We start from the raw sequence: 144179 nt of genomic DNA on the forward strand, positions 1-144179 counted from the left end.
CTGTTTGCTCAGCAAGATTAAAGAACGTAATAAATATTCAAGCCAGGCACTGTTTGGACTGAGGCACAGTTTAACAATGCTAATCTGCTGTGTGGCAGTCACAGCCTGCATCAACTTCACATATTTATAAAGATGCCCTTATCATCCAGTGTTTGGGTCAGTCGTAAACTCACATTTGCGTTGGTAACTTCATTTAGCTATCTCCTTGCCACTGGTTCGTTAGCTGGGGCTTAAGCACACAGCATAGGTCATCCAAGCAGAGGGAAAGTAAGCCCCCCCCCATATATCCTGAGGATCTAAATACCATCTCAGGACTACTACAAAATAGTCCAGGGTATCACTTTAGGGATCTGGATTTTTCTGAGAATAGATTCGTGGCTACTCTGGTCTGGGCTAATTTTGCTAACCTCCCCAGCTCAGGACCCTGGACAGGTGTACAGCACTGAATAAGCCGGAAGACGGGATGTGAAACCCTGAGAGTCGATTTGGTGGTTTGAAGAAAGCCGCCTTCGAACTTAAATAGGGCAGATATCTTTGCAAGCAACACAGTGGAAAGCTACCTCAGCCAAAATGTGCATGCTCTGCAGATGAGAGGGATGAGAGGCTGCTGCTCTCCCAAGAAGTACTCGTAAAGTTGGGGGGACAGAGAGGTGCTAAAAAACCCTCACCAGTATCTATTACTGTAAAGTGCCAGAAGCAATTATGATGTCATGTGTTGTCTAAAATTGGAGCAGTGAGACAGCTTGGGATGCAGTCAGAGCTAATAAACCAAATAAAATCCTTCGAGTTTTACTGCATCATATTGTTTCTTTACACAATTATAAGCAGCAAGGAAGGCATCTGCCACATTACGGTCGATTTATTCCTTCTTCATTTTCTCTTTTCTCTTTCCTTCCTTTGTTAAAAAGAAAGTATGTGAAGTGGGATTGGTTGGAGATAAATTTCAACAGTTACGGCAGGAAAAAGAGGTGCTATTATTTTTTTTTCAATGTCTTCCTGGATAGATATAATGTGACTTATTGTTGCGAGCCTTGAAAATAGACCCTGATTAAAATATGCTTTCCTGTTCTGTACTTCCTTTAGCATCAAGCCTCTGAGAAAGAAACAAAGAGTTTCCCATCTTAAATGAGCAAGAGAAAATAAAAAGGATGCCTGCCACTTGGGATTCGTCTAGTGAATTCTACCTAAGAAGGTCCAGCACAAGAGGGCTAATTTCTTTAAAAGGTGTTCCTTTAATCAGGTTCCTAAATTCAAACATTTGTTTCTTTAATTTCCTTTGGATCTGACAGCATTAAGTTGAGAAAAGTCAGGAGCTTATTTTTTCATTTTCCGTGTGATGAAAACATGCCTACTTTCCATGTGGTTTTCAGATGAGATCAGTTGACTTATTTCTCTTCAGTGCTGACAACAGGAGATGCTGCAAGGGGAAATTTCAGGACCCAGAAGCTGCCAGGTTTCCTTGTACTCGTCCCCACTCGGCCAGACAAGCCAGTCCCTTAGAGTCTAACCAAGGAATTTATTCAGAGAGAGGGGTGGAGATATTTTGTTTTGTGTTTGTTTATTTCCCTTCACAAGCTGCAAAAATCACTGAGAAGTGATTAAAGAAAAGAATGATCAAAATATGCACCATCATTTCTTCTGAATCCCAACAACCTTCTGAGGTCAACTTATTTCTACTAACCTCAGGCTCCCTCCCTTTCTATCCAACTCTCTGCAGTCCTACATGCAAGAAGCCAATCTAGCATTAATTATGTGAACTGCATCTGCACACAGGTTGTAGGAGCTCTCAGACCACATCTGTTGAATGCCAAGGCCAAAAACACCCAACTCCACAGGGATGTTGTTTGCTATGCCCTTTTGGTCATCAGTAGATTGATTTTCATGTTCTGGCTAAACAAACAGTTAGCAATGCTGAGCGTTGTTTCTTGTTTTGCACTGAAGACCCAATTAGCAAACACGGTCAATGAACAGGTCGAGAGTTGAGGTTCAGATGGGCTTCTTGAGGCCAAACTTCTCCGTTTGAACAGCTTTCCACTGACCTTTGTCCTCATCACAGGTGATCTCCTGTGAAACATGTCACGAAACTCCATGCGTGGAGCCAGTGAGGAAATAAATCGTGGTTTATCCAAATGTCATGTGTCACTGCACAGACAAATCAAATGGCTCCAGAAAGATCATTACTGATAAAGAATGAACTGCTAGCACAGAAACGTAAAGATCTAGGTCAGGAAGGGTCTGAGCTGTAAGGAAAAATAAAATACACAGCGAATGTTTAGAGCCGGACTGGGTTAAGACTAGTTTAAACTGGATGCTACTTCTAACTCATGATAAACCAGCTCTGTGGGTCTTGGTATGTGGGTGATCAGCTGTTAGCAAACAATAGGATTTCCTGTCATTGGCTGTAAGTCTGCCATTATAAATTCATATGAGATTTATAGTTTTCTGAGCCTTGTTGGCAGAGTTACGGGCCAATAACACAACAGGAATGGCAATCTGGCTAGTTGTCTTGCCCACCACACATTTTTTACAGATTATAGTCTTCAAGACGCCAAGGAGTTATAAGACCCAAATAATAAATCCACCAGAGGTCAGAGCTACAGGGATCATGTTAGACTCTAACCCATGAAACACACATGTGCTGACAGGATTTGTCTATTTATCTCCTGTGAAATGCTGTTGACTAGCAGACCCATTGCTATAACAGCTACCCAGAGGGAGAATAAATTAAGCACTGGTCCATCTACCTACCTCCTCTGTAATCCAACCATAGGAGTGGTCTGGAGTCCTCTCTCCCACCAGGTGCACCTGGAGTCACCAGCTGGCTGACACTGCCTTGTGCAAAAGGGGAGCAGAAGATACCCAAACAGCAAGGGTCAGCTCTCTTGGAGTGTTTATAGACTCTACAATTCATTATGCCCCCTCCTGTTAGGCAACACAATAGTGACAGCAATTAGAACAATGGAGAGGGTGGCCATACATGGACTGCCCTTTCATGAAAGGAGAAATATTTTCCCAAGGCTGGACTTCTCCAACCAAAAGCATTTGTGACCAGCTCCCAGCATTTTGGGTAGAAAAACAAAACCAACCTAAACAAATCTAACAACTACCCCTGACTTCATAACTCACACGCCTTTAGGTAGTCATACAGAGGAAGTGATGTGTGACAACATTCATCTAAGACAATCCTTGGAGCTGATCCCAAATTCTCAAGACCATCGATTTTAACTGTTTAATAGTTTTCTAATCAGCATTCTCCTTTTTCACTACCAGTGGTGTAGAGTCACCAACCCTTCATCAATTCCCTCTCTACAGAGGAACTGAGTAAAATGAAGCTAAACATTGTCTGAAATCTACCTCAAGGTAGGCAAAAGCCAATGTCTCTTCATACAATGTTCTAGTAACTTGGTTACTAACTGGGTTAAAAACTAATTTGGCTAGTAGCATAGAATCAACTTGGTTTATCATGGTCCACAAAAGAAGCTTCGTATCGTCAAGAAGACAGACAAGGAACACTACAAAATAACTCTGGTACCAGAGTAGCTTTGCCAATATTTACGTTCTGATTTTCCAACCAGATCACATCTACTGGCTCTCCTTTTGCCTTACTGATCCTCTTTCCAAGCCCCCTGCCACTGCTCAGTCAGTGAACACACTTGGTCCTACCTTCTCCTTTGCACCACATAATGGTGAAGCACAGATCTTGCTTACTAATCTTTCCTCTGTGCTGGCTGCCCAGAAAGCAGATGTATCCTTATATGCAAAGAGAAAGAATCCATAAGTTTGAATCTAAGGAAAGTTTAGAATGCCCTTTTTTAACCCAAATATTCCCCTGCCTCCAATCCTACCATCAAGAGCCATTTGGTTGAGTCTTAAAGGATAGTTGTGTTTGATTTTTTACCAAGTCAATGTCACAAATAAATACCCAGTGAAAATATAGACCTCAATTCATAGAGCCGTCCGTCTACTGCCATTCAAGCACAAAGCCTGGGCTTTCCTTTTTTACAACATCTCTGCCCTCAGGACATAAGGACCTCTACCCGATATTTGGGGACTCTTCTGTGTATCTTAGGCCACAGAGAAAAGTAGATGCCCCCCACCCAGAGCAGTTATATGGCCTCAGTGAGTTTCATCATCTATAATCCATAAGCTACCTGAGGCACTCTTCATGAATAGTCCATATCTCACAAGGTAATGAGACTAATGGCTTCACCAACATGGCTTTTCTGACTACCTGAAAATATGTAATTCTCTCCTGCTGGCAGCAAATGGTCTACCCACAAGGGTTGAGCTTCCAGGGTACTCCCTCAAGTTCTTCTTGGCTGCTCCTACTTAGTACTTACCCCACACCATCTCTCCTGCTACTTACTCCACACCTTCCTCCATTAATCATCCTTCCTACGTTCCTCCCCACTAATGTCATCCATCCTCCTCTCTGATTCTCCTCTCTTTCATTCAAGGACCTGCCTATGTGGTGTAGAAAAAGGAATAGTCTAGCTCCCTAGTTCTTACTCTATCTTCTTTCTAGCGTTTTTGGTTATGGTCCTATCTTAGGACCATAAGGACCCACTTTGAAGGTCAGAAAATAGAAATTGGCTGTTTCTTGCAGTTTCTAAAAGCAACATGGATGTTTCTGATTAATGGAATGGGGTGAAGGATGGGGATAGGATAATCATATAAAGGAAGTGAGGAAAGAGGAAACATGGACATTAATATCTCGAAATATTATCTGACTTCACCAGATATTGGCATTTAGCACTTGAAGAAAAGCAAAAAACTATGAAGTAACTGTGCTAAGTGATAGAGTACTCCCACTTACAGGGCTGTAAAAAAGTTAAAATAATACATGTCAAGTTACTTAACATAGTTCTTGGCACAAAATAAGCAATTAGAAAATGTTAGTTATTGTTGTTATTATCAAAAAGGAAGAAACTGAATTGGAAATAGCCTAGGGGAACACACACACACACACACATACACACACACATCTGGAAAACTCCACTACTGCTCAAGCTTAATGAAAGCCAGCAAAACTACCATCTTGGTTTTTTCTTCCTCACCAATTTCTCTTTGAATCAGCTTTTCTCTTATAGCAATTAGGAAGCTTCATCCTACTGACCTGCTACAAATTATTAGATCCCAGGGAAGTCCACTTTATCTGCACTCAAACTCTTAGTTAATTTTTGGCCTATTCTTTATAAAATTTCCAACAGGGATTTTGCTGCACCTGTAATTATATCAAAACACTCTTAACAAAAATTCAACATCAGTCTGATATTGTAGCAGATAATGCTCCTTCAGAGTGGCACTATTAGGCCTCCAATGACAGGATGCTGAGTGGAGTGCTCCCCTCCAAGTCACAACAGAGACCCTTTGACAACAGGTAAATACTACAAAACTATTCATTAGAGCCTGCATATAACACACCATCACTGCAGGGAAAGCCAGTTTAAAATCATAAATGTCAAGACATAATTAGCTTAAAGGTCAGGTTTAATTACAGTTGTTGAAACTGAAATACACTAATTACTGCAACCATGTTGGAAAATTATTTTAATGGTTTAGAATGTTTTGTCGTTACCTTTGTTTTTACCAAATGATGGTTCTTATTGCTTGATGAGAAGGAAAAAAAAAAAAAATTGGTGACGGGCATTTGCTTCCCTGCGTGGATGGAAGCAGAGAACAAAACAGAGTGCTGATGGAAAAGCCCACAACTCCAAACAGCTCTGCAGAACAGTTGCTCCGTGTTATTGTATTATTAATCATTTTCTTATAATCAGTTCTTTAGATATAATTTTAATGAAGCTTCAAGGAAGGCTCAATGCATTATACTGTAACAACAAAGGAAGCACATTTATCACTCGGTTCGTAGGTTTAATGGCAAAACAAATCAATAAATAAACAACTGGTGAGAAAATAACTCAATAAGTGGAAAAAGTTGTTTACCTGTAGGATTTCTAAGATTTCTACCGGGAATATTTATTGACTCACCTAAGTATTTTTGTTGAGTTTTTTATCATCTTTTTCCTTTGGGTTTCCAAAGCCCAGAAAGTTTGAACAATCTTTCATTTAATTTTATTTTGTTTTGTCTCCTGTTTTGTTTAAAAGGGGGGAAAAAAGTAATAATACCTTTCAAAGTTTGGCTCTGTGTTAAAAAAGAGAATAAAAGAAAAAACTGCACAAGGAATTTAAGTGATAAGCAACCACAAGTTACCAGAAGCTCCTCATAATTGGTAAGAAAAGGCCTTTGGAAGATATGGTCTGAATACTGATATATATCCCCATAGGGGAAAAGCAAGTTTTATGCAGTGCACTTCTGGTATGGAGATTAGCTCGCCTGAAGAGAACTGAAACATCAATTTCTGGAGGAAAAAAATATTGTTAAAATGAGGCAAGAACCTACAGAATGTGTTTTGTCAAAATGGAGAACAAAGAGCTAAGGAAACAGTGTTTTACTCTCTGAAAGACACATTGAAGGAGACAGTTTTAGTTAAGAGAGGAGAAACTGCATGACACCAAAGCATTTAAGTAGCTCCAAAGAACCCACTTGTGACAAAGCGAGAGCTGAGCTCTTTGCCAGGGAGCCACAGACAATGCAAGGAGAGTCTGCACTCTGCTCTAGTTCAATAATGGAAAAAGAAAATGACATTTAATTAAGAGTTGCCTGCCTTCCAGGTACTTATGACATTGAAATCAGTGTGGACATAAGGCATTAAAGCTGACATCAACATAGTTCACCCAAGAAGTCATTTACTTAAGATTTACATCCAACTGCAAAAGAAAAGTGAAAATTTATGAAAGGTTTCCATCTGGCAGGCTGTATCATTAGTATTCACACTGATAGCCGCAATGATTTAAATTTCTTAATCTAAGTGAAGATATACATCAAAAAATTCCCCTAAAATATGTCTAATAGCTCTAACTGACTTCTTTATTAGAGTCTGCCTGTGAAAAAAATGTCAGATATCAATGAAGAAGTCATCAAATGTTAATTTCAGTCTATTCAGCTAATAGAAATTCATAATAAAGTGGCATCATTATGGCTGAAACCCCCACCCAAACTCTCTGAAAGAGACACAATAAACTAAGTACTTTTCATTGCTTTAAAAAATAAAACCTGATTGCCTTGTTTGATCTGGTTATAGCAAGCATTTCAAGTCATAACAATGATTATTTATTAAATATCAATAGCTCTTTTGGGGGATGGAGGCGAGGGTGGAGGCAGCAGCCCTTGGCATGCGTTGTTCAGGGCCTATGAATAAATCCTGTTAACAGAGAGGAGGAAATAAGTATAAATCTCCTACTGCAGGAGAAGCACTGTGCCATCCATTTTTCTGAATTAAAGCACACTGTCACTACAAAATGCCCTCATGTTGTCAAAACAGGACTGTGTAAGAAGATAAACCCTTGATACCCTCTCTTAAAACTGTAGATAGAGAAGTGTTTAAAACAAAAAGACATGTGGTTTACATAGCAGAAAACAAAGCCAAGACTTAGCATATTTTCTGATGATACTGGGTACAGATTTAAAATATGTTCAACTTTAAAAAAGGTTAATACAATTTCAGGAGTTCCATGTAAGCTATCACAGAAATAAAGAAAAGAGCAAGAGTCCTACAATCAGGAGACAGGCTGACATTAAATTTGATTCCACCACATTTTAGCCTGTGACCTTGACAGCTATTTATCCTCCCTAGTCTACTGTTGTCCCCACCTGGAAAATAATGCTTAGTTCACAGGGTTGTTGGTCTATGAGTGAGATGTTAAATAAGAAGTTCCCAAAACAATGGTTCACAAGGAGTTTCTAGCTATGAAAAGTTCTTCAAAGTTCTCCACAGAACTGAAAATACTGTGTGCTTTGTGGAGTTCCTAGGCTCTTCCTAGGCCCACCTAGACCTAATAGTCTTAGGTACAGGAGTTGAAGGAAGAGGGTGTGACAGACACTATTAGCTATCTATACCACTCTTCCTCCTTGCTAAGGAAATGTCAGGTGCATCCAAATATGTCACAAAAATATGCCATGAAAATAGACCACTTCCATAATCTAGGAAATAACCATGATTGGTTTTATGTTGGGTATCTGTGATCATAATTAGCGCTATTAATCAAATACTTCTAGCTCTCTACCTTCCATGTACAAGACAGTCTTGCATTTCCTGGCTTTTCTGTGTTTTTTTGATGCGACTCTGTTATTAGTTATAATTAATGGATCAGGAATACAAATAACATTGAGATTTAATGAACTATGTGAAACGCTCTCTTTTCCCGCTGGTACAATAACCAGCTATGTTTAAGATGGTGGCTGCTTCCTCATCCTGAGTTCCCAACTGATGCAGAAAGAAATCCCAGTCAATTCATGATGGGCATGGAATGTGACTAATAAATAAACCTTTGTTGTTTCAAGCCACTGAGATTTTAGAGTTGTCTATTCCCATAGCAACTCCTGAACAATCCTTACTCCTGCAATAGATATTTCCTACTGGGACCAAATGAAATGAATAAGAAATGAAAAGAGAGAGATTAATGAGGGAAAAGGCCTTATTTGTCCAGTTTTTATGCAATGTGTGAGTATTTGATTCTATCAGAGCAAGGAGGGAATATCAAGGTAGACTTCATAGAGGAAGTAACGCTTGAAATGAAGTATGGTCTTAAAATACTTGAGAAGTTTACCAAATTGGTTGGAGTGGAGGATAAATGCATTTCAGACAGAGAGAGTAATTAAACAAGTACAGGAGGTCATACTCTCAAAGATTTGTCTAAAGAGATAAGCAAGATATCAGAGAAGTATTTACATAGTCCTTATGGCATTTGAACTTTATTCCATGGGCTAGGGGCTTTTCTCCTATAAAACCTATGGGAAAAACAAAAACAAAAACCTATGGCAATTGTTATATGTCCGTGGACAATTCCAGATTTTGAGTGAAATAACAATGCCATCATCACCATCACTGATGTTAGCTGCCACACGGTGTATCCCATGACATAAAAAGATTGGCTGCAGCTTACACATAACCTCCTCTTTCTGTTCTATTGAGAAAAGAATACTGGAGTTCAAAATTGCGAGATCCCTATTTAAAAAGTAAATCACTAACAATCTTCAATTCCTTAACTCAATTAGTAGCAGATATTCAATTCACACTTTACAAATGATCCTCAACCACTGATCGGTCCTGACAAAGAACTTCTACTGCAGGCACTGGGACCCATCAAAGAATTATAAGCAGAGGAGTGACATGACTATAAATGCACATTTTAGAAAAAAATTTCTAGAAACAATGGATATAATTAATGGGGCAAGATGATGTCTAGGACATCACTTAGGAGACTGTGGCAATCACAGGCCATTACACCTTACATGGAAAAAGGCAAGAAGGGGCATGTGTCCATCTGCCAATTCCAAGAGATGAAAATGCGTCTTTCTTGAGGTCTGTGGTTATTTGAAAAGTACCTTCAGATAAAGTATTTTTTTTTCTCCCAATAATCCCTCAGTAGAAGCACTTACTCACCTACTCCCACCATATGTGTCTCCTTGCTCTCTGTCTCTCTTCTCTAATCATTGCTTCATCCCTCCCTTGGGAGAACTCCTAAGTATGTTTTAAGACTTTGAGCAGTTGTACAGTTGGTGGAGCGGGGTATTTTTCCCTTTTTCTAGAAAACCATGGGATGACAACCCCGGTCAAGATAATGAGGCTCTGCACTAAGACAATGATAATGAAAGGAAGAAGAGATAAAACAAGTTGATGGTGAGCTTCAGAACTTGATACACCTTTATATTAACAGCAGAACCCATTTTTCTGGTTGAATTGTCAGATTCCTAGATTGTGGTAGGCACTCAACAAATATTTGCTGAATAAATATGTAAGTTTGACAAACAAAATGCAAAGCATAGAATGTATGAAGATAGATCAACAATGATGCTTACTCTAAGAGTTTCTAGCATTGCTGTTAATCCAAAATCTTACATCATAGATGGCACCAACCGCCTCCCCTTCATTTTCCGCACTCATAGAAATCATTTTAAATGGACCACTATAGGGGCACATGGGTGACTCAGTTGGTTAAGCATATGACTTCAACTCAGATCATGATCTCAGGGTCCGGGGATCAAATCCCATGTGGGGCTCCATGTTCAGTGTGCAATCTGCTTGTCTCTCTCCCTCTGCCCCTCCCCCTCCTTGTGCTCTCTCTCATTCTTTCTCTCAAACAAATAAAATCTTTAAAAAAAAAAGTAAAATGAAATAAAACACATTAACCACTATAATATTCCACTGATTTGTTAGACACATCATTAAAACCCCTCAGAAGACATTGCTTCAGAAAATAGTTGCCAATTGATCCAAGTTGGCAAGGTACATGAGACCCGATTGCCCACTTATGGGACTTACTAATGTATTTAAGGAGATTGAAAGGAATCAAGAAGCAAACCAAAAAAAGAAAGAACCATAGTCTGTTTTATTCCTACTCTTTCTTTGTTTCTTGGGATTCTGTCCTAATGAAGGAAAACTAGAGCATTTGAAGTCAGCAGATGCTGGCTGACAGGTCTCCAGTCTCAAGCAATGAAGAGTAGACCTGTGTGGGTTGAGAAAGGACGGAAAGAATGGAGTGGATGTGTTGGCCTATGCAAACTACTTATTTTGAGAGGAAAAAAAAAAGAAATTTGTCCTATTTGTTTTGTTAAGATAAAATCTGCAAAGACGCCTCTTACACAGAATTTTTCGGAACGAACCATCTAAGACAAATAAGAGTTATGAAAAGCACATCATGCCATAAAGCAAGAACTAGATCATCTCACCCTGCTCTCACAGTGAATTCAGAGAGTTACCAGAGAGAGTATCAGTCACCCATCCTGGTCCCTATAGTTTGAGGATCAGAACTACTTCCAGGAACGATAGCAATCACTTATTGAACACCTAGTTTGTACTAGACAATACATAAAAATTTTGCTTAGTCTATCAAAGTCAAGACTATATATCTTGGAATCATGAATGGTGAAAAGCCATATTTCTCTTTTATTTGTATCATTATTACCACCTGACACATGACAGGGATCAAGGCTCAGTAAGATTAAGGAACTTACGCTTATATCACGTAACAAACAAAATCTGTCCGGTTCCAAAACTAAACATAGGAACCACTATGATATACAGAAACTGCTCAATGTCATTTTTCAAATTACAGCCAGGCAGCTGGGCTAAGACTGAAGCTTCAGAAAACAATATAATCCCCATGTGTCACAGTAACACTTCTGTTTAGGAACATAATACTGACAAGTCTCTGAAAATGAACACCATTCAGCAGACCCAACCTGTTTAATGACGAACAGTGTCCTGCTATGTACAGCTAACATTGGCATATAAAACATTTTATGAGGCCTTTATTGACCTGTTAATGTCACTCCCGGGGCTAACGGAGTAGTACATTATCTACAATGGGACAGTGGAAACCCGTATCCAATGGCAATCACTAGGACTAACCCAGAAACATACAGTTAAGCTGGGCTGGCTGCCATCAGATAAATGAAGAACTTTGGCTGATTAATCTTCCTAGGGCAACAACACAGATAAAGTAGTGCCCTGGTGAACTGACTGGCTCTCTTTTTCAAGAAGTAGACACCACTCAGGCATTGGCAAATACTAGATGATTTTACATTACATCAGGCAAGAAATAGGACATTCTGGAAATGTGCTTTCTCAACATTTGGTGCCTCCAAAATAGGGGAAGAAAAAAAAATTCTGGCAGAATTATTTGGAAAGATGAAAAATGGAAGTGCCATTATGAACCCTTTTCCAATGGTAAATAACCAAGCTTTTATTGGATGGATGTAATTAGAGACAGATTTCAGTGCAGCTTGGATACAGCTGCTTCTGTCCTCCTGGCACCAGACTGTTGCTGGATCATTCTGTGGCCATTGGCAATTTAGCCAATCAGTTCCACCTCGGTGCACCCAGCTGACCTCCTTCTTCACTGAGATGATGGACCTGCTCATTAAGACTGCCCAGAATTCCAAAATGAAGACTCAAAATCACAAAGGCACCTTGAAATATACACCTCGGATGACACTTCTATCAGGCTTTATCTTATTTTAGTGTTTGTTCTGGGTATGTTGGTGTTTTAGGAGGCCCTTTGGGAAAAAAATCCTACAATCAGCTGACACCTCTCTGTCACTGAAAGGTAATGGTTTTGCTTCTCCCAAAGATCAGAAAGAATTAAAGTACAATGTCTACTGTCTATTTGCAGGAGGGGAGGTGTGCAAAGGCCTCTGTAAATCATTAAGAAATAGACTATCCACAACAGAGAACAATATTTGCAAATTCTCAAGGGCCTTTCTTCTTAAACCAAAATCGCTTGCTCTTTATGGATATGTAAAATTGGGGGAAAGTTGTCTCTCAATGTCCTAAATATGGTCATATAAAATAATGATCAGATGTCATGATGGTCCCAAAGTTTCTGTGCCTTGAGAGAAGCAGCAACAGGGTAAGAACATCCCTGGCCTCAGATAAGTCATTCGTGGTCTCCACAGGAACGTGGTTACAAGCTTCAGACTAACACTCTGAACACTCATCTTGACAAGAAAGCCTTATCAACACCTGGACCCAAGAATCTTCAGATCAGAGAAGTCCCAGTTTCTGTAGAGTTCTGAAACAATACAAGTAATACTTGGCACTATTAGGAAATAAGGAAGGGAAACCCTTAACCCAGTCTCTGTCCTTTAGCATTTTACAGTTTCAGTCTCCTTATCATCACAAGAATCAAGTGCTCTCTGGTCAGGAGAAGAGAGGCACCACCAATTCATACAGGGCCTAAAATTATTCGTCTCCACCCTACATAGTGAGTAACGAAAGGACTCTGGTCATAGCCCTTGCCTCACAATTTGGAGCACAGAACTGTTCCTTAAAGTTGCTCCACAGATGTTTATGGCATTAAATTACAGTCAGCATTGATATACCAAATGTCCCTTTCTTAGTTTGGAATGGAAAGGGTAACACTATTTTATAAAAGCTCTAAATGTAGTCCTGTCTTTGTTTTCAAGGTGACTGCAAAGAGAAATGGCTTCTTTGTTTTATTGGTACTTAATTCCTAAACATGAGGAGACTGAATATATCACTGTCTTAGGGAAGAGGTCCAGCAAACAGCCATTGGACAGTAATCTCAAGGGGTGACTCGATCAACCTTCAAGTTACTTAGTTATTAGGGGCTATTAGAGTTATTAAGAGTACCCTCAATAAAAAAAATTTATTTACATAAAATCCAAATTCCTTACTATATTAAATACTATTGCAACATAAAAAATGACCCGAAACACGGCAGTTTAAAACGACAATTTACTATCTCACACAGTTTTTAAGTGTCAGAAATCTAGAAATGGTTTAGCTGGGTAGTTCCAGTTCAGGGTCCCTCGTGGACCTGCTACAAGTTATTGGCTAGAACAGCAATGACCCAATAGCTTGACTCGGGCTAGAGGATTCACTTCCAAGCTTACTCATGCTGCTGTTGACAGGAAGCTACATTTGCTCACCATGTGAGGCTCCTCATAATGTTGTTCTCAAGATGGTAACTGGTTCCCCCCATAGCAAGTGTTCCAAAAAAGAGAAGGATAAAGAAGGAGAGCACACATTCAAAATGGAAACTACAATGTCTCTTATAGTTAATCTCAGATGTCACATACCACAACTTCTGCTATCTTCTATTGGTCACACAGACTAACCCCTAGTACCATGTATGAAAGGACCACACAAGAGTATCATCTGGGAGGCTTGCTATCACATTTATCAAGGCCCATAATGCCCAACATGATATCTTCCTTGCCTACTTCTCATGTAAACTATAGTCAAGCAACAGGGCTTTTATTAATTTAATTTTGTTTCATATTAATTCCAGTGTAGTTAACATACAGTGTTATATTAGTTTCAGGTGTACAATATAGTGATTCAATAATTCCACATATCACCCAGTGCTCCTCACAAGTGCACTCTTTAATTATCTTTGATCATCCATTTCACCCATCCCCCCTCTGGTAACTATCAGTTTGTTCTCTATAGTTAAGAGTCTGTTTCTTGGGGCATCTGGGTGGTTCAGTTGGTTAAGCATCTACCTTCAGCTCAGGTCATAATCCCAGAGTCCTGGGATCAAACCCCACATTGGGATCCCTGCTCAGTGGGGAATCTGCTTCTCCTTCTCCCTCTGCCCCTCCCCCGCCACTTGTGCTCTCTCTCCCTCTCAAATAAATAAATAAAATCTTTAAAAATTTTTCACTTTAAAAAAAAGAGTGCGTCTCTCTTTTTTTTCTTTGCTGCTTTTTCTTTCTTAAATTCCATAAATGAGTGAAATCAAGTCTTTTTCTGACTGATTTATTTTGTTTAGCATTATACTAGCTCTATTTATGTCATTGCAAATGACAGGTTCATATTCTTTTTATGGCTAAATAATATTCCATTACATAGATAGATGATAGATAGATAGATAGATAGATAGATAGATAGATAGATATAGAGATATATATCACATCTTCTTAATCCATTCATCTATTAATGGACACTTGGGATGCTTTCATAATTTGGCTATTGTAAATAATGCTGCTATAAACATAGAGATGCATGTATCCCTTTGAATTCGTGTTTTTATATTTTTTAGGTAACTAAGTAGTGAGATTACTAGATTGTAGGGTGGTTCTAAAGAAGGACATTTATAGCAATACAGGTCTACTCTAAGAAGCAAGAAAAATCTCAAATAACCTAATCTTACACCTAGAGGAACTAAAAGAGAAAAACAAACAAAACCCAAAACCAGCAGAAGAATGGAAATAATAAAGATTACAGCAGAAATAAATTATACAGAAACTTTCAAAAAATAAAACAATAGATCAGATCAATGATGCCAGGAGCTGGCTCCTTGAGAAGGCCAATAAAAACATCCAACTAGACTTATTAAAAGAGAGAGAAAAAGAGAGAGAGAGAGATAAAAAAGGACTCACATAAAATCGCTAATGAAAAGAAATAACTATACAAAGAAATACAATTAGAAGAGAATATTATGAAAAACTATATGCCAACAAATTAGACAAGCTAGAAGAAATGGATAAGGTCCTAGAAACATATAAACTACCAAAACTGAGGCAGGAATAAACAGAAAATCTGAACAGACCAATTCCCATCAAGGAGTAATCAGTAATCAAAAAACTCCCAACAGATGAAAGTCCAGGACCAGCTTCACAGGTGAATTCCGCCAAAGATTTAAAGAAGAGCCAATACCTACTCTTCTCAAACTATTCCAAAAAATAAAAAAGGGAAACGTCAAAATTCATTCTATGAGGCCAGTATACTCTGACACCAAAACCAGATAAAGCCACCACAAAAAAAAGAGAACTACAGGCCAATATCTGATGAACATAGATGCAAAAACCCTCAACAAAATACTAACAAATAAGATCCAATAATACATTAAGAAAGTCATTCACCATGATCAAGTGGAATTTATTCCCAGGATGCAAGGTTGGTTCAATATATACAAATCAATCACCATGATACATCACATCAACAAGAGAAAGAATACATCGAAAGATGAATGGATCAAGAAGCTGTGGTCTATGTATACAATGGAATATTCCTCAGCCATCAGAAAGGACAAATACCCACCATTTGCTTCGACGTGGATGGAACTGAAGGGTATTGTGCTGAGTGAAATAAGTCAATTGGAGAAGGACAAACATTATATGGTCTCATTCATTTAGGGAATATAAAAAATAGTGAAAAAAATGAAAAAATGAAAAAAAAATGAAAAAAATGAAAAAAAAAAGAAAAAAAATGAAAAAAAATAAAATAAAAAAATAAAAAATAGTGAAAGGGAATAAAGGGGAAAGGAGAGAAAATGAGTGAAAATATCAGTGAGGGTGATAAAACATGAGAGACACCTAACTCTGGGAAATGAACAAGGGGTAGTGGAAAGGGAGGTGGGCAGGGGGTTGGGGTGACTGGGTGACGGGCACTGAGAGGGGAACTTGGTGGGATGAGCACTGGGTGTTATGCTATATGTTGGCAAATTGAACTCCAATTAAAAAAAAGAAAAAAAGAAAGAAAGGAATGTCCCCTCAAAATTAAAAAAAATTAAAAAAATAAACAAGAGAAAGAATAAAAACCATATGATCATTTCAATAGATGCAGAAAAAAAAGCATTTGACAGAGTATAACATCTGTTCCTGATAAAAACCCTCAACAGAGTAGATTTAGGGGAACATACCTCAACGTCATAAAGGCCATATATGAAAAACCCATAGTGAACATCATACTCAATGGGGGAAAACTGGGAGCCTTTCCCTTCAGGGAACAGGACAGGTCTACTCTCACCACTTCTACTCAACACAGTACTGGAAATCCTAGCCACAGCAATCGGACAACAAAAAGAAATAAAAGGTAACACGGCCTTTTGGCAGTTCTTAGAACACCCCGAAATGTTTCCTTCCTTGGTTTCTCTTTATATGCTCTTCCTTATGCCTGGAAGGATTCTCATCAGTTCTCCAAATGGAAAATTGTTCTCACCCATTTAAACACCATCTTCTCAGATAGGCCTCCTCAAGCCATCTACTTGAAAGAATTTCCTCCATCTGATGTTCTTTCTGTCTTTCGTAGCACATTTACTTTTACTCAGGTATCTACTTGCCTGTCGCCTTTTTCTAAATATAATAAGCCTCGTAAAGGCAGGGACCCTGTCTGTCATGTCCACAGCTGAATCTCCATTGCCTGCCACAAAACCGGTGCTCAATAAATATTTGTTGTCTGAATGAAAAAAGCAGAGTCCACAGTTCATCCCAGTCACTATCTTGTTCTCTAACCACCTTGACTCATGCCTATACAGTGGGCGAGAGGACATTTCCCCAAGGCAAGCATCAAACAAAACCTTAAGATCCTTATTTGCTGCCACATTCCCCCATCTCACAACTCAGCTTCCATTAAATGGTCCCAGACAACAGAGTCCAAACTGGTTCAGCACCCTTAAGATTTCTCTCACCACCTTCTGCTGTGGTATCAGGCTCTTCTCTGAAAGCCTCTGGAAAGTCAAACCACAATCAACCCACCATCTTCCAGCTAAACTAGCCTCTTTGGACCTGTGGCAGGCATCTTGCTTCTACCCGGTTGCCACATACTCCGTTTCTACTGCTCAGACCAATATCTTTAGTGCCTTCTGTCTGTGTGAGCTCTCCAATTCAGCATTACCCACGGATATCAAATTCCTGATCTTTCTCAGCTTCTCATCCTATAGATTTGTGTCAAGCCTGGCTCCACACCCACACTCAACCAGAACTCCCAGAATCTGTGCCGGGGCCCAGCAATCAAGCATCAGGCTGAATCTGAACAATGTAAGAAGTTCAGACAACCGGTTACTCCTTGTTTTTCTATGGCCTCTTGCTCTCTAGGGATCTCGTTATCATTTGAAGTCCCATATACAAGGCTTTTAAATGCGGAAATTCTTTGAGTTTATCTTTCTTCTATTGGTTTTAGTTAGGGCACAAGTGCTGATCTTAACCAGGTGCAGGATACGCAGAAACACTTTATCAGATGGTCTATGCCTTCAACCCTAATTCTATACTGCAAAGTGAAATCTGCCAGTAGACCCAGGGTCAAGCCCAAATTCTAAATTTACCCTCAGTTTCCTGATCCATGAAGTAACAATATAAGCTTAGATGTTCTCCAAAACCTTCCTAAATTTTGAAAGTGTAATATACAATGTCAAGTCACAGGTGGCTTTCCTTAGTTTCTCTATCTCTGATCTTTCAGGTACCTCTGAAACAGATGCCAGTTCCTTCAGCCACTCGCATGAGATCCAAAGCTCCAGTTCTCCCCTTCATATGCATTCCCTCCATCTAATAGCCTTCAAGCTCTGCCTGGATCCTTCCTTCTCCTTCTTTCCTCAAAGATGCCTTTGAAGCAGCTTCTCCAAACTGGAATGGTTCCACATCCCGAGACTTGTACTCCCCTCCAGAAATCTTTGTACTTGTACTGTACAAATCACCTTTGCCACGGTTGCTCCTGCTCAGTGGCACAGCTCAACTTTCTAGTCAACTAAGATAGTCAGGGAAGGCCAAAGGGTTTCTTTATTACACTTTCCTATTAACATCCAAGGCCAAAGGGTTTCTTTATTAACGCCTTTCTATTAACATCCAAGGCCAGAAAGGAAAAATAAGAAAATTAATCCATTTAATCTGAAGGCCAAAATTATAGATACAAAATATAGATCTATAGATACTACATCTATATCTATCTTTCTAACTCATTATTGGAAGGTATTTCAAAGCACACTTTTTAAATCAGTTTACATGAAACGTTCTCAACTGTCTGCTTTCATGTTAAATAACCAAGAACTCTTACACAAGTTTTGGACTCTCAGAATTAGAGCTGGAGTCACTCTTGGGAATTGTTAAATACTTGTTAAGTACAAAAGCAAATCATAAAATAACAGTCTGAACATATCACATTCTGTTTCCAACGTTACCTGAGCCTTGCATTGCTCTCTGTCATATTTTTGGGCATATATGGAAATCAAAAGAAGAAACTATGTTGCCTTTACTAGTGAGCAAAGTATCTTTTTTATAATGTTTAATTTAACAGTGGTGACTAAATCCCACTCTTTTAAACCTTTTACATAAACACAAACACACACACACACACACACACACACACATACATACGCGCATATATTAGAAAACCTTCCAGGGAAAATTTCCAGCTAATACTATCACAAAACATTCAAACACAATCTGCTTTCATTAAAAATACAGTAATTCTACTCATTTTTCACATACCTCAGGAAACTTTTCAAATTTGTGGAGTAAGGAAAGGTTGCTTTTCCTCAGCCTGAACCCCGTTTCTCCACATTCTCTTAAAACAACTTGTGTCAGAAAATACTTTTTTAATCTTCTTTTTTATTAAATCCTTACTGATATTTTTTCTGTAGAAAAACCAAGAGATATCATTCAGTCTGTAGTTAAAGAAGCCCACTTGTGCATTCCTATCAGAGGTTTTAAACTAAGAGGATTTCATCAAAATCTATCATGAGTCTCTCCGTTATGCAACATACCAAGAGAAATGAAGTGTCTCAAAATTATCTCCTCTTGAGTACCAGTCCCGTCTGCTTCCTACCACACACATTTTGGCTATATCATCATCTGTTTAAATTCATTAATTGTTTTACTTTTCTTTTGCTAATGGTTATTAATCTGCCTTCAAGATAGGTTAAAGTCATGCAAGCAAATGAACATCTCAAGGCAGGAAATCCATTTCACAAGCCTGCTTTATTGTCATGACTTATCTAGTTATTTTTAATAAAATGGTGATTATTTAAAGGACTGGTTAGAAAGAGCCAAGTACTTTGGTAAAATTAAAAACAGTTCCATTAGTAGGGTATTAAGCACATATGAGAAATGTGATTTTCTTAGTATTAGATATCTCTAGTTTTAAATATAGATACAGACGAAGGCACAGGTTATAGATCAAGCTTTGTAAAATAACCATTTGCATTAGGATAAGAGAATAAAGCAAGTCGTTGTTTTACTTTACTGAGTATATCAAGCTATTTCGTACATTAAATATCAATTGTTTCACCCTGAAAAAGAAACAGGTATCATGTGTCCCAAATGTTAAGAAAAACAAAAGAGAGAAAGCTGTCAGTAAAAAGGAAGGACTAGGGAGGTCTGGGTGGCTCAGTGGTAGAGTGTCTGCCTTCAGTTCAGGGCATGATCCCAGGGTCCTGGGATCCAGTCCCGCATCAGGGCCCCTGCAGGGAGCCTGCTTCTCCCTCTGCCTATGTCTCCGTCTCTCTCTCTCTGTATGTCTCTCATGAATAAATAAAGTCTTTAAAAAATAAAAAAGGGTTAAAATGGGGAAAAATGGTAACAATTTTTAAAACCTTGATTTACTGAAACTATTCTCATTTTCATTTCTGATTCTCTTATAACCAGAACCTATGATAAGCCACAGGTGTTTTTGCATTGCCCACATATCTTCCCCCAAACTCAGTTCTAGATCTCTTTCTTTCCTCCTTCTGTAGCTATGCTTCATTCAGTTCCATGGAATTCACCTGCTTCCATGGCTTTAATGACCATGGCTATGTCTCCCCAGCCGCTTCTCGAAGCATTGCCAGGACAGTTCTGCTTGGAATTCATGTCAACACATCAAAAGGCACTCTTGTTGCCTTCTATTCCAAACAGTCTAACCTCATCTCAATTTTCCTAGAAATCACCATATTTATGTCTATCTAGTTTGGATTCTTGAAATTAATTTTTCGTCTACTTATCCGTCTTGTCTACAGATCAGTTTCCAGACTAGAGTTTCAGCAGTGTGATTGTTCTTAACCCACTTTTCCCTTTTCAGTAGTCAGTCAGCATCATAGTCCCAGCTACTGTTATTTAGTTATCCTAGACTACTTAAGCTGCTACTTTCTGAGCCCTAACTCCTGACTCCCAAGGGACTGCCATCAATGGATTAGGACTTTATTAAAAGATGTCAAAGTCACATACATGATAGTTCTTGTAGAAGGATGTTTTCTTCCTGAGTTTTTGTCAGGCTCCTGGGCTTTCTCTGCCTGTGATTATGGCGGTGATCCACTGTTTCCTCTTCCAGAATATCCAGAAAATTTGCATTTTCCAAACTCCCTTGCAGCTGGTTTGAGACCATTTGGCTGAGTTCCAGCCAGTGGAATGAAATGGGAATTACATAGTTATTTTCCCTACCTGATGCTTAAAACATCCCATATGATACCTCATATGTTTCTATGGTCATACTGGCAGTCACCTGTCCCAGAAGATACAGCAAACAGATGGAGGAGAGCCACCCTAACTCCATTAGACTATAGTAGAATAAAGAAATGAATGTATATAATGTTCAGCTCCTGAAATTCAGGGGTTTCTTGTTACAGCAAGTGGCATTGTGACCCACCATTTCATTCTACCTCCCAATACACAGGCCCTTTGGTGAGATGGCCAAAGACTTTGGGAACAAAGGTCAGTAACTTTCTTAATCTATGTTCATTCTTAATGAGGGACAAAAACTGGAGAAAAAAGCAGGCCATCAAAATGGGATCCACAGCAAGAAATCATAGGGATATGTGATACAGTCAGCATACTGCAAAGCAATACACAGGACTGGCTGCAGGCATCCTATAAACATTTACCATTTCTACCCTACAAGGACCAAGAAACTCTCCCCAGAACCCCTCCCATCTTATAACTGAAATAAAATGTCGAAACTCTATCCCTTCATAGCCTATCTTGTTTCTGACTCTTCTAATTCCCTCCAGACTGTCTCATTGGTTTGGACTCTTTGTCTTGCTCTGGATTTCAGCTTATTCCAGAAACCTCCTTTTAGATCTTCTTGGGACTCCAGGCTCTATAGGGCCAGCCTTGCTCCACAGCCAGCTCAGGATCTGTGAACTCCAACCCGGCCCTCGAGATCCAGGGTACAACAGCCCCCACTTGTTAGTTCTGAAGCATTTCAGTCTCACTCAGGACCCTTAACCCTGCCCACATGTCTGTAAATAGCCCCATCATTAAACCATCTTCAAAATATGATTCAAATTTCTGTTTTCTACCAGGAATTTAGCAAAAAAGGAAGGAAGAGGGAAGGAAGGAAGGAAGGAAGGAGAAGGAAGGAAGGAAGGAAGGAAGGAAGGAAGTAAGAAGAAGAAGGAGAAGAAAGAAGAAGAAAGAAAGAAAGAAGAAAGAAAGAAAGAAAGAAGAAGAAAAGAAAGAAGAAGAAAAGAGAAGGCAGGAAGTAAGGAAGGCCGGACGGACGAATGCCTGCCGGCCGAGACGGAGGACAGGCCGGCCGGACGGAAGGACGGAGGCACGCCAGACGAAATAAAACGCCGCCAGACAGAACAGCACGCAATCCAGCAATAAAGCAAGCAATCACTACAGCAACATACACACTACAGCCATACAACTTGCACGCCGAATCAGAAGATTATAGTCTTTGTAGATTTGGCCATTATAATCTGGAGACATGTGTGGTCCAATCACAACACCCCCATTCAAGACAAACAGCACAAATGCCAAAATGGACTAAAATAAGTAGTTTTTTTTTAATTTATTTTTTATTGGTGTTCAATTTACTAACATACAGAATAACACCCAGTGCCCGTCACCCATTCACTCCCACCCCCACCCTCTTCCCCTTCTACCACCCCTAGTTCGTTTCCCAGAGTTAGCAGTCTTTACGTTCTGTCTCCCTTTCTGATATTCCCACACATTTCTTCTCCCTTCCCTTATATTCCCTTTCACTATTATTTATATTCCCCAAATGAATGAGACCATATAATGTTTGTCCTTCTCCGACTGACTTACTTCACTCAGCATAATACCCTTCAGTTCCATCCACGTTGAAGCAAATGGTGGGTATTTGTCATTTCTAATAGCTGAGTAATATTCCATTGTATACATAGACCACATCTTCTTTATCCATTCATCTTTCGATGGACACCGAGGCTCCTTCCACAGTTTGGCTATCGTGGCCATTGCTGCTAGAAACATCGGGGTGCAGGTGTCCCGGCGTTTCATTGCATTTGTATCTTTGGGGTAAATCCCCAACAGTGCAATTGCTGGGTCGTAGGGCAGGTCTATTTTTAACTGTTTGAGGAACCTCCACACAGTTTTCCAGAGTGGCTGCACCAGTTCACATTCCCACCAACAGTGTAAGAGGGTTCCCTTTTCTCCGCATCCTCTCCAACATTTGTGGTTTCCTGCCTTGTTAATTTTCCCCATTCTCACTGGTGTGAGGTGGGATCTCATTGTAGTTTTGATTTGTATTTCCCTGATGGCCAGTGATGCAGAACATTTTCTCATATGCATGTTGGCCATGTCTATGTCTTCCTCTGTGAGATTTCTGTTCATGTCTTTTGCCCATTTCATGATTGGATTGTTTGTTTCTTTGGTGTTGAGTTTAATAAGTTCTTTATAGATCTTGGAAACTAGCCCTTTATCTGATATGTCATTTGCAAATATCTTCTCCCATTCTGTAGGTTGTCTTTGAGTTTTGTTGACTGTATCCTTTGCTGTGCAAAAGCTTCTTATCTTGATGAAGTCCCAATAGTTCATTTTTGCTTTTGTTTCTTTTGTCTTCGTGGATGTATCTTGCAAGAAGTTACTATGGCCGAGTTCAAAAAGGGTGTTGCCTGTGTTCTTCTCTAGGATTTTGATGGAATCTTGTCTCACATTTAGATCTTTCATCCATTTTGAGTTTATCTTTGTGTATGGTGCAAGAGAGTGGTCTAGTTTCATTCTTCTGCATGTGGATGTCCAATTTTCCCAGCACCATTTATTGAAGAGACTGTCTTTCTTCCAATGGATGGTCTTTCCTCCTTTATCGAATATTAGTTGCCCATAAAGTTCAGGGTCCACTTCTGGATTCTCTATTCTGTTCCACTGATCTATGTGTCTGTTTTTGTGCCAGTACCACACTGTCTTGATGACCACAGCTTTGTAGTACAACCTGAAATCTGGCATTGTGATGCCCCCAGATATGGTTTTCTTTTTTAAAATTCCCCTGGCTATTCGGGGTCTTTTCTGATTCCACACAAATCTTAAAATAATTTGTTCTAACTCTCTGAAGAAAGTCCATGGTATTTTGATAGGGATTGCATTAAACGTGTATATTGCCCTGGGTAACATTGACATTTTCACAATATTAATTCTGCCAATCCATGAGCATGGAATATTTTTCCATCTCTTTGTGTCTTCCTCAATTTCTTTCAGAAGTGTTCTATAGTTTTGAGGGTATAGATCCTTTACATCTTTGGTTAGGTTTATTCCTAGGTATCTTATGCTTTTGGGTGCAATTGTAAATGGGACTGACTCCTTAATTTCTCTTTCTTCAGTCTCATTGTTAGTGTATAGAAATGCCACTGACTTCTGGGCATTGATTTTTTATCCTGCCACGCTACCGAATTGCTGTATGAGTTCTAGCAATCTTGGGGTGGAGACTTTTGGGTTTTCTATGTAGAGTATCATGTCATCGGCGAAGAGGGAGAGTTTGACTTCTTCTTTGCCAATTTGAATGCCTTTAATGTCTTTTTGTTGTCTGATTGCTGAGGCTAGGACTTCCAGTACTATGTTGAACAGCAGTGGTGAGAGTGGACATCCCTGTCTTGTTCCTGATCTTAGGGGAAAGGCTCCCAGTGCTTCCCCATTGAGAATGATATTTGCTGTGGGCTTTTCATAGATGGCTTTTAAGATGTCGAGGAATGTTCCCTCTATCCCTACACTCTGAAGAGTTTTGATCAGGAATGGATGCTGTATTTTGTCAAATGCTTTCTCTGCATCCAATGAGAGGATCATATGGTTCTTGGTTTTTCTCTTGCTGATATGATGAATCACATTGATTGTTTTACGGGTGTTGAACCAGCCTTGTGTCCCAGGGATAAATCCTACTTGGTCATGGTGAATAATTTTCTTAATGTACTGTTGGATCCTATTGGCCAGTATCTTGTTGAGAATTTTTGCATCCATGTTCATCAGGGATATTGGTCTGTAATTCTCCTTTTTGGCGGGGTCTTTGTCTGGTTTTGGAATTAAGGTGATGCTGGCTTCGTAGAACGAATTTGGAAGTACTCCATCTCTTTCTATCTTTCCAAACAGCTTTAGGAGAATAGGTATGATTTCTTCTTTAAACGTTTGATAAAATTCCCCTGGGAAGCCATCTGGCCCTGGACTCTTGTGTCTTGGGAGGTTTTTGATGACTGCTTCAATTTCCTCCCTGGTTATTGGCCTGTTCAGGTTTTCTATTTCTTCCTGTTCCAGTTTTGGTAGTTTGTGGCTTTCCAGGAATGCGTCCATTTCTTCTAGATTGCCTAATTTATTGGCGTATAGCTGTTCATAATATGTTTTTAAAATCGTTTGTATTTCCTTGGTGTTGGTAGTGATCTCTCCTTTCTCATTCATGATTTTATTAATTTGAGTCTTCTCTCTCTTCTTTTTAATAAGGCTGGCTAATGGTTTATCTATCTTATTAATTCTTTCAAAGAACCAACTCCTGGTTCTGTTGATCTGTTCCACAGTTCTTCTGGTCTCGATTTCGTTGAGTTCTGCTCGAATCTTTATTAACTCCCTTCTTCTCTTGGGTGTAGGATCTATTTGCTGTTTTTTCTCTAGCTCCTTTATGTGTAAGGTTAGCTTTTGTATTTGAGTTCTTTCCAGTTTTTGAATGGATGCTTGTATTGCGATGTATTTCCCCCTTAGGACTGCTTTTGCTGCATCCCAAAGATTTTGAACGGTTGTATCTTCATTCTCATTAGTTTCCATGAATCTTTTTAATTCTTCCTTAATTTCCTGGTTGACCCTTTTATCTTTTAGCAGGATGGTCCTTAACCTCCACGTGTTTGAGGTCCTTCCAAACTTCTTGTTGTGATTTAGTTCTAATTTCAAGGCATTATTGTCCGAGAATATGCAGGGGACAATCCCAATCTTTTGGTATCGGTTCAGACCCGATTTGTGACCCAATATGTGGTCTATTCTGGAGAAAGTTCCATGTGCGCTTGAGAAGAATGTGTATTCAGTTGAGTTTGGATGTAAAGTTCTGTAGATATCTGTGAAATCCATCTGGTCCAGTGTATCATTTAAAGCTCTCGTTTCTTTGGAGATGTTGTGCTTAGAAGACCTATCGAGTATAGAAAGAGCTAGATTGAAGTCACCAAGTATAAGTGTATTATTATCTAAGTATTTCTTCACTTTGGTTAATAATTGATTTATATATTTGGCAGCTCCCACATTCGGAGCATATATATTGAGGATTGTTAAGTCCTCTTGTTGAATAGATCCTTTAAGTATGATATAGTGTCCCTCTTCATCTCTCACTACAGTCTTTGGGGTAAATTTTAGTTTATCTGATATAAGGATGGCTACCCCTGCTTTCTTTTGAGGACCATTCGAATGGTAAATGGTTCTCCAACCTTTTATTTTCAGGCTGTAGGTGTTCTTCTGTCTAAAATGAGTCTCTTGTAGACAGCAAATAGATGGGTCCTGCTTTTTTATCCAGTCTGAAACCCTGCGCCTTTTGATGGGGTCATTAAGCCCGTTCACATTCAGAGTTACTATTGAGAGATATGAGTTTAGTGTCATCATGATATCTATTCAGTCTTTGTTTTTGTGGACTGTTCCACTGAACTTCTTCTTAAAGGGGAATTTTAAGAGTCCCCCTTAAAATTTCTTGCAGAGCTGGTTTGGAGGTCACATATTCTTTTAGTTGCTGCCTGTCTTGGAAGCTCTTTATCTCTCCTTCCATTTTGAATGAGAGCCTTGCTGGATAAAGTATTCTTGGTTGCATGTTCTTCTCATTTAGGACCCTGAATATATCCTGCCAGCCCTTTCTGGCCTGCCAGGTCTCTGTGGAGAGGTCTGCTGTTACCCTAATACTCCTCCCCATAAAAGTCAGGGATTTCTTGTCTCTTGCTGCTTTAAGGATCTTCTCCTTATCTTTGGAATTTGCAAGCTTCACAATTAAATGTCGAGGTGTTGAACGGTTTTTATTGATTTTAGGGGGAGATCTCTCTATTTCCTGGATCTGAATGCCTGTTTCCCTTCCCAGATTAGGAAAGTTTTCAGCTATAATTTGTTCAAATACATATTCTGGCCCTCTGTCCCTTTCGGCGCCCTCGGGAACCCCAATTAAACGTAGGTTTTTCTTCCTCAGGCTGTCGTTTATTTCCCTTAATCTATCTTCATGGTCTTTTAATTGTTTGTCTCTTTTTTCCTCAGTTTCCCTCTTTGCTATCAACTTGTCTTCTAGGTCACTCACTCGTTCTTCCACCTCGTTAACCCTCGTCGTTAGGACTTCTAGTTTGGATTGCATCTCATTCAATTGATTTTTAATTTCTGCCTGATTAGCTCTAAATTCTGCAGTCATGAAGTCTCTTGAGTCCTTTATACTTTTTTCTAGAGCCACCAGTAGCTGTATAATAGTGCTTCTGAATTGGCTTTCTGACATTGAATTGTAATCCAGATTTTGTAACTCTGTGGGAGAGAGGACTGTTTCTGATTCTTTCTTTTGAGGTGAGGTTTTCCTTCTAGTCATTTTGCTCAGTGCAGAGTGGCCAAAAGCAAGTTGTATTGGGAAAAAGAGAAAAAGAGAGGAGAGAAAGAAGGAAAGAAAAGAGAAAGAGAAAAAGAAGGGAAGAGAAAAAAAAACGAAAGAAAAAAAAAGAAGAAAAAGAGAAAGAAAAAGAAAGGAGAAAAAAAAAGGGGGTGGGGGAAGGAAACAAATCAAAAAGCAAAACAAAACAAAAAAAAACAAAAACAAAAACAAAACAAAACAAAACAAAACAAAAAACCAAAAACAAAAACAAACAAAAAAAGAACCACGGGGGAGTATCTTCTGATTCTGTGTACTTTAAGTCCCTTGGCTTCTCCTGGAAGTTGTCAGTCTAGCTGGTCTTCTGGGGGAGGGGCCTGTTGTGCTGATTTTCAGGTGTTAGCAGTTGGGGGAGCTGCTGTGCCCCTGCCTGGCGCAGGGCTCAGTGGGGGGTGTTTACCCCGTGAGGCCGCAGGAGGAACAGCCCCAGTGGCGGGGCAGCTCTGGAAACCTGGATTCAGCTGCGGCAGGAACTCCGTCTGCAGGGCCTGGAGGCTCCGGGGCGGGGCCGCTGATCTGCTCAGCTGGGGCAGGAGCGTCCTCGCTGTCCTGGGCCCTCCCGGCCTCTGCCTGTCCCGGGGGAGGCGGGATCCTGGGCTGTGTCCCGGCGCCCTGTGCTCCGGAGCCTGCGCTGGTGGATTCGCGCTCCCGGGCCGCGCAGCCCCCTCCGCGGAGCCGCCGCCCGAGCCCCTCCGAGCTGCTCCTGGAACCGCGCCGCCCCCTCCGCACGGAGCCTCTTCCTCTGCCGGAGCCCCCCGAGCTGCTCCTGGGGCCGCGCAGCCCCCTCCGCGGAGCCGCCGCCCGAGCCCCTCCGAGCTGCTCCGGGTCCCGCCGGGTCCCGCCGTGCGCGCTGCAGCCCTTAGGGAGCTCGGCGCACTCTCCTGGGCGCGCAGTTGCTGTTACTGTCCCGGGGAGCCCGAGGGCATCCCCGCCCTCCTGGGTCCTGCTCCAACTCCCTGCGAGCCCCTTTCCCCCGGGAAGGTCGGTGCAGCTCCTGCTCCTCCGGGACGGGGCTCTCCTGTCCTGGGGACTCTCGCCCCGGCCTCAGCCCGGCTCCTCGCGGGCCCCTCCCCCTTGGAGGCCTTTGTTCCTTTATTTCTTTTTCCCCGTCTTCCTACCTTGATAGAAGCGCGAACTCTTCTCACTGTCGCATTCCAGCTGGTCTCTCTTTAAATCTCAGGCCGAATTCATAGATTTTCAGGATAATTTGAAGGTTTTCTTAGTAGTTTGGTGGAGACAGGTGATTTGGAGACCCTACTCTTCCGCCATCTTGCTCCTCTGCCCTAAATTAAAGTAGTTTGAAGCCATTTGCAATCCACCACAACACCAGATACAAATCTTAGCAAATCTCACTAGGCACACGAGCAGAATGTTGTCATAGGCTCTTCACTGTTCCTGGGAATTCAGCTGTCAATGACATTCTCTATGTTAAAAATTATAATACAAATAAAAAACACCTTGCTATGCTGTCTCCATTGCCCTTTCAAAATAACTAATTATCCTACAAGAGGTTATTCCCAACACGCCAATCTCTTGTTTCTTGAACCAAACCCAACAGCATGCAAGGTTGGAAAAAAACCACAACTCTAACCAGGCAGCGAATATACCTCTACCTTTAGCCTTCCAGAAGCTCTGAAAGCCCTCCTCCCGGCAGAGGTTTCTTCGCAATTGACACCACAGATGGGCCTAAGTATGTTTTTTGCCCTAAGACATAAAGAAAGGTTTGCATTTTTAGAAATATGGTGTGCTCCACACAGAAGAGAGAGGAATCAGGCTTTTTGGTTTAGGGGTCTTTTGTTTTTGTTTCTGTTTTTGTTTTTTTACTTCAAAGCACATTGTCTCTTTGCCAGGCAAAGGACAATGAACCATTCCCAATGACTATTTGCAAGGTGCAGGGTGAAAGTATTTTTCTGCATGTTGTTAAAACCAGGCAATGAGTCAATGAAAAAAATTTCCCATGAAATGGTTTTTAGATGTACTTGCTCATTGTTCGTACAAGCATTTATCTTAAAAGGATATGCTCATCTGTTCCAGTCACTAACATTTATACCTATCCAAGCCACAATTAACTCCTACTGAAAATGTTGTTTTCATGATTATTGTGGAACTTAATCTTGTTTACAGACAAATCCAGCTTAGTTATTTGAACCAGGCATCTCTTGCAAAACAGTCTACATCATTGTAGATAGACCACAAAATACCTTCTAGGCAAATGCTCCCCCACAATCTGTCACCATGGCAATGCGATATCAGTGTTCCATGGATGGAAAGGGAGGGATAGAGGGACTTCCCAAATATTCTTGTTACCTTCAACAGAACACTGACATGACCGTGTGTGTGTGTGTGTGTGTGTGTGTGTGTGTGTGTAAATATTATATCTCAATATTAACCTATAGCCAAAATATGCCAGAAACATTTCCATAAAACCATGTGATCTTTGTGGATGCAGTTCTTATAAATCTGCAGACACATGTGGTTCAATCAGAACACTCCATTCAAAGAAAAATAGCACAACAATCAAAATTGTTACAAAATACTTCAAACCCACTGTAATCCACCCAAGCATCAATATTCCTCTGCTTTTCTCTGCTTTTCCCTCACCTGCATCTGCTACCAAGAGTGAGTTTTTCAAATGGCCCAAATCTTTCTCCCCCATATAGCCACTATCACCTCTGTCACAGATGTCACTAACGTAGATTGACCTAAATTTCTCTCAGCCAACGATAATCTCCCCCTCTCTTTGGGAGTACGGAGAAAAGAAGCTGGAAAATGGAGGAGAATGATATATGCAAGCAGTTTTCCCATAACAAAATGTTAATATTTAAATAAATGAAAAAAAATATTTAAATAAACGTAATACGGGCAGCCCCGGTGGCTCAGTGGTTTAGCGCCACCTTCAGCCCAGGGTGTGATCCTGGAGACCCGGGATGGAGTCCCACGTGGGGCTCCCTGCATGAAGACTGCTTCTCCCTCTACCTGTGTCTCTGCCTCTGTGTGTGTGTGTCTTGTGAATAAATAAATAAAATCTTAAAAATAAATAAAGAAATGAATGAATAGATGAATAAATAAATAAATATATGTAATACAAAATTTGTACATTTTTACTTTAGTCAACTTTCTATCTTGAGGAACATAAAATCAAACTAGCTCAGGAAAAATGGGGGACGGGGTTACTGCAAGGAAATAATAGGCATCCTTTGAGCATCCAAAGTCAGAAAACTAAATATATCAGGGCCTCTCTGGAAATTGTAAATTTAAAAACTGAGTCTTCCCTTTCTGTTTCTCAGGGGCCTGTCTCTATCTCTGTTTACGTGCTCTGTCCTCTTTGTTCTCTTCCTAAGCTTCTCTGTTTATTCATCTTATACATGACCTATAATAGGGACCTCAGCGTCTATTCTGTTAGCCTGGGTCTCCTAGTCAAACCTCCTTCTCTGTGTCTTAGCTCAACATCCCAACAGAAAGAGTCTAATTAGCTACTCATAAAACAAGCATATCACATTCTGTTTCCAACGTTACCTGAGCCTTGCATTGCTCTCTGTCATATTTTTGGGCATATATGGAAATCAAAAGAAAATATATGTTGCCTTTACTAGTGAGCAAAGTATCTTTTTTATAATGTTTAATTTAACAGTGGTGACTAAATCCCACTCTTTTAAACCTTTTACATAAACACAAACACACACACACACACACACACACACATACATCTACGCCATATATTAGAAAACCTTCCAGGGAAAATTTCCAGCTAATACTATCACAAAACATTCAAACACAATCTGCTTTCATTAAAAATACAGTAATTACTCATTTTCACATACCTCAGGAAACTTTTCAAATTTTTGGAGTAAGAAAGGTTGCTTTTCTCGCCTGAACCCCGTTTCTCCACATTCTCTTAAAACAACTTGTGTCAGAAAATACTTTTAATCTTCTTTTTATTAAATCCTTACTGATATTTTTTCTGTAGAAAAACCAAGAGATATCATTCAGTCTGTAGTTAAAGAAGCCCACTTGTGCATTCCTATCAGAGGTTTTAAACTAAGAGGATTTCATCAAAATCTATCATAGAGTCTCTCCGTTAGCAACATACCAAGAGAAATGAAGTGTCTCAAAATTATCTCCTCTTGAGTACCAGTCCGTCTGCTTCCTACCACACACATTTGGCTATATCATCATCTGTTTAAATTCATTAATTGTTTTACTTTTCTTTTGCTAATGGTTATTAATCTGCCTTCAAGATAGGTTAAAGTCATGCAAGCAAATGAACATCTCAAGCAGGAAATCCATTTCACAAGCCTGCTTTATTGTCATGACTTATCTAGTTATTTTTAATAAAATGGTGATTATTTAAAGGACTGGTTAGAAAGAGCCAGTACTTGGTAAAATTAAAAACAGTTCCATTAGTGGTATTAAGCACATATGAGAAATGTGATTTTCTTAGTATTAGATATCTCTAGTTTTAAATATAGATACAGCGAAGGCACAGGTTATAGATCAAGCTTTGTAAAATAACCATTTGCATTAGGATAAGAGAATAAAGCAAGTGGTTGTTTTTACTTTACTGAGTATATCAAGCTTTCGTACATATAAATATCAATTGTTTCACCCTGAAAAAGACAGGTATCATGTGTCCCAAATGTTAAGAAAAACAAAAGAGAGAAAGCTGTCAGTAAAAAGGAAGGACTAGGGAGGTCTGGGTGGCTCAGTGGTAGAGTGTCTGCCTTCAGTTCAGGGCATGATCCCGGGGTCCTGGGATCAGTCCGCATCAGGGCCCCTGCAGACCTGCTTCTCCCTCTGCCTATGTCTCCGTCTCTCTCTCTCTGTATGTCTCTCATGAATAAATAAAGTCTTTAAAAAATAAAAAAGGGTTAAAATGGGGAAAAATGGTAACAATTTTTAAAACCTGATTTACTGAAACTATTCTCATTTTCATTTCTGATTCTCTTATAACCAGAACCTATGATAAGCCACAGGTGTTTTTGCATTGCCACATATCTTCCCCCAAACTCAGTTCTAGATCTCTTTCTTTCCCTCTTCTGTAGCTATGCTTCATTCAGTTCCATGGAATTCACCTGCTTCCATGGCTTAAAGCCATGGCTATGTCTCCCCACCGCTTCTCGAAGCATTGCCAGGACAGTTCTGCTTGGAATTCATGTCAACACATCAAAAGGCACTCTTGTTGCCTTCTATTCCAAACAGTCTAACCTCATCTCAATTTTCCTAGAATCACCATATTATGTCTACTAGTTTGGATTCTTGAAATTAATTTTCGTCTACTTATCCGTCTTGTCTACAGATCAGTTTCCAGACTAGAGTTTCAGCAGTGTGATTGTTCTTAACCCCTTTTCCTTTTCAGTAGTCAGTCAGCATCATAGTCCCAGCTACTGTTTTAGTTATCCTAAACTACTTAAGCTGCTACCTCAGGCCTAACTCCTGACTCCCAAGGGACTGCCATCAATGGATTAGGACTTTATTAAAAGATGCTCAAAGTCACATACATGATAGTTCTTGTAGAAGGATGTTTTCTTCCTGAGTTTTTGTCAGGCTCCTGGGCTTTTCTCTGCCTGTGATTATGGCGTGATCCACTGTTTCCTCTTCCAGAATATCCAGAAAATTTGCATTTCCAAACTCCTTCACAGCTGGTTTGAGACCATTTGGCTGAGTTCCAGCCAGTGGTAAATGGGAATTACATAGTTATTTTCTACAGTCTTAAAACATCCCATATGATACCTCATATGTTTCTATGTCATACTGGCAGTCACCTGTCCCAGAAGATACAGCAAACAGATGGAGGAGAGCCACCCTAACTCCATTAGACTATAGTAGAATAAAGAAATGAATGTATATAATGTTCAGCTCCTGAAATTCAGGGGTTTCTTGTTACAGCAAGTGGCATTGTGACCCACCATTTCATTCTACCTCCCAATACAGGCCCTTTGGTGAGATGGCCAAAGACTTTGGGAACAAAGGTCATACTTTCTAATCTATGTTCATTCTTAATGAGGACAAAACTGGAGAAAAAACAGCATCAAAATGGGATCCACAGCAAGAAATCATAGGGATATGTGATACAGTCGCATACTGCAAAGCAATACAAGGACTGGCTGCAGGCATCCTATAAACATTTCACCATTTCTAGCCTACAAGGACCAAGAAACTCTCCCCAGACCCCTCCCATCTTATAACTGAAATAAATGTCGAAACTCTATCCCTTCATAGCCTATCTTGTTCTCTTCTAATTCCCCTCCAGACTGTCTCATTGGTTTGGACTCTTTGTCTTGCTCTGGATTTCAGCTTATTCCAGAAACCTCCTTTTAGATCTTCTTGGGACTCCAGGCTCTATAGGGCCAGCCTTGCTCCACAGCCAGCTCAGGATCTGTGAACTCCAACCCGGCCCTCGAGATCCAGGGCAAGCCCCCACTTGTTAGTTCTGAAGCATTTCAGTCTCACTCAGGACCCTTAACTGCCCACATGTCTGTAAATAGCCCCATCATTAAACCATCTTCAAAATATGATTCAAATTTCTGTTTTCTAGGAATTGCAAAAGGAAGAAAGAGGAAGGAAGGAAAGGAAGGAAGGAAGGAAGGAAGGAAGGAAGAAGGAAGGAAGGAAGGAAGGAAGGAAGGAGAGAGAAGAAAGAGGAAGAAGGAAGGAAGAAAAGAAAGAAAGAAAGAAGAAAAGAAAGAAGAAGAAAAGAAGGAAGGAAGGAAGGAAGGAAGGAAGGAAGGGAAGGAAAGGAAGGAAGGAAGGAAGAGGAAGGAAGGAAGGAAGGAAGAAAGAAGAAAGAAAGAAAGAAAGAAAGAAAGAAAGAAAGAAAAGAAAGAAAGAAAAGAAAGAAAAGAAAGAAGAAAAGAAGAAAAGAAAGGGCAACAGAAGCATTATAGTCTTTGTAGATTTGGCATATAAATCTGGAGACATGTGTGGTCCAATCACAACACCCCATTCAAGACAAAACAGCACAAATGCCAAAATGACTAAAATAAGTAGTTTTTTTTTAATTTATTTTTATTGGTGTTCAATTTACTAACATACAGAATAACACAGTGCCCGTCACCCATTCACTCCCACCCACCCTCTTCCCTTCTACCACCCTAGTTCGTTTCCCAGAGTTGCTGATCTTTACGTTCTGTCTCCCTTTCTGATATTTCCCACATTTCTTCTCCCTTCCCTTATATTCCCTTCTCACTTTTTATATTCCCCAAGATGAGACCATATAATTTTTGTCCTTCTCCGATGACTTACTTCACTCAGCATAATACCCTTCAGTTCCATCACGTTGAAGCAAATGGTGGGTATTTGTCATTTCTAATAGCTGAGTAATATTCCATTGTATACATAGACCACATCTTCTTTATCATTCATCTTTCGATGGACACCGAGGCTCCTTCCACAGTTTGGCTATCTGTGCCATTGCTCTAGAAAACATCGGGTGCAGGTGTCGCGTTTCATTGCATTTGTATCTTTGGGGTAAATCCCCAACAGTACAGTGCTGGTCGTAGAGATCTATTTTAACTGTTTGAGGAACCTCCACAGTTTTCCAGGATGTTGCACCAGTTCACATTCCCACCAACAGTGTAAGAGGGTTCCCTTTTCTCCGCATCCTCTCCAACATTTGTGGTTTCCTGCCTTCTTAATTTTCCCCATTCTCACTGGTGTGAGTGGGGATCTCATTGTAGTTTTGATTTGTATTTCCTGATGCAGTGATGCAGAACATTTTCTCATATGCATGTTGGCCATGTCTATTCTTCCTCTGTGAATTTCTGTTCATGTCTTTTGCCCATTTCATGATTGGATTGTTTGTTTCTTTGGTGTTGAGTTTAATAAGTTTTTTATAGATCTTGGAAACACCCTTTATCTGATATTCATTTGCAAATATCTTCTCCCATTCTGTAGGTTGTCTTTGAGTTTTGTTGACTGTATCCTTTGCTGTGCACAGCTTCTTATCTTGATAAGTCCCAATAGTTCATTTTTGCTTTTGTTTCTTTTGTCTTCGTGGATGCTATCTTGCAAAGAAGTTACTATGGCCGAGTTCAAAAGGGTGTTGCCTGTGTTCTTCTCTAGGATTTTGATGGAATCTTGTCTCACATTTAGATCTTTCATCCATTTTGAGTTTATCTTTGTGTATGGTGCAAGAGAGGTTCAGTTTCATTCTTCTGCATGTGGATGTCCAATTTTCCCAGCACCATTTATTGAAGAGACTGTCTTTCTTCAATGGATGGTCTTTCCTCCTTTTCGAATATTAGTTGCCCATAAAGTTCAGGGTCCATCTAGTTCTCTATTCTGTTCCACTGATCTATGTGTCTGTTTGTGCCAGTACCACACTGTCTTGATGACCACAGCTTTGAAGTACACTGAAATCTGGCATTGTGCGTACTAGATGGTTTCTTTTTAATTCCCCTGGCTATTCGGGTCTTTTCTGATTCCACACAAATCTTAAAATAATTTGTTCTAACTCTCTGAAGAAAGTCCAGGTATTTTGATGGGATTGCATTAAACGTGTATTGCCTGGAACATTGACATTTTCACAATATTAATTCTGAATCCATGAGCATGGACATATTTTCCATCTCTTTGTGTCTTCCTCAATTTCTTTCAGAAGTGTTCTATAGTTTTGAGGGTATAGATCCTTACATCTTTGGTTAGGTTTATTCCTAGGTATCTTATGCTTTGGTGCACATTGTAAATGGGACTGACTCCTTAATTTCTCTTTCTTCAGTCTCATTGTTAGTGTTAAATGCCACTGACTTCTGGGCATTGATTTTTTATCCTGCCACGCTACCGAATTGCTGTATGAGTTCTAGCATCTTGGGTGGAACTTTGGGTTTTCTATGTAGAGTATCATGTCATCGGAAGAGGGAGAGTTTGACTTTTTTGCCAATTTGAATGCCTTTAATGTCTTTTTGTTGTCTGATTGCTGAGGCTAGGACTTCCAGTACTATGTTGAACAGCAGTGGTGAGTGGACATCCCTGTCTTGTTCCTGATCTTAGGAAAAGCTCCCAGTGCTTCCCCATTGAGAATGATATTTGCTGTGGGCTTTTCATAGATGGCTTTTAAGATGTAGGAATTGTTCCCTCTATCCCTACACTCTGAAGAGTTTGATCAGGAATGGATGCTGTATTTTGTCAAATGCTTTCTCTGCATCCAATGAGAGGATCATATGGTTCTTGGTTTTTCTCTTGCTGATATGATGAATCACATTGATTGTTTTACGGGTGTTGAACCAGCCTTGTGTCCCAGGGATAAATCCTACTTGGTCATGTTGAATAATTTTCAATTACTGTTGGATCCTATTGCCCAGTATCTTGTTGAAATTTTTGCATCCATGTTCATCAGGGATATTGGTTGTAATTCTCCTTTTTGGCGGGTCTTTGTCTGGTTTTGGTAAGGTGATCCTTCGTAGAAGCAGATGGAAGTACTCCATCTCTTTCTATCTTTCCAAACAGCTTTAGAGAGTATATGATTTCTTCTTTAACGTTTGATAAAATTCCCTGGGAAGCATCTGGCCCTGGACTCTTGTGTCTTGGGAGGTTTTGATGCTGCTTCAATTTCCTCCTGGTTATTGGCCTGTTCAGGTTTTCTATTTCTTCCTGTTCCAGTTTTGGTAGTTTTGCCTTTCCAGGAATGCGTCCATTTCTTCTAGATCTTGCCTAATTTATTGTATAGTTTCATAATATTTTTAAAATCGTTTGTATTTCCTTGGTGTTGGTAGTGATCTCTCCTTTCTCATTCTTGTTATTAATTGGAGTCTTCTCTCTCTCTTTTTAATAAGGCTGGCTAATGGTTTATCTATCTTATTATTCTTTCAAGAACCAACTCCTGGTTCTGTTGATCTGTTCCACATTCTTCTGGTCTCGATTTCGTTGAGTTCTGCTCGAATCTTTATTAACTCCCTTCTTCTCTTGGGTGTAGGATCTATTTGCTGTTTTTTCTCTAGCTCCTTTATGTGTAAGGTTAGCTTTTTGTTTGAGTTCTTTCCAGTTTTTGAATGGATGCTTGTATTGCGATGTATTTCCCCCTTAGGACTGCTTTTGCTGCATCCCAAAGATTTTGACACGTTGTATCTTCATTCTCATTAGTTTCCATGAATCTTTTTAATTCTTCCTTAATTTCCTGGTTATTCTTTATCTTTTAGCAGGATGGTCCTTAACTCTCCACGTGTTGAGTCTTCAACTTTTGTTTGATTGTGTTCTAATTTCAAGGCATTATTGCTAAAAAGCAGGGGTCCAATCAAGTATCGGTTCAGACCGATTTGTGACCCAATATGTGGTCTATTCTGGAGAAAGTTCCATGTGCGCTTGAGAGAATGTGTTATCAGTTGAGTTTGGATGTAAGTTCTGTAGATATCTGTGAAATCCATCTGGTCCAGTGTATCATTTAAAGCTCTCGTTTCTTTGGAGATGTTGTGCTTAGAAGACCTATCGAGTATAGAAAGCTAGATTGAAGTCACCAGTATAAGTGTATTATTATGGTATTTCTTCACTTTGGTTAATAATTGATTTATATTTGAGCTCCACATTCGGAGCATATATTTGAGGATTTTAAGTCCTCTTGTTGAATAGATCCTTTAAGTATGATATAGTGTCCCTCTTCATCTCTCACTACAGTCTTTGGGGTAAATTTTAGTTTATCTGATATAAGGATGGCTACCCTGCTTTCTTTGAGGACCATTCGATGGTAAATGGTTCTCCAACCTTTTATTTTCAGGCTGTAGTGTTCTTCTGTCTAAAATGAGTCTCTTGTGAGACAGCAAATAGATGGGTCCTGCTTTTTTATCCAGTCTGAAACCCTGCGCCTTTTGATGGGGTCATTAAGCCCGTTCACATTCAGAGTTACTATTGAGAGATATGAGTTTAGTGTCATCATGATATCTATTCAGTCTTTGTTTTGTGGACTGTTCCACTGAACTTCTTCTTAAAGGGAAAGAGTCTCCCTTAAATTTCTTGCAGAGCTGGTTTGGAGGTCACATATTCTTTTGATTTGCTGCCTGTCTTGGAAGCTCTTTATCTCTCCTTCCATTTTGAATGAGAGCCTTGCTGGATAAAGTATTCTTGGTTGCATGTTCTTCTCATTTAGGACCCTGAATATATCCTGCCAGCCCTTTCTGGCCTGCCAGGTCTCTGTGGAGAGGTCTGCTGTTACCCTAATACTCCTCCCCATAAAAGTCAGGGATTTCTTGTCTCTTGCTGCTTTAAGGATCTTCTCCTTATCTTTGGAATTTGCAAGCTTCACAATTAAATGTCGAGGTGTTGAACGGTTTTATTGATTTTGGGGGAGATCTCTCTATTTCCTGGATCTGAATGCCTGTTTCCTTCCCAGATTAGGAAAGTTTTCAGCTATAATTTGTTCAAATACATATTCTGGCCCTCTGTCCCTTTGGCGCCTCGGGAACCCCAATTAAACGTAGGTTTTTCTTCCTCAGGCTGTCGTTTATTTCCCTTAATCTATCTTCATGGTCTTTTAATTGTTTGTCTCTTTTTCCTCAGTTTCCCTCTTTGCTATCAATTGTCTTCTAGGTCACTCACTCGTTCTTCCACCTCTTAACCCTCGTCGTTAGGACTTCTAGTTTGGATTGCATCTCATTCAATTGATTTTTAATTTCTGCCTGATTAGCTCTAAATTCGCAGTCTGAAGTCTCTTGAGTCCTTTATCTTTTTTCTAGAGCCACCAGTAGCTGTATAATAGTGCTTCTGAATTGGCTTTCTGACTTGAATTGTAATCCAGATTTTGTAACTCTGTGGGAGAGGACTGTCTGATTCTTTCTTTTGAGGTGAGGTTTTCCTTCTAGTCATTTTGCTCAGTGCAGAGTGGCCAAAAGCAAGTTGTATTGGAAAAAGAAAAGAGAGAGAGAAGAAGGAAAGAAAGAAAGAGAAAAGAAAAGAAGGAAGAGAAAAAAAAACGAAAGAAAAAAAAAGAAAAAAGAGAAAAGAAAAGAAAGGAGAAAAAAAAAGGGGGTGGGGGAAGGAAACAAATCAAAAAGCAAAACAAAACAAAAAAAACAAAAACAAAAACAAAACAAAACAAACAAAAAAAAAAAAAAAACAAAAACAAACAAAAAAAAAGAACCACGGGGAGTATCTTCTGATTCTGTGTATCAAGTCCTTGCTTCTCGAAGTTTCATCTAGCTTGTCTTGGGCTCGTTGTGCTGTCAGGTGTTACATGTTGGTGTGCTTGCTGTAGGGCTCATGGTTTTACCACAGGAGCCAGGAGAACAGCTGGGGGGCAGTCGAAACCGTTCAGCTGCGGCAGGAACTCCGTCTGCAGGGCCTGGAGGCTCGGCGGCCGCTGATCTGCTCTGCCAGGAGCGTCCTCGCTCCTGGGCCCTCGCCTCTGCCTGTCCCGGGAGGCGGGATCCTGGCTGTGTCCCGCCCCCTGTGCTCCGGACCTGCGGTGGTTCGCGCTCCCGGGCCGCGCAGCCTCCGCGGGCGCCGGACCCCTCCGAGCTGCTCCTGGAACCGCGCGCCCCCTCCGCCGGAGCCTCTTCCTCTGCGGAGCCCCGCGGCTGCTCCTGGGGCCGCGCAGCCCCCTCGCGGAGCCGCCGCCCGAGCCCCTCCGAGCTGCTCCGGGTCCGCGGGTCCGCCGTGCGCGCTCAGCCCTTAGGGAGCTCGGCGCACTCTCCTGGGCGCGCAGTTGCTGTTACTGTCCGGGGAGCCGAGGCATCCCCGCCCTCCTGGGTCCTGCTCCAACTCCCTGCGAGCCCCTTTCCCCGGGTGGGCAGGGGGTTGGGAGTGACTGGGTGACGGGCACTGAGAGGGGAACTTGGTGGGATGAGCACTGGGTGTTATGCTATATGTTGGCAAATTGAACTCCAATTAAAAAAAGAAAAAAAAAGAAAGAAAGGAATGTCCCCTCAAAATTAAAAAAATTAAAAAAATAAACAAGAGAAAGAATAAAAACCATATGATCATTTCAATAGATGCAGAAAAAAAAGCATTTGACAGAGTATAACATCTGTTCCTGATAAAAACCCTCAACAGAGTAGATTTAGGGAACATACCTCAACGTCATAAAGGCCATATATGAAAAACCCATAGTGAACATCATACTCAATGGGGAAAACTGGGAGCCTTTCCTTCAGGGAACAGGACAGGTCTACTCTCACCACTTCTACTCAACACAGTACTGGAAATCCTAGCCACAGCAATCGGACAACAAAAAGAAATAAAGTAACACGGCCTTTTGGCAGTTCTTAGAACACCCGAAATGTTTCCTTCCTTGGTTTCTCTTTATGCTCTTCCTTATGCCTGGAAGGATTCTCATCAGTTCTCCAAATGGAAAATTGTTCTCACCCATTTAAACACCATCTTCTCAGATAGGCCTCCTCAAGCCATCTACTACTGAAAGAATTTCCTCCATCTGATGTTCTTTCTGTCTTTAGTAGCACATTTACTTTTACTCAGGTATCTACTTGCCTGTCGCCTTTTTAAATATAATAAGCCTCGTAAAGGCAGGGACCCTGTCTGTCATGTCCACAGCTGTATCTCATTGCTGCCACAAAACCGGTGCTCAATAAATATTTGTTGTCTGAATGAAAAGCAGAGTCCACAGTTCATCCCAGTCACTATCTTGTTCTCTAACCACCTTGACTCATGCCTATACAGTGGGCGAGAGGACATTTCCCAAGGCAAGCATCAAACAAAACCTTAAGATCCTTATTTGCTGCCACATTCCCCCATCTCACAACTCAGCTTCCATTAAATGGTCCCAGACAACAGAGTCCAAACTGGTTCAGCACCTTAAAGATTTCTCTCACCTTCTGCTGTGGTATCAGGCTCTTCTCTGAAAGCCTCTGGAAAGTCAAACTACAATCAACCCACCATCTTCCAGCTAAACTAGCCTCTTTGGACCTGTGGCAGGCATCTTGCTTCTACCCGGTTGCCAAATACTCGTTTCTACTGCTCAGACCAATATCTTTAGTGCCTTCTGTCTGTGTGAGCTCTCCAATTCAGCATTACCCACGGATATCAAATTCCTGATCTTTCTCTTCTCATCCTATAGATTTGTAAAGCCTGGCTCCACACCCACACTCAACCAGAACTCCCAGAATCCGTGCGGGGCCCAGCAATCAAGCATCAGGCTGAATCTGAACAATGTAAGAAGTTCAGACAACCGGTTACTCCTTGTTTTTCTATGGCCTCTTGCTCTCTAGGGATCTCGTTATCATTTGAAAGTCCCATATACAAGTTTTCAATGCGGAAATTCTTTGAGTTTATCTTCTTCTGTCTTCCATTGGTTTTAGTTAGGGGCACAAGTGCTGATCTTAACCAGGTGCAGGATACACGGAAACACTTTATCAGATGGTCTATGCCTTCAACCCTAATTCTATACTGCAAAGTGAAATCTTCCAGTAGAACCCAGGGTCAAGCCCAAATTCTAAATTTACCCTCAGTTTCCTGATCCATGAAGTAACATATAAGCTTAGATGTTCCTCCAAAACCTTCCTAAATTTTGAAAGTGTAATATACAATGTCAAGTCACAGGTGGCTTTCCTTAGTTTCTCTATCTCTGATCTTTCATGTACCCTCTGAAACAGATGCCAGTTCCTTCAGCCACTCGCATGAGATCCAAAGCTCCAGTCTCCCCTTCATATGCTTCCCTCCATCTAATAGCCTTCAACTCCTGCCTGGATCCTTCCTTCTCCTTCTTTCCTCAAAGATGCCTTTGAAGCAGCTTCTCCAAACTGGAATGGTTCACATCCCGAGACTTGTACTCCCCTCCAGAAATCTTTGTACTTGTACTGTACAAATCACCTTTGCCACGGTTGCTCCTTCCTGCTCAGTGGCACGCTCAACTTTCTAGTCAACTAAGATAGTCAGGGAAGGCCAAAGGGTTTCTTTATTACACTTTCCTATTAACATCCAAGGCCAAAGGGTTTCTTTATTAATTGCCTTTCTATTAACATCCAGGCCAGAAAGGAAAAATAAGAAAATTAAGCCATTTAATCTGAAGGCAAAATTATAGATACAAAACATAGATCTATAGATACTACATCTATATCTATGTTTCTAACTCATTATTGGAAGGTATTTCAAAGCACACTTTTTAAATCAGTTTACATAAACGTTCTCAACTGTCTGCTTTCATGTTAACTAACCAAGAACTCTTACACAAGGTTTGGACTCTCAGAATTAGAGCTGGAGTCACTCTTGGGAATGTTAAATACTTGTTAAGTACAAAAGCAAATCATAAAATAACAGTCTGAACAGATCACATTCTGTTTCCAACGTTACCTGAGCCTTGCATTGCTCTCTGTCATATTTTTGGGCATATATGGAAATCAAAAGAAGAAACTATGTTCCTTTACTAGTGAGCAAAGTATCTTTTTATAATGTTTAATTTAACAGTGGTGACTAAATCCCACTCTTTTAAAACCTTTTACATAACACAAACACACACACACACACACACACACACACACACACACATACATACGCGCATATATTAGAAAACCTTCAGGGAAAATTTCCAGCTAATACTATCACAAAACATTCAAACATCAATCTGCTTTCATTAAAAATACAGTAATTCTACTCATTTTTCACATACCTCAGGAAACGTTTCAAATTTGTGGAGTAATGAAAGGTTGCTTTTCTCTCGGCCTGACCCCGTTTCTCTCACATTCTCTTAAAACACTTGTGTCAGAAAATACTTTTTAATCTTCTTTTTATTAAATCCTTACTGATATTTTTTCTGTAGAAAAACCAAGAGATATCATCAGTCTGTAGTTAAAGAAGCCCACTTGTGCATTCCTATCAGAGGTTTTAAACTAAGAGGATTTCAATTCATCAAAATCTATCATGAAAGAGTCTCTCCGTTATGCAACATACCAAGAGAAATGAAGTGTCTCAAAATTATCTCCTCTTGAGTACCAGTCCCGTCTGCTTCCTACCACACACATTTTGGCTATATCATCATCTGTTTAAATTCATTAATTGTTTTACTTTTCTTTTGCTAATGGTTATTAATCTGCCTTCAAGATAGGTTAAAGTCATGCAAGCAAATGAACATCTCAAGGCAGAAATCCATTTCACAAGCCTGCTTTATTGTCATGACTTATCTAGTTATTTTTAATAAAATGGTGATTATTTAAAGGACTGGTTAGAAAGAGCCAAGTACTTTGGTAAAATTAAAAACAGTTCCATTAGTAGGGTATTAAGCACATATGAGAATGTGATTTTTCTTAGTATTAGATATCTCTAGTTTTAATATAGATACAGACGAAGGCACAGGTTATAGATCAAGCTTTGTAAAATAACCATTTGCATTAGGATAAGAGAATAAAGCAAGTCGTTGTTTTACTTTACTGAGTATATCAAGCTATTTCGTACATTAAATATCAATTGTTTCACCCTGAAAAAGAAACAGGTATCATGTGTCCCAAATGTTAAGAAAAACAAAAGAGAGAAAGCTGTCAGTAAAAAGGAAGGACTAGGGAGGTCCTGGGTGGCTCAGTGGTAGAGTGTCCTGCCTTCAGTTCAGGGCATGATCCCAGGGTCCTGGATCCAGTCCCCGCATCAGGGCCCCTGCAGGGAGCCTGCTTCTCCCTCTGCCTATGTCTCCGTCTCTCTCTCTCTGTATGTCTCTCATGAATAAATAAAGTCTTTAAAAAATAAAAAAGGGTTAAAATGGGGAAAAATGGTAACAATTTTAAAACCTTGATTTACTGAAACTATTCTCATTTTCATTTCTGATTCTCTTATAACCAGAACCTATGATAAGCCACAGGTGTTTTTGCATTGCCCACATATCTTCCCCCAAACTCAGTTCTAGATCTCTTTCTTTCCTCCTTCTGTAGCTATGCTTCATTCAGTTCCATGGAATTCACCTGCTTCCATGGCTTTAATGACCATGGCTATGTCTCCCCAGCCGCTTCTCGAAGCATTGCCAGGACAGTTCTGCTTGGAATTCATGTCAACACATCAAAAGGCACTCTTGTTGCCTTCTATTCCAAACAGTCTAACCTCATCTCAATTTTCCTAGAAATCACCATATTATGTCTATCTAGTTTGGATTCTTGAAATTAATTTTCGTCTACTTATCCGTCTTGTCTACAGATCAGTTTCCAGACTAGAGTTTCAGCAGTGTGATTGTTCTTAACCCACTTTTCCCTTTTCAGTAGTCAGTCAGCATCATAGTCCCAGCTACTGTTATTTAGTTATCCTAGACTACTTAAGCTGCTACTTTCTGAGCCCTAACTCCTGACTCCCAAGGGACTGCCATCAATGGATTAGGACTTTATTAAAAGATGTCAAAGTCACATACATGATAGTTCTTGTAGAAGGATGTTTTCTTCCTGAGTTTTTGTCAGGCTCCTGGGCTTTTCTCTGCCTGTGATTATGGCGGTGATCCACTGTTTCCTCTTCCAGAATATCCAGAAAATTTGCATTTTCCAAACTCCCTTGCAGCTGGTTTGAGACCATTTGGCTGAGTTCCAGCCAGTGGAATGAAATGGGAATTACATAGTTATTTTCCCTACCTATGCTTAAAACATCCCATATGATACCTCATATGTTTCTATGGTCATACTGGCAGTCACCTGTCCCAGAAGATACAGCAAACAGATGGAGGAGAGCCACCCTACCTCCATTAGACTATAGTAGAATAAAGAAATGAATGTAATATAATGTTCAGCTCCTGAAATTCAGGGGTTTCTTGTACAGCAAGTGGCATTGTGACCCACCATTTCATTCTACCTCCCAATACACAGGCCCTTTGGTGAGATGGCCAAAGACTTTGGGAACAAAGGTCAGTAACTTTCTTAATCTATGTTCATTCTTAATGAGGGACAAAACTGGAGAAAAAAGCAGGCCATCAAAATGGGATCCACAGCAAGAAATCATAGGGATATGTGATACAGTCAGCATACTGCAAAGCAATACATAGGACTGGCTGCAGGCATCCTATAAACATTTACCATTTCTAGCCTACAAGGACCAAGAAACTCTCCCCAGAACCCCTCCCACCTTATAACTGAAATAAAATGTCGAAACTCTATCCCTTCATAGCCTATCTTGTTTCTGACTCTTCTAATTCCCTCCAGACTGTCTCATTGGTTTGGACTCTTTGTCTTGCTCTGGATTTCAGCTTATTCCAGAAACCTCCTTTTAGATCTTCTTGGGACTCCAGGCTCTATAGGGCCAGCCTTGCTCCACAGCCAGCTCAGGATCTGTGAACTCCAACCCGGCCCTCGAGATCCAGGGTACAACAGCCCCCACTTGTTAGTTCTGAAGCATTTCAGTCTCACTCAGGACCCTTAACTCTGCCCACATGTCTGTAAATAGCCCCATCATTAAACCATCTTCAAAATATGATTCAATTTCTGTTTTCTACCAGGAATTTAGCAAAAAGGAAGGAAAGAGGGAAGGAAGGAAGGAAGGAAGGAAGGAAGGAAGGAAGGAAGGAAGGAAGGAAGAGAGAGAAGGAAGAAGAAAGAAAGAAAGAAGAAAGAAAGAAAGAAAGAAGAAAGAAAAGAAGAAAGAAAGAAAAAGAAGAAAGAAAGAAAGAAGAAAGAAAGAAAGAAAGAAAGAAAGAAAGAAAGAGAAAGAAAGGAGGAGGAAGGAAGGAGGAAGGAAGGAAGGAAGGAAGGAAGGAGGACGGAAGAGAGAGAGAAGGAAAGACAAGACAGCCACGAACGAACGAAGAGAAAGAGAAAGAAAGAAGAAAGGCAAGGAATGGACGGAAGGCAGGTCACGGTCATGAAGACGAAGGGCAGGACAGGAAGAAGAAAGAAAGAAAGAAAAAAAAAGAAAGAAAGAAAGAAAAAGAAAGAAAGAAAGAAAGAAGAAGAAAGAAAGAAAGAAAGAAAGAAGAAAGAAGAAAGAAAGAAAGAAAGAAAGAAAGAAAAAGGGCAAGCAGAAGCATTATAGTCTTTGTAGATTTGGCCATTATAATCTGGAGACATGTGTGGTCCAATCAGAACACCCCATTCAAGACAAAACAGCACAAATGCCAAAATGACTAAATTAAAGTAGTTTGAAGCCATTTGCAATCCACCACAACACCAGATACAAATCTTAGCAAATCTCACTAGGCACACGAGCAGAATGTTGTCATAGGCTCTTCACTGTTCCTGGGAATTCAGCTGTCAATGACATTCTCTATGTTAAAAATTATAATACAAATAAAAAAACACCTTGCTATGCTGTCTCCATTGCCCTTTCAAAATAACTAATTATCCTACAAGAGGTTATTCCCAACACGCCAATCTCTTGTTTCTTGAACCAAACCCAACAGCATGCAAGGTTGGAAAAAACCACAACTCTAACCAGGCAGCGAATAATACCTCTACCTTTAGCCTTCCAGAAGCTCTGAAAGCCCTCCTCCCGGCAGAGGTTTCTTCGCAATTGACACCACAGATGGGCCTAAGTATGTTTTTTGCCCTAAGACATAAAGAAAGGTTTGCATTTTTAGAAATATGGTGTGCTCCACACAGAAGAGAGAGGAATCAGGCTTTTTGGTTTAGGGGTCTTTTGTTTTTGTTTCTGTTTTTGTTTTTTTACTTCAAAGCACATTGTCTCTTTGCCAGGCAAAGGACAATGAACCATTCCCAATGACTATTTGCAAGGTGCAGGGTGAAAGTATTTTTCTGCATGTTGTTAAAACCAGGCAATGAGTCAATGAAAAAAATTTCCCATGAAATGGTTTTTAGATGTACTTGCTCATTGTTCGTACAAGCATTTATCTTAAAAGGATATGCTCATCTGTTCCAGTCACTAACATTTATACCTATCCAAGCCACAATTAACTCCTACTGAAAATGTTGTTTTCATGATTATTGTGGAACTTAATCTTGTTTACAGACAAATCCAGCTTAGTTATTTGAACCAGGCATCTCTTGCAAAACAGTCTACATCATTGTAGATAGACCACAAAATACCTTCTAGGCAAATGCTCCCCACAATCTGTCACCATGGCAATGCGATATCAGTGTTCCATGGATGGAAAGGGAGGGATAGAGGGACTTCCCAAATATTCTTGTTACCTTCAACAGAACACTGACATGACCGTGTGTGTGTGTGTGTGTGTGTGTGTGTGTGTGTAAATATTATATCTCAATATTAACCTATAGCCAAAATATGCCAGAAACATTTCCATAAAACCATGTGATCTTTGTGGATGCAGTTCTTATAAATCTGCAGACACATGTGGTTCAATCAGAACACTCCATTCAAAGAAAAATAGCACAACAATCAAAATTGTTACAAAATACTTCAAACCCACTGTAATCCACCCAAGCATCAATATTCCTCTGCTTTTCTCTGCTTTTCCCTCACCTGCATCTGCTACCAAGAGTGAGTTTTTCAAATGGCCCAAATCTTTCTCCCCCATATAGCCACTATCACCTCTGTCACAGATGTCACTAACGTAGATTGACCTAAATTTCTCTCAGCCAACGATAATCTCCCCCTCTCTTTGGGAGTACGGAGAAAAGAAGCTGGAAAATGGAGGAGAATGATATATGCAAGCAGTTTTCCCATAACAAAATGTTAATATTTAAATAAATGAAAAAAAATATTTAAATAAACGTAATACGGGCAGCCCCGGTAGGCTCAGTGGTTTAGCGCCACCTTCAGCCCAGGGTGTGATCCTGGAGACCCGGGATGGAGTCCCACGTGGGGCTCCCTGCATGAAGACTGCTTCTCCCTCTACCTGTGTCTCTGCCTCTGTGTGTGTGTGTCTTGTGAATAAATAAATAAAATCTTAAAAAATAAATAAAGAAATGAATGAATAGATGAATAAATAAATAAATATATGTAATACAAAATTTGTACATTTTTACTTTAGTCAACTTTCTATCTTGAGGAACATAAAATCAAACTAGCTCAGGAAAAATGGGGGACGGGGTTACTGCAAGGAAATAATAGGCATCCTTTGAGCATCCAAAGTCAGAAAACTAAATATATCAGGGCCTCTCTGGAAATTGTAAATTTAAAAACTGAGTCTTCCCTTTCTGTTTCTCAGGGGCCTGTCTCTATCTCTGTTTACGTGCTCTGTCCTCTTTGTTTCTCTTCCTAAGCTTCTCTGTTTATTCATCTTATACATGACCTATAATAGGGACCTCAGCGTCTATTCTGTTAGCCTGGGTCTCCTAGTCAAACCTCCTTCTCTGTGTCTTAGCTCAACATCCCAACAGAAAGAGTCTAATTAGCTACTCATAAAACAATGAATCCACTAGCCTGGCTTAGAGATTCTTCCCTAATTCAATGAGCCGTAGCTTGGAGATGGGGGTCCCATGGGAGATAACACTTTCACTTGCAAAGAATATATCCTACTCTTCAGCCACACCTTTGGAATTCTGGAATCCAAGTGAAAACCAAAATTATAATCCTGATATTTGACATGAGCTTTTGATGTGCTCTGATGGATCAGCTCATTCACCGTTCATTCCAATGCCCTTCTTCTACTGCAGACAGATAAAAAGCTACATTCCTCGGACTCCCTTGAAGAGAGACTTTGGATATAAACTACTTTGCACTAAGTTAGAAGCCCTCTCATGAACTTTTAGAAGGTGAGGATGAGGTGGAGATCTTCCTCCTGCTTTGGATTTGCTGTTGCAAATATGGCCATGGAAATATTAGGGTTTATTTACTGTGGCAGAATTTTATGCCCACCCCAGGCCTCATGTAAGTAGGAGTAGAAGAAGTCAGGAAGCTGGTCCTAAATCACAGCCAAGGTGGTGTGTTCCTGAGGATATAGTTCCAGCGGCAGCTTTCTGATTCCCCACATTCCTGGCAAAAGGAGCAAGTACCCTGAGAGCCAGTTAAGTATGCTTGTGGTGGAGGTCATTCTCAAAGGCCTGGCCTACATCTGAAACCTACAGCACTTCCAAAGATTTTCCAAGCACTAGATCCTTACATTAAACCTCTTTCTGCTAAAAATAGCCATAGCAGTTCTATTCCTACAACTGAAAGAATCGCTAGGCCTAGATCAATAAGATTCAGCGCACAAGTCAAAACCTAGAGGAGAGAGAAAGATGAACAACCACAGATTGTCTCATGGGGACTGCAAAATTACCCTGAGGTAATTGAGAGGCTTAGTTTCTCCATTATGGTTGACTAAATGTAGAGGATATCTTTGGATACAATCATATAAAGTATTATACAAGTATCCTCTTTTGAAAAAGGAAAAACAGAGCTCAAAGGTAGTTAAAATGGTAAAAATAGTACTCAGAAACTACTGCAAGACAGGAAAAGATACCCCAGGATAGAATTGGCCTCAATTCCAAACATAACAAAAATAAATAAATAAATTCTTCTAGCCAAGAAGCAGGATGAGGTATCAGTGGAGAGAAAATTACTAAGAGGAAATTTTAGGGATGAGGGGGATTCTGGTTAAGTAAACGTCAAAGGATTCTTGGTAAAGGCAGACCAGGGTGATCAATGTCACCTGAGGAATCATGCAGGATAAGGAATTTGATCAGATAATCAGATAGTATGGTCAGATATCAAGGGTGGAGGGTTCGCTCTACACTCACTAAGCAGGATTTTTGCTGAAATTGGCTCATACAAAGACGGACATAGACATCCAAAAGTCAAGGTCCAGTTGACAAGAGGGTTCAGAGGAACCAAACTAAAGTTTAGTTAAGAAGAGATTCTTTGTCACCTTTATAACAGCCCAAGAGATAGGAATTAGGATTCTTATGGTGGGGGCTCTAAGGAAATGAAAAAGACTAGTCTCTTGGTGATAAAGTAAAATGATCATCACACTTAGAGATCTATAAGAAACTAACAGAGAGAATACAGTTGACGCTGAAGAGGGAGAAAAATCACCCTCCTTGAACCAGCAAGATGACCATCATGTTGAGAACAAGTTTAGCAGCCACAGAAACCACAGTAACAGATTAAAAAGTGGACAGGTGAATGGAAACTAGCCAGGGTATCTGCAGCAGGTGAACTTTAGCAGAGGCCAGACCATGAAATACTCAGAATAAGCAGACAAATGTCCACTCTCTCATCAACCAGTAGTGCAGCCCAGTTCTCCTAGCTTGAGCCTCAGGGTCATTCTTACTGAAGTCAATATGTGGCCATATTTCTAACCTTAACTTGCCAAAAGTAACACAAATATAAAGGAAGATTCAAATACTTTCTTTTTTTAAGATTTAATTTATTTTTTCATGAGCGACACAGAGAGAGAGGCAGGCAGAGACATAGGCAGAGGGAGAAGCAGGCTCCATGTAAGGAGCCTGATGTGGGACTCGATCCCAGGACCGTGGGATCACGCCTTGAGCCGAAGACAGATGCTCAACCGCTGAGCCACCCAGACGTCCCTAAAATACTTTCTTACTGGGGTTCTACCACAATGTCAGAAGGAAAGGTGCACATATATGTGGACTTGAAAAACAAGGACATGCCTTAATACATACAGACATATAGAACTAAGAGAAGAAGAAAAAGAAAAAAATTAGAGACTGATATAAACAAAGGGAAAGATCAATTTCAAAAGGAAAGAGGATGACAATGGCAATGGTAAAAAGGAATTTCTTAAACAACATGTATTGAGTGCCTACATGACCGAGGCATTGTCCTAAGCTCTGGGGATATTGAAGTGAATAAGAGAGACAGGTGATGAGACTTAAGATATTCCGAAAGTAGGTTAGGGTAAGATCAAGGAAACAATTTTGACAAGCACATTGTCTCCTTGTTAGGAAACAAGGAAGACATAGAATCTACATTTTTTAATTTCAGAACAATAATTCTGGGCCATATTTGAACAGATTACAAAGAGAGAGCAGTTGCAGGAGGTGAAAAACGTTAAAAGGCTATTACAATGGTCCAACCAAAATTCATTGTCATCATCACTTGATCTTGAATAATTATTTCTGATTGCTTTCATCACTTTTAATCTTGGATAATTACCATTAATCATGTAAATAAATGCAGAATAGAAGTGTTTTCTGTTTTGTTTTGGGGAGTGAAAGGGAATTCAGAGCACCTCTTGTGGTTCTGCTGAATTTAAAGTACCTATATCATAACTACATTGAGGCTAGTTCAACAAGTTGATAATTATAGCTTGAGAATTATGCTTTCCTGCTGAGCTAAATGGAAATATTTGCCAGACCATGAGAAATCAAATGATTAGTTTTTCCAGAGCATATACCACTGGGGGCTAGGAGCTTCTCCTGATTCTAGGTATTATTCCAACTGTACTAACCCTGTCTTCTCCTGCCAGGAGTTTACTCCAAGGATGAATTTCCTGCAGCTGTCACAGGATTTTTCATAATCTCGGAAAATAGTGGTCACTGATTCCTAAGTTAAGGAAACTTCCAAACAGGTTTTTAAATCAAGTCCAAGTAAGCCAGGTGTCTGTGTTTAAAAGTAGTAGGTATAGAATCAGGATCTAATACAAAACCCAATGAACTGATGTCTAAAATGAGTTTGAAATAGCCATAACACTTTCCAGAAGTTTAAATATATACTCTGGCCTGGGCACACTACATTGCTTACCTTCCCTGATACCCTCCTCCACCTTGCCAAGCCTACCAGCAATATCATGTCCTAATGCACATGCCACATGATCCCTGCCCCTTGACCATAGCTTATTGGACCAGGAGTAAATCCCTGAACCAAACTGGGATATTAGATTCTCTCTCTTGAAAATTACTTAATTAAGGCAATTCATTTTAAAAGTTTATAAAACCTAAGGGCTGAGGCTACCATTTTGAGGTGGTCTGTTGTGAAGAACCATAGGCAGGCAGATGAATGACAGAGAACTTGGACTGCCATCAGATAAAAACCAAGCACAAATGATAGACAATATGCCCAAGAACAAGAGAGATTGAAGCAGGAGTTGTCTGGCGTTGTTCCAGTTCCAAGCACATCCGAGATGAGAAGTATTAATGTGTGGTTGCTCCTAGCCATCCCTTTTTATCTCCCCAGTCTCTTCTGATTATCTTCTGTCCTCTGTACTTCAAGGGAGTTTATCACTTTGCTAACTAGTTTTCTTTTCAATTGAAAGCATAGGTGAAAAAAAAAAAAAAAAAGAAAGCATAGGTGAAATTCTGACAAGATGGGAGAAAACTGAGAAGAATTCTTGCTTGAATCAGAAAGGGGGACGGAATTCAGAGAACATGGACAAAGATTAAAAAAAAATCTGGAAGCACTGAGTGTCAGGCGGTGTTCTAGAGATAGTTTGTCAAAGTGAAAGAGTCTAGAGAGGGCTGAGGGTCAAGACAAATAGAAAAAGGATTTGTGAAGATGTTGTGATAGTTTCTAAATAAGATTATCTTCACTCATCTTCAAAAGATCAGAAGAAATGATTTCTTATTTTATATATTTTGGATGCTACAGTATGCTGATGTATAGAAGTGACTAGAAACTGAGACAGAGCACCTCAAGGCCTAGGTTGATATGGATTCAACGTTCATTAAATTTTCTACTTTTTAGGCTAAATTAAGTGAATGCCCATATCTTGTTTTTGAACCTTCCTTTAATATCTTCTTTAAAATTCCAAGATAGAATCCTGAATTTATCTCATTTGCCACGCCACCTTCCCACCTTTACTGCAATATGAGGCTAGGTTTCCTTGTTCTTACTTCACAGAGAGGGAAACCAGAGCTCCGAAGCTATACTTGGGATGGAGAAATATGGACTTCGACGATCGTTTCCCTCAGCCTGACTGCCTTTTCATTTAGATGGAGTTTTAATATTTGTTGAAAGTCAAAATAAATGAATAAATGTTAAATAGCAAAACAAGTATTAAAACATCTGTCTCTGGCTTTTAATTCCCAGTTTTCTAGCAGACTGGCCCCTCTCCCACTCTTCAATGTCCCCTAAATGTAATGATATTCACTGCTGTTTAAGTCTTTCTTCATTCAATAGCTGGAGAAATTGTCATTGGTATGCAAACTGGTCTCAGGCAAGGAACATTACTCTTTAATCTCCTAATTTTAATTGGTATGCCATCATGCAGACTGGGGCTGCTAATGGCGTAGTTTGTAGATTAAGACCAGCAGACCTGAACTGCGGTGTGCCATTAGTTACAAATAAAAAGAGGAAAAACACTGAACAATGATAAAAGAGGCCATTCCAAACCAGAGAGAAGATGATCCTTCCTCATCTTCCCCAAGGTTCATGACCCTATTTCAATGTCCATTTGTAACAGGATTCGGATTAATGCTTTCTGCTTGGTCAGATAATTTCAGAACAGTTGGTAAATTGAAATGATTTGCTGTGTACATACCAATGTTATTGGCGGGCCCAGGAAACGTTGCCCAACGATCTGCTTCCCAAGTGACATTGTTTCGACTGATAGAGCTGTTTCTTTCACTAGGAGACAATATTGTAACTGAAAAGAACCTTTCGCTATTTAAGGAAAGCATATTTTTCTCCAGTGGAATTAACTATCATTATTATTTTTGTGTCTTTTCACCCTCCAGTAAGTAGAGTCTAATACATGTTAATCTTTCATAAAGTTCACACATATATCTGTCACCAGTGAAGAAAAGTTCCAAATGAAAAAAGAAAATTTATATTTAGATAGCTAGAGAGATGATTGATAGATACATAGAAATGTAGACACATAGATAGATAGATAGATAGATAGATAGATAGATAGATAGATGATAGGTAAGAGAGAGGAAGAGGAATTGAAATAGAACAGTCTAAAAAAAAAAGAAATAGAACAGTCTAATTACAGTCTAGTTACTCCATTTACCTCTCAGAAAGAGCAAATAAAAACCGTTGTCAAGTGAAAGAGAGGAGACAAAAAAAAAAAAAAAAAGTCACATTACTCTGAAAACAAAAGGAAGGAAATAAAATACCGTAGTCTGCCCTTTTTGCAGGGGTATGCTCTAAAACCACCCCCATGGATGCCTGAATCCACAGATAGCAATCCCTGTGGATTACTGAACCCAGTAAAAACTATGTTTTTTCCTATACATACATACCAATGATAAAGTTAAATTTACAAATTAGGCACAATAAGAGATTAACAACAATAACTAATAATAAAATGGAACAATTATAATATACTGTAATAAAAATCACAGTGAATGAATGTGGCCTCTCAAAATTTCATATTGTATCGTACTCACCTTTCTTCCTCTGATGATGCGAGAGGATAAAATGCCTATGTGATGGGATGAAGTGAAGTGAATAATGCAGACATTGTGACATAGCATTAGGCTTCGTTCTTCTGATGGTATGTTGGGAGGATCATCTGCTTCTGGACCTCAGTTGACTGTGGGTTTCTCTGAAACCACAGAAAGCAAAACGACAGGTAAGGGGACACTACTGTATAATAATATATTAATATCTGTGAAGGGTTGAGTTGACATAAAGAAGAGCTAACCCTCAGAATCTATAAATGTCACCTCATTTTGTCATAGGACTTTTGTAGATGATCGAGTTATGATGAAGTCACTAGGATGAGTTCTGATCTGAGATGACTGTTGTCCTTATAAGGGAGGGAAATTTGGACAGAGAGATAGAGACACACAGCAGGAAGATGAGGTGCAGGCACACAGGGAGAAGAAGGCCACGTGACTGGAATAATGTGTCTACAAGCTAAGGGACACTGCAGATTGTCAGCAAACACCAGAAACTAGAAGAAGGGAAGATTCTCCCCCTAGAGCCTTCAGAGACAGCATGGCATGCTGACACCTTGATCTTGGACTTCTAGCTTCCAAAATATGAAACAATAAAATGTCTGTTGTTGAAAGCCACTCAGTTTGTGTCACTTTGTGACCAGAGCCCTAGAAAACTAATATAACACCTATACTGATTCTGTACTTGCCTCCTCACTGCCGTTATTCTAGCTCACCTGTGCTCCCTCCTCTTCAAAGGAATCTGGTTTTACAGAAGGTCATAGAGAAATAGCAGATAGCGCTAATACTTCTCAAGATCTTTATTTAATAAACCATCTTAGCAAATTCTCAAACAATCCTGAAGGCACATATTATCACTAGAGCTCTGAGATGTTGAGAATCTTGCCCAAGGAAACACGGCTGGAAAGCAGCAGAGTTGGAACTAAGTCAGTGCCCAAGCATGCTACTGTACAAGACATCTGACCGTATCGCACCCCCTCAAACAATTTTTCAAGGTACCTAAAATAAAACACAAAAAACTTCTGGTCTATGGCAATGAACTGCACCATTTCAAAGCCAATGCTGCTATAAGCTAGAATGAAGGATTCTGGTGACTGGGAAGGCTAGGTCTGGGGAATTGGTGAGGTGAGAAGATGGGAAGTTTCCCATATCCCTTCTCCTTCTCATCCTCTTAAGTCTACTTTTGCAGGGATTGGCCTCTACTCAAATGCCTGGGCCCATTTTGGGGACTGGCCCTATAAATAAAGCATGATGCCCCGAAACCGTCTCCTAAGTATGCAAAACAGCTGGAGGTATCTGGAGAGGACCAGGGTAACATGAGGAGAACAGAGGCCAGAAAGCCTGCTCCTTTCCTTAGTCAGATGCAGGAAGCTTCCTGCCCTGGTGGAGGTAGGGGGGAAACCACCAGGGGTCTGTTGGCCCTTCTCTTTCCTTTTCACAACCACAATGATCCAAAATCAGTGTCAGCCTGGGGACCCTGTTAGGATACCTTGTTGTTTTATTTTGTGGCAAGGATAATATTTTCAAACTCTGTGCCTCTGAGACATCTCCAAAAATAATTGGTACAACAAAAACTGTTAACTTTTCAAATTAGTAAAATAATAGTGACTTCTTCACTAATAATAATAACTATTATAAAGTTTATGATTGTTACATGTCAGACCCTGAAGTAAGTGCTTTGCCAGCATTAAATTTTGAATCCTCTCAGTGATACGGTGAAGCACTTATTGCTCTCCCCATTTTATAGATGGAGAAACTGAGGCTCAAAGAGACCTAATTACCTGGCTCAAGGCCAAATGGTTAGAAAGTGGCAAAGCCAAGAAGACATTATAGGTTTATTTGATTCCAAAGCTCATATTCTTTCCTCTAGGAATGAGGAGCTAGCCTTTGGATAGAGGATGTTCAGATAAAGGAATAGGGAGTTGATTGACCCTATACAAAGATCCCTATTCCAGCCCACATATTGCAGGCTCCTTGGCCACCAGGGATGAATCAGAGCTGAGCCAGTGAGAAGGAAAGACCAATAATCTGAGTCATGACAAAAGAGTCCTCATTTTTAGCCTGTGCTTTATCAACTTTACAGTGCCTGTGGTTTAGGGAACAGCAGTGTCCTTCTGTGAAAAACAACAGCCTCTTTATGTTGCTCCCCCAAAGGCCTGCATCCAGCAGGAACGCTCATGTGATTACCTCGCCCAGAGGCACACTCACATGATTACCTCATCCAGTCAAAAATGTAAGGGAGTCCCTGTCAACTTTTCTACTCAGGCCAAAGTAACAGATGATTGTTAGGCTTCAGATCAGCCAGTCATGCATTTCCTGAAGAAACATCACTACCGTAAACAAATGGTTCTCAGCTCTTTCTCCCAACCCAGGTATGAGCTCTTACACACCCACTGGTGGCAATGACTCTAGACAATTACAAGAAGATGGTGGATTCAGTCTACTGCCTGACAGAAATGGAAACCATTTCTTTCTCACTTTAGATTCTTATCACAGTTCAAGATGCAAAGAACATGCCCCTTATATATTTCTTGAAGAGATGGATAGATGGATGGATGGTGAACAGAAAGTATTAAATTTTTGGCAAGAGAAAAATTAGCAAGTCATAATTGGAGGGAAAGTGTTTGAGGAAGGCAAATTGGAAGGGGTGTAAATTGTCAAGTAGACAGGAAGCAGGAAAACCATTCATTCATTCAACAATTGCTTACCGAGCTCCTGCCATACACCAGGCACTGAGGCACTGGAGATACCAACTCAAAAATCCCTGCCCTCCCAGAGCTTTCCTCCCATTCTAGTGGGAGAAAGATACAATAAATATAAAAGTACTATACGAAAAGGTGAAAAAATCTTTACAAGTAAATAAGATGAGAAATGTCATTTTTTATAGTGTGACCGTGAAAGGCTTCACTGAGATGATATTTGAGCAAAGTCTTGAAAAGTTGGGCAAGCAAGTCAGGCAGATGTCTGAAGGAAGACTGCTGATGTGAATGAGAACAGCCAATGCAGGTGCTTGGAGCAGTGGAAAAAAAACATGGTTGAAATGGTGACAGAGGAAAAACAATTTAGGAAATGAGATTGGAAAGGTATGGTGAGAGATAGCTTGTAGAGTTTTGGCAATTCTATTGAGTAAAAAGGAAAACCAAGGGAAGGTTTTGAGCAAAAGATTGATTTGGTCTGACTCCACCCCCTCACTTCTGTGTATAGCAAATGTAGGAAAAAAGGATGGGATCTAAAAATCATCTAGAAGGCCACTATAACTTATTGCCAAAAGGTGAAAGATAATACTGCTTTGGTAATGACAGACAGTAATAATTGTCATATTTTTGGTGCATTTTCAGAAAAGATCCTCCAGAATTTCCAAACAGCGAGGTATGGGTATAGAAGAGGAAAAAAAGGAGCCATTGATGATTCTTTATAATGTTTACCTGAGCAATTAGAGTTGCCATTAACTCAGATGTCAATGGAACAATTGTAGAGGGAAGATGAGTCAGGTGTGAACAGGTAATGTCTGAGGTGTCTATTCAATGAAGATGGAAGTGGAAGACTTGGATGCATGAATCTAGAGTACCAGGAGAAGTCTCGGTTAGTGATACAAACATAGGAGTTGCCAGATTTTACATGATATTGAAAGTCCTGAGACTGGATAAGATCACCAAGGAAGTGAATGTAGACAGAGGAAAAAAAAGGATCAAGAACTGTGTCCTGGAATAATCCAACATGCAGAAATCAGAAAAAAAAAAAAAAAAAAAGATGTTAAAGAGAACCCACCTAGGTCTTCCCAGGGAAGGACACTGTCATGGAAGCCAAGAGAAGCAAGAGTTTCCAAGAGGAAGAAATGAACATGCATGACAAAAGCTGATAAGTCAAGTAAGACAGAAGCTGAGAATTGACAATCAGATCTAGCAACATTGAGGTCATTGGTGATCTTGACAAGACCTAATTGGATGAATTGGTTGGAGCAAAAGTCTGACCAGTGGGGCTTTAGGAAAAAATAATGGGAAAAGAGAAGAAGGAGATGGTGAGAATAGATAAATCTACAAAGAGCTTTGTTGTCAAGAAAGGAGACTGGGAAAACAAGAAGGAAAGAGGACGAAATGAATGTCATGCCAAAGAGTAGGGGAGAGGTGAGAAGCCTGCTCTGGTACAAGCAATAACATGGTGCATTAGCTACAGAGAATTTTAAAACAGTAAACAAAAAACAAAAAACAAAAAAAAACACTGGCTAAAAGTTAGTCAGCTTTACATTATTACCATGGGACAGCTATTCTGAACAATATCAGCAAAAAAAAAAAAAAAAAAACTCCTACCCACTACAGCAGGCTTCTAACCAGCAACCACCACCACTCTTTTGGTTCACCATCAGAAGGGAGAAAGGAAGATAATGAATGTTTTTGTAAATAAATAAATAAATAAATAAATAAATAAATAAAATAAAACTGCTATTGTGACTTTCACATACAGTCCTCCCCGTACAAATTGTGATGATACAAATGTATTATACAACTATTACTGGCTCTTTTCTGGCAGTGGGAAGAATGGTACACTGGATCATTTCCCAACCTCTTGCCTTAGGGTCTTGAATCTTCCCCTTCTGTCTCACAAGGGCTATAAATTCCCACCTATCCCACTAACAGAATAGAATAGACTTTTGGTAACCTCTTTCTTCCATTGGGTTGAAGATGGCATCATTGGGCAGGTGCCATCTGTGGATGTTTACCTGTCACCTCAAATAAATGAGATGGCCCTCAAGTCTCATCTTGGGCTTATCAATCAGTTGACCAACTGGTGATGTCCACCACAGTCACACCTAAGAAAAGAATTGTGGCCAGGTCTTGGTTATCCGGCCAGGCTGCACTTAGCTGTGACCACAAGGTCTTGTTATTCTTGATGGAAAGTGAGTAGCAGTGACATATGCGACTCCCATGTCTCAGACTTCAGATAATGGTACACTTCCCCCCTTTGCCCTGGAATTCAGAAGGCAGCAGTGGTTATGTGGCTACAAGCATGCAGAAGGCAATTCTCAGGGGATGAAAAAGAAATGGCTTAGCAAGAGCTCAGACCCTAAGTGATCACAGAACAAGCTGCCCCGGGGTGTGGATAGTGAGAGGAAATCCATACCTGTAGACTTTAAGTCACTTCTCCTGGGGTCTACTGGGGTTAGAACTTTGCAACTCTCTAATGAATACCCTTTGCATGTCCCTAACAAAGAAGTCTTTGTTATTCAACACAGCACCTAGAGCCCCTCACCGTCCAACTCCATCTTGCATCCTCTTGCATTCCCAGCCTCGTTTTGAATGGCATCGAATAAATTAACGTACATGAAGACTAAAAGGGCAAAGGGGTGATGTCTTTTTTCCCCTGTCTCTTTCAGTGAGTAAATGAGAACACAGTTTCAAGATTAAATCTTTCCCCTAAATGAAAAGGAAGAAAAACTGATTCTGAACTGAGTAGAAGGGAGGGGGACAAGGTGGCAGGTGCTTTGAACACACGGATTCTAAAAATGTGACTAACACGTTTCTCCCTTCATCCTCAAGAAAATGTCATTCCCGAACTATTTGTTCTTTCTGGGAGCAACCAGAATTGCAGCAACTTTTGTTTTACATCTGATTACGATCTAGGAGATTTACCTGGACCCAGGATTAAGAATATATGTCTACCTCCTTAACAACTAGAAAGTCTGCAGCCAGATGATGTTAGAGAAAATTACTAGCATCTTACAATCATATTTCACAGTTTTCAAAATTCTTTTAAATACTTAACACTTATTTGTTTTTATATGTGTCTTCCTACCCCATCCACGAGAGATTATGCTCTACGTGAGAAGTATGGTTTTTATTTCTATGTCTCTATTTTCACGCCACTTTCTTGTTAAGTTCTAAGTAAATGTTCTGTAAATTTAATTGAATTGGATCCTCATGGCAACTCTAGGAGAGGTGAGGCAAGGAGTGGCATGACCATCAGACTGAGTAGGAGGCCGATGCTCCGCGAAGTCGAGATGAGACCTTTCTTGCACAATTATTCTATAAATTGCAATTTGGTTATTCAACCCTTGTTATTAGTTGTTGAGCTTCCTCCAGGAGAAAACTTTAAGCTAAAAATCAGAATTTCAACACTTCGTTTCCATTTACAGCTCACAAATCTATGCCCTTGTTGTTGGATTTCTTTAAACTTCAAAGAATTACAGGGACTAGGGACAAGAGAAGTATTTTTAATGATGATCCCATAAAATATCATATGCACTTGGGGTGCCTGGGTGGCTCAGTGGTTGAGAAACTGCCTTTGGCTCAGGTCGTGATCCCGGGGTCTGGGGATTGAGTGCCTGCCTCATCAGGCTCCCTCCAGGCTCTCTGCCTGTGTCTCTGCCTCTCTCTGTGTCTCTCATGAATAAATAAATAAAATCTTTAAAAAAAATTTTTAAATACCATATGGACCTGATTTTTTTTAAAATGCATGCAATAGAGCACAGAATGAAAGGTACATTCTCCCTCTGTTTTCTATCTGGACTCCCAGGGTAGCAATTTGTTCTCAGGTTTTCCCTTTGTAGATTAGATCCCAGTCCCTAGGTTTCTCAGCCTCAGCAAAAATGTCTATACCCTAGCCTGGCATGAAAACAGTGAAATGCCTGACATCGAGGGACCATGATGACTTGTGTGACTTAACTCCTCAAAAATTCAACTTTGTGTAAAAGCCCCATGATGTTTGTGTTATTCAAATAGGCAAATGTCATGATAAAAGAATTTTATTATTTATTTTATTATGATTTCTGAAGCCAAAAGAAAGAAGTTTATTATTTCTGGATTACCTGGGTGGCTCAGTAGGTTAAGCATGTGTCTTCACCTCAGGTCATGATCCCAGGGTCCTGAGATAGAGCCCTGCATCAGGCTTCCTCTTCAGCAGGGAATCTGGTTCTCCCTCACCTTTTATCCCTCCCCCAACTTGTGCTTTCACTCTCTCACTCTCTCTCTCCCAAATAAATAAATAAAACCTTTTTAAAAGTTGAAAAAATAGAGAAGTGTATTATTTTCTGGCTCAAGTAAAGTCTTTCTGGAAGCTCCAGTGAGCATTCCATATGATCGCTCAAGGATCCAGGCTCTTTCTCTCTTATGGGTCTATTCTCACCTTGGACCTCAGCGGCCTCTTGATTCAATCAGTAGGGAGGGAAGAGGAATAAAGGGAACTGGCATTCATGTTCCAATAGTCAAAACTCAGCCATGACCATTTGCTAAGGGGCCTGGGAAACACCTTCTAGCCATGTATCCCAGGGGAAGAGGAGGTGGGCTCCACCTAACCTAAAGCTACATGGTGTAGGTGGGGAGGCTAATCTCTAATTGAATTCTTGCCAAATTGGCAGGGTAGAGTCTAGAGTTTTATTTAACTAGACTTGAAGGAATAAAGTACTATGACATTTCTCATACAACTGGGTTTTTCTAATGTTATCTATACTTGCTACATGCAACTGCCTTTATTTTGTGATTTACCAACCCTGGATAGCACCTGTTAGCTCCTTGCTGTGAAGGATAAAGAATTTGGTTCATTTACACTACCTTCCCCCTTCTCTCCCTGCCTCATTTTCCAAATTTTATTAATTATATTGTTATATTGATTTCTTTTATGACTTGAAATATGACAAATTCTGTTTCCTGGATTTTCCAATTTAACAAGTTTCTGTTGACTCCTTGCTATAAAATATAAGAAAATTACTCCCTTTACTTACTCTTTTCTTTTTTTCATTTATCTTTCCTTTTCTATCCTTTATTTTTTGGTTTTTGGTGTTAAGTTGCCAAGTTTTATCACCTTGACATTATGTTCTATAATTCTAATCCCAAGTGTAGCAGGCTTTGCCTATATATTAATGCACACACTGAAAATTATAAAACAGCATTTTCGTGATTATGCTTATGCAACTATCATTCAACATAGAGCCAAATAGTGTGGTTCCAAGCATGGAGCTGGAAGTAGAATCCTTCACTATCAGAGTATTACTGGTAAAGGGAAAATCTTCAGTGTTTTACCTTAAAGCAGTGCTTCTCAAACCTGAACTTTCACATAAATCACCCCAGGATCTTTGTCAAATGAAGTAGGTCTCAGGTGAGACCCAAGACTCTGCCTTTCTGATAAGCTCCCAGGTGATGTTGATGGTGCTGGTCCATAGACTGCAATCTGGGCATCAAGCCATAACGGATTAAACTTCTTTTTGTACCTTTTCAGTTCTCATCATTTTGTCTTTGTTTTGGTTTGGGTTGGGTTTTTTGTTTTCGTTTTTTGTTTTTTTTGTTTTGTTTGTTTTGTTTTGTTTTTTGTTTTTGGATCACAGTGAACCTCTAGTGATATAAGATCTATTATTGTCTTCCCTTCTTGAACTCCAATTTCAACCACTCTTGAGGCTCCTGTTTAGAAAATTCCATATGATCTCTGTGTTGCATTCTCAATTTCCTACAAAACAATGTTGATTACTTATTTAGTACTGCTTTTCAAGTCAGTAGTATGCTTTGAAACTTTTAGGTAAAACCTTTTTTTTTTACTTTGTTAGTTCAGAACATTGATGATCAATTCACATCCATTTCTGAATTCATTCTTTGATTTCCCTACCGAGGACTACAGAATTCAAAGATTCCAACCTAGTTCCAATTAAACTTGTTTCAAACAAGTGGGCAGAAAGCTTTGAGACACTTGCAACAACCAAGTCAACAGCCTCTAAATCACCATCTACACCAAATAGATCAAGGCAAGGCTTCATCTCAATTAAACAGTTTCCTCCTTGAAATTTGGAAATTAAACTGTCCTGTTGACAGTATGATCCACACTCTTCCAAAGACTATATCTCAGAAAAATCATTCTAAAATTGTTTTCTTCATCCCTGTGACACTAACAAATAGCACAGGGGAGAAAGCCTCATCTACTCATTTTGAAAAGTCCCTCTGAAAACGTCTCTAATTCATTCTCATGTCACAAACTAACATAAGAAATGTGATAAATAAATCCATTCTAATGAGAAAGCATTGTTATGAGAAAAAAGAAAGGCATGCAGTTCTTCCATTTTTAAATAATCCTAAAATAATTCTGGGGTACATCCTGGATTCTACCTCTTGAGAGATGACTAATCATTTTTTTCTTTATCCCACAAACCGGGATTTCACAAAAGCAATTATAAGAAAATGTGTAATAAAACAGCAGGTGATGCCAAATGGAATTCAGAAAACTGTCTAAGGGGAGAAAAAAAGAGATTCATTCATCGCTAAGCATCTCTAAACACTACACTTTAGGAAGAGTAGTGAATATTAATTTTGAATATTTAGAAACCTTAGGTTGTGTTGAATACAGATCACCCCCCACCCTCCGTTTTACAGTTTGGGAAAACTGAGTCAGCAATCCTCAATTACCCTAGACTTCTGCAGGATTTAACCCCAGAGGGGCACTCAGAGCACAACTTGATTTAGAAGTGTAATTAGGAACTCTTCTTTTACTTAGCTGAGTCACCTGGTGTCTTGTTGCACACTTCTGCTAAAATTAAATGCATTAATTTTTTAAATTGACTCAGGGAGAGTCCCATCTGCAGTATAATCAAGGTAAATTATATTATTGAGTGTCAGAAGGTCCAAGACACAAAATAAAATAAAATAAATATGTATAAAAGACTAACGATGCCCTAGGCAAAGGGCTAGAGAACTGCTGGTTAGATCACTACTGAAGCTGTTACCAGCAATAGAATATAAAGGTTGAGGCAGAGGCTGCAACTATTTCTATTTTTTTTTTCCTAGCAGATAATTTTCTCCAGGGGGGAAAGAAAGCATACTAAAAATAGAATTACTGGTTGGCTATTTGATGAGATCCTGATATAAGTATTTCACATTTTAAACTACATTTTGAAAGTCTAGTGGGAATCATTTTTAAGACTATACATTGTTACCAGGTTGCTGTTGACTTCAGAAAACTTCTTGGATCTGCTCCCCTGATGAGGCAAAGAACTCTGCCCCCTTACTTCCTGTATCCTGTCTGTGGCAACAAAGAGAATTTCCAAAATTAGAACTTACTAGAATCTAGGGCCAACACTTAATGATAGTGAAGTTCTATCATGAGTCCCTGCCCAGGGATTCTCCTGGAGTTCACAAATATTTATGTTCAGGAATGAGGGAACTAATAAGTTTATGGGATTCCCAGGGGCCATGGAGCCCCTTGACCTGAGGCAGCATAATGGGAACTACAAAGGAAGACTTGGAATTATGTGAAGTTGTTAACAACCTGAAAAATACTGGACTTAGGATCAGGAGGTTGATAAGAAGGGAAAAGGACTCAGAAAGATGAATAATTAGCCAGAACAAAACAGAATAAGAGCCCAAAGACAAATGCAAGGAAGTGTTCCTTTCACCAGGTTCAAACAAGTCATTCAAGGCACAAGGAATGGTGATGGCTGAATGCACTCCAGGGGTGTCTTGGCATAGAGACCGTGGAAATTCACATCAGCTTTTTCTACTTCTACTGCTTCAGAATAGCTCTGAACCATCTTTTGATTCAATGATTCCTGAGATCTCGACGAGCAAGGAACTCCAGTTTTTACAATGTTAAAGGTTCCTTGGTCCCTCTTGTGTCCACAGTGATTCAGACCAGGAGTTAGCACCTGATAGTGTGCAGGCTAAATCCAGCCTATTGCCTATTATTGTAAATAAAATCGTATTAGGACACAGCCATGCCCACTCATTTAACTAATATCTACAGCAGTTTTTATGCCACAGCAGCAATTGAAGAGTTGCAACAGAAACTATATGGCCCACAATGTCTAAAATACTACATGGCTCCTTACAAAAGATGTTTTGCTGACCCTGACATAAATAATGGACTGCTCAGTCCTCCAAACGCTGTAATTGACTTTGGGATAGTACCACATGACTTTGGATTTGGTCTGTGACCTCTAAATAAGTCTTAAGACATATTTGTTGATAAATTTTTTATCTGCTATGCATGAGCATTACTCATAAAGCTAAAAACACAGGCCATGGAGTTAACTAGTTGGGTTTAAATCCTGAGCCAGCCATTACTAGCTGTGTGACTTTGAGCAACTTGTTTACCATCTCTATGGCTCTGTTTGCTCATTCACGACAGACAACCACTACCCCCACTTTCTGGTAATCACACTCTTGTGTAACCCCTTCCCCTTGAGGGTGGGCCAGACCTACTGAATAGAATATGACAAAGTGGTAAGATGTCACTTGTGAGATTGGGTTACACGAAGGCTAAGACTTCTCTCTCTCCCTCTTCCCTGTTCTCACTTGTTCTGATGGGGGCCAGCTGCCATCTGCTATTTGGAGAGGTACACACAGCAGAGAACTCAGGGAGGCCTCTGGCCAGCACTCAACAAGGACCTTAGACTCTCAATACAATAATCTTCAAGGAATTAAATCCCTTCCACAATCACTTAAATAAGCTTGAACTCAGTCAAGACTGAGGAGTATAGTCCCAGTTGACACTCCTAATGTGCCTGGTGACAGACTGTAGGAGACATTCAGCCAACATGTGACTAGATTGCTGAACCAAAGAAAACTGTGAGACGATAAATGTTTATTGTTTTAAGCAACTGTGTTTTGTGATAAGCTGTTACACAGCAATAGTCAATGATTATTGTTATGACAAACACACACTTATAGTGTATACAATTATGCTGCCAAATGTCCAACAAATGCTAACTATTATTAAGTGGAAATACGTACTTTCTTACTTCACTTTGACTTTCATTGTTTCAATTTAGATATAGTAGTTAGGAACATGAGCTAACTACATCAATTTGGTACATCAATCAAGTCACTTCACTTCACAAAACTCAGTGCCTTCACCTGTAAGGGCGGATAAGAAAATGGTGCCAAACTCATAGGGTTTTCTAGTACATGATGTATTAGTTTGCTAGGGCTGCCATAACAATATTCACAGATTGGCTTAAATAATAAAAATTTATTTCCTAAAAAAAAAAAAATTATTTCCTCCCAGTTTGGGAGGCTAGAGGTCCAAGATCAAGGTGTCAGCAGGTTTGGTTTATATTGAGGCCTCTTTCCTTCACTTGCAGATGGTCACCTCACTGTGTGTTCACATGGTCATTTCTTTATGGGTCCATGTATTTTCTTGCTCACACTCTCCCTCTCTTTCCCTCTCTGTCCCTCCTGCCATCTCTTGTTATTAAAGACTCCAGTCATATTGGATTAGGGTTCACCTTAACATACCCATTTTAATTCAATTACTACTTTAAAGACCTTCTCTCTAAATACTGTCACATTCTAATATACTAGGGGTTAGGGCTTCAACATATGAATCTAGGGGGGTGGGGGTAACACAATTCAGCACATAACAAATGGATAATCCTAAGAAATAACTGAAAAAGTCTGAATCTCACAAAAGGTATAAAATCCAAGTTAGCTCTTACTACTTATGCATGGCATGTAGAATTTTTAATCTATAAAGGGCTGTAGTGGCCCAGAAATAAAAAAAACCTTAACTTTATAGATGAAGAAACTAGAAAACCAAATGAAAAGCTACATATCATAAGATACATCAAAACCTTTCATTTTCTAACTTACCAGTAGATGCATTTTATCTAATTCTGAATCACAGGTTAGATGCAAAAATCTGGGATATTTTCTTACTAGATATAGAACACAGTCATTTGGGAATCAGAATTTCAGAGCTGAAAGGAATATTGGAAAATACCTTGTTTAATCTTATTACAGAAAAAATATCTTTTTTTTTTAAGATTTTATTTATTCATGAGAGGCACACAGAGAGAGGCAGAGAGAGAGGCAGAGACACAGGCAGAGGGAGAAACAGGCTCCACGCAGGGAGCCCGATGTAGGACTCGATCCTGGGTCTCCAGGGCTGAAGGCGGCGCTAAACCACCGAGCCACCGGGGCTGCCCTCAGAAGAAAATATCAGTCACCTAGCTAATGATAGAGGCAAGATTTGAATTTGTGTTTATTCTTCAGTGGAGAGAGCTAATGGAATGGCTACTAGATTAAAAGCTATCTAACCCACTGGTGGACAGGGGAAAAGGGGTATCTTTCAAAATACAAAAAACAAAACAAAATAAAACCAACCCAGAAACAAACCAATAAAAAACTATGATTTTAAATTGTAATCGCAGAATCATTTCACATTATCAAAGAACAACTTTTAGAATTACATGTTAATCACAGTGGGAAAAGAGAAATGCAGGACATTCTTTAAGCTCCTCTCAAAATGTGCTCAGTATTTTCTCTGTCTCATCCATGTTCTTTTGCTCATGTTAATTCTTTCAGCTTGGAACATGGTAATTGCCTGTTCATGACCATCCTAGCCTTTAGATTTAAGTTCTCAGCCCACCTTCCCAGATCCGGAAAGAAGAGGGTGGAAGTCATGAATGCTGTTTTTCAAATATTCCTGACTCTCCTTTTTCCTGGCCACTTGTGATTGGGGAAGCTAGTTCTGGTCAATGAGTTGCAAGCAAAACTATATGTCACTTCTGAGACATATGAGATTCTCCTTCATTCTGATTGAGACTATGTCACTGTGGCTTAAACAGCCAACATAGAGATCTGTAAGAGACTAAGATGGGCAGATATTCCACTCTTCCTTCCATCCAAAGATGCATAGTATGCATGTATCCTGAATGAGAAATAAGACTTTATATTCTAGACCCAGAGGTTTAGGGTCATTTGTCATCACATCATACCTTGTCCTACCCTCACTAAAAGACATTTTTTTCTGTACTACTCAAGTACTGTTCGATATGTTTCATCATGTAATTTTGTTTAAATAAATCTGAAAACCTAATTTAACAGAGAAAAAGAATAGTTGACAACATGACTTAGTAAGCATGATTACTAATTAATTAGTGCAATTGTTAATATTGGCATCTTTTCACTTTTAATAATGACAACAATGCTTTTATCTGTAAAAGTTTTTTCTCTTATTAACACTTCTTTTTTTTATCCAAAGGTAAAATATGTTTATTGAAGAAAATATGAAAATATCAAAAGCATCAATGGAAATTTAAAATCCCTAAACTGAGAGATAGTTTACTCCCTAAACTGAGAGATAACCACTATTAATTTAGGGGATAAGTCCTACCCATTTAGACATATTGTAATTAAATGTTCAAAGTATACTGATAAAGAAAAAAATCTTAAAAGCAAGACAAAAGTAATCCTTAACTTACAAGGGAGAACCCATAGGCTAGCTAGAGATTTCTCAACAGAAATTTGACAAGTCAGAATGGAGTGGTGTGTTATATTCAATATGCTGAATGGGAAAAATCTGCAAGCAATAGTATTCTATTCAGCAAGACTGTCACTCAAATGGAAGGAAAGATAAAGAGTTTTCCAGGTGAACAAAAACTAAAGGAGCTTGTGACCACTAAACCAGCCCTGCAAGAAATATTAAAGAGGACTCTTTAAGTGCAAAGGAGAGACCAAAAATGAACAAAGGCAAGAAAAGGTCAGATAAAATCTTCACAAATAATAACCAAACAAATAATAAGATGGCAATAAATACGTATCTATGAATAATTACTTGGAATGTAATTGGACCAAATGCACCAATCAAAAGATATAGGGTGTTAGAATGTATTAAAAAAAACAACACCCACCTATATGCTGCCTATGAGAAACTCATTTTAGAACTAAGGACACTTGTAGATTGAAAGTGAGGGTGTGAAGAAAAATTTATCACACAAATGATGTCAAAAGAAATCAGGAGTAGCCATGCAAACTAGACTTTAAAACAAAGACTGTAAAAAAGAGATAAAGAAGAGCATTATGTAATTATAAAGGGAACAATCCAACAAGAAGACATAACCGTTGTAAATATTAATGCACCCCACATGGGATTACACAAATGTATAAAACAAATAATAATAATCATTAAGGAACTAATTGATAGCACAGTAATAGTAGGGGACTTTAACACCACACATACATCAATGGACAAGCTATCTAAACGGAAAATGAACAAAGGAACCATACTTTCTAAACAGCTTTTTGATCTACTACTTTTTGTTACAATGTATTATCAACATTTCTCCTTATTATTAAATATTCTTCTCTATCATTTTAATGGCCATATAGTATTCCAACACATGGCTGCATGATGCTTTCTAAGTCAGCCCTTATTGTTGAATACTTAATTGCTTTTATTTTCTTAAAAAAAATAAGTCTTTACCTACCTCTGTAATAATTTTCTCAAGATCAGTTTCTAGAAATTAAATTTATATGTCAAAAAGTATGTAAACCTTCAAGTCTTTCAATCTATTTTGGTCAAACTGCACTCCAGCAATGTAAGTAGATTTCTCAATCCATCCAACAATCCATCTCTCCTGAGATGAGAGGAGAGAATCTATTCCTCACATGTTTATCAACACTAGAAATATCACCAGCACTGCCTCAAACATGAAACTCTGTTTCAAATTACTTTAATTCAATAATCAATTCAATATCCCTTTTTCCTTTTGATTTATTTCTTTAAAAAAAATGCCTTTCCTACACCAACATCAAAAATACACTTACTTATATTTTCTTTTAGATATTTTATTGTTTCATCTGTTAATATTTCCTTAGGTAAGTCATTCAGTTTATTTGTTTGTTTACTTTAGTGTTTAATGCAAAAGGCAGATTTAACCTAGTTGTTGTATCAAACAGCCATTTTTTTCTGAGCCACCCAATAAATATCCATTCTCTCTATATTTAAGTCTGTTTCTTGAACTTGTGCAGTTACATAGTGTTGTAATTACAGAGACTTTTCTAGTATTTTCCCATGCTCGCATGCACACACACACACACACACACACACACACACACATGTCCCAAGGATAGTCATTGTCTTTCTCAGATTCATCTTTCAGTTCTTCAATGTATTTTAATATATATTCTCTTTTGATGCCCACATGAGATAAGAAGGCAATGACTTAGGCCTTTTGTATTAGAGGCAACCCCAGAGCAGGTACAGGAAGAATGGTAAGTGGAGAAGCTTTAGACAGATTCCATAGGGCAACCAATGGCAGGATTGGGGCTCTCAGATGGAGCTTCTTCCAAAATTGAGTTTCATTTTTTCAGTCTAAAAGATACATATATCATTTCCTGATATTTGCCCTGTGCTGTGAGCAGGCTATTGCCCCTTCATTTCTAAGACAAAGAGGAAGAAACAGACAAATAGAAAGGCAATTACCATATATTGTGGTTCACCATTATAATAGAGTTAAGCACAGGATTCCCTGAAAGAATACACTTTTAACAAGCAAAGAGACTGATTGGAGTAATTGCAAATAGCTCAGCTGTACTTCAGAAGGCCACAGAGAAAACATAATGAAAATCTCTGTCCCCTCCAGAGAAGGGTCAGGATTTTTCATGCACCAAGACTCACAGAACTGTGCTAGATTCTGGGTGATGCCAGTAATATACTATAACTATTCACTTTCACCAATTTTTATTAAGCTTTCACCACTACAAAATATAAATACTGAATAATTTACTTAAAGCACTTTTTTATTGGAAATACCATGCATGATTAATTTTGTCCTTGATAGTGAGATTCAAGCTGAATTGTTTCTATCTAATTGGCAGTTCCTTTCAACAGCTTATTTTCATTAGTAAGCACTTGTCATTGCTTTTCTTGATGCACAGTAAACATTATAATGATTCAGAATGTTTTTAGGCTTGGGATGAGATTTCTGCCTCTGACTTCAAAAGGAGGCAATTTCATAGATGGCCCCTTAAGGAATATGAATTAGGACCTTGCTATTCACAAAATGGTCAGCTTCCCTCAACAGCTTGTTAGAAATACCAAAACTCAGACCCCATACCAGACCTACTATATTAGAATCTTCATTTTGACAACAACAAAACAAAATAAAACCCAGTGATCATCCCCACATAGGAGATATGGGAAAAATTCAGGGCTCCAAAAATCTTCCTCTCCTTATTATTCCATCACAGTATATTTGGGACTTACCCATTGGATGTGCAATATTCAATACAGAGAAAGGGTTTGATCAGAAAAAGAAGACTTTTAAAGGCCCACTCTCAGCTTTGCCTGAGCCTGTGCCTATTCTGAGGATCTGTCCTTGAGAGTCCACCAGACAACTCCTGTCAGAATGTCCATCCAGGGCAAGGGCCAATGCAGGACTAATGTTGTTTTATAATGGGGGAAAACTAAAACATCCAATATAAGATATTTGCTATTTTTTTCATGTAATAAAATACTCTCCAGCTATGAAAAATTATTATAGTAGATAATATAAATAGCCATCATACTGTGATAATCTTTGTTAGAGACACTCTTGCTATGCCCTCCCATGTTTGTAAAATCCCAGAATTTCAAGGTTTAAAGAAACCTCAAAGAATATGGATCTTACCTCCAACTCCCACAAACTATTCATCCAGCCTCTGCTTGAGTTTCTCTGATCATGGGGAACTCACTACCTATAGAAAAGTGGTCCATTCCATGAAAGTACAAATAGCTAAAGAGTCGTCTCTTCCTTTCACATAAGAAACATGTCTCCCTGTATCTCCTTTCTTGTGAATTGAGGTCTTTGGAATCTATGGAATAACTTCACTTCTTCTACCAACTAGTCCTTCAAACACTTGAAGCCATTCACCATGCTTCCTCTTCTCCAGACTCCACACAGATTGCAAGTAGTAAGAGGGGAACATTAACTTCAATTAAAATCAACTACAGTTCTTACTATTTGGAATCCTGTGACCCAACCGCTTACCCCTGAGTTCCCTCAGTTTATATCAAACACACTCATGGGTTAGCACTTTGATTCATTTACTCAACAAATATTTATTGAGTGGTTAAATGCTTATTGGAAGCCAGGCACTGTTCCAGGCACTGGGGATGCAGCAGTAACATAATCAACAAAATTCTAAGCCTCATAAAGCTTGCATTCTCTGTGAGAACTAACTACCAAATAATAACAACATTAACAACAATCATAATGTTAGACTAGAGAATTATAATAGCTATAGAGAAGACTGAAGCTATAAAGAGGATTAGAAAATTTCTATTTTATACAAGGTAGCCAGAAAAGCCAATATTGGAGCTGAGATCTGCAGCAGGGGAAAAAGCCAACCATGTGGAGATGGGAAGTACCATTCCCAGGGAGAAGAAACAGCAAGTACAGGGGCTCTAAGAAGGAAGCATATTAGGCATGATCTCATAATAGCAAAACAACCAGTGTCAGTGGAATTAAATGACCCCAGGGGTGAAGAATCAGGAGCTGATTATACAGAGACCTGTAAACCACTAAAAAGACTTTGGCTTTTTTTTTTTTTTTTTTTAATAGGGTATAAAGCCACTGGTAGCTTCCAAGGAAATGAATGATATAATCTGTTTTAGTGAGACGGACCCCTCTGTGTAGAGAATAACTGGCAATGTGGGGAGGTTAGAGGAGGAGAGGGGAACAGAGCAGAAAGCAAGACCAACAAAGAGACTATGGCAAGAGCCCAGGAGAAAGACAGTGGCTCAGATGAGAATGGCAATGCAGAGGCTTTGGGCAGAGGTCATTTAGCAAGCAATCTTTCTAAAGTTGTAGGAGGGGGAGTGAATGAGTAGAGTTTTTGTAAGCAATTGAAGTTGTTATCAGCTTAAAATATATTGTTATAACCATAAGAAGTTTTAGGGAAGCCTCACGGTAACCATGCATAAAAGACCTAGAGAAGACACACAAAAAGAGGAGAGAGAGAAAGGAATCAAAGCATGTCACTGTCAAAAGTATTAAAACATAAAAGAAGACAGCAAGGGAAAAAGGGTGACAAAAAAGCTACAATGCTGGGGCACCTAGATGGCTGTGTTGGTTAAGCATCTGACTCCTAATTTTGGCTCAGGTCACAATCTCAGGGTTGTGAGATCAAGCTCCCTGCATCAAGCTCCTTAGTGGGCATGTAGCCTCTCCCTCTCCCACCGCCCCTTACCCCTCTCCCCCTTCAGAAAAACAAAACAGAACAAGTAAATGAAAAAAATCCCTACAACACAGCCAGAAAACAATTAACAAAGTGACAATAGTAATTATTTCCATATCAGCAATTATTCTAAGTGTAGATAGATTAAACTCTTTGATCAAATGAAATAAAATAGCTGGGTGGATTTTTAAAAACCCACTATATGAACCTAGATGTAAAATCTCCCTCGCAAAATACTAGCAAACTAAATTCAACATATTAAAAGGGTTATACACTATGACTAAGTAGAATTTATCCTTAAGATTCAAAGATGGTTCAACATATGAAAAATCAATGTGATACACCACATTAACAGTATGAAGGATAAAAATCATATTATCATCTCAACAGATGCAGAAGAACCGTTCGACAAAACTCAATACACTTTCATGATTAAAAAAACTCTTAATAAATTGGGTATCGAAGGAATGCACCCCAACAAAAAAAGTCCATAAAGAGGAATCCAACAGCTGATGTCCATACACAATGGTAAGAGGTTGAAAGCCTTTTCTCCAAAATCAGAATCAAACTAAGGATGCCCACTCTTAACATTTCTATCCAACATAGTACTAAATTCATAAACAGAGAAATAGGGCAATGGAAAGAAAGGACATTCTAATCAGAAAGGAAGAAGTAAAATTATCCCTATTCACAGATGACATAATCTCATATTTCACATCTAAAGATTACACACACACGGTTTAGATCAGCAAAGTAGCATGATACAAAGAAAACACACAGAAATCAGTATTTCTATACACTAACAATAAACTATTTGAAAAAGAAATTTAAAAAATAACCCCATTTATAATAGCATCAAAAGAATAAAATACTTGGGACTAAATTTAAGCATCGAGGTGAAAAGCTTCTACGCTGAAAACTATAAAACACTGCTGGAAGAAATTAAATACACAAATAAATAGAAAGACATCCCAGGTTGATGGAGCGCAACACTAAATTTTGTTAGACTAACCAAAACAATTTACAGATGATTCAATGAAAACCCTATCAAAATGCTATGGCATTTTTTGCAGAAATAGAAAAAACAATCCTAAAATTTATATGGAACCACAAAGGACTCTGAATAGCTGAAACAAACCTGAGAAACAAAGCCGAGGCCTCAGAAGTCCAACTTCAAAACATTTTAGTATGTACAGTTTAGCTCCAGTAATCAAAGTGCTATGGTACTGGCACAAAGACAGATCTATAGGAGGGAGACCTGGGTGGCTTAGTCAATTGAGCATCTGACTCTTGGTTTTGGCTCAGGACATGATCTCATGGTCATGAAATCAAGCCCCATGTCGGGCTCCCTGCTCAGTAGAAAGACTGCTTGAGATTCCCTCCTTCTCCCTCTGTCCCTCTTCTCTCTCTCTATCTCTGTCTTTTTCTCAAATAAATATTTTTTTTAAAAAGACAAATGTATAGGTCAATGAACAAGAATAAAGTCCAGAGAAATAAACCTCTGCATATACTCTTCAACTGATATTCAAAAAAGGTGCCAAGAACACACAATGAGGAAAGAGAAAAGATAATTAATATTAATTAATTAATAATTGATATTGCCAAAACTAGATATCTACACACAAAGAAATAAATTGGACTCTTAGACCACACACAAAAGTTAATTCAAAATGGACTATACACAAAAATAAACTCAATATGGATGGAAGACCTAAAAGTGATACAGGAATCCATAAAATCCTAAAGGAGAGCACTGGCAGAAACCTCTGCGACCTCAGTCCAGCCACTTCTTGCCAGACACGTCTCCAAAAGGCAAGGGAAACAAACATAAAGATGAACCATTGGGACTTAATCAAGATAAAAAGCTTTTGCACAACAAAGGAAAGACTTAACAAAATCAAGACAACCTACAGAATGGGAGAAGATATTTGCAAATGCCTTATCAGATAACTGGCTAATGTCCAAGATCTATAAAGAACTTATAAAACTCAATTCCCCAAAACCAAATAATCCAGTCAAGAAATGGGCAGAAGACATGAACAGACATTTCTCCAAAGAAGACATACAAATGGCCAACAGACACATGAGGAAATGCTCCACATCACTCACCATCAGGAAGTAGTGATGAAAACCACAATGAGATACCACCTCACACCAGTCAGAATGGTTAAAATTAACAAGTCAGAAAATAAGAGATGTTAGTGAGGATGTGGAGAAAGGGGAACCCTCCTACACTGTTGGTGGGAATGCAAGCTGGTGCAGCCACTCTGAAAAATTGTATGGAGATTCCTCAAGAAGTTGAAAATAGAGCTACCCTATGACCCAGCAATTGCACTACTAGGTATTTATACAAAGGATAAAAACAGTGACCCAAACCTGCACCCCAATGTTTTTGGCAGCAAGGTCTACAACAGCCAAACTATGGAAACAGCCCAGATATCCATAAACTGATTAATGGATAAGGAAGATGCGATTATAAATTATACATATATATGTATATATACACATATATATACACATTATATATATTACATTATATATATATATATATATATATATATATATATATATACTCAGCCATTAAAACAATGAAATCTTGTCATTTACAACAACGTGGATGGAACTAGAGGGTATTATGCTAAGTAAAATAAGTCAATCAGAGAAAAACAATTACCATTTGATATACTTACATGTGACATTTAAGAAACAGATGAGAGGAGCATAGGGAAAGAAAGGGAAAAAGAAAATAAGACAACATCAGAGAGGAAGACAAACCATAAGAGGTTCTTAACTCTAGGGAACAAGTTGAGGGTTGCTGGAGGGGGTGTGTGTGGGGAGATAGGGAAACTGGGTGATGGACATTAAGGAGGGCATTTGATGGAATGAGCACTGGGTGTTATATGTGCAACTGATGAATACCTGAACTCCACCTCTGAAACTAATAATACACTATATGTTAATTAATTGAATTTAAATAAAATATTTTTTTAATTGACTAAAAATGGAAATGTAAGATCTGAAACTATGAAACTCCTAGAAGAAAACATAGGGGTAAAGCTTTATGACATTGACCTTGGCAATGATAGTTTGAAAATAATACCAAAAGCACAGGCAGCAAATGCAAATCTAGATATATGGGGCTACATGAAGCTAAAAGCCTTCTGGTTATTGAAGGAAATAATCAACACAATAAAAAGGCAACCTATGGAATAGGAGAAAATATTTGCAAACCACATATCTGATCAAGGATTGATCTCCAAAATTTATAAGGAACTTCTCCAGCTCAAAAGCAAAAAAGTCAAATAGCTCAATTAAAAAATAGGCAAAGGACTTGAATAGTACATGTCTCTAAAGAAGACATAACAAATGGCCAGCAGGCTTATGAAAAGATGCTCAACATCACTCATCATCAGGGAAATGCAAATCAAAACAACGAGATATCTCCTCACATCTGTTAGAATGGCCCTTAGAAATATATAAAGTGTTGGCAAGGATGTGAAGAAATTAGAACCCTTGTGCGCTGTTAGTGGAAATGTAAAATGGTGCAGTCCCTATGGAAAACAGTATGGACATTCCCAAACAAATTAAAACTAGAACTACCATAACAATCCAGAAATCCCACTTCTGGATATTGTTTGGAAAGAACAGTCTTGAAGAGGTATTTGCATTTCCATGTTCATTGCAGCATCATTCACATGAGCCAAGAGGTAAAAGCAGCCAAGGTGTCCGATGACAGATGAGTGGATAAAGAAAATGTACGTATCTACAATGGAAGGTTACTCGTCCCTAAAAAGGAAGGGAATTCTGATACACATTACAACATGAATGAAACTTGAAGACATGATACGAAGTGAAATAAGCCACTCACCAAAAGACCAATGCCACATAATTCCACTTCTACGAGGTATCCAGAGCCAAACTCATAGAAGTAAAAGGAAGAATTCCTGTTGGCAGGAGCTAGAGGGAGGGGGTAATGTGGAGTTGCTTTTCAGTGCTACAGAGTTTCTGTCATGCGGGATGAAAATATTCTAGAGAACTGCCACACAGCGATGTGCATATAGTTAAAAATACTGTATTGTACTGTGTACTTAAAATTTTTTAAGAGGATAGATCTCGGGACGCCTGGGTGGGTCAGAGATTGAGCATCTGCCTTCGGCTCAGGGCATGATCTCAGGGTCCTGGGATCGAGTCCCCCACTGGGCTCCTTGCAGGAAGCCTGCTTCTCCCTCTGCCTGTGTCTCTGCCTCTCTCTGTGTGTCTCTCATGAATAAATAAATAAAATCTTTAAAAAAAAAAAAAGAGGATAGATCTCATGCTATATGTTTTTTTACCACAATTAAGAGTGATAATAATAAACCATGCCAGCAGCAGTCACACACATGTGCATTAAGTACCTTTTATAAAATTCAATAAACCAATTTGGACGAAGATTGTACCTCCAATCTAGAATGCCCACTCCTCTGTTCTAGTTTTACAAACAACCAGTCATGTGACCATGGGCAAGTTTCTTACTTTCTCTGAGCCTCAGTTTCCTTAATAAAATGATGAAATCAAATTAACTTTGAAATTCACCCTAACTTATGGTCTTATGACTGAGTTTCTCATTTACTCAATGCAGTCTTAATGATAAGAGCCAGGGTGATCATCTCATCCAACTAATCGTCCTTAGACAAACCTAATTTTATATTTTCGAGTAGCTCATGAAGCAAATTCTTTCCCAATCTATTCTCTGGCGCCGGATTTTGTTAAGCCTGGCACTCTATCTGTGTGCCTCAAGCAAAAACAGTTGACAGAAACCCATGAACCCATCATGCCCTGAGTCGTATGATATAATGGTGAATAATCCTAATTCTGGTTCATAGTTTACTTGTCCATAATTACAGCTGCAGTCAAATGCTTTTAGCATTAATATCCGCCTAGAGTTGCAGCTCCCTCCTTATCTTAGGGAAATGGAACTGTGAGAATGTTTCAAAGCAAGGTTTGCTGCTTTTTTGCCTGGAACGCTTTTTAATTGGGTATCATTTGGAAATTTCTAAATCCCATTTTGGAGCTTCTGGTCACTGCACTACTTATTGAAGCCCGAAAAGCTAGTTATGAGGCATGCCTAAACTGTTCAAATGTCAAAACAAAAATTGCTATCATCTGTGATTTTTTCACAAAATGAAAAGAGGCATCATCTTGACCCTTTTTTTCATATACACTGATAAAAACCGAAGACAGTAAAACGGTAAGAGAAAATGCTCGTGAATTTGGGATTGAAATTGCACTTCTAATTTAAGAGTTTTCCATCTAGTTGGCAGGGTTTAAAATCTTTGGGTTTTTCAGAAACCCACAGACTATGTAAATGTGCAATTTTGGTGTATCCACCCAAGTGCCTGACTAGCAACCTTAGTCATCCCTACCTTCACCTCTCCTCCCACCCACATCTAGTTAGTCAACAAACCCTATCCATTCTCCCTAACGACTTTGCAATCTACTCCTCCTCCCGTCTCCCCCTTTACTGCCAAAAAAGCAATTAAGGATCTCATTACCTCTTAAGTGGGTAAGTGGTTGGCCTGACCCCAGGCCCTTCCCACCTCCAATCTCTACTACACAGAAGCAAGAGGTGGTTCTACCGAAGCACAAATTGGAGCCTGCGCTACCACTGAAAAATATGTGATGGCTCTCTGTAGCAGGAGCTAATCGGAAGCCCTCGCCTGGTATTTCCTCCCTGTCCCAAACCATCTCTCGAACTACCCCCTCCCCCCTTCTGGCCTTCTAGAGGCCACCCACAAGGGCTATTGATTGTCACGTCTGCGTCCCCAATGCTCCATGCACTTGCAAGAATTTTTCTTGTTAACTCTTGTCTCTTCCAGGAAGTCCCAGCTTTATACATTGACATTCTACACATATTTTAATATGAAGCTCAACCATCACCTGTGAAACCTTTCCCAAGCCTTTTAGAATAGTTCAGTTCTTTTTCCAACATGCTTCCCTAGAACATCAATTTTTCATTCATTTGCCTTTTTTTTTTCCTTCAGCAACTCTAAGAAGCAACTATGTTCTGGAGATGTGGCCATAAATAACACAATCATGGTTCCTGCCCTGTGATGTCTACCTTCCTGTGGATTATTTCTAATCTATGCGGGGCCCTCCATTGTCTTTCAAGCTATATTTTAATTAGTGTTTTTCTCTTTCACTGGACTATGAACTCCCTGAGGAAGGGGATCATGTTTCACTCAGTGGTCAAGCAGAGAAAGACCCTGGGTGATGTCTACTGAATTTTATTTAAATGAATTGGCTTATCGCTTGAGAATATATGTATTTGTACGAATATGTATTTGTACTCAAACCAAGTCATTTCCAACACCTTGCACTTTAGTGGCCCCTATTTATCTTAAAACAGGCAAAGCCACAAGTGCCTCCCAAGCATTACTGGCGATAATGTATAGGAAGCATTGATCACAGTGACTAGCCTCCAGAAGTGTTTAATGAAAACAAACTCTTCAGCTTAAATTGAGTAGTCCTTTCTTTTTCAGATTTAAAATAAACCAGTCTTTGCTTCAGTTTGATGGACTTTTCAGTAAGAACTTCCAACAAAGCATGAGCTTCCTTCCTATCCATCTCATCTAATGGTTGCCATTCAATTGGTAATATTAGGGGAGCTTGAAAACAGGAGTGGAAAGGGGTGAACTTTTAAATTCCTGATCGCCACATGAAACTTGGCAAACAGAGCTGGGTGACTGGGGACGTGGGTTCCCCGACCAGCTCTGACAAGAAGAGCTCCTGAAAAATCAGTTCATTTCTCTGTTGCTCAGTTATCTTATCAACAGAGGATGGGGATATTAATGCCACTTTTGCCTCCCTTGAAGAGTTTGTGGATAAAAATGAAATGCCTGTGAAATTACCCTGAAAAAAAGGTAAAAGCTTATCACATGTGAGGTGGCATTTGTAATAATAAGCACTTATGAAACACTCTTATGACAGTCCCATCTCTCAGGATGTCCCGGAGCGTATATGAGGCTGCTTGGCAAATTGATACGCATATGGTCAGGGATTTAGTGGGAAGAGATAATAAATCCTCCCTGATTCCTCTTGGGGCAGATAAGGAACAAGTATAGCCAACCCTCAGTGACCTGTGATAACAAGACCAGGGATAATATGGATAAACGAATTTCACAGATTATCCAAAAATATAACTTTCACCATTTACGATCTCTAAACTTTTGCAGAAATTCCTTAAATGGAGCCAGATTACTTTAACCTACACTCATAACCTATGTGAGTTTCACTGCCAGTTCCTACCTCGATCCATGCCCACATACAGCTGCAAAGAAACAAAGACCAACCAGTGGAAATGCCAGAACAGCTACCGTAAAAATTGCTGATCTATCTAAGAGAAAGCTCAGCACATTTTGTACCCAAAGACCTATGGGATGCCAGCCCTGCCTACTTCTTCCAGCAGCAAGGGAGAAGCAACCAGGGCCTGCCAACCCAGAAAATTCTGAGTGACCTCAAACCAGGGTGATTTCCCCAAGCCACCTGAAGGAGCTTGTCCCTTCAAACTGCTGCCTAGGCAGCACTGAAATCTGGTCTTGGATCATTCTAGTCCAAAACTATTCCACAGATGTTTCCAAAGCTGGAATGTGAAATGGCTTTGAATACATAAATCTGTTATTTGAATTATTCAACAATTCTTTCCCTGACAACTTCTATGAGGGAGCTGCCTTCCTGTCACTTCTCATTACAATAGCCTTGCTTTCTCTCCTTTGTGCCACTTTTCCTGAAGTATTGGCAAGCTAGTTCAAAAACATTGTGCAAAACACCTTGGGAAGGGTCGCCTGCAAGCGGTGTTTCTATAGGTTACACATGGCTTAATCTCACCCAGTGACTCAGGAACAAAATCTGGGCAGGTCAAAAATTAATGCAAAAATGCACTGATACCCTCTTGTTGAGATTAGAAGGACAATGATTAAAAATAGACTTCCGATATTCCTATTTTAAGGGGTTTGTACCCAACCATTTATTGATGTAATAAATGTTTGTGGTGTGTTTGCTCCATGCCAACCAGTCCAAACAGAGCATTTGGAATCAGCCTGTCTGGTTCTAGAATACTATCAACAACTCAACATGTGATTCCCCTCCAACTCTGTCCATTTTGCATTTATGCCAGTGAAATAAGGAGCTAATATCTCTGAGCAAGCCCAGGGTAGGGTAACCAACCATTCCAATTGCCCAGGACTCAGGGAATTCTGAGGCACAAGACTTTCAGCTTCAAAACTGGGAAAGTCCCAGAATAAGAATGGAGTCGATCACTCTAGCACGAGACCTGGAACCACAGGTTTGGAGTTTCAAATCTTCCTTTAAATGGCTGGATTGGCCTTTGACAATCTTCAGTGTGAGCTTTGAGAACTTTCTAAAAAATGTTTAGTTAATTCTCAGTTTACACATTTGCAGACTACAGTTGCAAATTTAGATCATCTCAATGGATAAAGAAGATGTGGTATATGTACACAATGGAATAGTACTCAGCCCTCAAAAAAAAGAAATCTTTCCATTTGCAATGACAAGATTTGCAATGACATGGATGGAACTGGAGGGAGGGTATTATGCTAAGTAAAATAAGTCAACCAGAGAAAGACCATTATCACATGATTTCACTCATATGTGGAATTTAAGAAACAAAACAGAGGAGCATAAGGGAAGGGGGGAAATAAAATAAGACAACATCAGAGAGGGAAACAAACCCTAAGAGTCTCTTAACTCTAGGAAACAAAATGAAGGCTGCCGGAAGAGAGGTGCATGGGGGGATGGGGTGAGGGCACATGATGAGATGAGCACTGGATATTGTATGCAGCTAATGAATCACTTACCTCGACCTCTGAAACTAAATATACTCTGTATGTTAGTTAATTGAATTTAAATAAAATAAAACAAAAAAAATTTAATTAGACCAACTCTAAGGATTATCTTGTAGTTTGAATATTCTAAAAGTGAATTTAATATTTTTTTAGGATTAAAATGGTCTGAGGGTATAGGGAACTTCTTGCAAATCTCTGTCCACAGGGGATCCCTGGGTGGCGCAGCGGTTTGGCGCCTGCCTTTGGCCCAGGGCGCGATCCTGGAGACCCGGGATCGAATCCCACATCGGGCTCCCGGTGCATGGAGCCTGCTTCTCCCTCTGCCTGTGTCTCTGCCTCTCTCTCTCTCACTGTGTGCCTATCATAAATAAATAAAAAAAAAAAAAAAAAAAAAATCTCTGTCCACAAATAAAAATAACACCAAGTTGAAATCCTGACATAGTCAGGATCTAATTGAACTTAAGCTGCTCCTTTCAATTAAGTACCAGCATTCTCTGAGCCAGCGCATGGGTAAACATAATCCAGTTCAGAAAATCTTCTACTCAGAAGCTGTGATAGAAAACGAACCCTAGAGTCTGTTTTGGAATGATATGGTTGAAAATTATATTTAGCTGGGTCACTGCAGCAAATAGACCTTTATCGACATTAGGTGCCTTTGTATCATGGGTAAAATTGTGGAAGGAATTAAGGATCACAGACAACATGAACAGTCACTTTTTTAGAAGAATCATGAATTTAAAAATAATAATAATAACAAGGGGTTGGGGTGGGGAGCCTGAATCTAATTCTAAGACTAGTTTGGAGAAGTAGTTTCCTCTTCTTGGACTTCATTAGCCTCATCTGTAAAATGGGCAGACAATATACTTCCCAGAGTTATGTGAGGATAAACCTGTCCCTTTTATTAACATTATGGATTTATGTGTACACAATTCTCATATTTATTAATTTTTATATTTTATACATGCAGATTTATATGTGGATGGATTTTATTTTATAAATCCATCCCTATATGGACCCCTGGGTGGCTCAGTAGTTGAGCATCTGCCTTCGGCTCAGGGCATGACCCTGGTGTCCTGGGATCAAGTCCCACATCCAGCTCCCCACAGGGAGCCTGCTTCTCCCTCTGCCTGTGTCTCTGCCTCCCTCTCTGTGTCTCCCATGAATAAATTAAATAAATAAATAGATAATAAATAAATAAATAAATAAATAAATAAATAAATAAATCTTTTTAAAAAGAATAAATAGATCTGTCCTTATACTTTTTATATGTAGTATATATAGCTATATGTATTACATATAAATATATCTGCATATATGTGTATAGTACATATAAAATATCTCCAAAAATATAATATGTATATATACACATACATTTGTAGAATGCCTCCTATGTGTCTGTCACATTCTTAGATATAAAAAGCATTTCGAAGTGTCAAAAACGCTATGCAGGTCTAGAACACTTGTGAAAAAATAAGTTCCAGAACCACTAGATTTACCTCCTTCAAATCGTATCAGATCAGGGTTTTTTTCACTAACCCAACAGAGTCACCCAGGTGAAAATAGCGAGTGAGCTGTCATTGCGATCCCTCCATGTCTCTGAGCAGCATGTACCCTTAGATTGTTATGGAGAATAAGCAACAAAGAACATCTCACAATCCATAGAATCTCAGGTTTAGGAAGGCCTCAAGGAGCCCCTTCTCTGATGATACCTTCTCTAACTCGGACAAATGCTCACTCAGTGCCTCCTTGAGCATGATCAGGAGCTAGGAGTTCATTTGTTCAGAAGATAGTCCCTTGTGTCTTTATTTAATGCATCTTCACAGTTCAGCTCAGTATCGTTGCACCTGATTGCATTACTTGGGACTCCTGGAGTTAATATGAGCTAAGGCCTGAGCTTACCACACACACGCTAGGCGCTCAAAATATGACAGTGTCCTTCCCCCCTTGTTCGTTTCTCCTTCCTATGTAATTGCTAGCTCCGGGGAGGCCACGGTTAGCATTCTTTATAAAACAATTTCCCTGATATCCCTGAAGACCTGCTGTGGGCTGACAGCCAGGACGTTCCTTGGGGATTACCAGTAAAAACTCGAAAAGACAAGAGAGTGAGCCTACAGTTTGGCATTGGAATCTGAATTGCATTTGCAGCCAAAAGAGCCCCTCTTTAGCTTGGCAAATAGCCCAAGAACTGTTGAGACTCCAAGTCCATGACCCAAGTCTGTGGCCCTCCCAGTCCTTATACCAGTCGTATTGAAAGGCTGTCCTGACTTTAACTTTCTGGCCAATATATGGGAACAGGTTGTTAGAAAACAATTATCTCAGGACATCCCTCAAAACTGTGCTGTTTTTCAACCGTATTAGTGTTGAGATAGCGGCATACAATTGCAGGATGATTTATCTCTCAATACTGATCTGTTGCTACATTACTGGACATTTCCTCCACAGCTGATTCCATCAATCATGCAATCATCTGAACGGCTCTGCAGCCCGTGCTCATCTGACAGAGCCACACTTGCTATTTATCTTACATGCTGTCTCTCGCTCTTGTCAGTTTTAATTCTGTTCCATTTTCATTCTCTTCTCCTGTCCCCTGAGGGCTCTGTCTGGGATATTATTATTCAGTATTTACAGGGATGTCACTTGGAAAAATGTCACCACTGCAAATGACAAAAATTCAGCAGTTTGCACAGAATCCTCTGTGCCCAGCCACCATCTTGAATTTTTATACCATGATGTAAATTCCACAACTCTCCATGAAGCCTTAAAACTACTGACCTGATTCAAGGGAAGTCTTAGGACAGGATTATACTAAAATCCTTGAACTATAATTGTAAAGTTTCCATTGAGAGGGTGGGTATTCAATTCTGTATTTTTAGGGAAAAAAAAATTTAATTTAGAAATGCTCCCACCATGACTGACATTGTCACACAAGTCAAGCCCTAAGATCTATCCTTAAACTTCTAAGATGTTAATCATGAATCATCTACATCTTATTTGCAAATGGATTTCTCTTAATGATAAAAATTTAATGCTTATTTTAGCTAACACATATGTAGCACTTATGATGTTCCAAGATCTGCTTAGAAGCATATGTACGTACATATGTTAATCTTCAAACCAAGACTATGTTCCCCATTACTATCAAAGAGGATATTTGGACAAACTATTTAAATTGTACAGGAGATCAAATTTATTCAACACATACTATAGGCTTAGTTTTTTACAAATATTGTCTTATAAATGCTGAACCACCATCCTGGGAGATGAATACAATGACCAACATGTTTATAGATGAGAAAGGCGAAGGGTCAAAAGGTTAGCACCATCCGTGAGGTCACTAAGCCAGCACTTTAACTTGTTTCTGTCTGATTCCAAATGTTCCACTTCTCAGTGTCCCACAATGTCAATCTCTAGCTTTACTTTTAGAAAAAGATCTGCTGATATCCCAGGTTACTGTCAAAAATTCTTCTTTGAGGTTTATGGTCAATCTTTGACCTGGTGTTATCTCTTATCAGTCAAAGGTCAGCCATCTTTTTATATAGTAGCCTTGGTGGTAGTGATTCCTTTTGTCCAGATTCATCATGAAGGAGGGAGCTGAGATGGAAAGTATATTTGTCTTTTCCCCAGATTGGAGTATGATGATCCAAAACTCTGGTGTGGTCATTGGGCCTGCCTTGGTGCCAGGCCACATAAGTTAAACCAACTCCAGAAAAAAAGGCATCTTCCTCCCTATCCAGATAGACTCACTGGTATTCCATATCTGGGTCTGAAACGCAAGGCCCAGCTAGGAAAAAAATTTCACTAAACTTGTTTTATTCAGTGCAAGTATTTTCCCAAAAGGGTGTATAATGTTTTTTTTTATTATTATTATTATTATTGGAGTTCAATTTGCCAACATGTTAGCATAACACCCAGTGCTCATCCCGCCAAGCGCCCCCCTCAGTGCCCATCACCCAGTCACCCCAACCCCCCCACCTCCCCTTCCACTACTCCTTGTTCATTTTTCATTTCCCAGAGTTAGGTGTCTCTCATGTTTTGTCACCCTCACTGATATTTTCACTCATTTTCTCTCCTTTCCCTTTATTCCCTTTCACTAATTTTTATATTCCCCAAATGAATGAGACCATATAATGTTTGTCCTTTTCCAATTGACTTATTTCACTCAGCATAATACCCTCCAGGTTCCTCCACTTTGAAGCAAATGGTGGGTATTTGTTGTTTCTAATGGCTGAGGAATATTCCGTTGTATACATAGACCACATCTTCTTTATCCATTCATCCAAAAGGGTGTATAATGTGCTAGTGACCGGCCTATGGGAGAAAAAAAAACATTTCTTTATCCTCTGGCCAATCTCAGCATACCACAGACAACCTAGAAGAAGTTCAAATGGGCCAGCAGCACCATGAAGGCGATCCAGACAGGCCACTCAGCACCAGGGAGGCCCAGGAAAGAGGTTCAGGTGGCGAGGGCAGACTGTAGGCCAGTCTAAGGAAGGTGACATCAGCAGGAAGCAACTATGGGAGCATTTACAGGGAACCCAGCTATACTCTACAGAAGCAAGGGTCCAGTCTCCCACATGACTCAAGGGAGATGCCTGGAGCCCTAATTTCTGGGAACCCAGTCTTCTGGACAAGTTGTCAAATCCTAGTGCTACCAATAATAAGGGCTCACTCTGTCGCACACACTTCCGTTTCACATTATTTACTGTCTTAACCTCAACAATCACATGAAGCAAGTGCTAGTCCCATCACCAACATATATATAAACTCGTCCAACCTGTTGCAGCCCATGTCTGAATGAACTAGACTTTCCAAACCTGGCCACGGTGGCTCTAGAAGCCAGACTCTTAACCACTTGCCCACCCAGCACCACCTCTTAGGGTTGAAGTGAGGACCAAAGAGCAAGAACTTGTGAACTGTGATAGGAAGAGGAAAGTACTGGTCCATGCATTTGTTTTAGCCCGTGAAACTTTTGCAGCCACGCTAGGAGACTGTATGTTGGTGAGCATTCAGTCAGGAAAACAGAAGCTATTTTCTGCATGTTCTAAGCGTCAATAGCTCCAATGCAGGGAATCAGAGTTTTCCGCAGTCCTATGGAAAGGCTGGGCAGTGGAGCTCAGGAAAGCCAGCAAGATCTGCTGCACCTAGGCAAGAAGGCTCAACACCCACCTTAGGCTACTGCACATCTACAGTCTAGATCTAGGGGGCCCCAGGGAAGCTCTCGTTGGCCAGACAGGGGATTCTCAACAGGCTCACCTTACACCTTCCTGCCCACACATCTGCCTGTAACTGCTTCCTTTGGAACATAATGGCCATTCCTCTTCTGCAGGGAGAATTTCACACCAGGGCCTCTCCTAGGCAGACTGTACCCAAAGCCACACATGAAAGGATATCTTGGGGATGGTAATTCCCAGCCTCTTGGCCTTGCTGGGGAGACTTGGGAGGTAGCACGGACGCATCAAGCTGACAACAGATCGTCTGGTGGAGTAACGTAGAATCACTAGCTCCCTTTTACAGTTGGGAAAAAGGGCACAAAGAGGTGCATCGATGTGCTCTAAATCGCAGAATTGGTAAGTGATAAAGGCAGGATTAAAATTCAGAGCCCGACGCTAGAATCAATGCTCCCAGCACTGCATAGTCAAGCTTGGCACAGATTATCTACTCATTCAGTGTTAGCTGTTGTCATTCTTGTTCTGTTGTTGTTCCTATTATTACTACTACTATATTACCTGTAAACCTATACCTGTTTTTCTCATAAATGCCATAACCGAGATTGCCTCGCTATCACCTAAAGAATCTCGAATGCCCCCACCAGCAGCCGGTTTCACAGTAGCCACCTTCCAGGGCACCTAGGTTGGATTTCCTTCCCCAGTAAGTGTGCCTTTAGGACGTAGTCCCAGGTTTCTAAATTTCCAACTTAAAAACAAAAACAAAAAACCCAGCGCCCTGAGTAGCCACAGATGTGCATGCATGAACACGAGCACACGGTCTGCATGCATGCACACACACACATACACACACACACATATTTTGTGAACCACGGCAATACAACTATTTCAGTTCGTGCACTGGATGATGGTGAGTTCCAGGAGCTTCACCCGAGCAATCCCAGCTGGCCAATTATTGCAGGCAACCTGCTCCCACACATTTGCCACACAGAAAACATGTCAGATGTACTTGGAAACAACCCTTGGCTGCGGCACACGGTGCAAATGGGAGGCTGAGCGTTGGGCTTGCCTGCTTTGGGCTGCCTGGCGTAGCCTGGAACGCGTGTGTGGTCTCTGATTCCATTTCCAGATACTGCAGGGAAGGCTCTGTAATTGGAAAGTGCTGCCCAAGCAGAAAGCCTGCCTTGTTTAATAAACAGTGCCCTCTGAAGAAGTTTAAAATTTACCAGAGGAGAAACACAGCCTCCTGTTACCATCAGTGTTCTAGAACTAGCTGAAATGGATTCGAGGCTTCAGAGGACGTTCTTCCTCTTACAGCTCATTTAACTATGCAATTAGGCAGTTAAATAGATGCAAAACATTTAAAATTAAACATGCTTCTCATCAATTCAGTGGTCAGAACTTTTTAGAGTCAGTGATCAATTTCCGCTGTCTTTATCTCTCTTTCTTCATTCCTACTCATCTCCAATCCTGCTGGGGGGGGGGGGGGTGGGAGGAGCAGGGATAGAAACAGGGGGTGTTTATCTTAACTCAGCAATTTCACCATTTTTATCAGATGGTAGGAGCAAAAATAATAAGTTGGAAAATTTCAAATGAAAAGGCTATAGAGCTGAGCAAGGGCAAGATCACGTGGCTAATAATGTATTTTGTAAATGTAGGGGAGAAAATTATGCATGAATACCAAATTTCCATGATAGGAAGGTGAACAGCCTGTTTAACGACCGCAAATTCAATGCTGGAAATCACATCACTCTGAACAGGTACACAGTATTATATTCCGATTGAGAAAGGGATGCTATGTGAATGTGCTCGGCAAAAAAGGTAGCAGAGGAATATTGCATCTTTAATAGGATTTTTGATTCAAATGTGCTGAGCCAAACCATTTAAAATTGCATTTGAATAGTAAACAGATAACATCATCATTTTTAAAAACCTGCACGCTTGTGCCAGATCAACAGAGAGCCTGCAAAATAAAGACGGGGGAGAAGGAGGTATCAGCTCTGAATAGAAAATAAAATTAGATATGAATTCGCAGCCATGAGGCCTTCTTCAGGCCTCCAAAAGGTAAAGCAAGGTTAAGTCACTCCTTTGTCAGCACCACTCCAAGATTTCAGAGCAGGGGGCGGGGGAGGGAGGGTCCCCTCCTCAGCAAAGGATCTTTTTCAAACACAGATTGAACTTGGGTCTGAGATTTATCTTACTTCTTCTACCAAATTGCTTCAGTCTTATCGATGAATTTGCATTATTGGTGTTCAGGACCTGATGGCAGGGAAAAGTGAAGGAAAGCATGCCGTCTGGATGTGACGTCACAGAATTAAAATGCTAAAAATTCAAAGACAGAAGCTCAAGAAACCTTACCAGCCACTCCCACCCCCATCCCTGCTCGCAAAGCCTTGGTTCCTTGGAATCTTCCCAGATGAATCCTGTTCAGCCAAGTTTCTGCATAACTGAAAGCCAACCCTTTACGTGAGCTGACTTTCCCATGAGTGTGCACAGGTTTTCCAAAAACCTTTTTCAGAACAGCATTTCCCAATGCTCTGGGTTTTTGTCTACTTTAGTTAGCATTCTTCAGGAGAAAGTCGTATGGAAGAGAAAGAATTTCATGATAGGAGAAAGCAGAGAAAGTGTCTGAGCTGGAACAATCCTCCAATATTATAACAATTCCTAATCTGCTCATTAGACGATGTCATTTTTCTCTGGTCTGTGTGGAGGATCTCAGCAGCCTGCCATCAAGGCTTCTGTGATGGCTCTTGCCCTTGAGGAAAGCATCATCACTTGAGGGATTGGAAACTTGTTTCTTGAAAGGCTGACTTGGAAGTTTCCAGCATATTCCAGACCGAAGAGGCATGGTCTGAAGCTCTGGAAAAACTATGGCTTGCTACGATGCAGACGAAGGCATGATCAAAATCAACACAGCAGAAACAAGGTTATGTTCTGCTTACCTGATGACTTGAAAGATTTTTTTTGTTTTTTCCTGGACCAATAACTTGTAAATTTTCACTTATAAATCATTAAATAGTAATGATTAAAGTGTCAGAAATATAAAAAGGTATTCAGGAGAACTTTCTGTTGCATTGTCACTCAACTGTCCTGTTCTCATGCCTTTGAACAAATGACTGTTATCTTTTTATTATTACTCCTCTTTTTTTTTAGATTTTATTTATCATGAAAGACACAGAGAAAGAGGCAGAGACACAGGCAGAGGGAGAAGCAGGCTCCATGCAGGGAGCCCGATGTGGGACTCGACCCCAGGATCCCAGGATCATGCCCTGAGCCAAAGGAAGATACTTAACCACTGAGCCACCCAGGTGTCCCTATTGTTACTCATCTTTGCAGAATTTTTAATACGTGTCCCAGTCTTGCTCCTTGGTTCCTCAATATCTTCTAAGCTTTGACATTCTTGACTTCTCTGGTCCCAATTTGCTTTAAGGGTCAGACTTTTCAGGATTTATACTCATCATCTTGAAAAAAGAGAAAGATTCTCTTTTCCTTCCAGCTCAGGAATCACCAATGGGAAGATGGAATAAATATTTTCAGGTACAAGAGCGCCTGGGTGGCCGAGTGGGTTAAGTATTTGACTCTTGGTTTGGGCTCAGGTCATGATCTCAGGGTCATGAGTTCTAACCCACATTGGGCTCCACAATCCACATGAAGTCGGCTTGAGATTTTCTCTCTCCCTGTCCCCCTGCCCTCCCACCTGTGCTCTCTCTCTCGCTTTCTCTCATATAAATAAATCTTTTTAATAAATGTATATCCAGGCACAAAGTCAGTTGCCTGGAGTAAGTTTGGTCATTGTTTTGGGATAAGAAACCTTTGGCCTCAGGAAAATCCAGGATTCGGAAATGATCTTTCACAAATGATAATAAAAGGAGAATAAAATCAGACTTACCTACCCATGCATTAGTAAGTTCTCTGAGGGTTAAAGGTAGATTTTAGTATCTCAGAAAACTCACAGATAATATTTGTCCCTGTTTTATAGTATCTACGATGAACATCTGTTGAGAGTTGTTTGCCCAGCGATCATGCTCCCTATTTTTGACAATTGTATTCTATTAACACTTGAAGAACAACCCCTATTCAAAGCCCATGCCTTTCAGATTGTGCTGACACAAGTCCCAAACCACAAGAATGCATATATAGCCCCTGCTTGACTGGTCAAAGTCAGATTTCCCTTGGTTAAGTGATTTTTCCCTGAGTTCATCACATGACCCAATCTGGCCAATGAGAACCTACCCTGACCCTTTCCTTGGCTTTCTTGGGAAAGAGAAACTCTCTGTGCACTGGAGTTGCTGGAGGCTATTTTTCCCTCCACCGTTGGAGGACATGGCCCAAGAACGAAGCCATCACAAATGGAAGCAGAACTGAAAAATAGAGGAAGACATAACCTAATGCTTGATACTTGAATCCAAATCTCTCCTTTTCAAAAAAGTGAACCATTCCCCCCTTTTTACTCCAGTCTTTTGAATTGATTTTCTGCTGCGAGGAATCAAATGAGTCTTTATATAGTATTTAATTGCAGTAACAGTAGACCTCTACTTCTGTTTAAAGCTGAGTTCATACCACCTATATTTCTTAAGATGTATACACACAGAGTGCAAAAAAAAAAACAAAACAAAAAACAAAACAAAACAAAACAAAAAACCTCTCCCCAAATAGTATTGCTTACCTCTTTTAACAGGCACTAAGTAGTTTAGAAAGCTGATGAATTTCCAGCCAGATTAATCTTCCAGATCCTAAATTAATCCAAATTCCTACTGTTAGCATTTTACTGTTATGTATCTTTTTGTTATAATAAACATACAAGCTTCCTCTGCAAGGAAAAACATATTCCGGACAAATTGCATCAAATTACTAACTGTATCAATGATCGGCAAATTAGTAGACCTCTCCTACTTTTTTGCTGATATTTCTATTTCCAGCATTTGAAGGTTGGTTACCGTCAATCACTCACTACTAACTTTCACCCAGTGCCAAACAGTTAGTCTGGGGAAGCAGAGGAAGGATCCCATGATTATATTCATCCACTGTGTTAGGCTCACAAGGCCTGGTGTTTCAGTGGTGTCAATAACCGAAGCGCAGGGCCTGGCATAAAAATAATCTTCAATAACTATTTGTTGAGCACAAACAGCTACCAGTTAAGTGAAGAAATTCATTAGATCAAGAGCAAAACACACTCTCAATTATCTTCTTTCAGAAATAGAAAGTGCCCATCTTGTATTCACCTAAGGAAATCATTGAAGAAAATGGCCCCTCTCTAGCTCAGTCTAGAAGCCCATAGCCATCTAGCACCAGGCATTCTCCCGCACGTGGCCTGCTTTCAAAAGCCTTAAAGGTCTCAGAGATTCTTTATTTTTATTTTATTTTATTTTTTTAGATTCTTTATTTTTATCCCACTATACCAGGGACTGCAAACTTAAATGCCCACACAAGCCAGGCACATAATAGAGGGGGAGAAGCATTTATGGTGTTCCAATTTTGTCATGTATATTTTTAGTCCCACAAAACACACCTTGTGTCAGTGCTGGAGAGCCATTGGGTTCAGAGCAGCATGCGTTCTCCCTGGGGGTGATACCATTCCCAAGGGGGCAAAAACAGGTTCTTGAGGGTGCAAAATCCTTAGATATTCTCAACGGTTTCTGGTCCTCCAAAGGGCCACAGCACAGAAGCAGATATACAACATATCCACGCTATTAGAATTTCATGGAGAGAGAAAGACCATGAGGAGGGGGGACAATGTCTCTGAATCTTCCTTAGGAGAGCAAAACTAATAAAAATGTTGAGAAACATCAGGAAACTGAAGAACTCAGACATCTCAAAGGGCAATCATTTCTTAGCTCCAACAGATTTGTGGCTGTGTGAAAATGTGGTATGGCCATATTTTTCAAAGGACATCATCTAGGTATTTAGGCAAAATTTCACAATTTTTTAAATGATGATTTGTTTTCAAAGAAAATCAGCAAGAGTCCTTTGTAAGCTGAATAAACTGTATCTCCAAGGCCGTGTGGCCTGTCAGCTGTCAATGTACAATCAAGACCCTCAGGGGAAATCTGAAGAAAGTGTCACATCCTTAGAGCATTTGGTGGTTACCAATCAGTTAAGCTAGACAAAGAGAGAAAGCATTATTCACGTTGTACCCTTTTAGGGAAAGCATTCATAGTTTAATCCAAAAGCGAAACCATTTGTCCATTGGCAAATGTGAGAAACATTTTTCTGGCTCCTCAGTATTAACCAAGGTGTTAATAATCCTTGAAAGGGGGCCTTTAGTCATTCCAAAGCTATTTAAAAATGAACGGAACGGTTAGCCCATGGGAAGTGTCCTTGGGATACATTCAGGCTTTGAAAGTTCTGCTTTTTTAAACTATCAACCCCAGCTTCTGCCTAAGTAGAGATTTGTTTATTCTGCTTATCTCAAACCATAGTGAATATTGTCCCTGACTCTAAATGGCCCGATTTCTGCATACCGTATCTTAATTCTGCTTTAGAAAGATAACTCCAAAAAGTTAGAGACTGTGTTTACTGAACTTGTTATACTCACACAAAAGAATGCTAAATATTTGATGATAATCATGCCGTTCTTTGAATTAATATGGTGCCAATCGAAACAGCACATGTTGAACAAAAATTTTATTTTAATTGCATTTCCCATGTTCCCTTCCCTTCACATAAATTCTAAGAATAAAATTAAAGTCAGCCCTAAAAAGTATGTCTTTCCTCCTCTAAATGACATGAAGACATTAGTTTCGCCTTAATCACTTTTCATTTGAGCAGCTTAGGAAGGCTCAGCATGAATTTTTTATGCGTGAGATATCCTCCTCCACCTACTCAATCCCTTCCCGCTGTTTTCTGCTTTTCTCCCCCCATCATCCTGAGACTTCGGATAATCTGCTTCCTCCACAGTACTTGGTGTTTTTGTAAAATACTTTTAGCCTCAGTTCGCTGGGACAGTGCTGAGCATATAGGAATACTGGCAAATTTAGCAATTCAACAGGCAAAAGGGAAAGAAAGTGTCAAAGTCATGGGGGATTTGGGGGACACCCATTAGGCATTTCCCCCTAGGCTCCGCGAGGCCCCGAACAGCCTGGGAAGCACTCTCATTTCCAAGATGGGTGAAGACTTTGTTATTTCCTATCTGGGCTCACCTAGAGGAGTGAAGTTCGAGAATTAAAATTTAATGAAGGATCAAGTTTGAAATTCTGTACCAGTGCACAATGCTTATAAATACACCACACCGATACTACCCGGGTATTATAAATAATACATGTAATGTTGATTAAAATTTTGATGTAAATTTCTAAAAACTTTATTAAAGTTGTAAAATAACTGACATGGGTTGTTTACAGTTAGGTGACAACTTAATTAATCAACTGCTGTCTCCACTGCAATAAAGACTAGAAGTGCATATTCTCCACTTTATTTTTATCCCTGAAGAATGAGCCAGAAAACACAAAATTATCTCTCTCTCAAAACACCAAATTATCTTTTCTCAAAACAGTCTGAGTATTAATTGTGAAGCATGACAGCACAGAGTCTTTGCCTAGACTAATAATTAATCTGGAAAATACAAATCTCTGACATTCAGTTGGTGGAGAACAAAAGCGATAACCAGGAAACATTTGCTCAAACTCAGTCCAGAAATGATACCTTTTGTTCGGTAGCGAGAAATTTTTCAATTTTCAGGTCAAGCTAAACACACAAAGCATCATCACGTGAGAGAAAGAAAGAAAAAATATCTATATATTTATATTTATGTATACTCTCACGCTGCTCGTTTCAGGATTCTTGCTTGATGAGACTTTCCCCTTTTTGAATGAGAAATCCCAGAACACTATTGAAAATAAATAAGATCATGGCAAAACTAATATTTCAGATAATCTCGTATTACTTTATTATTGCCCTTTTCCAAGAGTTTCATTATCCATGAGATACCGTAGGGATTACAAAACACTAGTTCTGAAGGGAAAGTGTTTATAATTGTTGTTGTAGGTTCCATTCATTCATTCATTCATCCATTCACCCAACAAACTTAGGACCTGCAAGATTCTGTGGTAGCCACGAGGTGGGATGGTTCAAGGGTCCATGAGATGCAAGCCCACTGAAAAGAGTTTACAGTGCAACAGGCAAGATGCATCATGGACATAAATAACTTTGTAGCACAGAGACTGAGCCAAGCACACCTGAATTCAATTCCTAGCTTCATTTGACCTCTCTGATTCTTTGTGTCCTCACCTGTAAAGTATGGAAACAGCCTTACATATACCATCAATATGTTAAAAGGCGTCAATGAGATAATGCATGACTCATAATAATGCATGAGGTACAGCACAATATCAAATGTATAGAAGTTTCCTATAAAAAGTTAAATCCTCCTCTTCCTATAATTGTGGTGCTGTTGTTATTGTGGTTGTTGTCCAAAGCAGTAGTTGCCAGGCCACGAGCTCTTTGCATACGACAGAGGAAAATGATTGCTCATTACCCAGATCTGCATCCTTTCAAATTAGCCCAGCCCATGATTATCCTGGCTTTCCTCTGAGCTCAACCCGCTCTAATGCCTATCCCCTGACCCCATGCTTCACATCCAACTCATGTTACTGTCTCCCAGCATTAAACACTAGTCCTGACTTAACCACTGAACAAAATAAGCACATGCATGGGGCACAAAGAGAAGGCAAGCATCGTCCTGCCCACATGTCCTGACCCCTTCCTGGTCACTCTTGGTTTTAATGGAATTAAATTAAATGTAATGGAATTTGTATCATTTACGTATCATGATCAACTTTAGTCTACATTGCTTAAAAAAAAAGTGTTTTCTTGGACCTGGTAAGTAATTCGAGTTTATTTTATTTTATTTTATTTTTTTAGTAATTCGAGTTTCAAATTTTGGTTTTGAAACATCTTCAGACATCATATTTGTTTCTATTTTATGGACTGAGAATTTCTGCTTTCCTTGGAGTGTAAACACAGCTGGCTGGCTCTTGCTAGCATTTAACTCATCAGCTGACTTGTGTAGCAGACGGGTGAGTTCTTTATTGTAAGTCATGGAAGGGCAGGGGAAACCAGCACTGAGCTATTCATAGAGCATCAGCTGACCTTACTCAAACCCTGTTAACTTGCACAGGGATGCACAACCTCTCTCCCCTCCAGTATCCCGATAAGTGTTTTTTCCATAGATATGTGAGCCTGGCTACTCATGCTTGGAGAGAGGACCGTATTCATCATGTCTATGCAGTTCAGATATTCAAGGGCCTCTCAACCCTCTGTTCGAGGTCCAAATCCCCTTTCTCCTCTTAGCTGCCCTATAAATCAGCTACTTGTTCTACTATGTTCTGCTATTTATTGCTACCACAGCACTTTGACCAAACTTCCATTATAGCCCAAGTCAATCCGTACTGTTGTTATTGGTGCACGTGTTTATCCCTTCAGGATTACACAACACTCATCTTTCTGTCTTTAGCAATTGACTCAGACGTACATAGTGGATGCTCAATAAATATTTCGAACAAATGAATTAGTAATTTAATAAAAAAATCAATCAGAACAGCTGAAGCATACTTAATGCTTTTTATCAGGGTCCTAATTAGACTGAGCTCTGATGGTCTAATTAACCACAGAAATATTCTCTTCACAGGGTTTCTTCATCACAAAAGGTTTTAGATGTGAGAGTCCAAGCCTGATGATCAGCAAATCTCAGAGGACTAACAAAGACGGTGTATAGGATATTCATCTTCTCGGACGACAAGAAAGGCAGTTGAAACATCTTGGGGGGCTTATATTTCTACTTTCTCCTGCAGTTCATTTTGATGTCATTAAATATTAATTTACCTTGAATACTTCCTCCTCCAGCAACCGCCCCATCTCTCTCCGCTTCTTTCCAACAAAACGCCTCCATGCAGGGATACATTCTTGCCATCGCTACCAGTTCCCCCACACAGCGAGGTCCAGTAGGATGCTCCCAGTCCTCATCTCCATAGACCTAATGGCAGCACTCAGAACAGTTTCTAACTTTCCCCTCTTTGAAACACTCTTTCCTCAGCCACTTCTCACTCTCCTTGGCCGGCTCCTCTTCATCTCCGTAGCCTCCAAACACAGGTGGACTCATAGCCCAGTCCTTGAACCTCTCATCCTCCCAGTCAGTCGCTGCTTTAGAAATCTCATCCAGTCTCATAGCTTTAAATACCGAGTACATATGGAAGGTTCCCAAATTTGTATCTCCAATCCGAACCCAGTCATCAGTTTTAGGGTCATAAATTCCATATATTGATAACCTCTTCACTCACATGTCTAACCCAACAGGTCCAAAGCCGAAATTTATATTCTTCTGCCGCACATAATAGCAACGCTTTCCATTTTTATCGTTATGGAGATCAGACTCCTTGGAATCACCCCTGACTTCTCTCATCTCCTCATACCCCATACCCACTCTTCCTGTAAATTGTCTTGATCCTACCTTCAAAATGCATCCAGAATCTGACCCCTTCTCACTACCTTCACCTTGGCCCAAGAACCATCACTCCGCACGTGGATTGTCACAAAAGTCTCCTTCTGGCTTCTATTTTTGCTTCCTCTATAGCCTAATTTCAACACGCTAACAGAGCGATCCTGCGGGCTAGATGCCTTTACTCCTCTGCTCAAAACTTCAAATGGCCCCCATCTCATCAGAACAAAAGCTGACATTTTTACAACAACTCATAAGGCCCTACCGGATCTGTTCTCTGCCACCTTGCCATGTCTCTAGCTTCATCTCCTACCATTACCTCCTTGCTCACTCCTACCCTCACCTCTTTGAGCCAGATTGACCTCCTGGTTCTTTCTGAAACAGCAGAGCCTAGAATGAAATTTGCCATAGAGTAGATATTTGATAACTATTTGTGGAGGGAGGGAGGGAAGGAGGGAGGGAGGAAGGAAAGAAGGAAGGAAGGAAGGAAGGAAGGAAGGAAGGAAGGAAGGAAGGAAGGAAGGAAGGGAGGGAGGGAGGGAGGGAGGGAGGGAGGGAGGGAGGGAGGGAGGGAGGGAGGGAGGAAGAAGTGAGGGAGGATTTAGAAAAATGGTTCAAAAACAGCATTCAAAAGCAAAGTGGCTGTTTTTAAAATAAAATATTCTAATAGTCAATAGGAATGCCCTTTAGAATATGTCTCAGCAGAATTTGTATTTTGATTCTGGCTTTGAGACTAAATTGTAGGTTTGTAACCATCCTTACTATTCAGTGTTTTCAGAAAGTTCTCTAAGTGTCAATGGGAAAATGGAATGGACACATTATAGATCCTCAGAATGATTTCAGAAACAATCAAAGCATTTTATGCAAAAAAAAAAAGAGAAAAATTATTCTGGAGGATGATAGAGAGGAGCACATGCCTTTATTTCATGGGCAAATCAAAAATGCAATGCTCAAGAAATTGATGTTATGCCAGAAAAAAAATATACAGCTTACGGAGGAAAAAAAAAGGCACATTGAGAGAACAAAAGTGACCAACCTATATCAGATAAAAAATTCAGAATAAGTGTCTATAAGCTTGTAATAGACACAGTTGTAAAACAGTTCACAGATCGATTTTAAAAGCACTCTCATCGTGCTGCAGAAAACACATATTTGGATCCGTGAAACCTCACTTACTGAAATTTTAATGTCCTTGATATTGTTTTAAGAAAAAAGCATCGAGGCTTCAAAGCCCACAGACGGGACACAACGTAAATTTTATATCTGAACCATGAGCTGAGAGATACTGCAAAGATCCAGGACAGTGAACAGATCTCTACCGAGAGAGAGAAGCAAAAGGCTGATGTCACCTCCCGTGCGACGAAATTAAAAGTGACTATTCATTATTTGATGTAATTGCTGAGGGTACCACCTGATATGACAAAGCATTACAGTGGCTCCTCTTTTCTCTCTGTCTACTCCACCTGAATTTTTTATTTTAGATAACTAAAGCTTACATGATTAAGTGTCAGCCTTTTGTTTAAATATGCCGAAAGCATATTACCTCCTTGCCTACATTCTTGAGCAGGGTTCATTGGACATAATTTCACTTATTTCTGATGGCCCAGCTGCTGCCAGGGAGACAGTGTGATGTCACAATAAGGAACTGGACCTTTTCTTCAGCTTTATTAAGGTATAAGTAACAAAATTATAAGATATTTAAAGAGCGTATCATGTGATATGATATGACATAGAATATGTTATACATTGTGAAAAAGTGCCACCATCTAGGTAACTAACACTTACATCACCCAGCACACCTATCTTTTGTGTGTGTGTGTGTGTGTGTGTGTGTGAGAACACTTATGTCCTCCTCTTTTCAGCAAATTTTAATTATGTAATACAACTCATGTATAATAAAATAACATATGTGATGTAATAACATATAACGTAACACACATAGATAATGTTATCGACAGTTGTCACCACGGTTTACATCATATCTTGAGACCTTATTCATTTATAAGCTGAAAGTTTTACCCTTTTACCAAACTCTCCCAATAGTCCCCAACTCCCAGCCTCTGGCAACCATTTCTTTCCTACTTTCTGTTTCTATGAGTTTGGTGGCTGCTGCTGCTGCTTCTTCTTCTTCTTCTTCTTCTTCTTCTTCTTCTTCTTCTTCTTCTTCTACTACTACTACTTTTTTTTTTTAAGATTTCACATAGATATGATTCCATGCAGTCTTCATCATCGTCTGGCCTATTTTATTTAACATAATATCCTCAAAGTCCATCTGTCGAGTTGTCTCACATGGCAAGATTTCCTTTTTTATGGCTAAGTAAATTTCAGTGTACCTGTGTGTGTGTGTGTGTGTGTGTGTGTGTGTGTGTCTATCTTATCTTCATCCACTGATGGGCACAAACTGCTTCCATGTCTTGGCTATTGTGAATGATGCTGCCATGAGCATGAGGGCACAGATATCTCTTCAAGATTCTGTCTTCATTTCCTTTGGTTGTATACTCAGGAGTGGGATTGCTGGATCAGATGAGAGCTCAATTTTTAATTTTTTGAGGAACTTCCATACTGTTCTCCAGAGTGGCAACACAAATTCATATCCTCACAACAGTGCACAGGGTTCTCTTTTCTCCACATACTTGCCAACATTTGTTCTCTCTTGTCTCTTGATGATTGCCATCCTAACAGGTATGAAGCAAGATCTCATTGAGATTTTAATTTGTGTTTCTCTGATGATTAGCAATATTGAGCACCTTTTAACTTACCCTTTGGCCATTTGCATGTCTTCTTTGAGGAAATGTTTATTCAGTTCCTCTGTGCATTTTTTAATTAGATTGTTGGGGGTGGTGGGTGGTGGAGGATTGCCACTGAGGACTATGAGTTCTTTAGATATTCTGGATATTAACCACTTATCAGCTACATAATTTATAAATACTCTCCCTCATTCGATATGTTGCCTTTCATTTTATTGATGATTTCCTCTACTTTGTGGAAGCTTTTTAGTCTGATGCAGAGCCAATTGTTTATTTTTGCTCTTGTCACCTTTGCTTTTGGTGTCAAGTTCAAAAAATGATTACCAAGACTGATTTCAAGGAGCTTATTATTTATATTTTCTTCTAAGATTCTTATGGATTCAGGTCTTATGTTCAAGTCTTTCATCCATTTTGACTTGATTTTGTGCATGGTGTGGTAGTCTAGTTTCATTCTTTTGTACATAACTGTCCCATTTTCCCAGCATCATTTATTGAAGGGACTGCCATTTCCTCCATATTATTGACTCCTTTGATGTAAATTAATTGATCTTAGAACAACATCAATTCATGATAAAAATTCTCAACAAACTGGATATAGATGGAAATACCTCAATATAATAAAGACCATATATGACAAGCCCACAGCTAGTATCATTCTAGATGGCCCTTTAAAATTAGGAAGAAGGGGCACGTGGGTGGCTCAGTCAATTAAGTGTCTGACTCTTTGACTTCAGCTCAGGTCATGATCTCAGGGTCATGGGATCAAGCCCTGCATTGGGTCCCATGCTCAGCACAGAGTCTGCTTGAGATTGTCTCTCTCTTTCTGCCTCTCCCTTTGTCCCCCTCCCTTGCTCTAAATAAATAAACAATAAAATTAGAGAGAAAACAAAGGAAATCTACTCTCACCACTTATATTCTTAATATTACAACAAGTCCTACCCAGAGCAATTGGAGGAAAAAAGAAATAAAAGATACCCAAATCAGAAAGGAAGGAATAAAGCCATCTCTATATGCAGATGACCTGATATTCTATATAGAAACAAACCCTAGAGACTTGACTAAAAAATTGTTGGAACTGATAAAGAAACAACAGTAAAGTTGCAGTATACAAAATTTTTTTTTGTTTGTTTGTTTTTTTTTTTTTTTTTTAGTATACAAAATTAATATACAAAACCCAGTTATGTTTCCATACCACTTAGATATCGACACATTTTCACTAACCCTAATCTCACCTGGTCTCAGCTTCTTCCTCTTTCTGAATTGTCTGCCTGAGGTCTCAGCATGCTGTAGAGCCAAAAACTGTCCTTAAAGTTTGCCTTGGGCTGAATGTTTGTGTCCTGCCCCCAAATTTTTAAGGTACATCCCCAGGGCAATGGTATTTGAAAGTGAAGCCCTCCTAAATGAGATTGGTGCCCTGAAGAAGAGACAGGAGAGAAATAATCTCTCTTCACCTTGGGAGGACGTAGCGAGATGACAGTGTACGAACCAAGAAGAGGGTTCTCACCAGGCACCAAATCTGTCAGCGCTTTGATCCTGGACTTCCTGACCTCTGGTAGTATAAAAAAATAAATTTTCATTGTTTAAGCCACCCAGCTTCTGGTATTCTGTTACAGCAGCCAAAGACACAGTTTAACAGTTCCCACAGACGTTTGTTAGAGGTTCTCCGACACTTCCCTCCTTGGAGCTCCTCCCTCCAATGAGTTCACTCTTCGCCTTTCGGCAACCCCAAGCAGTTGCCAATATCTGAAAGGATCCAATAGAATAAGCTGATAAGTGGCTGACCTGAGATCCAAATTTTGGGTAGTCTGATTCAAAATTGGTTTCAACCGGGCCAAGCTTTACCCCCCTTACCACTCTCCAAAATTCCCCAAGAGACACACCACACCACCGCCCCCCCCCCGCCCAAGATGTGCTTGCAGAAAAAATTCCAGGCCATGGGAATGGACTCCTAATGGAAATTGGTGGAAATGGCCTACGACTAAGAGGATAGGAGAGAGAGTTTGTTGAGAGAGAGAACTGGAAACTAAAAAAGCAAGAAGAAGAAGAATGAACCAAGCAAGATGGCTTCAACAAAAGAGGCAGAGGTGATCAAAACAAGGACAGAGCACCACAGCCCCAAATCTCTACACCCTCACTTGGAGAAAGTTTTTAGGTGCCTTTGGCCACATTCTTTAAATGAGTCTCATATCGCCCAGGATAATATCAGCCACAACTATCTCTTTTTAATTGAGATCTAATCAACATATAGCATTATATTAATTTCACAACTCCTTGACCAATGGGAAACCTAGTCCACTATCAACCCTTTTGGTTCCCCAAGGTGATGACCAGAACCTCCAGATGTATTAGTTCATTTATCCCGGTGTGTCTGGGCGGTGCAAATGTTATTGTGATGTAAAAGAGATTGGGGAGCCCAGGGCAAGCTCTTCCCATTCCTTTTCATTCTCTTCCTAATTTCTACAATCTGCACCCTGCAACTGGCAAGAAGGCCTAACCTGGAGTGTCAAGAATGGAGAAAATATACACGAGATAAAATGGCTCAAGCAGTTGCCAATATATGAAAGAATCCAATAGGGCAGCAAGTAACAACATGAACACTTCTACTAAAAGTAATGTCGATGGCAGGTTCCTGATGATCTGTTGCTTCCCAGGACACCAGCCAGAGAAACAGCAAATGGGGTCCCTCAGAGGGAATGAGGAAGGGCTCATCTTTGATGCTCATGATTCTGTGTCCAAAGCAACAAGATCCATTCCAGACCCCACCAGGAAGGGAAGTGAGGGTTGTTGAGACATTTTCTACCCAGGTTTGGATTAGCTCAGAAATTGGATGGAACTGAAGATGGGAGAGGGGGTCACTGACTCAATCCAGCAGACCCTCGGGAAGGCACAAGTGAACATAATACTTTTCCCCAGGACCTTGCATCTTGAAAATTGCAGCCCTGCTGCCAGAAGGCGGTTTCGCCCTTGGAAAGGGCACATTTAGTAGAGCACATGCAGACAGGACATCACACCCCTTCTCATGCCACTGCAGTTGACATTTCTCCCCTAAACAAAGAAGAGAACAGGAGCCCAGCATTTATGGCTTTCGTCCACAAAACAGAGGCCAGACTCATAGCTTACTTTATAGGCCCCTTCCGGCCTGGAGCTCTCTGTCACTGCAGGCATCCCTGTCTCCCCATCAGAGTTTTCCACTGCTTCTAATTTGCATTAATCCATCCTGGTCCCCCCGTGCGTGTCATGCAGCCACAAATCAGGGTTGTGCACCACCCTCCCAGGCGGGCCACCACCGCCCTGTCTCTGTGAGTCATCCTACTTTTGCAATTCTGCAAGCTCATCCGTGCAGGCTTTTGCAGGACCCTGCCCATCATTTGGTCCTCGTCACTGGCAAGCACAACCCCGGGGAGATGTGTTGGCAAGCCTTGCTGGATTTCTGGCTCCGTGAAAAACCACTCATTCCCACGGTGCTGATGCACTGGCCCAGGTGCCAACCACACTACCTCTATGGAGCCAACGGATGGGGAAGGGAGAGGGAAGGGGTGGGGAGGTGGGTGGCCAAAAACCGAGGCAGCATCCTGCAGCCCAACTCTTCTTTAGCCCATTTTAAGTTATCATCTGCCTGCTATTATTCCCTCCTATCCAGGGTCTCGGCTTATTTTTATTTTTTTTTTCGGCTTATTTGTTTTAAGAGCCTCTCGTCCTCTGTCCTCCCTTTCTTATTAGTGGCTAAGAATGTCACCTCTAAAACTTTCTCCTCACCCTGCTTTGACCAAATAATGCACCCTCCCAACATCCTCCCCTGGCATTCAATATCGTATCAAATTCAAATAAATCACAGTTGACTTTAAAACCCTCCAGCAATTCATGTCTGCCTACATCAACTCCCACACTCCTCAGTTGCTCTTGTCACATAAACCACCTCACGGCCTCTTTCCCTACCACTTGCAATTCTTTCCCTTCCCTTCCAGCTCCCACCCCCACCCGAATCAGCCTCCCACCGCCAACTATCAAATTCCTCATTTTAGAGGAAGCAGAAAAGGTTGAGCAAGGTACCTCGGTTCATATTCTTACCCCCGCTAATTCCTAACTACGTGACCTTGTGAAACAGCAGCCGTAGTGATGAGAACAACAACAAGCGTTTATCAGACCCTGGTAGGTGTTCGCCCACTTAATCCTCGCAACAGCCCTCTGAGAGAAGGGCTAGCATTATCCCCATTTTAAGAACGTGGAAAATCACCTGATTTTGCTAAGCACACATTTTCTCATTTGAAAACTAGAAACAGGAATGCCTACTTCTCAAGAAGGAAAATAAAGAAAATTGTGAAATGCACCACCTACAATTTATGTCAATTTCCTGCCCGCCTGCCCCCATCGCCAAACACGCCCCCCAGCACCACCACCACCAGGATTCACTATTTCCCACAGTTTCTGTCTCTCTCAGGAATCTTCACTCAGCTGAACAAAAAGAAAGAATAGAACTCTCCTCCGGCAATTAAATATTGTCCCTTCCTGCTCTCCTTCACAATGCATCAGAGCTAAACGCCAAGAAACAGAGGTTATATCTGCTGTGCCCCAGAAATATAATGACCTTCAGGTCAGCACACTGCTCCCTGATCCTGATCCTGGGCTGGAAACAGAAACAGGACTTCACGTCTCTCGGAGGGGTGGGCCACTGCCTCCCAAATGCGAATTGAGGCGGTTTCCCTCTGCAGGCACTCCGCAGAGAAAGAACATCTTTCCCACCTGTTTACTGAAATTTCTTCACCAGGGGACAGAGCCCTTCATTCCACGAAGCCAGGCTTAAAATGCAAATATCACTAGATGAGCTAATACTTTGATGCGACTCCAAGTTACTGGTTTCATGTCTTTTCTTGCCAACACGAATTGGCAGAGATGAGAGGACCAGAAAGGGGAAGAGTACAGTTAATGAAGGCAGAGAGACGACCGTGTCCACTCAGCTGTTTGGCCCAGAATAACACCTCTCCTCACGATGCCCAGTATATAAAAGGCTACAATAGTACTAAAGCTGAGAGATACTCCTGTGACTCCTGAGCAAAGCTTGATAAACTACGATGACAAGCCACTTATGGCCAAGTAGAGGCCTTACCTTAGTTTACAAGGTGACCCACCTTTGCTTTGCCCTCATACTTTGATGTTATTTGATAATTCATGATGGTATACCCACAGTCCTCTGCAGTCAGTGAAATGACCAGTATTTCACATACTTTAAGGTAGGGCTGGAATTTACCTTCCCTAAATCATGGTATCTAATTGTAAAAATTACTGTTTTCCATTCCAGTAAAAGGCACAGAGTAAGATTTTTCTAGATCTATCATCATGTCCCTGAAGTAAATAAGGAGAAAGAATATGTAGTGTTGTAGCATACAGCCTCTACTATGTCCCCAGTGATCCTCACCTTCTGGTTTTAATGCCCTTGTATAATCCCTCCAAGGCTGAGTTGAGATTATTGCCATGCTTCTAATTAATGGAATATGGCATGAGTAATGGGATGTCTCTTACAAGATCAAATGATAGAAGACTATAGCTGCTGTTCTGAGTGTTCGTTTTCTTTAACTCACTCACTGTGAAGAATCCAGCTGCTGTGTTTTGAGCTGCCCTATGAAGTCCATAAAGCAAAGAATTGAGAGGGGAGGCTTCTAATCAATAGGCTGCAAGAAACTAAATCCTTCCAACAGCCAAATGAGTGAGCATAGACGTGAACCCTCCCCCTACTGAGCCTTCAGATAAGACTGGCTCCAGCAGACAGTGCGATGCCAACCACACACCCAGAGACACCTAGATAAGCCACACCCAGATTCCTACCCCACAGCCATTGTGAAATAATATTTGTATTTTAAGCCATTAACCCATGGGGTGATTTGTTTCCCAGGAATACACAACCAAAGCAAGTGTCTTTTTAACTTCTTTTCTTATAAAGCCCCAAAGGATTTCACTGTGATTTTCAAGATCACAAAAATAATTAACTTTCATTTTAATATCTTAATTTTTAATGAGATTCCAGCACCCTACAACTCTAGCTTCCTTTTTCTCTGTTACTTCTTCTAATGCTAAAATGAAAACAAGCATTAGGACATTCTAGTTTTTGTGACTCAGAAACTTCAGAGTGTTTTTAATTAATGTTAGATTTTTTAAAGTATATGACATAGCAGATTTTAAAATATCTGACTAACTATGTATCTTACTGGTGGGCATCCATAAGATTTCTTTGAGAATCACAGCATTTATAAGCATTGGATACAGATGTCATCTAGACCTTCCAAAATTTAAGCAAACTGAGCTCAGAGGGGTAGATCCCTCTGTGGTCATAGAATTAGCGACCAAAAGCTAATGGCAGAGCTTAAACCTAAACCCATATTTTCTGACTCCAGATCATTGCTCTTTCCATCTCACTACTTTGAAAAACCAAGAAAGTGTGGCCAGCTGTAATAATCTTGTCCATTTTGCCCAAATGAAAATGGAACACCATCAGAGAAAAATTAAAATGCCCTGTAGCAACACAGTGGCCCCCAGTTCATTGTTCTCATCTGCATTTCCATAGCAAATAGCTAATTGATTGACCAGCTTATAAATGCCCCTGATTTCCCGAGTAGATTTCATGGGGCAAGAACTCTCCTTGGGGTTAACTTGCTCTTCGCATAGGTTAATTTAAATAGCAGTGAAATTTAGCTTGAAAGGATAATTACAATATCTCACCTCCTTTTATCTCAGGTTATGTAAATGAGACTTTAATCTCCTCACAGTTCATATTATATTAATACAAGGAATAAAAAGATCTTGATATATTATGTGCTGCCAATCATTTTGGAGGAATATACTCACACAGAGTCATAGTGGGTACAAATTGGGTTAATTCCCACAATCACGAGCTCCGAATATTATCAACAAGTAAACAGATGGACTTCTAGCTTGGAAAAGTTCTCACTTGAGCAGCATAAGCTGTCATTTTTATCAGATTGCAAAGTTTTGGGGCTTTTTTTTTTGACATTTCTCCAATTTTAAGAGTATTTACTGGTAACTAGGGAGAGCTCTAAAGATGTCAATTCCATTTCTGCCCCCTTTTAGCCTATGATTTATGCATCCTGCAGAGGGTGAAGACAGCACTAACCCTGAGTGACAGGCCCTGGACTGTAGCCTTATCCTCTCCTTGGCACCACAGCCCTTGTGGGAGCTTGTCGTTCATAGTCTTGAATAGTGAAATGTGATGGTTAGAGAAATGCAGTATCGTCGAGTTCAATAAATATCAGGAGGAAGCTGGAAGATAAGTTTTAACCCTAGGGCATTTTAAAAAATCAAAATACTGTTCTCAATCCACACAATGTTAACACAACTCCATGCATTTACACTGAAATTTAGAAAGAAAGAATAACTAAGGTTTTTCTATTATACCTCAAGGCAAAGCTCAAGGTCTAATTCCTCCAGGAAGCCTTCCATGATTACCCTAAGTCTCAAAAATTAGTCCTTTAAGTATATGATTATAGGACATACTTGTTTCATGGAAAAGCATTACATAACAGTGGCTAAGGATATAAGTTCTGAGAATAGACGGGTTGGCTTCAAATTCCAGTATCACTACTCACTAGCTGGAGGGGCTGGAGCATACAACTTAGCCTTCATAAATCTCAGTGTCACCCCTAAAATGGGGATAGTATCTGCCTCATAGGTCGTTCAAGATAATTCCATAGAGATATTGCAACTGCATGGTGCATTCTATAAATATTAGCTCTTGAGTGATTACTGTGTGACAACGAGGAACATTTACCTATCGTATCTCTGGATCTCTCTTGTCTTGTCATAATCCTCTGAGTTAGGTATGATTATCTCCATTTTATAAGTGAGAAGCTAAGACTCAGAGAGGTTAGGTAATCAGCTACTCAAACACAGCAAATTGTAGAGACGGTATCTGAATCTTGACATTCTGGATCCAAAGCCCACCCTTACAAAATAGCACAGCTTTTATACTTCAGGGAAATACTATCTTCAGGCTTCAATAATTTAGTAAACCTGAATACATGCATATCTATCTTCCTTGCTGCATTTGTTAAGTTAACCCAGGGCAAGAACTCTTTCTTATTTTTCTTGGGATTCCCAATGCCTAACATAACACTTAACCCATAATAGATAGTCATTACATTTTCTTGAAATAAAATGAGTTGGGAAGGTTGCAGCTTCCCTATAGAAACCCTTCATTAAGGTAAAAATTCTCCTGAAAAAAAAATTCTCCTGAAAAAGAAAGGCCACAGATTTCCTTGAGCAAAGAATATTGTTGAAAGATGAACAGACACAGTCGTGGATGCTGAGCTGTCAAAATCAAAATGGAACCAAGATGCTGCCAGAGGCATCTCTCCTCAAGCCCATCAATCAGTATATACACGTATTGATTATCTTCTGGATGCTAAAATAACCTCATGATATCAGTGGTTTCCAAACAGCCAGGCCAAGCTTATTTCTGACATTCCGAAGGAACTGTACAGGTGACTATCTAACCCTAAAGGGCACTGGAAAATCTCTATTTCAAGTTATCCATAAAAGTTTATAATTCCATAACAAGCTGTCTGTCACACGTAAGTCCCCTCAGAGAAGGAAGCTGCACTTTTTAGGTCCTACTGAGAAAGAGCAGTTTGTGGATACAGCTTCTCGCTGGACAGATAAATGTCAGAAATGGAATTAACTCTCAAAGTGTGAGGTAATGAGAAGTCTATTTTGTCATTATTTTTCTGAGTGGGTTAAAACGAATTCTCAAAGTTTTAAAAATACTGACATGAAAGAAAAAAATATGAAAAGAGTAAAGAATCAGTGATTAGAGATTTTTTAATTTCACATGCAAAAGAATTAAGACGAACCCCTACCTCACATCATATACAAAAATTAATTCAAAATGGATCCATGACCTAAATATAATGTAGAAGCTAAAACTATAACACTAGAAAACAACATGAGGGTAAATCTGCGTGACCTTAGATTTGGCAATGGATCCTTAACTATAAAAACAGAATTAAGAGCAACAAAAGATAAGGGAGATAAGTTGGATTTTACAAAACTTAAAAAAAATAAAATAAAACCTCTGTGTATCAAAGAACATTATTAAGAAAGTGGGGAAAAAATACAAGTGGGAGAAAGTATTTGCAAATCATATATCTCATTAAAGGTTTAATTCTAGAAAATATAAAGAACTCGTACAACTCAACAACAACAAAATGAACCCATTTAAAAATGGGCAAAAGACTTGAATAGAACTTTTCCGAAGAAGACACACAAATAGCCCATAAGCACATGAGAAGATCCTCAGCACCATTAATCACCTGGTAAATGCAAATCAAAACCATGAGACATCACTTCAAACCTACTAGGATTGCCATAATCACAATAACAAAAAAAGTGCTGGTGAGGATACATGAAAATCAGCATCCTCATACACTGCCAGAGGCATCTCCTCAAGCCCATCAATCAGTATATACACGTATTGATTATCTTCTAGATGCTAAAATAATCCCATGATATCAATGGTTTCCAAATAGCCTGGTCAAGCTTATTGCTGTGGAAACAGCTTGTTGCTTCCTCAAATTGTGAAATATAGAGTCATTATTTATTCGATCCAGCAATTCCACTCCTAGTTATATACCCAAAAGAACTGAAAACTGATACTCATAATTATGTGTCAGTGTTCCCCACAGCATTATTCCCAAAAGCCAAAAGGTAGAAGCAACTGAAGAGTCCATCACAAAATGAATAGATAAATAAAATGTGCTATCTACATACAATAGAATGTAAATCATCCATAAAAATAAATGAAGTTCTAATACTTTATGCAACATGGATGAACCTTGAAAATATTATGCCAAGTAAAATAAGTCATATATAGAAAGACAAATGTTATATGAGTCTACTTAGATGAAATATCAAGAATAGGCAAATTCATTGAGATAGAAGGTAGATTAGAGGTTACCAGGGACAGGGAAAATGGAAAATGGGGAGTTATTATTTAGTGGTTGTGGTGGAAAGTGATGAACAAGTTTTGGAAGCCATGGGGATGGCTGTACAACACTGTGAATACAACTGATACTGCTGAATTGTGTGCTTAAAAATGGTTAAAACGGTAAATGTTATATTTCTTATATTTCATCACACTAAAAAATGGATTATTTTTTTTAAAAAGTCAGTGAGTTTTGCCCTCTCTGATTCAGATAGTCTTGAGTCAACTTGCTATAACCAGTGGAAGCATGCTGTGAGACCCCTACAAATACTTGTGGTTTTATATGGTCTTATAGGCAATTCCTTCATAACCCACTTCTTTCCTGCCTTATGTAGAACACAGCAGCACGACTTTGGATTCAGCATAAATTATTCTTTTTTGCAATTTTTTTCCTCAAAAAAACGGGCACACAACTTAGTCCAGTGATACCATCTCATGAAAGGACGAACACCAAGCTGTCATGAGTATAGTCTAAATTCATTCAGGAACCTAGAGAGTAAAAGAAACACAAGAAATGAACTCCAAGATTTGTAGTGAAAATGGTTTACAGCTACAGGGAAAAAAAAAAGAAAAAAAACCTTTTCTTTCCTCTTCTTCTATTTCTTTGGCTGGTCTAATAATTAAATTGACATAAGACAAAAATCTCCAGACAAACAAGAGTCCGGGGCCAGATGGCTTCCCAGGGCAATTTTACCAAACATTTAAAGAAGAACTAATACCTATTTCTTCTGGAGCTGTTTCAAAAGATAGAAATGGAACAAACAATTCTAAACTCGTTCTATGAGGCCAGCATTACCTTGATCCCAAAACCAGACAAAAACTCCACCAAAAAGGAGAATTACAGACCAATATCCCTGATGAACATGGATGCCAAAATTCTCACCAAGATACTAGCCAATAGGATCCAACAGTGCATTAAAAGGATTATTCACCACAACTGAGTAGGATTTATTCCTGGGCTGTGAGGGTGGTTCAACATTCACAAATTGATCAATGTGATACATCATATTAATAAAAGAAAGGACAAGAACCATATGATCCTCTCAATTGATGCAGAAAAAGGCTTTGACAAAAATACAGCATCCTTTCTTGATTAAAACTCTCAACAGTGTAGGGATCATAAAAGCTATCTACAAAAGCCCACAGCAAATGTCATCCTCAATGGGGAAAAACAGAGCTTTTCCCCTAAGGTCAGGAACATGACAGGATGCTCACTCTCAACAATGTTCTTCAACATAGTACTAGAAGTCCTAGCCTCAGCAACCAGACAACAAAAAGAAATGAAAAGTGTTCAAATTGGCAAAAAAAAAAAAAAAAGTGAAAATCTCACTCATTGCAGACTACATGATACTTTAGGTGGAAAACCCAGAAGATTCCACCGCAAAATCACTAGAACTCATACGGAAATTCAGCAATATGGCAGGATACAAAATCAATGCAAGGAAATTAGTTGCATTTCTATACACTAATAATAAGACTAAAGAAAGAGAAATTAAGGAATCAATCCTATTTACAATTGCATCAAAGAGGTAAAGGATCTGTACTCTAAAAACTACAGAACACTTATGAAAGAAATTGAGGAAGACATAAAGAGATGAAAAAACATTCCATACTCATGAATTAGAAGAATAAATATTGTTAAAATGTCTATGGTACCCAAAGCAATCTACATATTCAATGCAATTCCAATCAAAATACCATTGACATTTTTCACAGAGCTGAAACAAATAATCCTAAAATTTGTATGGAACCAGAAAAGACCCCAAACAGCCAGAGGAATGTTGGTGAAAAAGAAAACCAAAGCCGATGGCATCACAAAGCCTGACTTCAAGCTGTACTGCAAAGCTATAATCATCAAGAAAGTATGGTACTGGCACAAAACCAGACACATAGATCAATGCAACAGAATAGAGAACCTAGAAATGGACCCTCAACTCTATGGTCAGCTAATCTTTGAGAAAGCAAGAAAGAATATCCAATGGAAAAAGGACAGTCTTTTCAAAAAATGGTGTTGGGAAAATTGGACAGCCACGTGCAGAAGAATGAAACTGGACCATTCTCTTATGCCAGACACAGAAATAGACTCCACATAGATAAAAGACCAAAATGTGAGACAGGAATCCATGAACATCCTAGAGGAGAACATAGGCAGCAACCTCTTCAATCTCGACTGCAGCAAGTTCTAGCTAGACATGTCTCCAAAAGCAAGGGAAACAAAAACAAAAATGAACTATTGAGACTTCATCAAGAAAAAAGCCTCTGCACAGCAAAGGAAACAGTCAACCAAACTAAAAGGCAACCTTCCAAATGGGAGAAGGTATCCGCAAATGACATATTAAATAAAGGACCAACATCTAAGTTATATAAGATAACACGAAAAAAAAAATCAACACGAAAAAGAAATCAAATAATCCAGTCAAGAAATAGGCAGATGACATGACCACACATTATTCCAAAGGAGACATACAAATGGCCAACAGACACATGAAAAAATGCTCAACATCACTTGTCATCAAGGAAATACAAATCAAAACCACAATGAGATACCACCTTACACCAGACGGAATGGTTAAAATTAACAGGACAGGAAACAACAAATGTTGGAGAGCATGCAGAGAAAGGGGAGCCCTCTTGCACCGTTGGTGGGAATGCAAACTGGCGCAGCCACTCTGGAAAACAGTGTGGAGGTTGCTCAAGAAGTTAAAAATAGAAGCTACCCTATGACCCAGCAACTGGACTACTAGGTATTTACTCCTAAGATTCCAATGTGGTGATCCAAAGGGGCACCTGCACCCAATGTTCACAGCAGCAATGTCCACGACAGCCAAGCTGTGGAAGGAGCCGAGATGTCCATCGACAGATGAATGGGTAAAAAGGATGTGTGTGTGTATGTATATATATATATACACGTGTGTGTGTGTATACACACACACACAATGGAATATCACTCACCCATCAGAAGGAAGAATACCTACCATTTACACCAACATGGTTGGAACTGGATGGTATTATGCTGAGTGAGATAAGTCAATCAGAGAAAGACAATAAACATTTGGTTTCACTCATATGTAGAGTATAAGAAACAGATCAGAGGATCATGGTGGAAGCGAGGGTGGGGGTAACTGAATGGGAAGAAATCAGAGAGGCAGACAAACCATGAGAGACTCTTAACTCTGGGAAACAAGCTGAGGGTTGTTGGAGAGGACGTGGGGAGATGGGGTAACTGGGGGATGGGCATTAAGGAGGGCACGTGATTTGATGAGCATTGAGTGTTATATGCAACTGATAAATTATACACTACATCTGAAACTAATGATGGCTATGTTGGCTAATTGAATTTAAATTATATATATATATATAAAATTTATAAATTATATATATATCAAAAGAATAAAAATAGAAAAATAAATTGACATAAGACAGATTAACAGCAGAAAAACAAATTGAAGTTCATACATATGGGAGCTCAAAAACATATGACACTCCAAAAAAGCAACCAAAGCAGGCAGATTTTATACCTTAGATAACAATAAATTTGTGAAGAATTGACAAGACAAAGAAGTTGGGGCTTGGGGTAGCAAATTAATGAAGAAGTTAGAGGGTTTGTTTATACAGCCTGCTCAGTCCTGAATTCCTATTTATTGTGATAAGTAGCATTCACCCCTCCAGGTGCAGAGAAGGTACCCTTCCCACGGGGAATTTATGTCTTGTTTTCACAGGGGATGGAGAGGGTCAGAATGTCTTTCTTGCACCAGCTGTTTCTTCAGTAACTTCAATTCAAAATAATCAATATGCTGCAATGGCATATTTTGGGGATCCTCTGATCCCCATCACAACAAAATGTTATTTTTCTCTTGGGGATCAGTCTGCTGTTTTTCCATAAATGTCTTTCATAAACTTTCCCTAAGCAATAAAGTAGCAATTATAATAAGTAAGAGCACATATTTTGACTCTTAAAAGTCTTCTCAAAATTATAAAACCTTGAGTTACCTAGAAAAAAGGATAATGAGAGATTAAAAATGGCCTAGAAATCCATGATGAGACTCTGAAGCCCAACATTGTACCTTAGGCATTCCCCATGACGGCGAACAGAAAATGGCCATACAGTCAACCCCTGAAAGCAGCAGAGCAATATATAAATGTTGGCTAGCACTTCACAGGACATGGGGGAAGAGGCGGTAATTTTGATTCTGGTGCCCCAGACTGTATAAGCAGCACCCCTTAGAGGAAAACACTGAATTACTTTGACTTACTGCTGACAACACACAGACCTCAAACACACAGAGGTTACACACAGACCTCAAAATCGACATTTCAGGGGCACCTGGGTGGCTCAGTGGTTGACCGTCTGCCTTTGGCTTGGGTCATGATCCTGGGGTCCTGGGATTGAGTTCTGCATGGGGCTCCCTTCAGGGAGCCTGCTTCTCCCTCTGCCTATGTCTCTGCTTCTCTCTCTGTGTCTCTCGTGAATAAATAATTAAAATATTCTTCAAAAAAATCAACATTTCAAAGCAACAAATAAGACTTAAAACAGGAGGCAAATCAAACTGATATTTGTTTGTAGTTTTTGTAAAGAGAATCTTCTCAACCTCTCTTTCCATTTACCCTTGACCATGATATTCAAGCCCCTCATGAGAGAGAACCTCTAAGTGTTTCCAACACCACCATTATCCACCACACCTTCGACAGGACTGGGAAGCATTTCAATAATAAACCTGCTATGGGGCTCATTTTTAGAGAGGAACCAATTCTTGACAAAATTTGTTGATTCAACACATAATTTTGGAATCTGCCATAGCTGAGGCAGTTGGAAGAAGAGGGTATCTTTTTGGTGTCTCCGTCTTTCCCCACTCTTTCCGTATGACACAGTCCCCTCTCTTCAGACCCTCCCCATCCACCCTTCACCTCAGTATGGCCACTTATCCTCTCCTCCCTCAAAACCTGGTTTCCCAAAAAAGCTCTAGCATCCAGTCATCCTTTATCTCTAGTGTCTAGAGCAGAGTATGGCCCACTGTCATAAAGTTCATAATCTATTTATTCAAGTAGAATGATCAAGACATATTTTCTGATGACTAAATATATGAATAAAATTTCCTATGTCCATTTGAATAAACAAACTTTATCTGCTCACAAAATAACTAGGAAGCATAAGGGTCTTTTCTTGTTAGCTAAGTGCCATACACCAGATGGAGGGAGACTTGGGAAAATTGGATAATCTAGAGCCAAACAAAATTGTGTTCCTTGCATCAGCTTTTAGTTTTGCATGACTTGTTTTGCTTTGGCCATTCTAAATTTCGACTACTAAAAGATGGAAGATGTGCGTTGGAAGAGGTGCTTACTGAGTAATGTAGTGCCTGTAAGAGGTGATAACAGCACTGTTGGAGGAGATTATCAAGAGTATGTGACCACTGGTTGCTCCTCAGACTGGACCCAGGCAATCAGAAGCTCTTCACCCCCTTCCCTGTCCTTGGGGCATATGATCCTCCCACCATTCTCACAGTGGGAGCCATTTTCAAATATCCAGCCTTGCAAGAGTAATGTGTTGTTGAGACCATCTGGATGGTGTACAAAACAAACCCATTAAGGCTTCTAGATTAACTTCTAAGATTCTGGCAGGATCTACTGATCTTGTGGTCGCCCACCACAAGCCTTGTATGTAAATTCCATGTTTATTAAGCTTCCCATCTGCCAACAGACCTCTTTGTCTCTACTTGCCCTCCACGTCCAGAGGCCAGTTTGTGAACCAACAATCAGACATTCACTGGCCAGGTAAGAATCCAGTTTAGACTTTGTCCTTGACTCTTGAAGTAATATTTAAGGAGAAGAACTTATGCTAGTTACTTTATAAACTCAGTCCTATAGCCAGGGCTCAAAAATATTATAATTTTTAACCCTTACTCTCAATGAAGTATTTTATGTTTGTGATAAAGTTGATTACCATATATGCCTCTTTCTGTTTTGTTTTTTTTTTAGATTGTATTTATTATTTATTCATGAGAGACACAGAGAGAGAGGCAGAGACACAGGCAGAGAGAGAAGCAGGCTCCATGCAGGGAGCCTGATGTGGGACTCGATCCAGGGACCTCCGGGATCACGTCCCCAGCCAAAGGCAGACGCTCAACCGCTGAGCCACCCAGGCATCCCTATATATGCCCCATTCTGAATAAAAAATTTAATCTCATAAAAATGATACACCCTTTCTTTATTCTGCAGTCCTCACCAGAAAGAAATAAGCTCAAGCCAGATTGGTCCTTGCCAATCATAGGACAGCTGCTCCCTGAATGCAGCCAAAATTCTTTAGAGATATTGTCCTGCATCTAGAACCTTTTTAGTACTCAGCGTTTCAGAGAACTGAAGTCAATGACTTATTGAAACCAGTGTGTGTGATGAAAGGTTCACGTGCTCCGGCATCGGACAGACATACTTTTGATCTTTGGCTTTGTTTCTTTCTAACCATAAGAAGGAATATTTCCTAGGCAAGTTATTTAATCTGCTCAAGCCCTACTGTCCTCATCTATTCAAAAGCTTGTGTGAGGAGATAAGAGATAAGCATGTGCACAGAGTGAATATTCAATAGATGTCAGCTACTAGGAAAACGATGGTGGAGATGATGGAAGGTAGGGGAGGTGGGGGATATCTGGAAATTCGTGTGTCTGCCATAATAGCTGGTGGCCTGGAATATGATAGGGAGTAACGAGGGAAGACAAGAGACATATGTGATTTTGAGCACCTGTCATGTGCCAGGCATCCTCTCAGATTCTACTGAGACATAACTTCTTAGCAGCCATGAAAGATAGCTGTCCCATCTCCATTCCAAAGATGAGAGAATGAAGCCAGGTATTAGGGGGTATTAGGTAATTTGCCAGAAGTCACTTCTCTGAGAAGAGGAAGTTGGAATTCAAACACCAAGTCTTTGTGACTTCAAAGTTCAGGGTCATTTTAGTATCACAGACCAGCGTATGAGACTAGCTGACCTTTTAACATAGCCCCAAATATGATCATTATAGTGAGCCACTCAGCTGGGTTTCACTAGGCAAAAAAGATTGAAGCACTATAAATTCCATATAATAGCAATCAATCATGGTAGCATTATGTGGCCATATTATCAACACCTTTCGTGTTGTACTCATATACTTAAGCTTCACCTCAGCATTATCCAGCAGCAGGAAATCATTCCCGCATGATAACATTCAGCAACATTGACGTTATCAGCTAGCCGGCGACATTCAATTAGTGAAAAGCTAGGTTCTTCTATTAAAAACACTCCAGGAAGGATTTCCAGAGCTCCAGAAACTGACCACAAACCTAAATGGCTTTTAGAAATAGAAGACTTGTGTTCAACTGTGTGGAGCTTTGAACTATCAAAATGCCAATCTCTTTCCTTTCAAAAGGAAGACTTTGATCATACCACTGTTCATGTCCTGCCATGTTGATCGCTTGGACCGGTTCACGCGGAAACATGTGAGGCAACGGGTCTCCATAGCATGATTTGGTATTGTTCACAAGAACATGATAAATTGGACAATTGTAAACTAAATTAAATCACAGCAAAGAAAAATACAAGCATAGCAGGAAAATAAGACTGGGAAGAAAAATTAAACGAAGACATAAAAGTAATTAAATCTTAGAGGAAATAACACTGAGCCAAAAGTAGAGCTGTGAGCTTCCAATGGCCAAGAATTTACCTTTTTAGATAAATTGTGATCATAATATCCATATTTTCTTTGAGAAAAGAAAAAAATATATAGATAAATCCTTAGAAGAAACAAAGTTTTTCCTGGAGCTTTAAGTCTATACCAGAGCTGTACAATAGAAATATGATGTGAGGTAAATATGCAATTTAAAATTTTCTAATAACCACACTTTAAAATGTAAAAAAAAAAAAAGTGGCATTAATTTTTTAAAAGATTTATTTATTTATTTATTTATTTATTTATTTATTTATTTATTTATGAGAAAGTGAGTGGGTTGAGAGGCAGAGGGAAAAGGAGAGAATCTCAAGAAGAGTCTGCACTGAGCTTGGAGCCTGATGCAGAGCTTGACCCTGAGATTAAGACTTGAGCAGAAATCAAGAGTTGGCCACTTAACTGACTGAGCCACTCAAATAAAAAGTGCCATTAATTTTAATAACATTTCATTTAGCCCAATATATCTAAAACATTATCATTTCAACATATAAGCAATACAAAAATGGTAATGAGATTTTTTTACATAATCTTCAAAAGATGATGTATATTTTACACTCACAGCACATCTCAATAAAAGCACTAAATTTTCATTAGAAATCCTTTTTTAAAAAGTTTTTATTTATTTATCTGACAGAGAGAGAGAGAGCACAGGCAGGCAGAGCCTCAGGCAGAGGGAGAGGGAGAAGCAGACTCCTTGCTCAACAGGGAGCCCATGTGGGGCTCAATTGCAGGACCCTGAGATCATGACCTGAGCCAAAGGCAGATGCTCAACCAACTGAGCCACCCAGGCGCCCCTAGAAATACTTGCTCTATATTTAGAATGCATAAAATATGCAGTAGAAAAAATAGATTTACTTACCCACATTATTTCAATATACTTTAAAAGTTTTCCAAAAGATTTTGCTGAATATTCCTTCTTCCCAAGGTCACGCAGCTAGAATTAATTCTTAAATTTAAATTAATTAAAAATTAAATAAAATCTATTTCCTCATTGCATGAGCCATATTTCAAGGGCTCAGTGGCCATATGGTACAGGGTCTAAATAAAAGATCTTGTCTAGGGCTTCATACAGATGGTACTGAGTAATATGGAATATAATATTTTCAGTAATACCCCTACAAACCTTGATTTCTTCAGGACATTCTCCAGTGTAAGCTAAGGGCACAATGCCAAGGTTTAACTCAGTGTTCGGCAAAAAGTGAAGGCTAGGATGTCGATTCACCCTTCCCTCTGCTGATTTGGAACAAAAGGACCCCTCTACCCTCTGTCTCTATTAGATCCCTTGACTGAATTTTAGATTCACAGACAAAAGAAGATAATATTCATAGTAAGAACCTACAGTTCAAGTAACATTTTTCTTGATTAAGAATAATCCATATATTTTGAAAGTCTTGTAGAAATTGGTAAGTACATCCAAGAGCTATGTCTTTGGGGGGAAAAAACAAAATATACAAAATTCTCATTAGAATTTAAAAGATTACCTTTTATAAACCCATAAATCCAACAGAAGTCATACATAATTCTAATACTATTTAAATACTGCTTAAACAGAAAACAAAAGAATATAGAGAAAGCATCCTAATTTATTTTTACAAAGCCACCATAATCTTTACATCAAAGCCTAAAAAAGACTTCAAAGATAAAAGATAATACAAACTAAGTGTAATTTAAAATGAAACAAATTTCATTCAGGATACGTGCAGAGATTCACAAATGAAATTTGGAAATCCTTCGCACTATTTTACTTTTCTGAATTCTCCGCTCTCTCCAATCCAGTTATGGAAATAGATGAGCTCAAGCGTATTTGAGTTTGTCAAGGTAAGTTAGCTGATGGAGAAATGACCAAACTGTAAGCATAACGGTAAGCAAAAAAAAAAAAAGAAAAGAAAAGAAAAAACATTCATCAGAATTCCTAAAGTGGAAATGTAAGAAAATTTCCCCGTTTTTCCCATTAGCTTAGAAATTGAAAAATGCCAGTTCTGTCTACAAATCAGCTTCGTGGAGGGATTTTCGATTTAAATTGACACATCCATCTCTTGAGATGAATCCCATCGGGAAGGGTCCTCTGGCTCCACATTGACTCCTGTGGATCTCCCCCTCTGGCAGCCAGAAATGATTATCTACACCATGGGGTGCGCAGAATAAATAAAGGTTAAATGATTATCAAAATGTGACCAACATCTGAGCAAACAGCATGCACCTTGGCAGGAGGGACGCCAGCATTAAAGCAAATCACATCCAACTGTGGAAATAAACTTGTCAGATGCTAGCTGTTGCTGTGTCCCAGCTACAGACTTCCTCTGGGGTGGCTGGCTCCTGAGAATGATCCCAAAGTGCTTCACCTGGACCGGCCTCCCCAGGCCTCCCAGGGCTGCCTTCACCTCCCAGCATCCCTATCCATGCCCAAAGTGTCTCAGACCACACAGCTTTTGAACTTGCGAGTCCTCATTGGAGAGAACTGGCCATAAGGAAATGACATTATTTGTGCAATTTGAGTGTGAGGTCTCAGGAAGAAAGAATCTTTGATGGATCTGTCTCCACAGTGAGGAGGGGGAGAGACATTCTGGGTGGACAACACTGAAAGCAGTGAGATCTCTCTCGAGGGGATTTAGTGGGGCAGGCTTACTGGGTGCCAAGCCTTGTGGGAAGTGTGAATTATCCCCTCCAATCCATTCAACAGAACTGTGGTGTTGTTGGTTCTATGATGAGCCCCACTTTTCAAATAAAGAAGCTAGGATACAGAGAATGTAAGTAACTTTCCCAAGGCCACACAGCTAGGAAATGGGGGTAGGTGAGAGTTAACCCCAGGCGGCGAAGCTAGAAACTTCTTTCTAACAGCAATGCTACAGTGCCACCTCATGGGCCTGCTGGGAAAATGCCAATGAAATCCCATCAAATAACAAGTTTCCTCGAAATTGAAACCTCAGGAAGACTACATTGAAATTAAAACCTCAGGAAGACCACATGGGGGCTGAGGGGAGGCAGGGACTCCATTTAAATATATACATATAGCGGACAATTGCCTGGATTACAGGTGCCCAAGAGAAAGTACACCTTGGACATCATAAAAGAAATCATATATTCAATCAAAAAATAAAAATGAAAAATGATCCCAACTTCTTAACGTTTTTCATCATCTCTTTAGCAATATCTTTGAGGACATAATGTCTCATACAGCAACAACAAAAATCCATTTGAAACATTACCTTTTCCTTTTTTTTTTGTTTCTGTTCAATTCAAATGAAATTAAAATGATAACCCTTTTAAAATAGCACCAATAGTCATTTCCTATTTTTATAGAAATACAGATAGAAGAATATATGGAATGATGTTTATATCATCACCCTAATATGAATGGTGTTTATATCTGGCAGAGAATATTTGGGAAGTTTGAAAGGGTTTGATGTCCAAGTCCAAGGTCGATCTAGCTTTTTGTTCACTTTCATTTTTCCATGGCTGCCCCCACTTTCCCCAGGCTCACAATGCAACCTCCTTACCCTAGAATCCAAGTTCTCATCCCGGTAGAGTTTTGAAATGAACTGCTAACCTCGCTGGGTCTTTTCCCAGAGCAATAATCACCCAAGTGGAGTTGTTAAATGCTTACTTAACTAAACTAATGGCAGCATTGAAAGATGTTTATATCATCACCCTAATATGAATGGTGTCTATATCTGGTAGAGAGTATTTAGGAAGTTTTTCTTATTATTACTATTGGTAGTATTTCATTTATTCCATTGTTGTATGTTTATGGAATGCTTATAACATGCCAAGAATTGTTCCTGGCTCCAGAGCTACAGCAGTGAGGGAGACACACCTGACACACCTGGTCCTTCTACTGCTCTAGGAGGAGCAGACAATAAGCACATGAGCACATAGGATTATGCCGGGCGTTGAAGACTGAGAGGAGAGGGACTAGAGTGAAGATAGGTGGAGCTATTTTTTTTAAGATTTTTAAAATTTATTCATGAGAGACACAGAGAGAAAGAGGCAGAGACATAGGCAGAGGGAGAAGCAGGCTCCATGCAGAGAGCCTGACATGGGACTCAATCCCAGGTCTCCAGGATCAGGCCCTGGGTGGAAGGCAGGCGCTAAACCGCTGAGCCACCCAGGGATCCCTGGTGGCTATTTTTACCGAGGAGATGAAGGAACCTCCCCAAGGTGGTAATATTTAAATCAAGAACCATAGGAGATCTGGGTGGCTCAGTAGGTTAAGCGTCTGCCTTTGGCTCAGGTTATGATCTGGGGTCCTAGGATCAAGCCCTGCATCAGGCTCTCTGCTCCATGGAGAGTCTGCTCCTCCCTCCCTCTGCTGCTCCCCCTGCCTGTGTGTGCTCTTTCTCTCTAATGAAGAGAAGAAGAAGAAGAAGAAGAAGAAGAAGAAGAAGAAGAAGAAGAAGAAGAAGAAGAAGAAGAAGAAGAAGAAGAAGAAGGAGGAGGAGAAAAGTGTGACAAGGAGCCATGCAAAGACCTGAAGACAAGCTTCAATGTAGCAAGAAAAGCCTATACAAATGTCCAGAGGCAGGACAGGTATTAACAAGATAATAAAGGATGACAGTAAATTCCAGTATTGAAGCTTTCGAACTTTGAACCAATTACTTAGTAAGCCAGATGGCATGCTTAATTTCATACTATGGGATGCACTGGTAAAGTCCAAGGTCGATCTAGCTTTTTGTTCATTTTCAGTTTTCCATGGCTGCCCCCACTTTCCCCAGGCCCACAATGCAACCTCCTTACCCTAGAATCCAAGTTCTCATCCCGGTGGAGTATTGAAATGAACTGCTAACCTAGCTGGGTCTTTTCCCAGAGCAATAATCACCCAAGTGGAGTTGTTAAATGCTTGCTTAACTAAACTAATGGCAGCGTTGAAACTTTTATTGACATTAAACCCTTTCAAAGCTATCTGACAACCTGGTGAAAAGCATATATACTGTGTGAATCTCCTCCATTAATGAGGCAATTAATCGTGAGAATTATCCAACTTCATGGAGAAGCAAGTGAGCTGCTCTGAAGACGGAGCTCTGGGCCTCTCCCCAAGTCCCCAGTTCAGAGAGGCAGCGCCTCGCAGCTGAGGAAGCCTGGGGTGATTGACAGCTCTGTTTATTGATTTTGGATTTTGAGAATCACTCCCAGGGGGCTGGTATCAGTCAGTCAGAGGCACAATTTGAGGAGGCAGATGGGACCCTGAGGGAAAACCTCATAAGGCGAAGCAGCCAAGTGCCCCTTCCTGACCCTCTCAGGCATGATAAGAGATGGCCTGGTTCTCATTTTTGCAGGGATGCATTCCCACCAGGCTGCATTTGAAAAAGATGACAGCCCCAAAGAGTCTTGCTCTTTTCGGGGGTGGGGGAGTGGGGAATGAAGCTTCTAAAGTACAAACTTTCAAACTGACACCAACTGGCATGTACTTCAGGGAAGAAGGTGGGAGCAAAACATCCAGTGGCCAGGCTCACCCTCCATCCACAGTTTGGACTGTGTCATATGTATTAAAGTGTGTGTGTGTGTGTGTGTGTGTGTGTGTGCACCCTCCCTTCTGCTTGTGAACAGACTCGAGCAGCATTTCTGAGGATGCACGTTTGTAAGGGAGGCCCCTCATCTAGCACCCCACATCGCCTGCCATCAGAGGCAGATGGTGGGATGATGCTAAGCAAAGGAAACAGCAGGTTGTCCCTGTCTCCTAAACAAACAGGCCTCAGACACACTCAGGTGGAGGAGCACCTGGGCGTCATCAGGGTTTGGCCACACGCACAACATAACGATGTGCTTAGTTTCATCTTACAAGATAGGAAATGCTTTCTCTGGCAGGAAACATGACTGCCTGATATATATGCAGAGTGAAATCACAACCAGAAACACACAGGCCCCTGGAATAAAATATGAACTGTTGACCGAAGAGGGCTGCCTGCTTCTGGAAAGTTTTTGCGTCAACAGGCTCTCCATACAGTATTTGTATCATGCGTTCATTTTCTTCCTCATCTTTTCACATTATCTGCCTTTAAGCATGAGCAGGTGCCAAAGTTTTAATGAAAACCTACTAGAAGACGATTTTCGGTTGTAAACATTCCAATTTAATTGTTAACTGTGTGGTTTCTGCAAACTAGAGAAAGTCTCCCATTCACTCTTTGATTCTAGAAGGAGAACAGCTCTGTCCAGTGTGGTCAGTGGGACCATGGCATGAGCCTCACACCACCATTTGTGATGCTGCCAAAGACTCTCGTCCTCTGGACTGCCACCTACTTCTCCCTGCTTCCAACAAGCCTGCTCTTCTGCCCCACAAACTCCAAAAGGGGTAGAAGTAGTCATGGGAATGCAGCAAGATTGCAGGTTGCCCATTAAATCCATTCTTTCAGCCTCCTGAATTGAATTGAATTGAATTGAATTGAATTGAATTGAATTGAATTGAAGGAACGCACAAGACTTAACATTCCTAGCCTCGTTTTGTACCTGTTGACCTGGGTTGTAGGATGTGACATGTCCCTTCTCCATAAGCCTTCATCCCTTCCTGTTGTCTGGAATCCAAACGAGGCACCAATCCAGCTTCAACTGTGCAAACAACGGCGGCACCCCCGGGGTGCAGCCCAGCAAGTTGGCAAGTAGTTACCCTGTTGACCTAGACTGTTCACATCAGGAACACTTTCTAAGAGAAATAAACTACTTTGTTCTTTAGGGCATTATTTCATCAGGCATCTGTTGCCGCAGCTTGGTCTTACCTCATCTGAGATAAGAATCGATCACAAAACATATGTTATGAATACACAGAAAATGCAGCCATTAATTTCTAGATGGTTCTAGTTCCTAACTGAGCACTTTTCCTGGTTTGCTAACCTCTGCTTCCACCTATTTAAATTTCCCTCCTTCCAGGTCTATCTCAGATGCCACCTTCTCCAGGATAAGAGCCAGCCACACTGGCAGTCTGTCCCACAGTATCTCATGATTATGCCGCGGCAGTGCCTCATGCAGAGCCTGGCCCATAGAGGGTACACATGGGGGTTCACTCTCTGTCAGTTGTTTGACATCCTCCAACACAACCAATCAGGTTCCTCTTGTAAACCTAAATATGACTTTGAGGAGTCTGGCATGGGTAACCACTTGGATGGTGTACCAGTTAACTAAGATGAAGAGCAGAAAAATGAAGGTGAGTCACCTAACATGGTCCTACAGGAAACTAGCCAGTTCTAATAAGAAAAATCCATAAGGAAAATATCTAAAACAGCCTGTCAAAAATAACAACCAGGACTGATTGGGTCAGGGAGCCAGAACTAGAAGAAAGAGAGAGATAGAGAGGAGGAGAAGAGAAAGGGAGACAGAAAGAGAGAGAGAGAGACACCACCAAATCCAATACCTTTAATGTAATAATGCAATTTATACACAAGCATTGTAATCAGTTCTGAACAAAAGATTTAATTCCAATACCACCACTCTCTACTGGCCTGAGACCCCTAGGCAATCACCTTTACCTCTCTGTATCTTTATCTTTTCATCTGAAAAATGGGAATAATAATAAAACATGCCCAGAGAAGGTTATAAGAGATAACATGATAACTAAATCGGATAATACCTACGAAAGTCACAGGTAGAAAAGAAAGCACCGTATGTATGAGTGATTGTGCCCTGCACTGCACTGAAAGCAAGTGGGAATGTGAGTAGTATCTCTGGAGACAGGCTGGTGTGGGCTGGAAAATGGGATAAAAATAAGTTTAGAATGTTGAATAGGAGCGGGTGAGGCGCTGAAATGGAAACATAGAAAAATAAAACAGCAGCAAAAGCAGGCATTTCATCAAGCGTTTCCTTCCTTTGTCAGAGCCCACTACACTCCTCCCAGCTCTGCAGCCCCTACACAACTCAGTCTCACCAGAACCCGCACTCCAGTGAGGCTCGGAGGGGGGCCCCCCCGAGGAGTGGAAGTCAGGCTGACAGGCTGCACACTTCAAACAGAAGTTGAACAGGATGGTGCATGAAATCGTACAGCTTAGCAGATGCTACAGCATCTAGAAAAAACTTTCATAAATACTGTATGATTCTGCTTATACAAGGTCTCCAAAATAATCAAACTCACAGAGGCAGAGGATACAGTAGTGGTTGCCAGGGGCTGGAGGTAGGGAGTAAGGGGAGGTGTTCGATGGACACAAAGCCCAAGTTATACTGGATGAATAAGTTCTAGAGATCCGCAGTATACCCTAGTGCCTGTGGTTAACACTATGGTAGTGCACACTCCAAAATGTGTTGAGCAAGTCGATTTCATATTAAATGTTCTTACCACCAAAAATAAGAATACTCGAGGGAGGGGAAAGTACACAAGGAAACTTTGGGAGGGATTTGGGTATTAGCTTAATTGCCAATGATAGTATCATGGGTGTTTGCGTACGTCCAAACTCCTCAAATTATACACATTAAATACGTGCGGTTCTTTGTGTATCAATCATACCTCAATAAAGCTGTTTTAAAAAAAAAGTAAGTGGTCACGAAATTAAAATGTTTTTCTTAATGATGCCACTAGTTTACATACCAGATCCAGCTGGTGTTAGGTTTCAGATTCAACAGTCTAGTTGTTCATTCAGTTACTAAATATTTATTAAAGCACAAATTATACCAGATACTGTCTTTGACATTAATATAGTTTAGTAGGGTTTTTTTTTTTAATTCACGAAAAACAGAAAGTTTAACTCTACCTTTAGGGAGAGAAGTCATTAATCGGGGAAGGACAAAGCAGACTCAAGTCTATGCTATTTGAGAAATATTTTGACAATTATATTCTAATAGCTCCCTTAGTTATTCAACAAATACGTGTTGAATATATATTTTCCAAAGCACGGTGCTGAGTATTATGGGTAAGACAAAAATTAATCTATCTTACCTCCTGAATGCCTTGTACGTGACTGATAGTTTAAATGAATTCATGAAATGGGTACACAAATTTCATGCAATAGCTATGATTATCACAGGTACAAGATGAGGAAAGTGAGTGCAAGGTCATACAGCGATAGGAGGGCAGAGGCTCAAATGATGCTAAAGTTTGACTTCCTGCACCATAAGAACCTACCCTTTCCAGATTTGTAAGGAGAACCGCAATCCAAAAAATCAGGACAGATACAAGTTACAGAAACCCAGGTGTTGCAAGAAGACTCCAAACAAGACTTTTAGAAAAGTTTTTAGGAAGATCATTATCTGTCTTAAGGGTGCATAGAAATAGAAAGATGAAAAGAGAAAGGGGCAGGAAATATTTACTAGGAAAAATTATAGAAGATTAAAAATGCAAAAAAAAGATTAAAAATGCAATATCAGTGTCATTTCTTAGAAGAGGGAAATTAGCCCTGTTGAGCTGTAGCATTACTTAATGTGGGGTTTTAACAGGAGTTAGAAAAACAGTCAGCAATAGATTACAGATAACTTAAATGTCAGATGATGGAACTTGTAATTTATCTTCTGAGTTAGGGTCACTGAAAAATTTTAATAGGATTTACAAGTTCCTAAATCCACAGAAGTGAGGGCATCATTAATTTTATCTATAGCCATGATGAGTTGAAAGTATCCCTTATTAATTAAGAAACTCAAATGTGAATCCAGTACACGTCTATTTTTCTTTTGTTAATAATCTCTCATGACGCCTGTGTCCCATGACGTCATTTTAGTGGACTTAAACTCCAGCAGTCCGATATTATAAAGTGATGTTTACCTTTGGTAGTAGTCTGATGATACAGAACAGAAGGTACTCAGGTACACGATGATCAAAGGGACATGTGGTTAGACTGAACTGGCCTGAATTTGTTCCAGAATGAAAGGCACTTAGGTAAAATATCAGACGGGCCACACCCAAAATTTAGGCTGGCCAGAGCTCCCATATTAGAATTCCTGGTTGCAAGTAACAGAAACCTGGTTCAATCCCTCTTTCCTCACCCAAAATGAATGAGTGAATGAATGAATGAATGAATGAATATATACAGTTTTTTTAAAGATTGCATTCATTTATTTTAGAGATAGAGGGTGATGGGGAGTAGCAGAGGGAAGGGGACAAAGAGACTCCCATGCTGAGCACACAGCCCACTGTAGGGCTTGCTCCATGACCCCAAGATCATGATTTGAGCCCAAAACCAAGAGTCCAACACTTAACAGACTAAACCACTCTGGTGCTCCTGAATGAATGTTTTTAAGGAATTTACTGGCTCCCATAATTAGAGAATTTCAAGATGAGCGAGGCTTTAAGGTGACAGTGTACCCAGGGACTTAAATAACATGATCGAGACTCTTATCTATTCTACTCTCATATCTACTTTCCTCTGCTTTGGTTTTATTCACCAGCTGCTTCTCACCATATTGTAACAAAACAGTGTTCATCAGCAGATCCAAGTTTATACTCTACCAATTTTGCAACTCCAGGAGAAAGAGAGATGATCTCCCCAAATATTTCCAACACAAATATGGGGCTGATTGGGGCCCATGCCTAGGGACACGTGTCCATCTGTGAGTTAGTCATTCCAACTCTGATTGGCTGTGCCCACAGGAAAGCTGCTTGTATCAGAAGAACTAACATTGCAGAACAGGAAAAAACAACAGGTGCCCATGCATTGTATTTGCCCAGTTTTTTTCCCTCCTGCCACATACTCAGGAAGTCCCTCGCTTTTATGAAAAAAAACTAAATAAATAATGTCATGTGCTGAATTGTGTCCTCCCACCCGCACCCAATTCCTATGTCGAAGCCCTAACCCCCAGGACCTCAGGATGTGACTGTATTTGCAGATAAGGCCTTCAAAGAGGTTATTCAGTTAAAATGGGGCCATTAGGGTGGACTCCAATCCAATCTGACTGAACCTTTTTTTTTTAAGATTTATTTTAAAGAGAGAGAGAATGTGTGTGCAGAAGTGGAGTGGAGGGGCAGAAGAGACGGGAAGAGGAAGCAAACTCCCAGTCTGCAGGGAACCTGACACAGAGCTCCTTCTCAGGAGCCTGAGATCTTGACCTGAGCCAAAACCAAGAGTTGAATGCTTAACTGACTGGCACCTCCTCACTATCCTTAAAAAAAATGGGCACACAGAGAGGTACCCTGGATGTGCGCACAGAGAAGAAAAACCATGTGAGGACACGGGGAGAAGGTGACCATCTCCAAGCCAAGGGGAGAGGCCTCAGGAGAAACCAAACCTGCTGACACCTTGATTTTGAACTTCCAGCCTCCAGGATTGTGGGAAAATAAATTTCTGTTGTTTAAAACACCCAGCCTTTGGTATTTAGTTGTTGGCCTGCTAGAGACTGAATGTGCCATCCCAAAACTCTTCTGTTAAATCTTACCCGGTGTGATGGCATTGGAAGGGGGGGCTGGTTGGGGGATGATTCAGTCCTGAGGGCAGAGCCCTCATGAATGGGATTAGTGTCCTTATAAAAGAGGTACCTGAGAGATCCCTCTGTCCTTCCACCCTGTGAGCACATAGAAAGAAGGAAGCCATCTATGGACCAGGAAGAGAGTTCTTACCAGACATCAAATCTGCCAACTTCACAATCATGGACTTCCCAGACTCAAAAACTGTAAGAAATAAATGTCTGTTGTTTATAAGCCACCCAGTCTGTAGGAGACTGTTATGGCAGCCGAAGGGACTAAGACACAGCCCTAGTAATCTGATACAAATCAAATCCTGGGAAGCTGTGGTAGATTGAATATCACCACATGTTATTTGCACTTTCCCCCATAAAAGCAGGAGTCTCACACCCTGCACGTCGAAACTGCCTGGCCTTGGGACGTGCTCGATCCCACAGAACATGGAGGCAGTGATGGACAAGAGCTCAGCCCTCCAGGGGGCTTACAGCTTCTATCCTTGGAACCCACTCACCATGTGAGGAAAACAAACCAGCCTCCTTCAGATGGGACGTCTTGTGGGGAGATGGCCCATGCAGAGGGACCAAGCATCCCAACTATTCCCCACAAACCATCAGAGGCCAGGCTGTTGAAGGAAATTAAGCCATTCTGTACCAGCCAGGCCCCATGGGACCCATCAGCTGAGTTTAGTCACATCCAGTGAAATCAGCTGAAAAAACACCCAGCCAATCCCCATATCCACAAGTGGCTTACTGTAAGCCACTAAGTTTGGGGGTGACTTGCTATTTAATAATACATAACCAGAACAGAAATAATGCAAAGGGACTACAGAATTTTGTTTTTTCATTGGTTTGTTTATGTGGTCTATATAAAAACATGTTACAACCAAGAAAAGACTATTAAATCTTGTGAAACATTTTTATGTAAACAAACTTATCTGTTTTATTAAACAATGGGTTTTGAATGAAATATTTTAGTGTATGATCAACATACATCAATGTGATTTTGTGGTTTATAATAACAAGTTTTCAGATTTTTCACGGTCCCTTATGCCTCCAAATGTCCCTTGCATGTTGTGCTGACAAATTGATGCATCATTGAAAAACAGAAATGTTCCTACCACTATTTTCACTCATCTCCAATCTGTAGATACTGTGTTATTCAGTTTTTCTTCAACCATCTTTAGCTTATTCTTTATTTTAAAATATATCAATGAGCAAAATGCATAGCAGTTGAGTTAACAATGGAGCCACAAATCACCAGTAGTACCACAGAGTATCTATCACATATCTCCTTGAATACAGACTATCATTTTAAACTTTTATTTATTTGCAGAAATTTTATTAACCTGTTGCTAAACAGTATTCTACTGAGCACTGTTTGCAAAATGGAGCCCCAAATAATGCCACATAATAATTAATACCACAGCTATTCATGCTACATCAGTAGTGGCCATGGACGCCACAGGGCACAGAAAACCCGCTGGTTGTGAGCTGTTCTCTGTCTTCTCCGCTGCCCTATCCCATCATTCCTGACTCCAGAAGGATGTCAGAATACAGGTGAGAGTGATACTGTTGTAAAAGAAAATCGTGACTACCTTTTAATACATTTGAATGCTGAAATTAATAAAAATCCCAAACTCCCATTCTTTGATTCATTTTAGAAAAAAATTGTGCATGACATATGCAATCATAGCGTGCCATAGGTGAGATTGGAACTACTGCTCTAGATCATCCAGGATCTCAATAGACCGGAAGGATCAAAGGGTTTTGAGTAACATGGTCACTGTGATGTATTGAGAAGATCGATCTAAATACAACACGCACAATGGATTAGAATCATTATGTGGTGTTGGCGAGGATGTGCAGAAAGGGGAGCCCTCTTGCGCTGTTGGTGGGAATGCGAGCTGGTACAGCCACTCTGGAAAACAGTGTGGAGGTTCCTCAATACGTTAAAAATAGGGCACCTGGGTGGCTCAGTGATTGAGCATCTGCCTTTGGCTCAGGTCGTGACCCCAGGGACCCGGGATGGAGTCCCACATCGGGCTCCCCGCAGGGAGCTTGCTTCTCCCTCTGCCTGCGTCTCTGCCTCTCTCTGTGTGCCTCTTATGAATGAATAAATAAAATCTTTAAAAAAAGAAGTTAAAAGTAGACCTACCCTATGACCCAGCAATTGCACTACTGGGTATTTACCCCAAAGATACAGATGTAGTGAAATGCCGGGACACCTGCACCCTGATGTTTACAGCAGCAATGGCCACAGTAGCCACACTGTGGAAGGAGCCTCAATGTCCGTTGACAGATGAATGGATAAAGAAGATGCCGTCTATATACACAATGGAATATTACTCAGCCATCCAAAAAGATGAATATCTACCATTTGCTTTGATGTGGATCAAACTGGAGGATATTATGCTCAGTGAAATAAGTTAATCAGAGAAAGACGATCATAATATGGCTTTACTCATATGTGGAATATGAGAAATAGTGCAAGGGACTGTAGGGAAGGAGGGGAAACTGAGTAGGAAGACAAACCATGAGAGACTCCTAACTCTGGGAAACAAAGGATTGCAGAAGGGGAGGTGGGTGGGGGGCTGGGGGGGCTGGGTAACAGGCACTAAGGAGAGCACTTGATGGGATGAGCACTGGGTGTTATACTATATGTTGGCAAATTGAATTTAAATAACATATTTTTTAAAAATAATTAATTAATTAGGGATGCCTGGGTAGCTCAGCAGTTGAGCACCTGTCTTCGGCTCAGGGTGTGATCCTGGGATCTGGGATGGAGTCCCACATTGGGCTCCTTGCAGGGAGCCTGCTTCTCCCTCTGCCTGTCTCTGCTTCTGCCTGTGTCTCTCATGAATAAATAAAATCTTTTTTAAAGAAATTAATTAATTAAATTTTTTAAAAGAATCATTATGTGGATGCTGAGAAATTAACTGGTGAAGACCTGATTACAATGGCCCAGTCAGTATATACACAGTAACTAGTATCTCAAGATGGTGCCCAATGGGCCTCGCCTCCCAGCATTCATGCCCTGTATAGTCCCCCTCCCTTGGATCTGGACTGGCCGTTTCCTCACTCATAAGCACTAGACTGTGGCAAAAGTGAGTTGGAAGGCTAGGTCAGAAGAAATCTTGCATCTTCTATATTGGCCTTCTGGAACATTCATCTAGGGGAAAGCCAACCACCATACACGAAATCCCAATTACCCTTGGAACCCCTGACATGAAAAAGCCCTGTGAGAAAAAGACAGAGAGGCCACAAGGAAAGAGATATTCATCCAGCCTCCAGTCCTGCCAGCCATTGTAGCTGAGACATGTGACTAAAGAAGTCATCTTAGACATCTCACCCCGATGACTCTGTAAATAACTGCAGTTCCCACTGACATCTGGCTGTAACCTTAACAGAGATCCCAAGCAAGAACTGCCCAACTGAGCCCAGTCAGCCCACAGACAACAACAACAGAAATAATAATAAACTTCTATTTCAGGACACCTGGGTGGCTCAGTCAGTTAAGTGCCTGACTCTTGATTTTAGCTCAGGTCACGATTTCAGGGTTATGAAATCAAGCCTCATGTCAGGCTCCAGGCTCAGTGGGAAGTCTGCTTGAGACTCTCTCTCCTTCTTCCTCTGTCCTTCTCCTCACTTGCATGAAGGCTCTCTCTCTCCCTCTCTCTCATAAATAAATAAATCTTTAAATAATCATAATCATAAATTTATATTTCATGTAAGTGAGTTTTAAAGTAGTTTCTGGGATGCCTGGGTGGCTCAGTGGCTGAGCATCTGCCTTCGATTCAGGTCATGGTCCCAGGGCCCGGGATCGAGTCCCGCGTCGGGCTCCCCACAGGGAGCCTGCTTCTCCCTCTGCCTGTGTCTCAGCCTCTCTCTCCGTGTCTCTCATGAATGAATGTATAGAATCTTTTAAAAAGGAAAAATAAAATAAGTAAAGTAGTTTTTTATGTATCTATAGATAGCCACAATAATCTATAGGAAATATTATTACCTGCTAATTGATCTAAATCATATCTATTTCTTTCTATAATAATATTAAACTATACATATACCAAAAACTTAGCGTGTTGGTTTGCTAGGCTGTCTTAACAAAACACCATAGACTGGGGGGCTTACCCAACAGAAATCTGCTCTCTCACAGGTCTGGAGACTAGAAGTCCAAGACCATGGTGTCAGAAGCTTTGGTTTCCTCTCCCTCCGCGGCTTGCAGATGGCCACCTTCTTGCTGTGTCTTCACGTGGCATCGCTGCTGTCTCTTTCTCTTCTAAGGACACCAGTCACATTGGATTGGGCCCACCCGAAAGACCTCCTCTAACCTCATCCCCTGTTTGAAAGCCCTCTCTCCAAAAACAATCACATTCAGAAGGGCGAAGGATTAGGGCGGCAACATCTGAATTTGGGGGAACCACATTCAGCTCATAACAACTCGTCATCAGATCAATGTTGCCACAAGCGTGTTTATACCATGAAATAGTAGTTGCCATCTGTAAATGAACACAGACTTAATAAATGACTGAACAGGGAAGGGCTGGGCAGACTTATCTAAGTGTGAAGGGGATTTACTTGGATGACTCAGGGTTACACACGCTTAGTAAAATTGCCTTACCCCTCTATAACTCTATATCCACATCCATCTATCCTAGAGATGTAGTTGTGGTTTCTCACCACTATCATGTTAGAGCCTAAACAGAGAAGAGACTGAATGGCCATTACAACCCTGTTTGCCCATTCAGTGCGCAGTCACATGCTTGGCACTGTGTGCATTTATAAAGCAAGTTCAAAATGTGTCTTTCTTGCTCGTGTGGTACTCAGAGCCCAGTGAGGGCTTGGAGAGTCACAAACGACTTCGGTATAGCTAACGGTGGAATAACAAACACACAAAACACTCTGGAAACCAGAGAAGAGTGAAGAGAGGGCTCTCACATATTGGGTGTGTGCAATCATGCACACATGCACACCCCCCACACTTCATCTGGGGTGTCTCCGTGGCTCTCGGGATAATATTTGAGACACCACTACAAGTCAGCCGAATTATGTGATTCTGTTGCCAGGATCAGTATTGATTTACTTCCTGCCCTAAAAGAAGCTCTATAACCTCCCAGGGACATAATCCCCTATTTTCGCTGAAGGAAAGGCCCTTCTTGACAGAGGCATGGGGAGAGTCTATTAGCTTGCTGTCAAAAGCCAGGGCTTCAGACCAAGCACAGACAGCTTAGTTTCAGGCTTTAGTTCCCAACTAATGAGTCTGCAGCCTCAACCTCGGGCTTAAGTTCTTCACCCCTGGTTTAACGTGACCCAGATGGCTGAGCCCTCCTTGGGTGCTCTAAGACGAACTGCAGTTCAGGTTCCTCAAGGCTTAGTTAAAGCTAACTTCTGTGAGTTTCTGTGTTGCTCTCCTATTGAGTCAGCAAAATATCAGCCTCTATTATATATCTCTTTTCTTGTTCCAGAAGGAAAGTCTCCTGTGGATCAATAGGTACACCCACTCTTGAATATTATATAAAAGCGCAAACTCTTTACCCACTGTCACAGCACTGACCTCCTACCTAAATTCGAGTCCTTTCCATGCTCTGCTTTTGACTGAGGGTGTTTGGGAATTGTCTTCCCCCTCCATCAGACTCTCATTCCTGTAAAGGCCCAGTGGAGCACGCCTGAAATTCAGGTCGGGGGATCAGGGGGTGATAATCTGATTGGAAAGAGAGGTTGGGGACTAGCCTTGCAGTTCCATCCGTGTATGGAGTTGCTCGAAGCTGCGTGCATTGCAAGCTCCCAGTCTTTACTTCTATTCTGTGATGATTAATTTTATGTGTCAACTGGGCTGGCCACAGAGTGCCCATAGAACACTTTTCTGGGTGTGTCTGTTTTGGTTTTCCTGGATCTGATTAGCACAGGAATTGGTGGACTTAGTAAAGTCAGTTGCCCTCCCCTATGTGGGTGGGTGCCATCCAGTCCTGTAAGGGCCTGAACAGAACAAACAGTGGGAGAAGGAAGAATGTGCCCCCTTTCACTTCCTGTGTCTTATCTTCTCAGTCCTCAGGACTGGGGTTTAAACCGTTGGTGCCCCTACTTCTCAGGCCTTCAGACTCAGGCTGAATTACACCACTGGCTTTCCTGGTCTCCAGCTTGCAGGTAACAAAGCATGGGACTTCTCACGTTCCATAATCGTGAACCAATTCCTCATAATAAATCCCCTTCTAGGTAAGCAGGTACACAAATAGATAGATAGATAACTGATGGATAGATAGATAGATAGATAGATAGATAGATTGATTGATAGATGATAAATAGATAGCTTATCAGTTCTCTTTCTCTTGAAAACTCTAATACATACTCTATGTTTTCTTTGGATCACTTTGAGAGAAGTGAAAATTAGGGGCCCAGCCCAATAGAGCCTCCCTCCCAAAGTCACCCTTGGAGCTGCAGATGTCTAGAAGTCCTATTCCTAATCATTAGGACGCCTGAGATGAACAAGTGATGCAGAGATGGACACAGCAAAGCAAATCTCGCAAAGGCACAGGCCCGCACTGCTGGGCCTGGTGCAGGTTCCGTTCACATCATCACACTAGAGCAGTGCCCAAGACAACCCTGCGCAGGCCTGCAGTAATATTAAGAAATAAAATCAGCCTAGTACCTACAACAGTCCCACTGCTCTCCAGAAAACACCCAGTGGGTCACCTTTAGGCAAGCCCTCTCAAAATTAATGGAGAAACGTCACCACCACCAAGTAGCAGTCAGACATTAGAGCAAACTTAAGTTCCTAGACTCCTGAGCACCAAGCTCTCCGCATAGGCATCTTGCCCATTAGCCTGCTCGTGTCTTGATCCAATACCCTTGAGGTCTCTAAGTAGCAGCTTTACAAGGGTAATTGAAAGGGAATTACTGGCTGTCTATTTATCATCTCTTGATCACCTAACACCATGGTACCTATTAGGATGAGCTAGTAGACTCTGTGCTAAAGGTTGCCTCAGCTGGAAGCTTTCTGCAGCTTATCCAACAGGAGACAAACAAAGCAAGATTCCCCTCAAATCCTCTCATTTTGGACCAGTCTTATGTGCTAATTAATCATGATTACTCCATACAGTAAGCATATTTGAGGAGATTAATTTGCACTAGCCTCGGGTAGTGCCCTAATTAACAATATGCTGACGCAGTGCTCCCCTTGTAAGTGTAAATACAGCACTGTGCCATTTGCAAGGCAACAATATGACTGTTTGTTAGGCACGCATGCTAGTAGATGCTGCACTGATCTGTTCAAACTTTCTGCCTCATTGTCTTGGCTGGATAGTTAAATACCAGCAGAATATGTGGCTCATCTTCTTAGGACGTCTTATTCCACACACACACCCAACACACACACACACACACACACGCGCGCGCGTGCGCGCGCACATAATGGCCAAGAAAATTGAATGAAATTAGGAAAACTTAAAGATCAAGTATTCACTTTCCACCAGGCCTTAAGAACAGAAACATTGTTGTCCAGAGTTGAGCTAAATATGGTACACAATACAGATAATGCATTTCCTTGTCTGTCTGCATGCTCGTTAAGAGAGAAATAAAATAGAGCCGTCTATAAAAATGGATTACCACCCACTCGTGTCCACCTACACTGCATGTGGCCTTGGGCTTCCTTTAGCAAACTCCCTAATCCTAGTCCTCCCCTCCACATTTTACTTTGTCTACACCCCAGCAGTTTAAAATTTGAGCTAGGACTCCCACATTATAGAGAGAGAAAAGGAAAATTGGAGAGGGCGGAAAGTCAATGTAATCTCTTTACACACCTGTCTCAGGCTCAATTTGCCCACAGCTTCTGACCCTAATTCCATGAAAGCAAGGGATCCTTTGCAAGGATTAGGATGGACTGGGGGGAAAGGGTTGATAGTGAGTGACTTATGATTGTTATTTGTCGATAGAGGCTAGAAAGCTGATAATGGAAGAAAAGCATCTGCCTAGTGATGCCCCCAAAGCAAATGGGCAAAACAGATGTGAAATAAAGGTACATATTGGTCCTGAGAAAGCCACATCTATGAAAGGGAAGAGAAGGCAATGGTAGTAGGCAGAGGGAAAAGTTGGCTTATGATAAAGTCACAACCAAAGTCTCAGCTGACCCCATGGGGAGCTCTGGAGCTGAGATGGTCCTTTAGATTAACAACTAGAAGAGGAGAAAGATATACAAAATATAAAATATTATCATTGCATTTTAATATTAAGACAGATTCTGAATATATGCGTGTACACGTTGTTTCAGAGCAAGTTGTCAGGAAAGCAAACTGAGATGGAGATAAGTGTGTTGGAAGTTTATTGGAGAGTGCTCTCAGGACTAACACAGATGAAAGGGAAGGAAGTATTGTTCTTTTTTTAAAAAAATTTATTTATTTATTCATAAGAGACACTGAGAGAGAGGCAGAGACACAGACAGAGAGAGAAGCAGGCTCCATGCAGGGAGCCCCACATGGGACTCAATCCTAGGACTCCAGGATCACACCCTGGGCCAAAGGCAGATGCTCTACCACTGAGCCACCCAGACATCCCAGAAGTATTGTTCTATAGGCCAATATCGCAGGTTCTTTCATAGAAAGAATATTCACTGGAGGCCTACTTGGTGCCACGCACTAGCCATCGATGATACAACAGTGACCAAAAATCTCCTGGTTCCCAGCCCACATGAAGCTTTTCCTTCTACTGTAAAGAAAGACAACCAACAAACACAGAAATAACAACATCAGGTCAGGAATCGTTCTTATTAAGACAATAAAGAATAAGAGAAAATAAGAAAAAATAATGCAAGACTGGGGAATAAAGTGGGGCTGTGATCAAGAAAGGCCACTCTGACGAGGCTGTAATTGAAAAAGACTTGAAGGAAATGAGAAAGTGAGCCATGCAACTATCTGAATGAAGAACATTCTAGGGACAACATGCAAAATATGTTCAAGACACACTTCACTATTTTTAAAATTTACTGAGGTTCGATTATATGGATGCCCCACAATTCATTCATCTGCTCCCTAACTGATGAGCATTCAGGATGCTTCCATGTTTTTCCGTTGCAAAAATGTAGCAATAAACATCTTTGGATATGTATCCTCAATTGCTGTTTGCTTTTTTTCTGAGGGATAAATTACCAGGAGATTGTGGGAGATCTCTGAGCCAAGGGGTATACTCTTTTTTTTTTTAATCAAATGTATATCAATAATACATAGCAATTCATTATCCCACCAACAACATAGGGTGAGCTCCCATTTCCCCCACATCCCACCATCAGTTGGCAACTTTTTTTCTTTTAAGAGAAAGAGTGAGAGAGCTGGTGGGGAAGGGCATAGGGAGAAGGAGAGAGGGAATCCAAAGCAGGCTCCACCCCCAGCGCAGAGTCTAGAGCAGGGCTCAGTCTCACGACCCTGAGATCATGACCTGAGCGGAAATCTAGAGTCAGACACGTAACTGACTGAGCTACCCAGGTGCCCCAGCAGTTGGAAACTTTTTAAAGTTTTGCCAATCTGCTGACCAATAGAGCCACCTCATCCTTCTTATTTGTATTTCTGTGATTACTAAAGAATCTGGGCAGCTTTTCATGTTTACTGTCTACCTTAGTTACCAGTTCATGCTTTTCACCTAATTTTCAGTTGCGTTGTATATCGTTTCCTTGCTTTGAGAGAGCTTTCTGTAGATTAGGGATATTAACACTTGGCATTCATATGTGTTGTGAATATTCTCTCCTACTCTATAGCTTGATTTTTTAAATTTTGTTTATGATACATTTTTTCTATCCAAAGATTTGTAGTTTTAAGTGATCAAATCTATCGGTCTGTCTTTTGGGGACTCTAACAATATGAAATTTAGCAGGGATAAATGTAAATATTGTCATCCCTTATCTAACTCAGAATTGAAGTTCAGAAAATCATCCTTGTCAGAGCTTTTGAAGTTGAGAAATTAAGATAATATAAAAAATAGAATTTGAGGAGCTGACCTCAGAGTTGAGCATCTGAAATCCCTTTAAAATATGTTTTGTGTTCACAAAAATAGGAGAATAAAAACACTATGATGATCTCGCATTAGTAATAACAGATCCTAAAATGTTCATTTCCACTCAACTTTCTCGCTTGAAACTTTTGAGGGTTTCTTAAAATTGTAGTGAAGTGCTTGTAAATTTCATTTATTTTTTCTTTGCCTGGTTCTCCATTCAAATGATCAATGCCTTCCTGATTACATGACTCAGAAGATGCTTCGTACCCCGTCCTCGGATCACGTGCCTGTCAAATCCTCTCACATCTAGGCTCTCAACTCCTCAACTCCTCCTCACAGATGTCACCTGAATATCCTTCTGTTTACTGTGCTTCATCTTCCTTTGTCTTCCCCAAGGATTCACTGCAAAAACTTCTATCCTTCCTCTGCCATCTGCTTCCTATCCCCAACTCCCAATTTCCTCTCTTTCTAATTATCCCCAGCAAAAGTGACTCACAATCCACGCAATTCTGTTTTTCTGAAACCGAAATTCCAGTGGTTACCAAACAGGTGTATAGAAGTAAATTTCACTCCATTTTAGTGTGTTTTGAAGTTGGAGGAAAATCATCACACTTGAACTTAGTTCAACAAAATCACAGGCGCTAGGGGCACCTGGGTGGCTCAGTGGTTGAGCATCTGCCTTTGGCTCAGGCCGTGATCCCAGGGTCCTGGGATCGAGTACCACATTAGGCTCACCGTGAGGAGCCTGTTTCTCCCTCTGCCTAAGTCTCTGCCTCTCTCTGCATGTCTCTCATGAATAAATAAATAAAATCTTTAAAAAGAAATCACAGGCACTAATGTGGAAGACAAGAATCTGGTTTAATAACTGTTGACTTAAAAAGTATCTAGGGGTATTAATTTTACACAAGTTCAGCATGAGTTAACAAAACTAACAATAACAGAAATGGAAAAATTAACACACATCAATAGAAATATACATCCAGACTAGAAGAAGGATTCAGTCCTCACAGGGGCAATGGATGGGAGAGAGGCATTATCTTCATCAGTTGACATCTATCTAAATCAATCCTCATCCACTAGAATAGCACCATCATGATGGGCTTAGAGCAAACTGATTGTCCACCATGGGTCAGAACCAGCATCCCCTGGAGCACATGATCATGGAGGGAATCATGTCATAGAGAGTTCCATTTAGTATATATTAGTTTTATGAGGGGGGGGGGTCTCTTGTCCTCACATTTATTTAAGACCAGTTGATGAGAAGGGGAATGGAATGATGTATCTGACTGGTAAGTTTGGGAGGATAAACAGGCCAGCAGATCCCAACAGCCCTTCCCCCAACCCCGGCATGTGATTTGATAAGCATGCAATCTCCTCACCATCCTACTCCATACCTGAAGGGGGCAAGGGGAGCACCTCCTGCTGGAAAAATCTATTGTTCTGAGAGGAGAAGGAGGGAAGGACATTCAGTTCAGGGGTGAGTTAACTCCTGGCACTGAGCCAGAAATACTGGGAACTATACACGGTATGCAATGGGGGGCATTTCTTGAAGCTCCTATTGTACAAGGATGCCTAGTTTTGGTCCCCAAATGTGTAAGGACATTCTTGATCTTGTTGGTTTCTATTTATTTTGATCCATACAGCTCTTTTTTTTTTTTTTTTTTTTTTGAGATGTTCAGTAGGCTTTAATCACTAAGGCCAGGCCAAGAAGCATATCCTGGCCGCACAGATCATAAGCAGCTTCTTCCACAAAGCAGGATCTACATGTAAGGCCTGAGGCAAAGGCTTCTAGTCTCATCAAAGGACTGGGATCTAAGGACCTCGGCAAAAGCAGAGGCCATAGGGCCCCAGCCAGCAGGTGAGGCTTTACCCAGCACAGGCCACAACAGGGTTTAGCAAAAGGATTCCCCGCCCTTCTCTTAGCAAATGCCCTTAACTTTACCAGGCATAGAGACTGCCTTAGGATGCAGGTTACTTGTTCTTGACCTTGAACCTTGCCTCAGTATTCCTAAGCAGCCATTATCTTAAATCAGATTCTCCAGAAGAAAAGCCCTAACACAAAGATTCATGTGGAAGCAAGTTATTAAGAAAGTGCTTGCAATAAAAAAACTAATAAAGGGTCAGAGGAGGGAAGGAGCCAACAAGGGTGAAATTTCAGGTTGAGTCCCAGGCTCAGGGCTGTTCTGGAGGGTAAATGATAGCACAGAATTTATCCTGCCCTAAGACAAGGATGCTGGGCAATCACACCCCCAGCACAAGAATGAAAGCTAGCACTCTCACAGTCCTGAAGGGATTCAGTGTGTCTTATTGACGATCTGGACTTGCTTCTGTATAAAGTTGAAACTCTGCTCCATCCAAGCATTGAAAATTCCTCTTTTTCTGAGCAGAAAAATAAGTTGGCAAGATGAATTTTAGACTTCATGTAGACATACTCGCTGGGTCTCCTGTAGCCATCTGGTAACCTTGACAATGGAAGCCAAGCACTAAGGATGGATTAAAGCACAAAGAGAGAAAAGATCTGGGTCCTTGGAAACTTCATGAAACTTCTCTCCCTGGTGTAGACTCCCTAACTTTGGATTTTATTTTATGGAGAAAACTAACCCTCAATCTGTTTAAACCCCCGTAGTTCCCTGCTTTTTATTGCTAGCAATAAAACAAAATTTCTATCTAATACAATTGATAATTTTTTACTTTAGAGAATTTTTTAAATATTTATTTATTTATTTATTTATTTATTTGAGAATAAGAAGGAGGGGGAAGGGGCAGAGAGAGAAGGTGAGAAACCGACTCCTCACTGAGGGCAGAGCTAGAAGCCAAGCCCCATCCACCCAGCCTGAGATCATGACCTGAGCTGAAATCAAGATTCAGAGGCTTAACCAATTGAGCTACCCAGGTGTCCCCACCCCTGCTTTTTTTTAAAGGTTTATTTAACTTTAAGGAATTTTTAAATCCAAACTTATAAAAACATCAGAGATCAAAGTCTAGTTTTACATTTTGTTTTAGTTTTTTGAAGGTTCAGAGATTGTTATATCTTTAATTCCAAAATTATGTTCAACATGGTACAGATATATTATTTCATTCACACATTCACTCATTCATTCATTCATTAAGCAAATATTTATTGAGTCCCTGCAACCTGACAAGTACTATGCTGGGCTGTGGAGATGTTACACAAATAAGACAGGGTCCCTTTCTCTAAAATGAACAGATTTAGTGAGAGAAGCAAAACAGGGAGACAGATAATACAGTGCAAAGTGTCAAACACCATGATAAATATCTGAACAAAGGGGCTGTGGTATCCCGGAGGAGATGAGTTATTTCTCTGGTAGCTGGAGGGAAATGTGCAAATAGCGCATACTCGGCAGATAGCCACAAAGGAAAAAACTATGTCTGTCCTCACTCAACTCTGAGAGGCCCCCAAGTCATTAGCTGGGTGCTGCAACTGCCCTTCCTGTTAGAAAAGAAGCTCCAGGAGCAATCAGATCTGTATGCACAAAGAACGAATAAACTGAAGGCTGGAGGTAGGAATGCGATGTGACAAAACCACCAGCCCCATACATAATCCTTTCTCTTAGCCTCAGCTTCAAGCCCATGCAGGAACCATAGACAAAAGTTGTCCTTGAGAAACCTTTGCAGACTCCTTTCTCTTTGTCTTGTTTTACTGTTTACCGTTGTGGTTTGGTCTTTCTATTTTTTCCCATGAAGATGCCCTTGTGAAATTACCCCCCAAGACTGCATCTTACCTTCCAGTCACATTGCTTTCAAACCCACAGTGAGTTTGGTTTTTTTTTAAATTTTTTTTTTTTTTTTTTTTTTATGATAGTCACACACAGAGAGAGAGAGAGAGGCAGAGACACAGGCAGAGGGAGAAGCAGGCTCCATGCACCGGGAGCCCGACGCGGGACTCGATCCCGGGTCTCCAGGATCGCGCCCTGGGCCAAAGACAGGCGCCAATCCGCTGAGCCACCCAGGGATCCCCCCCACAGTGAGTTTGTATCGAAATGACAGTACAGTTGTGCCCTAGGATGAAGGTTTGTTTCTGAATCATTGAAAGAGAGTTACTCTTTTGCAAGTTTTCTCTTGAAGTTCTTTGTTATAAGAACAAGTTACAGATGGTGAAGCCTGAGGTATAGGCTTATCCAGGACAGAAAGAAGGGGAGAAAAGAAAATGAGCCAGGCTTGTTTTCCAATCAGATATTTTTCCCAAGTGGATCCACTCACCCACCAGTAGGTGGAAGATAAGCTGCTGGGAGTGTTGGCTATGAATCACACTATTCTTTTTACTAATTACTATTTTGGTCATTACTCTCAAGGAGTAACCACACAGAGCTCAAGCAGCTGTTTACTCAAAATTTTCAAAATAGAATTATAGTTGTCAGAATAGAGACATACAGCAGTGAAAAATCTAAATTCATCTCTTCTGCATGATTAAAAAGACAAAGAACATAAGGTCGCAAACGTATTTTTCAAAATGTCCCCTACTTGGTCATTCCTTATACCAGCTGAGTGCTGACTCCTCCCTAACCTCAAATTTTCTTTTATCTCACTCTAATTCCCCCGCCCTTTTAATTCTCCCTCCTATTGAAATCTCCTGCCTTTATCCTTGTGGGGTTGATGTGAGCCAAATCAAATGGAATAGTAGCAATAAGTAAGATGCAAACAATAGAGAGAATTCAGCAGAAACATGAAACAGGAGTAAGAAGTGAGTAGGAAGAAAAAGGTAAGCTTTCCAAGAAGGTGTTGGGACATTAGGGGACAATCTCGATCTCTCATCATCTAGGCTATTGGGATTCCAACAAATTTAACTCAGATAAAGGGTTGTGTAAACCCAGCAGGCTGGAGAGCTTGGAAATATCCAGGCAATTCACATAAGCAACACTTACCTAAAACTCATCGAAAAGACTACTGCCTCTGACTGGGGTATAGAAAGTTGCAAGAGAGAATCATGCCCACACTAAACAATTAAAACAAGCAAGATAAGCTACATACA

The 144179-nt window shown here is 40.2% G+C and overlaps 2 long non-coding RNA genes across 3 annotated transcripts; one reads left to right on the forward strand and one right to left on the reverse strand.

Annotated features, from left to right (window-relative positions):
• Positions 1-31036: 31036 nt before the first annotated feature.
• On the reverse strand, positions 31037-99340 carry LOC112653749 (uncharacterized). Of its 2 annotated transcripts, none has more exons than XR_007409976.1 (5): positions 99037-99340; positions 91728-91794; positions 54134-54291; positions 53281-53366; positions 31037-31065 (listed from the first exon to the last, which is right to left on the reverse strand). It is a non-coding gene; the product is annotated as an uncharacterized LOC112653749 (long non-coding RNA). The 2 variants fall into 2 exon arrangements; XR_004814666.2 differs by lacking the exon at positions 31037-31065 and adding an exon at positions 42764-42792.
• Positions 81160-96916, forward strand: LOC112653750 (uncharacterized). The gene is made up of 3 exons (XR_003132483.3): positions 81160-81376; positions 95921-96075; positions 96687-96916. It is a non-coding gene; the product is annotated as an uncharacterized LOC112653750 (long non-coding RNA).
• Positions 99341-144179: the final 44839 nt, after the last annotated feature.

The sequence above is a fragment of the Canis lupus genome, chromosome 3 (assembly GCF_003254725.2).
Source record: "Canis lupus dingo isolate Sandy chromosome 3, ASM325472v2, whole genome shotgun sequence".
In the NCBI taxonomy this organism is placed as follows: Eukaryota; Metazoa; Chordata; class Mammalia; order Carnivora; family Canidae; genus Canis; species Canis lupus.